This window comes from Choloepus didactylus, chromosome 17, assembly GCF_015220235.1.
Source record: "Choloepus didactylus isolate mChoDid1 chromosome 17, mChoDid1.pri, whole genome shotgun sequence".
NCBI lineage: Eukaryota > Metazoa > Chordata > Mammalia > Pilosa > Megalonychidae > Choloepus > Choloepus didactylus.
In genome coordinates this window covers 6,218,215-6,340,110 of record NC_051323.1, presented here as the reverse complement: position 1 = coordinate 6,340,110, position 121,896 = coordinate 6,218,215, and the positions used below count along the sequence as shown (strand labels likewise).

The window sequence follows — 121,896 nt, the reverse complement described above, 5'->3', positions numbered from 1 at the left end:
CACCCAGCTAGCAGGTGACGCAGCTGGGACTTGAACTCTGTGCTTTCTGATGCCAGAGCTCAGGATAAAACAGTCCAGATCTTGGGGGGGGGGGGTTGGGGGGTCATGTGGGGGGGGTAGTGCTGCCCTCCCCTGCCCCCCTGCCCCCCAAGGCTTGTCCAGCAAAGAATTCCCACACCTCCCTTCTGTTTCCGTGTGTACTGGACCTGGCAGAGCACTCCCGGGGGATGTTGGTCTCTAGGATTTGGGATCAGATATTCAGAACATATAAAAGGGACGGCTGCCCTTTCTGGAGCAGGAGGGCCAACCCCAGGAAACTCAGGGGGCTGCTGCTGCTTCATTCTTTTCTCACTCCTGATGGGTGGGAAGGAACCTTGGGCGCCGCAGAGCCCTGTGGCTTTAAGTCGAAGCCCCTGGCTGGGAGGCCGGTGGAGGGCGCCCGCCTACCTGCAGGAACCCGCCCACCTGCGGGAACCTGCGGGAACCTGCGTGAGGTGTGGCTGGAGCTCGGGATGCAGGCTGGGCAGGGGCGGGCTGGAAGTTGGAGTAAGCAGGAAGTGAGCTGAGGGCCGGCCCGGGAGGAAGCAGACCAGGCGAGCTCGGCTGTCTACCGGCCCTGGCCGCTTGCAGACATGGTGAGCGCCCCGAGAAGGAGGAGGGGACGTGGGGCTGGGGGTCGTCCGCGCCCGGGGGCAGGAGAGTTGGTGGCAGAGTCCAGGGCTGGGCCAGGAGCTGCCTGGGGACTCTTCTCTGCTTTAACCACTTGGCTGCAAATGGCTCTGCTTCCTCCGCGCCTGACCTCTGTGCTGGCCAGGAGAAGGGCTATGGGGGTGGTGGTGATGAGGGTGGGGTGTCAGAACTCCAGGCCCAGGGCTGCCCTGTCTCCCGTCTGGCCGGGCTGGGGGTTGTGACCCTGCCGGGCAGCCGCCTCTGCTGTTTGCAGCTCAGATTCCAGCCCGTTGGCCGCGCTCCCCCACCACCCTTCTGCCTTCTACTTTACCCCCCTATACAGAAAACTCGGCCCCCCTCCCCGTAAACCCCAGGAAGAGAGTTAAAGTGTTTGTAAAAGAACCAGAAGTTGGTTGTCTGCGTTCGTCTCGTTTTGACTCACACACACGCCCCTGGCCTGCTTCTGGAGGCCCAGTGGGTCAGGGAGGGAGGAGCTGAATTATGTTGTTCTCTCCCTGTTCAAAAACCTTATCATGAAGCCCCAGGATGAGGCAGCGGCTGGGAAGGACTCGCCCTCCATTTCCCCCAGCAGCCAGTCTGGGGTTTTAATGTAGTATCTGCAAAGCGGGCCGTGGCTCGGGGCCTGCACGTGGTGCCAAGCGGTGGGGAAAGCAGAAGTTTGCGGCTCAACGGCTTGTGGCGCCTTGGGTGGGACCCTGAGCTGGGTGGCCCGCTGCTCTGGGCCACATCAGGGGGGACCAGGATGAGACCGCCCGGGAGGCCAGGAGAGAGGGGCGGTTCGGGCTGGGCGGAACAGGCACTTTTCAGGGGACCCTGTGGGATCAGGGAGAGGGGAGCGGCTGGTGCTGGGAACTGGAGAATAAAGGTGGGCTTCTGCCCTGGAAGGGGACAGGCGCCCTGAGAACCTGAAAATCCATTTTGAATCTAGATTGTCTAACACCTAGACAGATCTAGACAGATCTCACCTTCTGGGGCTTAATGCATTTAGTTTTGATCAACACGAATACTACCCGCAAACATTCTCTTTATAAACAATTCAAGCATTACGAAAGAAAAGCCAAAGTTGGCCTCCGAGGCTGGGCCTTTCTCTTCCTGCTCCACTTAGCCTAGTTTTAACCCCTGTGTTGCTGCCAGGAGGAGGCCAGTGGAAGAAATGACCAGGTACGGAACCTGCAGAGCGAGGTGGAAGGGGTCAAGAATATTATGACCCAGAATGTGGAGCGGATCCTGGCCCGAGGAGAAAACTTGGACCATCTCCGCAACAAGACGGAGGATCTGGAAGCCACGGTGAGATGGAGGGGGGGAAGTAGGGGAGGGGGGGCCTGGAAGGATAGAGGGAGGGGGGTTGTGTGTTGCAAGAGAAGGCAAGTGTTTATTTGTGGGGCAAAAATAACTGGAGCAATGGAAGTCTCATTTCTATCCCCTTTTGGCATGTTTTGGGATTTGGCGGAAGCTGAGTTTCCACTTCTGATTCTGTTCTCCTGCGGCCCAGTCCGGTGACTGAGGTTTGGGGGTGCTGACCCACGGGGTCATTTTCAGAGAGAGACGGATGCTTCCTTCCGTCATCTGGGCACTCTTAGGCTTCTCTCTAGTGAAATTGGGTTTCTTTCTGAAGACTGCCCTTGGCGATGTCATTCGGACAGTCCTCTCCAGGACAAAAATACCGACTCTGAGAAATCCTCCGAGGGCCTTTGACCTCTTCCAGGAGGTCGAGAACTGCCAGGGTCTTGCTGAGTCGGCTTTACAGAGGAGTCGGGAAGAGCAGGGACATTCTTTGATTGTGGGATCGTCTGCCAGCTGGAGGCTGGAATAATATCTCCCACAAGCCTTGCTGGGCCTCATTCTTTTCTCTCTCTCCGGCCAGCGGCTCAGGGAGGGAGTGACTCCAAAGTTCAGCCCAGGCCCTGGGTCCTGGGGGACAGGCTGCTTCTAGCTTCCCCAGTCCTGTGTGTGATTTTGACAGCCCTGGTCTCCCTGGGACTTGGTTTCTCTTTCTACAGCCCAACTGGGGGAGGATGTCCCAGGAAACTAGTTTTTGCAAGTGGTGTTGGGGGAAAAGGAGGCGTTTCCCTCACTCCCAGCCCCGCCCCCCCCATAGGGTGCTGGGTCCCCCCCCCAGCTTCCACAGTCCCCATGGGGCAAGGAGACCTGGATCCAGGGAGATGTGCCCACCTGGAGCTGCACCCCTTCCTGCCAGGGTCTGTCCCCTCCAAGGGGTGGGGTGGGGGTGGGCATGTGTATGACAGGCCCGGGGTAAGGAGAGAAGGGGACAGACCAGGGGCCTGACCCCACACAGGTGGGGACCTCCCAGAAGTCTGAATTTAGTCAAATTCTAAATTTGAACCTGGCCGACCAGATTGTCAGGAAGTGATATCTGTCAAGGTAGGAGGATAGAATATGTTCAATTTAATAGTTTGTCGCCTCAACTTATAACATAAATATTTGGATGTCCGGCCCCCAGCCCCCATTCAGACTCTTGTTCCAGGTCCTGAGAATGGCAGGGATGGGCCTGCACCCCCGGTGGGAAGGGGCCCTGGGCCACTCACTCACTCCTGTCCCCAACAGTCGGAGCACTTCAAGACCACGTCGCAGAAGGTGGCACGGAAGTTCTGGTGGAAGAACGTGAAGATGATTGTCCTCATCTGCGTCATTGTTGCTATCATCATCCTCTTCATCGTGCTCTTCGCCACTCATGCCATCCCTACTTAGGGAGCCCCTGGCACCCTGCCCCCCTCTTCGGGGCAGCCCTCTGGAGCAGGTGACAAGTGGGTCCCTCTCTCCCATCCTCCTCTACAGTGAGGCTGCTCGGTCCTCCTGCTCCTTGATCCTCTGCCACACTGCCTGCCCCCAGGGAGCACCTCGAGCCCCCCTGGAGGAGAGCGCTGGACTGTGGCTGCATTTTACGAGTCCTCAGCGTGGGCTGGAGAGACCCAGAGGGTCCAGCATGGGCCTGGGAAACTGTTGGTGGCTGGTGGGCAATAAAGATCTGCCAGTGTCCCCACCTGTGTCAGCCGTGCTCTCTTTTCATTTCACTCTGGGCTCTTTGACTTCTTTTTCCCTCGAGAACACTCTTGGGCTGAGGTTCTCCTGCTGTTGGCCCAGGTGGTTGGCAGGATGGAGATCTCATGTTGGGGGAAGAAAAATGGAGCTAGCCTGTCTTTTGTTAGCCCTCCTTGTTCCTAACGTATTCATTGTCAGAGAGCTCAAAAGCAAGAGTTTCCTGGGGGGTGGAGTGGGGGTCTTGGCATTTGGAAAATTCAAAACCTTCACAGTATTTTTGGGTGGCCTGCCAGACACCTAAGTGTTCACTTTTTTCTGGTGCCCAGCTGCCCTGGTTTGGGGGGAGGAGTCTTGTCATTTCTGTCCATATTCACCTCCCTAGGCTTTCCAGAATGGAAAACAACCCGTTTTAGGGAGGGAGTGGGGAAGAGGCAGGGTCAGGACGCAGGATTTGGAATCAGTACTGGCAACTCAGGTTCTGATATCATGCTCTTTTAATCCAGAGAGGGAGGAGGAAAGCACAAAAGAGATCTTTGGGGCAGTCTTTCCCACGACTCTCTCTGTCTTCTGAGTCCACTCGTGGGTTCCAGGTCCAAGGAACCGAGGTGAAACCTCTTCCTTGGGACCCAGGTGTTCAGGGAGGGGTGGGGTGGAGTGTAAAACCCTCTTGATGTGGGGCTTGGGTGCTCACAGGGGCTCAGCCCAAGGGATTGAAGCTCTCAACCCACTTCCTCCAGATGGGGCCTCATTTGAGATGGTGTTGGTGGCCTGGGCTGGGTGGGAAACAGGTGGCTGCCGAATTCTCTGCAGCAGTGAGTTGAGAGGATGGGTACATTCAGCTCAGGAAGGCTCTGGAGGGGCAGCAGACTCCCAGCCTTGCCCGTCTTCCCACCCAGCAGCAGTCATTCCAGGGCAGGGCTGCACTTGACCCCTGTGGTGAGGGGGGGAAACACAGAACAGCTAAAGTTAGCATCTTCCCCCATCGGGGGTGAGGGGCAGTCAGTGTTTGGTTAATGATGGGCTGCACTGGCCTAGATCGCAGAGACCCACCTGGCTTGTTCATGGCCATCTCCTGTGCCTAGAACGGTGCCTAACAGCAGCGCAAATGCAGGCACGCGTGGAATGAATGAATGACGCCCTCCCATCCCCCAGCTCAGCCCGATCACCCCGACCCGGGATCCAGCCTAGAGACGGCTCCCTGGGCCGCCTCCAGAGCCCCCTCCACCCCCACCGTGCTCATATCACCCCCCACCAGTTGCTGGGGCGTAGCTCCAAACCCGCGAAGCTGGGCGCCGGGCCCGGGAGGGAGGCGCCTTTCGACTGGGCTGGGTCGTCGTCGCTGCTCCGCGGCGAGAGGGCGCGCCCCCCGCCCCCGCCCCCGCCCCCGCCCCGCCCCTCCGCTTCCTCCGGCTGCGGGCGCTGCTGCCGCTCGGCCGGCAGAGGAACTGGAGCGCGCCGGGAGGAGGCGGCCGCGGCGATGGTGAGGGGCCGAGGGCCCGGGCGCGCGGCGGGACGGGGCGGGTGGGATCTCGGGGTCCGAAGTCCAGGAGCCGGGGCGGACTCCGGCACCGGCACTGGTACTGGCCTCCGGCTGACCCAGCCGGGTGACTGGTGGCGGGGACCGCAGGACAGGGGCCAGACCCTCCCCTCCAGGCGCGCAGCCTGGGAGGGAAACTGAGGCTTGCGCCCCGTCCACGCTGCCTCCCGCGGGTGGAGCCAAGTGGCTGGGAGCACCGGCTTTGGAGTTGGACCGGGGCTGGGATCCTACCCGCGGCCACTTCCCAGCTCTGTGCTCCGGGCACGGCACTTAACCTCCCTGAGCCGCCTTTTCCGCAGCTGTGAAGTGGGGTCACCAATACCCACTTTGCTGGTTTCTTGCAAGGTTAAATGAGATATAAGGGCAGAGATCCGCCCAGTCTCAGAACCAGCCCCCAAGAGGTGGAAGGTAACGTGATGACCTCTTTGGCCGGTCCTGGAGCTGTGAGGAGCCAAACCTGGCCCAAGTTGGAAATTTGAGTAGATGGGGCGGTGAAGGCTGCGTCAGCTGGTGGCAGGGTACCCGAGGGCAAACTCCTTTCCTGGGGGAAAGCAAAAGGAAGATAATTACTGTAAAAGTTCCACTGAAGTTATCCGCCTGTGGTACCGGGCCAACCCTCCTACCGAGGGACACATTCCTGAGTTGCATCATTCCCCCGCTCCTACTGCAGACTTCAGCTTCTGCCCCCACTTGCCATCTCCAAGGCAAAGGTGTCAGGGACAGCTGGTGCCCGTCCCCTCCGCCTTGCCTCACCCCTCCCCCACTTCCAGAGCTAGAGGCATGTGCCTTGGAGAAGCTGGCAGTGATGAGATGGACGTGGCCTGGCTGGGGGTCCCGATGCCTGGAGGGCTGTATCTCCAGGGACCTGGATTCAGGAAGAGGACATGGGGCAGGAAGGTAGTACAGAGCTAGGAAGGCCACGCCAGGAAACCAGGGAAGCTCTGAGAATGGGACGGAGTCCAGAGCCCAGAATCTGCTTCCGAACGTGCACGGCAAAGGGGCAGTTGCAGCTGGGGGTGGGCCCCTGGCCAGCCCTAAGCTCTTGGGATAGAGAAAGAGGAAATACAGGCTGAGGCCGGGATCATTTATTGGGCAGTACTGGAAAACCCCAGAATTTTCAAAGGTTCATTTGAGGCAAACAGCGGATCAGAGCCTCTCCCCGTGCCTATCCCCTATCACTTCATTGCCTCTTGCCCCAGCTCTTTCCTCTCCTGAGTCTCACCACCCCCTTCCCTGTCAGATCCTTCTTCCTTTCCCTCTTTTATCTTCTTCCCTATGCCTCATTCAATCAACAAGTATTTCCTGGGCATTTCTTCTGTGCCAGGCATGGTGGCAGGTGTAGGGGATAGAGTAGGAACAAAACAGTGGTGGGGAAGATGGGAATAGGGCAGGTAATTTCTGGCATTCTTTCACTTTGAAGCTATATGGTCTTCTCCCAGGCCCAGTCTAAGGACTTTGTGTTTTGAGCCACAGGCCTTCCTCCGTGCACCCATATTGAGTTGGTAGCATCAGAAGGTCTGGTGAATCTTTAGCCAGGCAGCTAAAGCATTTTACCTTCCTTTACCTGCACCCAGTTTAACACAGGGGTTGAGAATGTGATCCTGGAGTCTATGTTGGTTCGGATCCCCGATCTTCACCTGCTCTGTGACCTTCTCCTCTCTGGGCCTCAGTTTCCTGTAAGACTGGGACAATGACACTGTCCTCAACGGGTGTGGTGAGGCTTACGTCAGATAAAGCAAATGAGCACCAAGCAGCTTAGTGCACAGTAGGTGCCCACTGAATCGTGGCCATAATTATGAAGCAGAATCTTCTCAATGGCCTATGATGCCTGATGTTGCTAAATGTGATGCAGGTTATCAAGGCCAGGTAAAAGCTCTGCATTTAGATTAGAAACAGTTAGTACAAAGAGCAAGTAAGTTTGCAAGAGGCCAGGCCTTGCTCGGTTTGTATATTTCGACTGACCACGAGTCAGCGTATCATGCAATACGTAGAATCTGGCTGCTAAAAAGCGAGGGAAAGCTCAAGCTATGACAATAATAACAGCTACTATTTATTGCATATTTAGCCCATGCCAGGCATTCTGCTAAGGCTTTTATTTACTATGTCACACAATTCTTGGAATAACATTATGATCCGAGTATTATCATTATCAGCAATTTACAGATGAGGAAGTGGAAGGTCAGGAAGGTCATATCCTCAATCTTGGGTCACTACAGCTGGGGACTGGCAGAGGCAGGATTCGAACCACGGTGGCCTGACTCCTGAGCCCCGTTCTTTGTCTCCGAGCTCAGCTGAGTGTTGACTGAGGGAGGGAATGACAGGCCTGGCCACTTCCCATTCGATGCAAGCTGAAGAAGGGTTTCTGGGACACTAAATAAAAGGAGGGGAGAGAAGAGTTAGGACAAGGAGGCTTTTTGAGAGCTGTGTTTTTACAAGAAGAACCAGGGGTATTTATTTAGCCTGGAGAAACGTAAGAGGAGACTTGAGTGTCTCAGGAAGGATATTCTATATAGAGAGCAGCTGTCTGTTAGGAACATTTCCTGCGTAACCCCGCTATCTGTCTGCCAAAGGCCCTGGCTCAAAACCTCAAGCCCTGCAGGTCCCTGGCAGGTCTCGGAAATGCCTTTCACACTCACCCTTCCTCGCTGTGCTCCCCACTCCCCCCAGCCAGCATCCCTTGACACCCTTGGCGATGGCACTTTCCCACCCCTTCTGGCCGGCCTTGCTTGCCCTGAGTTTTCTCATGTCCCTTCACGCCGGTCTACCACCAATAGGTAAGTTTTCCAGAAGCACTTCTCCAGTGTCGCCCTTGCTGCAAAGAGCTGCACTAGCTCTTGTTTTATCACTCCCTCTGAGTGAGACTCCTTCTGGACTTTTCCTGCTTTCTCTGGGCCTGGCCTCTGCCTGACCGGTCACTGTCATCCTGAGTGTGCCCTTGTCTCTCATTGCTGGGAATACCCCTGTCCCACCCCCTCCCTTCAAAGGGTCCGCCCACCCCATCGACCTTAGTTCTCAGCAATTATCCTCTCTGGAGACATAACTCTTTATTCTTCTCTAATTGCATCACACACGTCCCTTTTCCCCAGCCACGGAGTAATCTCCTTAAGAATGGGCACCATTCATTCAGAAAATGCTCGTCAGGCTTCTGCTCTGTGCCAGCAGTGTGCTGAATTATGTGGTATAAGACAGACGCAGCCCTCGCCGTCTGGGAACTTACATCCTTCCATGCCCCCTGGTTCTGTATTTCTTACAGTGCCAAAAAAGACCTGTGCACATGGTCAGTGACCTTTTCCCGCTAGTTGAGTGGGCCAAGGAGGGCCCGAGACTTGAGTCCGAGGCCTCATTGTACCTCAGTGTTCTCTTAGACTTGGGCCCCGTCGTGGCTCCACGGTGCGGGAACACAGCCAGGTGTCCCTGAGAACGTGACCCAATATCACCCCTTGTTGGAGAATAACAGCTCTACCATTAAGAGTATAAAAAACAATGTCCAGCAGCCTAGTCCAGCAGTCTCTCATGGTGATGCTGTTTTGAGTCTTTGCTCATTCCCAAGTTTTCGCTTTGGCCTGTTTGAACATGGGGAAGTTCAAATGACTGGCTAACAGAGCCCGGTTGAGTAATACAGCAGAAGTAATAGTGGCGATGATGGTTGAAGCAGGGAAAGGGAGAAAACAGTGCAGCTGCCTTGCTCTCTTCATTGTTCTTTCTTGTTCCCCAGATATGGCTTCCCCCAGCCTTCTAGCATACTCCCCTGTGATGGTTTTCCTGCCCCTTCTCTAGGCAGGTTGCTTTTCTAGCTCATGGGTAAATATTGACATATTTGGGTTTCAGATGCCTGCCCCTCCAAATTCCTGCTGGGCTAGATAAACACACTGGGATAACATCTCTTGAGAATAAGAGTTGTCTTTGGATAAGCTACAATGCAGTTGACCCACTTGCTGAGATCTGTGGCTCTTTGCTGGCCCCCTGGGACTCTGGATGGTAAAGGATGGAATTAGGGCACTCGTGCCGGCCTTCCCTGTGGGACTTTGTGATCCAGCTGGGGAGAGAGGACTCATACACTGGGAATGTTTGGAGGCTGTGTGCAAGGATCCTGAAGGAGGATTCCTGCTCGGGTGGGAGGTGGTCCTCTGTGACCACCAGATCCCTTTTGATACTTAAGTCCTCTGGTTTTCAGTGGAGTTCACTCAAGAGCCAAAATGTCAGCTACAGACAGTGGGCGATGTGGGCTGGCAGGAAAGGGAACTTGGGGGTGAGGAGGAAGCAGGAACAGGGATAGGCTGTAGGGGCCCAGCAGGCTGAGAAGAGGGAGTGGCTGAGGTTTGTTAATCCACTGGTGTTCACCTCCCTGAAATGTCCCTGACCCCCAGCTCTCCCTGGTGCCTTCTGCCCTGGTCTCTTCATCATGCACCCAAAGCCCAGTTCTCTTCTCGTCTGTGACCCATCCTTCCTTCTTCTCCCCTGTCCTCTAGCCTCTGTGAGCCTGACTCCCGGGGAAAGCTAGGCTGGTGAGAAGACTGGAGGCCCGAGGCCAGGAAGGCTGGGATTCCCAGGCAGACACTGAAGTGGGGAGCAGTGTCAGGCCAGGAGTCAGAACTGTGATGTGCACTGGCCCAAAATTACCTTTCTAACTTTCTCTGTCTGGCTTCCGGCCCAGAAGTTTGATTCCCTGCTCTTCGCTGCCTCTTTAGGCCAGTGGGAAGTCACAGGGGAGGTGTGGATTGGGCAGAGGACATCCTGGAGCAGGCGAGGTGTCTGATTTGTGCAAGATGGGTCCTGGGAAGGTCCCGCCCTGGGGCGACTTAGAGGAGGTCGAGATGCTGACCCAGGACATGCCCCTTCTTGCCGTGAAGAGCATAGGCAAAGGCCTGTGAGACCGGACCAAGCCATGCTCACCCAGGAGGCCCCTCACTGCACACATGTCAAACACATGCACGAGTGATGCCACTGCCCTCCCTCCCCCACCTCACACTGCACACGCCCACAGTGGGGGCCAGCGGTGGCCTCGCAAAGCCCTGATGGTGGGCTTGGTGCCCAGGCAGGGAAGGAGTTGGAGCGGTGCCAGCGGCAGGCTGACGAGGTGACAGAAATCATGCTCAACAACTTCGACAAGGTCCTGGAGCGCGATGGGAAGCTGGCGGACCTGGAGCAGCGTTCCCACCAACTCCTGGACATGGTGTGAGCCTGGGGAGCAGGGAGGGGTGGGGAGGCTTGGAGGAGCTCTCCGAGGGTGCTCCCAGGCTGTCCTGGCTGGACTGAGGGTCAGGGTGTGGCCTCTGCTTTCCCGAGGCACCTCCTATCCCAGTGATGTTATGAGTAGGTCTTGCAAAGCGAGAAGTCCAGGGTCCAAAGTCTTTCCTAAAGGTCGAGGACTGGCATTGTGAACTGGGGGTTCCCCCAGTTAGCACGGCACGTCCAGGGCCGAAACCAGTGTCCGAGACCTGGAGTCTGGTGGGGAGGGTCCCAGGGCAGGCTGTGGGGAAGAAGACAGATGGGGAGGAAGCAGGAGGAGACTGAGTCTTGCAGGGAGGAATGGGGTGGGATGGGGTGAGGGTGGGCAGAGCTGGCCCGAGGCTCTGGGGTACCCCTAACTCCCACTGTATATGTGGGGGCGTCCACAGAGCTCAGCCTTCAGCAAGACGACCAAGAGCCTGGCCCAGGAGAAGCGCTGTGAGAACACCCATTGCTGGATTTGCCTGGGGCTGGCAGCGGGCGGTGGCCTCCTTGTGCTCCTGATTGTGCTGCTGGCCGTCTTCCTTCCGAAGAGCGGGTAGGGCAGTGGCATCCCGCAGGACATCAGCACTGCCTCCGGGCCTGGGGACTGAGCCGGCTGGGCCTGGGGGACAGGCCAGTTGGCCACACCGGGCCGATTCTGATCTCCAGAGGACCCTGGCCTTCATGCCCATCTGAGACACCCCGGTGAGGTGGCCCCTCTGTGTCTCCCATCCTGCCAGAGGCTGGCCCTGCAGGGCACCTTGCTGCACGGGCCAGGCCAGGCCGGCCCCACCCGGGGCTCAGTAAAGCTGCTGTTTGATGAAAATCTGCTGTGCACGTACGTGTGTCCCAAGGCCCTGGGTTGGGGTGGTCCAGCCTTACTCTGCCCAAACCCCTGGGGCTGCTTGGAAAGCCCACCACACAGAGGACTTTGCCCCTGGGAGGAAGTGTCTTCCTCTTTCTTCCCTTCTTGATCCAACACTACCCAGATAGAACTTTCTAGAGTGAGGGTGCGAGTAGAGAACAGCCCCCAAACCAGACCTTTGAACCAGTCCCCCTGCCCTGAGCCTGTTTCCCTGGGAATGGAATCTGTGATGTTAACATTTTCGGGCATTTTGGGGAGGCTCAGAAGGCCAGTGGGACTCCAGGTGGGATGACAAGGAGGAAAGCATTTTTATAGTACCATGAGGCCCTCATCTTCAGGTAGACTTTCCTCCTTGTGAATGACTCTCCCCCGAGCTTCTCCACTCATCTACTCCCTCAAGCTTTACACCAGATTACAGATGAAGCCGTAGGTAAAAATAGGGAGGGCTTCTGCAGGACCACGAGGATGGCCTGGAGTTTGCCCTGCAGGAAAGAACTCAGGCTTTTCAAAGCTCCAGGGGCCATACAGGACCAGGCAGGCCTGCCTTTGCGGCCACACCAAGCATCTCCCCGCCCAGGCTAGGAGAAAGAAAGGAGTTCCCCAGGAAGAGGAAGCCTGGGCTACTTAACTGGGTGGGAAGGGGAGTTCAGGGTCAAGAGAAACCTAAATTGTTCCTTTCTAAGTAGACTGAAGGCTTGTGACAGAGAAACAGTAACCTTCCCTCCAACTTGGGTGGGGCTTTACATCTTGGGGAGCGTTGTGCTTTTCGCTGGGCTCATTATCTCCCTCTTTTCCGTGAAAGATGGAGGGAAGCACCAGCCCCCCACAGCTGCTCAGCAATATCACTCACAGGCCGTGTGCATTTGGGCAAGCTGCTTCTGTAACTGAGAAGTTAGGATTTAGGGGATGATCGTGATTACTGAATCTTTTTTTACATATATATACATTTTTTTTTTCCTTTTTACTTTCTGGTATGTTAGAGTAGACAGAGGGAAATACCTGAAATCTCTGAACAGTAATCCAGCTGCCTTGATCTCTGATAATGATTGTATAGCCTTTATCTTGTGCCTTTGTGATTGTAAAAACCTTGTGACTAACCTTCAACTGTACTCATTTTATCCAGTTTTTTGACTTTAGAGTCTTATGATCACTGAACTCAGCCCCTAATGTTTATTAATGAAGGGTCTTGGGGTCAGTCCAGAACTACATTGGAAGTCCAAAGTTACCTTGATAATCAAAGATGGAGCTAACCAAAATGGGCCAGCCTGACATGCGCAGCAGCTTAGACTTTAACCTATTTAGTGACTTATACCTCATTATAATACTAAAAATAACACCCATCATTGTATTAAGGCCATTTCCTTACATACACTCTGTGACTAAGCATGTAAACAATCTGCGCATGCTTAATAATTAGATCACCTCTAATTACATCATCTGGAGCCACTGTGCTTATTATCCTAAAACCTGCACATCTTTAATACTATAAAACTATCAGAATTACTGCAGTTTGGGGAGACAGATTTTTGGGACAATAGGCCATCTGCTCTTCTGCTTCATGCCTAGCAATAAACTTGCTCTTTGAAACCTTGTTGTCTCAGGAATTGGTCATTTGAGCTCATTGGGCAAAGAATCCACTGCATATGTCCGGTAACACGTCTGTGAGGTGGGTTTTACATATCTAAAAAGGGAATGATGATCCTTATTGATGTCATGTTTATGTAAAATGCCGGTTAAGGTCAAGCTTCAAGATGCCGAATGAATGGTTGCCATCCAAATAATTTAGTGCAGAGGTTCTCACGCCTGCTTCACGTTAGAATCACCTGCAGCACTTAGAAAAGTTGAGCTAAATCATAATCTTTGAGTGCAGGTGTCAGACAAGGGTGCTTTTTCTATGGCGCCCCCAGGGGCTTCCTGTGCAGCCAGGGGCGCCAGCGATTTCTAATTTAGTTTTACGGGTGCTGGGCTCCAGGTCACAGAGATCCCAAGGGCCGGGAGCCCCCAGAGTCCCGGGCAGGGGGCGGAATGGCTCCAGCACCCTCTGCTATGGGGTCCCCCCACCCAGAGAACGCGCAGAAAGTTTTTGTTTGTTGCGGAACTAGGCGAGAGCTCCCCGACTCTCCCCGGCGCCACCGCCCACCCCGACGGTCCAGAGCTCGGATGGCCCGGGCCAGGCCATTGGCCTCAGCCCTGGGTCACCTGACTCCTTCGAGCCAATGAGAGGCGGCCAGATTAGGACTTCCGCCTTTCCGGACTTTAATAGCCATTGTGCCCGCCCTCCGCCTGCTCTGATTGGCCAACCCTGTCGGCTCGCCAGCTTATTGGTCGGCTCCGCGGGGCCGCTGTCCTGCGGGGTGCTAGGGCTGGCTGGCCCGGGCAGGCGGCCATGGCGTCTTACTTTGAGGAGCACGACTGTGAGCCGTCGGACCCCGAGCGGGAGGCCCGAACCAACATGCTGCTGGAGCTCGCAAGGTGGGGCCAAGGCCGCGGGGTTGCGGGCCGGGGCTGGCGGGCGTGGGTGTCGGCGGGATGGACTGTCCGGAGCGCGGCCGGGTTGCGGGGCCCCCGCCCGGGCAGGGACAGTGTCAGGCCGCATCTGGAGAGTTGGGGGCGAGGGGCCGGGAGGGCTGCGGGCCCTGCGGGCGGTGTCGTTGGGGACTCCAACCGCGGAAGCCATGCCGCTGGAACCCCGATGGGCCCGGCCATTCCTGCGTGGCCCTTGGACCCTCTCGGAGCCTGTCGTCATTTCGGAGATAGCAGCCGTAAAACGTTTCCCACTTGCTTTTTGCTAAGCGAGCCCTTACTAAGGGGTCGCGCTGTTATCACTAGTAGCTGGGCAGGGCATTTATCCTTTTAAGGTGTGGAGACTAAGGAGGAAGTATGGTTTTCCCTGGTTGCAATCTTGCATCCTCCTCTCCAGGTCACTTTTTAACAGGATGGACTTTGAAGACTTGGGGTTATTAGTAGATTGGGACCATCACTTGCCTCCGCCTGCTGCCAAGACTGTGGTAGAGAACCTCCCCAGGATAGTCATCAGTGGCTCTCAGGCCGGTGAGAACACCTGTTCCTTCTGCGGTTTGGGGCAGGTGTGCCAGACTCACCCCTCGCCCCAAGCCAGACTGCTCCGGTGCTGCAGATTCCTGGGCCAGGTTGGGGCAAGAGTATCCTTCAGGAGTGGGGACTGGGAGGTGGGGCCTGCAGCAGCTCTCCTGATCAGCACTCCCTCCCAAAGAGCTCAAGTGCCCCGTGTGTCTTTTGGAATTTGAGGAGGAGGAGACTGTCATTGAGATGCCTTGCCATCACCTTTTCCATTCCAACTGCATTCTGCCCTGGCTCAGCAAGGTACTGCTTCCCTTCTTCCGGCCCTCACCCTGCCCTGGGCCCAGTTCTCAAGCCTCTCTGTGTTTAGGGACTGTTGGGGGAAGCAAAGAAGGGGTGGGAATTGGGGGGGAGGAGAGATGGTGGTTTATGAAGATCAGACCTGGGCTGGAACAGTGCCCTGTTTTTCCCAGACAAATTCCTGTCCCCTGTGCCGCCATGAGCTGCCCACTGATGATGACACTTACGAGGAGCACAGACGAGATAAGGTAGGGGCTGGTGGTAGGCACGGAAGGTGGCAGCTGGCTCCCCCTGTCCCTGTCCCTGCTCTATCCTTCCCTACCTCAGCTGGCCTGCATGAGCCCTCAAGAGTCCTTGGTCTGGCCGCTTTCCCAGTGACTTAGAGAGGGATAGGGGCTTCCGCTGGTGCCAGTGCCTTCTGCTGCCCCATCCCCTCACCCACAGGCCTTCAGGTATGGCCCCCGTGCTCTCTTTCCCCCCAGGCTCGCAAGCAGCAGCAGAAGCACCGACTGGAGGACCTCCATGGGGCCATGTACACATGAGCTGGCTGCGGCTGAGCACTGGCCCTGCTTGTCTTCCTTCTTGCACCTTGAATTCTCATTAAAGGTTTCTTGACCTACCCTGCGGCTGCTTTGCTCACGGGCCGGAGGCTCGTCCTCCTCCGCCAGGTCCTTTTCGCTCTTGGGGAAGGTGGCCCTAAGCTGCAGGAGGCACCAGATTGTGTTTTCCTCCCTGCTGAGCCTGTTGGCCTGTCTAGACTCAGAACAGTGAGGCCCAGGTCGAGGATCTGGCCACCGGACCAGCCAGCGCTTGGGCCTGTGTGTTCATGGTTGGAAGGAAAAACGTGTCAGGGTCTGGCCCCCCCAGTCCCATTTGCTACTTAAAGCAGGTAAAGAAAAGACTAGCCTACTGCTGTAATTTATAGTCAACCTTGGAATCCCAGGGGCTTTCTTGTGCATCACCGAGAAAACAGGTTCTAGCATTTTAAAGTCGCTCCCTGCATCTCTCCCCTCCCCAGGCCCTCTACTAAAGAGTCCACGTTCCAGCCATCCTGAGAGGAAGGTTATTAGACCAGGACAGTTCTTCAGATTGTTCAGGGGCCCAGAGGGCCTTCCAGTCCTTCAGGGGGATTTGGATAGCTCCTGGATCCTTTGCTTCTGGCCTCCCTGCTCTTCACAGGCCCTGAGTCCTCAGAACCTTCTGTCTGTTGCCTGGGGAAAGCCAAAGCCATCCTGGGCTAGGCCCTCTGTGACACTCCAGAACAGACTACAGACATGCAAATTAGAATTCTTTTAATAGATATAAAAAAAGGTACTAAAATGCCCACGTGGTTCTGCTGTGTTATTCGTCCGAAAGGAAGTGAGGAGTGGAGTGAAGAATCCCAGTGCAGCTTGTGGGACCCAGGAGAGGGCCTTCCCACGGACTAACACATGCGCGGCTACGCCTCTCCGGGCCCCTTGGCCCAGCCCCCAATTCCTGCAGCAGGAAGCCCCAGTGGTCCGGCCTGGGCACTGGGGAGTAGAAGGCACCTGAAGGGCTGGCCGGGCTAAGAGGGCCCAGAAACACCGCTGTGGGGGCAGGGGAGCAGGCTGCATGGCAGCTCGGGCGGCTGGCAGGGCCTGCCCCTCTCTGGCACAGATGGACGTGGGAGGGCCACCCCTCCAGGCAGGAGGAAGCCCCGATCCCAACATAATACTTTTTCAACGTTGTTTTTGGTATGAAATAAAGGCAAAGAAGCACAAGGGTTTGTTGGGAACAGCCCCCCACCCCCACCCCCCTCAGATCATGGAGATGCTCTCGGGGGCACAGTTGAGGTGGGCGGAGGGGCCGCTGCTCCCGGAGGACTTGCAGGCTCGGCCAGGGGCGGGCTGCAGTGCGGCCACCAGCGTGTCTGAGGACACTGCCCCAAACTCGTAGCTGAAGGTGCCATAGAAGATGAGGATGTCAATGACAAACACCCACTCGCACAGGGCTGCCCCGTGCTGCAGGTGAGAATGCTCATGGACAAAGAAGACGCCACCTGGCAGGGGCTAAGGAAAGGTTCAGCAGGATGCTGGGACCAGGTGACACCCCCTTCCCTGTGGTCCTGGATAGGTTACTAGGCAGGGGCAAGGGACTTCTCCCCGGAGAGTGGGAGGGGACAGAAGATGACTTGGGCAGGGTCACCTGGGCTCTCCCCTCTCTTGCCCTGGAAGGATACTGAGGACCAGGGTGACAAAGGCGATGGCAGCCAGCACGCTCCGCAGGTGGGCCACAGCCAGGTCCAGGGGGGCGGTGGCCCCGTGGTAGGAGAGGGCGCAGTGCAGGCACACCAGGAGCAGCCCCGCGGGGAAGGCCACGCCCGCTCCCACGTAGTGCAGGGACTTTGCGTGGTCCACCTGGGTCCGGGGGGAGAGCCCTGCTCCGTGAAGCAGTCCCCACTCCACCTCCCTGTCCCGCCTCTCCACCTGCCCCTGCAGAGCAAGCCAGCCTTCCGGCGACCACGGGCCCCTGCGGGCCATGCCGGGAAGTGGGGAAGGGCAGGGACACACCTGGAAGTTGCCGACCATCACCAGGCCCGCTGCATTGGTGCAGCCTGTGACCAGCGCCGTCGTGTTGACCCAGGAGTGGCGACTCTGCTCCACGAGTTGCCCATAGCGCAGGAGGCAGGTCAGGGCCACTGGGGAGGAGAGCATGGGTGGGGCCCAGCCCAGGCCCCCTGCTAGTCCGTCCCCTCGCCACCCCCCCCCCCCCAGGAGCCCCGGTTGTTGGAAGGGGCTGGAAGGGATGGACAGGCTGACAGCAAACTCGGTTTCCTCAGGCTCCAGCCCTCAAGGCCCTGAGGCAGAAGAGCAGAAAAAGCCCTCTGGCCAGAGACAGTCCCTTCAGGTCCCTGGCCTGACCCCTTGGCAGGGAGGGCTGTGCTGAGCCAGGACCACCTGGGCCTTCCAGAGGAGGCGATATGGGAGTCGTGGGTGGGTTGTGCTGGACTGGCCCGGTGGGGTGGGCCTCAGGGAACAACTCACCCATGAAAGCACCCACGTTGCCAATGAGGCTGAAGAGGCAGCTCTCTGGAGGGTATGTGCCACACTTGCTGAGAGGAGGGAGCAAGGGCAGAGAGAGAGGGTCAGGAGCCCTGGAGGCCCCCTTCTGGCCCATGGCTCCCCTGTCTCTAGGCAGGCAGGCCACTGCTTTAGCAGAAGGGCCGGTGTCCCCCAGGCTGGGGCCCCCAAAGCAGGGCTCCTGTGTGAGACATAGGGAGATTCTCATCTCCCGGGACTGCTTGGCAGACCATGAGGCTCCTTGGGACCAGGGGGCTTGAGGACATTTGTTGGGGGGCTTGGACTTAAATCCACTTAACAGCTGTGTGAGCTGGATGAATAATCTGACTCTGAGCCCTGGTTTCCTCACCCAAGGAATGGTGCTGGAATGGCTACCTGCAGTCAAATGGGCAGGCGGGCAGCATGATGCCTGGCATGCGGTCTTTGCTGGGTAGGGTTGTTATTAAGTATGAGATCCTTGGCTGGGAGTCTAAGGAAGGCTTGGGGCTCCCCGACCTGCCTAGTCTGTAGGCCTTACCTGATCAGGGGGACGTCGTCCAGGGTGCAGCAGGTCTTGGGACCCCCTTGCTCAGCCGGGTCAGGAGAGCAGGACTCGTTGTAGGACCTGGCAGGCAGGACAGAGAGTAGACTTGGGGAAAGGGGTTCCTCCAGGCCCTTGCCCTGTAGCTACAGGCTTCAGGGGACAGCCTCCCCAGCCTCCCCGCCTCCCAGCCTCCCTCAGCAGGGGCAGGAGAGCCCACTCCCTGGGCCCGCCTGAAGGGATGGTAGGAAGTGGGGAGATGGGCACTCAGCCACGCCTGAAGCAGGGTAGGTGCTGCCAGCGTCAGAGAGCAGCAGTGACACCTGGGCCTCCACCAGGCTCGCAGCCCCTGGGCCCAAGAGGGTCAGAGATGAAGGGAGCTCTAGAGGGAGGCTGTCTGCAGCGCGCCATACCAGTTTTCCACGGGACACACGTGGTGGTTCATCACGGCCATGGCATACCTGTGGGAACAGAGCTGTCACACTGCCCCATGACCCTCCCAGTTTGGCCTCCCCTGCCCACTCTTCTACCTTGGTTTCTGGCCCCATCAGCCTTGTCCTTACCAGGGACTCTGGGGTTGAGGGGTGCTGAGCCTTGGCACCCCACCAGAGCCTGCAGTGTGGCCCCCAACTAGAGGCCCTCTGCTACAAAGCAGTACCCCCTGGACATGGCTAGCAGTAAGGCTGTCAGGGCCACCCTGCTGGGCCAGCAGTGGTGCCAGCTTGTCCCACGGGGCTGTGTGCCAGGCACCAGGCCAGGCTTGGGCCAGCCAGAGTGGCCTGGGTACCACCCTGGAGCCTGCAGCAGGACAAGGCGCTTTATGTGTGCCATCGAGCTCCTGCTGGGCCCTGGCTGGGCTCATCTTGTCTCCCGTTCCCCCCACCTTCCCATACCTCTCCTGCTCCCTCTTTACTCACACAGTCCATATGCCAGTGATGGAGAAGGCGGACAGGCTGATAGGAAGGAGGATCCAGGCTGTCATGGGGGAGGGGAGCCAGGGTGGTGGTGGAAGGGGAGGGGAGGACGAGAGGTAGGGGGAAGAGGGGGCAGGCCCAGCTACCTGAAGGCGCTTCGGCCACCACCATCAGCTGCCCTGGCCTGGAGGAGAGAGACAGGTCGAAGTCCAGTATCCCGTGACCGGCCAGAGCCGGAGGGGAAGGGGGTAGGGGACAGCGGTCAGTCCCCAGCCTCGAGCTCCCGCCGGGCTTCTGAGCGCCTCAACTTGGGGCTAAACCTACGCCAGAAGCTGGACACCTACCACCACCACCCCCACCCCGGCATCCCTCGGGGTGCTGCGCGGTCCACACAAATGCGATCTGCGCGCCCAGAGGTTCCGGCGGGGCCGAAACAGCTGGAAAGGGAGTTACCCTCTCTCGTCGCCGGCTGCCCGAGGCTGGGAGGAGGGCTGGAGTTGGGACCCTCGGGGGACCACGCCAAGGAAATCCTGCGAAGGGGCGCGGGATCCCGACCCCCCCGGCACCCCGGGAAGGGACGGGATCACGCGGGACGCTCGGCTGGCGGAGCGTCCCCAGGCGCAGCGCGGGGAGCCGGTACGCACCTCCCCGGAGCCGCCGCCGCCGCGCCCCGCCCTGCTCGGCCCCGCGTGGCGCCGTCCCCCGGCTGCGGCTGGCCGGGCAGCCCCGGCAGGTTTAAAGGGCCGGGCGGCCCCGCCCCTGACCGCCTGGGGCTGCGCCGCGCCGCCCGCCGGGACCTGGAGTCCACGCCACCCCGGACCCCGCGCCCGCGCCCGGCCGGAGACTACAAGTCCCGAGGACCTGCGCCCGCCGCCCGCTGCCAACGGGGGCGGCGCCCGGCTCCCTGCGCCCCGGGCGCCCGGGGAACCCGAGCAGGAGGCTGTGCCGCCTGGTGCCGGAGGGCTGGCCCCGTCTCCCGAGTTCCTGCGGTGGGAGCACGGGGAGGCGGGGACCTCGGGGGTCGCACATCTGGCTCGTCATGGCGCACGTGGCTGCGGAGCGCAGCTTGCCGCGGGGACCGGGCGCCCGGGAGACTTGGGAGAGCGCCTTCAACGTGGCGCCCCGTGTCCGCCGAGGAGCGCGCACAAAGCCTCGGCTGTTCCTTGAGAAAGCCAAGCGGCTGGATTGGCTTAGGCTTCCCGTGGCTCAGCAGACTTTGGAGGAGGCTACTCGGAGCAGATACTTTGTACTTTCAAGCATACCGGTACACAGAGTACTGTCCAGAGGTCACCGTGTCCGAGACCTGGTTCCCAGCTGCTGGACTCGTACTCGCAACCAGGCCTCGGAGCCTAAGGGATATCCGCTCTAATCCAAGCGCGGCAGTCAGGTATAGGGCAGGTGAAGCCAGGAAGAGAGGCAGGTCAGAGACCCAGATGTCCGGGAAAAGGACAGTGTGTCAGTAAACACCCACCGGGGTCACCAAAGCTCACAGGTCAAGGGCGTGCGCCTGGACATTGTTTTCGGGAGGGAAAGGGCTGGGACGCTTCCTGTCACATACCAGAAGTATGCTTAAGAGTGGGCCTGGATTGTGGGAAGATGACGGAGTAGGGCGCTCCAGGATCCCGTCCTCCCACCAGGACGACTATTAAGCAGGCAGGAACTGTCTGAAACAACTATTTCCAAACTCTGGAGGCCAGTATTGATCTGTAAACCCACAACTTTTCTAATTTAAAGAAAAAAGAGTGTGCCTGGCACCGAATGCACAAGGGGCAGCCCCTTTACTGGCTCCTGGCGCCAACATCCATTGGACATCCACCCCTAACCTTTAAAAAAGTTTTTTCCCAGTTGTCCTCCCATTCTTGGAGTGATACAGTTTGTTGGGAAATGAGAGAGGCTGCATCGTTGGTAACTGAGCCCCTTTAAGTAAATACCTTACCCTGTCCCAGGCTCACGCTCATTCACACAACAAGCATCAATTGCCTTCTCCATAGATGATAAAGCCTGGACTCTGCCCTGGAATATGTATTCTAGTGGAGCAAACTAGACAGGTACACACATTTCAATACCACACACTGAGTTAATTACCTTCTCATTTCCCAGGTCCCTTTACTAACCTAATAAACTCAGCACTAAGCTTAAAGCAGGTGCAGTTCTCTTTATATATTTTAAAAATAATCTTATCACCTGTATGTGTTGGTGCCCTTCTGAGACCACACCGGGGCAGATCCACATCCGCAGGGTGCAGGGGCCCAGGCTGCCAAGAGCGAGGAGCTGAAGTTCAGCAGCAATGGCAGGGCAAAGGTTAAGCGAAGAAAGCCCCGTACTGTGGAGAAATGGAGCATGTGAAGTAGTATAAATTGGCTCAAGGAGGGAGAAAACTTTCTGGACCCAGTGGAAAGCAGAAATGGAGACAGATCACCTGTTCCTCTTCCATGTCACATTCATATATGGGACAAGTATTTTAAAGCAGGGCCACAAGCGTGACCGTGCAGGGGGTTCACTGTACAAGAACCCAGACCCAGCTGAATGGACCAGCGGGGGCTGAGATCCAGAACGCCATCCGCTGGCCATCATCCGTGCCCCCAGACTGGGCCCCACCTTCTGCCCCGCCTGGGTCCCATGGGAGCAGGCCTTTTTCTCACCTGCCCGACAGTGCTGGAACACCCTCAGCATTTCCCGCTTCGTCGGGAATATGCGATTCCTAATCAACACTTTCTCACCATCTCTTCCTGAGGACTGAGAGGACTACTCAGGTTCTAAACTGGCCATCCTGGAGGGCTCCAGGGCAGTGATGAGGCAAATTTTGGCTTACTATGACTATCTAAGTGGTCCCTAAAATGGAGTTACCCCAAGACAGAGCTTCCTATCACAGAAAGGCTCTTACTGGGTAGTTGCCAGTGGGGAGTCCCATATGAGGTTAGGAGGACCAGATGTCTTTAAAGGTCCTTTCCAACTCCAAAGCCACATGTCTATCATTATGCTCTAACCAGGACAGCTCTTAAAATAGGCATGTGTGAATGCAACTTTTTTTAAAAATGGAGGAAAAAGTTATGCACTAAAATCAGTAACATGGTTCTCTAAAGGGGGAAAAAAGTCAGGCAAAGCATGAGATGAGAGTTCCATGCCCCAATTCAATGACTTTAGGACAGGCATCACTTCCCTTACAGACACAAATGATTTTACAACTCTTGGCAAAGACAGTGCTGTAAAAATAGTAAGTTTATTGGTTAAAAAACAAACTGTATTTGAAAAGTATCTTCCTTCCAGGATTTTCAAATACTTGGCATACTTCATTTTATTTGTCCACATAGCAGAAACATTGGAAGAGAAGAAACAGAAGAATGCATGGCTTTTTACACATTTAACACTACCACCATCACCAGTGCTGGTTCTGAGAAAGCAGAGGAGCCACTCACTCGGAAGGTTTTCACTTCTACCATCAGTCCCAATTCCTGGGGAAATGTGGGGTGGGTGTTTATGGCTATCTGATTCTGGGTGTTTAGGGACAGGAATTCAATGAGGGAGTTTAAAATGTTTCAAGTAACTGTTATCCTTCCATGGTGATTCTACAAAGAGAAGGCTCGGAGAGAGGAAGGTAACGTCTTTATTCCTCTTTCTACATGCAAAGGCCTCATTTAGACTCGTGAACCAGCTGGGGATCCACTACCCTATCACCTATGGGTCCTGCCAAATACACAGCAGGCTGGACACTCACCACCCCAAAAGGCTTCTTCCAGCCTGCGTGGGCTAATCTCAGGTTGGCAGTGCCCCTCAGAGTAGACCATGGAGGTGGAACGTCCTTTACAGAGAGGCTCTTACAGGGGAAAGCAGTTGTCATTGTCCACATTGGTTCTTCTGGCTGGCTGGGCCCCAGAGGCTCCTATTCAGTACAAAAAGCTTTCCATTCTTCTCTTCCTTTCTTGCATTAAGTTCCTCAAAGATTTCCCTACTTGCCAGCTGGCTAGGACTTGAGTGTCACTGTTTATTCTTGCACAGCTCAAAGCCCCTACAACCCCGCTTCCTTCTATTTGTTATGTTATTCACTGTGGCCCAGGAAACATAAAGCCTTAAAATTGAAGGCTTACTTTCAGTAGGAGAACTCCATTTTGGATGGGCATGAGATAGATCTATCAGGCCACCAGACTTTTGTTGAAAGCCAAGAATGAATATAGTCAAATGAGCGTTGAGTCTGAAGCAGCCCACTGGAGGGCTCCAATTACTCCAACACTGTTGTCACTGCACCCTACAGAGAGGGCTGGTCCTCTCTGGGACATCTCTAGAGCCTGTGGGAAACACTCTGCTGCACCCTACAGAGAGGGCTGGTCCTCTCTGGGACATCTCTAGAGCCTGTGGGAAACACTCTGGAACATACCCTGGATTGCAAGGCACTAATTTTCCAAAACTGCTGAAAGATGCATGGAAGCAAGTCTGGCGAATAAACTGGATGGTAGCAATTTGGACCCCAGATGGGGGGTGGTAATAAGCAGTGGCGTTCAACTACACAAGGCCATCAGCTGGCTGTGAGAACCAAGCCCACACAGGCACTGCAGGCACGTCCGGAGTAATGGCAGCATCACTTAAATGTGTGTAAAACCTCCAGTGGGCCAGCTCTGACATCAACCTCTCATTTAAGTACCAGCCTTAGTGCTACAGATAAACACTGCAAAAATTAGCAAAGAATTAGAATGTTTTCTTGTGTGGAAAATATTTTATGTGTATTCCATAAGCAAAATGGCTCAAGAAAGAAGTTTAAGAGCAAGGTGTTCCCATCAGTCTCCTACTGAGAGGGTCTCTGAGGATTACAGGACAAAAGCATAAAAGAATGCAGAAGGTACACATTAAATGCTACCTTCTTCCCATCTCATGAAACAAGAAAGGAGGCTAAAATTTCAAGTGCTGCACCCCCAAACTCCTCTTCTGATCTTGTTTGTAAGTTCTATAATAAAACCAGGAAATAGGAGATCCAGATGTAAGCAGACAGACCCAAAGAGCATTTCTAGATTAGGACACTTAAAAGAGTTCCAATGAAATCCTATGTTCCAAGTCATAAGGTCAACTGAAGAGCTGAAAGACTAAAATTACTGGTCTTCTGACCTGCAGAAACAATGGAGGTGGAGTTTGGCAGAGCCTCGACTCAGGAGGCTTTGGAAGGTAGTTAATATTGTTAAGTCAAAAGGCACTTCCAGGCCAGCTGAGTAAGTAGAGGGCAAAGACTCTCCTTTGAAAGGAGAACTGAGCCCAAGACTGGCAAATTTAAGGCATTTAACCTTGGCCCAGCCCCCTGGGTTAGAGGCCCTCTGGTCCCCGGCCAACTTCGCCACCAGGCCCTTGTAACTGATCCACCTCGCGCACCTTCCCAGCATTCTTCTGGCACTGCAAACTGTGGCTTGCTGCAATTTAAAGGCGCAGTTAAAATAGCTCCTTGCCCCATTTTGGAAGTTGTAGATTTTCAGGGGTGTAGGACACAAACCAATATGACCCTCAGGTTTCCTTGATGAGAAAAGCTGCTGAGAGAGATGGAAATGTCAGACTGATCTTGAGACTCCTGGGGAACTCCGGGGGCAGCGGGCTTTGGTTTCGGCAAGTCTTGGTGCCTCATGGGCTCACGTAAACCTTACACTTCAAGTCACTGAGGGTAGGCTGACTTGCTGGAAAACTGAAGTGACTCTGAACCTTGGTGCACAGGATATCTTGTGGACTTCTCAGGCCTTAGCCTAATCCAGCATTAGGAAAAATGTTCACAAGGCAGAAGCAGTTATATTCCTGGGGATGTTTATTCCAAGGATCTCAGTTTATATGCTCTTAGGAGGTAGGAAATGAGAACGTACAGAGTAGGAAAGGGGGCAGAGAAGAGAGGCTCATTTCACTTCCTCTGGGGCTTTGTTCAGGACTTTTTTTTTTTTTTTTTTTTTTTTTTTTGCAATTAGAACTCCAAACAGGCAATTATTGCTAATGTTGAACTTCCCTTTGTAAGTATTTTCAAGACAGTTGTGCCACATTTAGAGTCAGTTTCAAGCTTGTTTTGTTAATTTCCCTTTACTCTGAGCAGAGGATAGTCTGTTCCCAGCTAGGGATGAGGTCGGAAGCTAGAATTCTGTAGCCTTAACCAAGGCAGGTTTTCCCACAAGAGATCCTTGAGGTTTAGCTCTGGCATCTTCTTCCTAGGTCTTCTATCTAGACAGTGCAAGGCAGTGGTACATGTGAGAAACTCGCAAAAGCCATGGAAGGGGAGGGAGACAGCTTTCAAGTAGGCCTCAAAAACAAAGCGTCTTCCACTTTATTGGCAGCAGTAATGCGGAGGTCTTGTGAGAAAGGGAGGTTCTCAGAACTCGCTACTTGCAAAGCCCTGAGCAGCTGGAGGCACTGTAATTTTGAGAAGACTCTTGTGTGACTGGCATCCAGAGGGCAGTCACTTGAGGGCAGGGGTGGAAGGAGAACTGATAGATTCTATCTGAGGCAGAATGATGGGAGGAAGGAAAGAAGAAAGAAATAGAGTTGAAAAAAAGAGCTAGGAAAACATGGCACTGGATGGAAGTGAGAACACGCACAAAAAAGGAACCATAAAATAATAAACATGGCTCATGGGGCAGGGTGGAGCAGGTGCAGCTGGGTGTCCCATGGCAAATGATCTCAATGAGAAAGCTTCATAAACCCCAGCTCTGTCTGGAGTCTCTGCTTCCAGAACACCATGCTAGCTGAACAGAGTTCTCAGAAAATTCCAGAATATTAGGCTGGTAATATAGACCAAAATACAGGAAAGAATGGCTGCAAGGAGGCGAGGTGTATTCCTGCAATACCCTTCTTCTGTGGTTGCCAGCAGCTCTAGGGGTCAGGTGGGGTGGTGGGTCTCAAGGTCAGCACAGACCGATTCTGGCACACCCAAACCAGTGGGGAGCTCCTGGGCAGAATTCTTTTGAGTGCTGCAGAGAATCCAGCTTGGTGAGGATGTGTCCAATCTGGTCAGGGTCGGCTCTGGCGCTTTGCAATCTCCTCCCAGATGCGCAACTTCAGGGCCTCTCGCATGGGTGGATCCAGAGGCGTGTGGGCTGACACCTCCTTTATCACCCTTTCTGGATCATCGTCCTACATGGAGGAAGAGTCAGGAAGCTCAGAGGCTGGCCTCTTCTGGAAAGGCGACCTGCCCTGTCTTTAGACAACACTCTCGCAGAACTCTTTTTGGCTCTCAGCTTCATGCCAGCTCCTGTCATTTCCCAGGTATCCCCTTTAATAGTGACTCTCAATGGGGGGGGGCCGTGAACCCTCCCTGTTCCCCACTGAGAATCACTGTGGGATGGGAGTGACTCGTGCTCATAAAGCACCACCTGGCAGGCCTATGCTCCCACATGGAGCAGACATTTCCCACTGGTCCTGAGGAATACAGTGGCTCAGGGTCTGGGAGTGATCTCTACCACTACCCAAGATCTTCAGGCTGCGGCTGTTTCCACGTGAGGCGTACCTGATACACGATAACTGACGTGACCTCTCCGCTGTCGGCCTCATATTCTAAGCAGAAGAGCTGATGCCCAGAAGGCTCCAGCTCGGAGCCACCACTACTGCTGCTTTCGCCGGACTCCTCATAGTCTGGGTTGCTTGGGCGGGTAGAGTCATCTGGAGGGACAAACCAGAGTGATAGGAAGCGGGTCGGGGCTGCTGGAGCCCTTATCCACAAAAACAATGCATGAAAACATACTGTATAGAAAGCCCTAGTCTTCTTAGGTGCCCACAAGTGTGCGTGCTGTGCTGCAATCACAAGCGGAGTTACTAATATTTGTTATTCCTCCTCGAAGCCTGGCACAAGCCTGTCATACTGCAGGTACTCAATATTCATCGCTGGTGAATAGGGTTGGAAGACAGTGGAGAAAAGGATAGAGCAGGCTGGGTCCAAATCCAGGCCCTGCCATTAAGTAGCTTTGAAATCTTAGACAAGTTACCTAATCTGTCCCTGTCCCAGTTTCCTGACCTGTGAAACAGAAAGGACCAGTTTCCATCTATGAGGTCCTATAAAGACTAAACGAGTTGGGGGATATATAAAAGCTAAATGCATCGACAAGAAGCAGGAATAAAAAAGTTATTTACTGCATTTGGGCTACATTCCACAATTGTGTCCTGGTCGCTTTTATCTGCACCAGGCTATCCCTCTATCATATACTGGAAATATATACAGGAAGGTGGGACAAACCGACAGACGACAACTTCTCGCCGGCTCCTATCGTTTCCCAGACATCGCCTGTAACTGGGGGCCGTGAGCCCTGCCTCTTCCCCAAGGGGAGTCACTGAGCCGAGACGCAGGAGCGCTGAGGCGGAGGGTCCGGGAAGGGACAAAGCGAGCTGAGCCCTGGGCAAGAGAAGCGGGCTTTTCCACATAGTGAAGGGGACTGCGCCGCAGGCGGCGGATCCACACGCGGGGCGCGCGGGCTGGAAGCAGCAGGCGGGGCAGACGGCCTCACCTCGGCGTCGCGGCAGGTACACCTGCAGGTCGGGCTTGCGGGGCCGTGTCGGCGCGGGCGTGTGCCGCCTCCTCGCCTTCTCCTTGGCCGCTTGCTTCACCTTCTTGTCGTAGTCGTCCCTGCGGGGAGCCGAGCGGGAGTCAGGGACGGCCGGGCCGGGCAGGGCCGGGGGTGGCTGCGCGGGGCGGGGCGGTACCGGGCGAGTTGGTTCCGTCGAATGTGGTGCACGAAGCCGTGGCTCATGTCCAGCCGCCCGCCGGGCTTGCAGCAGAGCCCCGGTCCGGGGTCCGGCGCCGCCTCCATCTGGAGCCTCGCGCTACGATCCGCGGCCTCAACGGCCTCAACAGCCACCCCTTCTTCCCCCGGAGAGGCCTGCCCCAGCCCTCGCCCGGCTTCCGGCTCCGCGTCGTGGACTTCCGGCCGCAGGAGGCCGGCCGGGCCGAGCGTCGCCGCGCGCGGAGTTGGTGGTGTTTGGGTGGGGCGGGCTGGGAGTTTGCCTTGTTTGTAAATGGGGCCGCTGCTCCGTAATTTGTGAGAAGTGCCCGGGGGCACCTCTTCCCCTGCACCCCAGCTCGCTTCGGCGTCGCGGGAGGAGCCAGGGTTTCACTGGGGAACTACTGAGCAAACAAAAATCGATGCACTCAATAATGTGCATGAATGCCAGACAAAAAAGGAGCACATATGGTGTGACTCCTTTTAGGCAAGACTCTAATAAATGCAAACTTACAGTGGTCAGGGTCGGAAACTTCGCAGCCAGTAAGCGGTTCGATCCTGCCTTTTTAAGACGGAAATTACGGGGAGGGTGGCAGTAGGCCTGCATGCCATTCTCGGCTGCGCGCGCAGCGCCTAGGCCGCCGCACCTACCACAAGTTTCTTGCGGCGCGGTTTGTCCCAATCGCCGACCCGTAGACTCCTTTGGACTAGGTCACAGCTGAGTTCCTGATTGGCCCCGAGCCGCGCGCTCGAGTGCGCCTGGCGCCTGCGCGGGGCGCCGCGGCCGGTAGCGGCGATGTCGGGCCGGTCCAAGAGGGAGTCGCGGGGTTCGGCCCGCGGGAAGCGCGAGTCCGAGTCGCGGGGCAGCTCGGGTCGCGTCAAGCGGGAGCGAGACCGGGAGCGGGAGCCCGAGGCGGCGAGCTCCCGCGGCAGCCCGGTGCGCGTGAAACGGGAGGCCGAGCCGGCGAGCGCGCGGGAGGCCCCGGCGCCTGCAATCCCCGCTGTGCGGGTGAAGCGGGAGCGCGAGGCCGACGAGGATTCGGAGCCCGAGCGGGAGGTGCGAGGTGCGCGGGGCCGGGTGCGGGCTCCACTGTCTCGTCGCCTCGCTCTCTCCAACCTCCCCTGACTCTCGTGTCCGCGGAGAAAACCCAGGTTCCATTAGTATTGGCGCCCCGACTCGATAGCGTCCTAACGAGACAACACTGAACTTTGTGATAGCCGTGGTTTTATGTCTCATTGTAACATGAACTGCAGTTTCCGTATATCGTGGGCCACGCGCTGTGCTAATTACTTTGCAAGTCTTATTTTCCTTCAGTTTTCCCAACCCCCGAGGCGTGGTCCCACCGTATTCTGGAATCAGACCAGTGTCAAGCGCCTGAACTCGGGCACCTTCTCCACCATGCCCCGTTATCCAGGGCTGTGGCAGCCAGGAGAGCTGGATTCTAGTCCTGCCTCTGAGACGGAGTCACTGTGGTTTGGCCAAAAACGTTACTGTCGGTCTGTAAATTAATGAAAGTAGTCCTGGAACCAGTGACTATTGAGGAGCCTTCTAAAGTCATGTAGTGAGTCTGTGGCTCCCTTCCCTGAGTGTTCCCTTTGCCTCCTTTGCCTGGCCTCTTTCTGCTTTCCCTAGCACTCCTGAGGAGGATGCGTTCTGGAGACCTCATCACCCAGACTTGGTTCCCTGTCTTTAGTGTGCTCTCTTCCTCTACTTATTGAAATCCTACCAATCATTAAATAGATTTTCACCACTTCTGAAACTTCATGTTCACCCTAACCACATCCTCTTCCTTCTCTGAACTTTGTACTCCTGGCTTCAACATATTCCTATATTCTTAACATTCTGCTCAGTTAGTAGGAGCCTGTTGAAGTAGCAGGTGAGTGTATGGCTAGGCTACATGTTAAGGGTGGGGGTGGGTGCTGAGGGTGGAATCTTTGTTTTCTAAGGCTTTGTAATCCTGCTTGTGGTTCTGGCTATCTGTATGAGTATACTCTAATATTAACTCTTAAATTCCTTGCTTAGTGTCCTCCCTTTGTTATATTTTTGTATTATGCTCAGGGTCCAGAATAGCACCTTGTTCATAGAAAGTGCTGATAAATATTCTTTGAATTATTTAATGCATAATTTCAGAGTACTGTCTGCTTTCCTCAGGTTCCCTCTTCCTGGGAAGGGAAATGGTTTGTCAGCTGTTTTCCTTTGTAGTAGTGAGATTGTTTTCTCAGGAAAACTTTAACTTTTACTTTTTCATATTGAGATATACCTCAGGTACTGAGACTAATGTAACATACAAGTACAATTTAAAGAACAGCATGTGTATACATTCTCAAATCTACCACTTGTCAAGAACTGTGAAGGGGCTGAGATTTTACCCTATTTGTGAGCTAACTTGTTTCATGGATGTCGACAGAAGACATGAGACTCCTGGCTCAGAGACAAAGGACAGTTTGTTACTCACAGTAATAGCAGTAGTCATACCGTTAGCATTTGTGTCAGTTCCCACCGGGCAGCATGAAGAAAGTCCGGGTGCCTTAAATGCAGTGGGTTGCTCTACAGGAGAGGAGCCTGTACTTAGAGAACCCACTTCTTTTATAACAGGCAGTGAACTTCCTTATCTTTCTCTCTGTAGGGAGACAGTGTCTCAGCTTCCCCAGGTTGGGACATCATTGTTCAAGGAAACTTGTAGTTCTTTGATTATTGAGGAAGTTGGACATCTTTTCACATGTTTGTGAAAAGTTAGTGTTAAGAAATACCTTTTTATGTCTTTGACTCATTTTCCCATTTTTTTTTTCTTTTTCCTATTGATTCACGGATTTCTTGATGTATTCTGCAGTTGTATGTGTTCCAAGCATATTCTCCCAATTCACGGCTTGTGCCATTGTTGAACTTCTCTGGATGTCAGGAGGCTGCCTGTTTAGGAATTCATCTTGATTTGCTTACTCCATTTCTGTGTTTCTTTGCTTCCACTCGTAGTTGGCTCTGAGCACAGGGTTCCCATTTTCAAAGCCTGTGGTGATTTTCTTTTTCTAGCAAAGAATGGCCGTGTGGATTCCGAGGACCGGAGGAGCCGCCACTGCCCATACCTGGACACCATTAACAGGTCAGTAGGACAGGGGTGTCAAAGGCAGCAGAAAGATCCGCCTGATCTCTGTAGAAAGGTCTTTGGACTGGATGCTGGACACCATGTTCACAAACATTCCCTTTTTCAAGCTTTCTGCCCAGAACACTGTACTTCTTGCCATGTTTATTAACCTTTGTCCTTCAACATGGAGGGTCAGAAAGCATGTGGTAGAAGAGCAGGGATGTTGTGTGAGGGTGGGCACATGCATAAAGCACTTTGAGCTCATTTTGAATTTACATGTTGTGGTAATTTGAAACAAGAGTGTCCTTCAAACAACAATAACAAAATGAAATATTGATGAGCACTCACTGTGTCCCAGGTAATAGGTTAGGTGCTGGGGATTCAGCCAAGAAAAAACACAACCAGCATTTATCCTAAAGCAGAGGTGTTTATCTCCTCATGGCATCCTTTTCTCTGAGCCCAGACGGCATCTGAGAGTGCTGTTCTGCCTGTGCTGTACAACAGGACTTTCTGCAATGGTGGGATTGTTCTCTTGGAGGAATGGGACATATAATTGTGGAAGGCACAGGCCACATGCGGGTATCGAGCTCTTGGAAAGCAATTTTTTAACTGAGGACCTGAATTTTAAATTTTATTTAATTTTAATTATTTTTAATTTCAATGTGAGTAGCCATATTTGGCTAGTGAAGCCTTTATTAGACAGCTCAGCTCTGTAAAACCATTACCGATTATAAGAGGGGCTACTTGAGAAGACATCCCTTTGCCATCACAGATTCAGTGGAGATAAAGTTTTTTGTCCTTTGCCTGCTGAGTACTTGTATTTCATTACCTTGTCCTTATTTATAGGTCTATTTCCCTGAATTCTTTTGGCTTCCCACTTATTTTTATGAATAATTTTTTTTTTTTTAAATAATAAAAGGGATTTATTCACTGTTTTTGTGACCTTCACCCCTAGTTTTTTACTTTGGAATGCTGTTGTGGTCCTGTTACGTAGTCCAGTACTCATAGCTTTCCCTCCTGAGGAAGTGAGTCAGTGGAAGATCTTTGATCGGTTATACATATTAGTGAGCAAGAGGGTCATTGGGATTGTGCGTGGTACATACACCTGAGTCTGCTTTGGGGTGTTGTGGGTGGAAGTGCTTTATGTTAAACACATAGGTGGGAACAGTTAATGCTCCCTACAGCTTATAGCCAGTTGTTGGCCATTCCCTAAAGGATGGTTAGTTGATGTGGAGCAGGGGGCCAGCACTGCTTCACTTGGGTGCCCTCCTAGACAGCCAGCCCTATTGTTTTTTCTTTTGGTTCTTTTAGGAGCGTGCTGGACTTTGACTTTGAGAAACTGTGCTCCATCTCCCTCTCACATATCAATGCATATGCCTGTCTGGTGTGCGGCAAGTACTTTCAGGGTAAATAAATGTTGTGTATTATAGACACACAAAGTTTTTAGCACTAGCCACAGATTTGCTCCAGAGAGTTTTGTTATTGGAAAGTAAGCTGCTCTCAGAAATCATATCTAATCATTTCTAATGGTGTCTAATAATTTGTCCCCAGGAAATCGGCATACTTTCAGAAAACCGACAGGAGGTTCTCTAATTTGGTTTAGAACCTGAATTCATCTGAAAGTATGTCTGTTATTTCCTAAGAACTTATTATTTCAACTTATTCAGACCAAGCAAACGTACGCAGTAGAGTGGAGGATTCAAAAGAAATATAAACTACATTCCTTGCCCTTATAAGGAGTGAAGGTTAGCAGAAAACAGTCAGTGACCTGCGTCAAACCATAAAGATTGCTGCTGGTCTGTGTGCCACTGAGTGTGAAAAAGGGCAGTTGCAGTTGAAATTAGGAGAGATCAGTGGTAGTTGGTGTGTTTGTGTTGAGTTCATGGAGAAGATGGGACTCGAACTGGCAGGATGTATAGGGTTTGAAGGGGTGTAAGTGGGGATGTTCTAGGACGGAGTGGCAACATGAACAGAGGTACCTTAGGTGCAGGGTTGTCCCTCATGTGGGCAGTTGGAAACTTAGGACGGGGTGGTGATGGACTGTCACAGGATGTGCGTGCATGCATGTGGGCATGTATATGTAAGCATGTGGATATATCATATATAATATGTACTTGATATTTCCAGTTTCTTATATATGTGAAACTAATTCCCAAATATTTCAAATTCATGTATATGAAATTAGTTTCCCCATTCGATAGTGTATACTTTCCAGGGAACAAAGTAGCCGATACCCTATTCGTTCTTGGTAAATTTTGTGACGAGAGAAGCTCATGTAGGAGATTCATTTCAAGGATGGCATAGTACTTTGTTTTGCTGATACTAACATGTTCTGGTACAAAACAATGACAGGAAAATCAGCCCTGGTTTGGGCCTTTCTGGAATCTGCCCTGCTCTTAGATCCTTTTGTCCTTCCCTGCAGGTCGGGGTTTGAAGTCTCACGCCTACATTCACAGCGTCCAGTTCAGCCACCATGTCTTCCTCAACCTCCACACCCTCAAGTTCTACTGCCTTCCAGACAACTATGAGATCATTGACTCCTCACTGGAGGACATCACGGTCTGTGTCTAAGTGGGCTGGTTTGGGACCTGTTCTCTTGGGAGCCATCCCAGGGCTCCTGGGAAGAATCTCAGTCCCCTTGGCTGTGGAGAGACTTCTTTCACTTTGGAAGGAACCAGGAAAACCGAATAAGGAGGTCAGGAATCATGTGTGGCTGATGGTTTGCCAGCTAGCCATCATTTCTGCTTTTTATCAATTGATTGAAGGCTAGGACTGAAGAAATATGGCTACTTTCTAATCAGAGTTATAAATTATCCTTCTACACTTTGGAGTAGAAATATGAATTGAGCCTGGCATAGAACAGTGAACACCAGGCTGTGTACCAGTTCCTGGCTACTTTTGAGATGTGATCTGGCCAGAACTGCCAGCATGTTGCATCTGTGAGTTCTGGTTTGGACCCATGACAAGAGTCCTTTGCTGTCCTTAAGTGTAGTGCATGTAAGGTCCTCCTGGCACTGATTGATCCTGGAGCTGTTAATTATGATTTTCCTTCTCAGAAAATGGTTGCATGTTCATTGTGCTGAATATTCTGTTTATTTTAAAGGAAAGCTATGTGTTCAAGGTTTTGGAAGCACTAGTTAAGCTACTTAAAAGTTGGTCAGGCCTCTTAATAATTGAAGTTAACATAATTAGGGACAGTGTTTATGGAGGGAGAAACCAAAATAAATTTGAGGTTTCCCAGCAAGTTAGTTATGATCTGTGCCCAGCCCACAGCATATTTGGGTGGCCCACATGGCTCTGTGACTGGGAAAATTCCGATCCTGCGCCTTTAGTCATGTGGGATCATGGAGAGCCTCGGTCCTGCCCAGCAGTGAAGGGGCTCTCCTGCCCCTGAGCGCAGTAGATGTGCTGGCTGTGTGAGGCCACACCTGAGCCTTAGACGCCTGCTGCCTTCAAGGACCTGTGTGTCCTCCAGTTTCCGGCAGGCACTTCTCATGGACTTGGCCAGGCTTGAGGTCTGAGGAAAGACACGAGAGTTAGTGATTTTGGATTAAATGCAGATTCCCCTTCTAGAACTAGCTATGTAGGGAGGACCTACCCCACCTTGCCTCTGCCTTGAGACCTATTTTGAGTTTGTGGTTGATCGTTCGTGACCAGATTGTGTTTTTTTTTTTCCAAAAGTTGCTGTTCTAGATATACATTGTGAACTTTGTTTATATAAAGCCCTCAAACAATTTAGGGTTTTCTTTTGCTTGCAGTATGTGTTGAAGCCCACTTTCACCAAGCAGCAAATTGCAAACTTGGACAAGCAAGCCAAATTGTCCCGGGCATATGACGGCACCACTTACCTGCCAGGCATCGTGGGACTGAATAACATAAAGGCCAATGACTATGCCAACGCTGTCCTTCAGGTAAGGTCATGTAGGGGGGTTGCCCGGGAAAATGTGCAGGACGGTCAAGGGACTACAGCCTGCTGAGGGCTCTACTTGAGGATTTGCTTGCAAGAAGCAGAACACGTCTGGGTCTGCTTATGGGGCTGCTGCCTGATGGGGAGGACTTTTTTCAACCTCCAGGCTCCTGGCATCTGCAGCTTCCTGGGGACAGGGGTTAGAATCTGGGTATTGCCTGGCAATACCAAATAAGACTCAATTAGCTATGTTACATGTGCTTTTTCTTGATGGAATAGTTGTTCATTTTGCTGTCAGTTGTCTCATTCCTCTCCCTATGCTTATATCCCAAAATGGGAAAAGCAGAAAGCCAAAGTTGTCCTGTTCTAAAAAAAAAAAAAAATTTTTTTTTTAAATTATACAAATCATATGTGCACATTGTAGAAAACTTAGGGGATATTGGTAAGCATAAGAAAGAAAGTTAACAATAATCCCACTTCACAAAAAGATAATTGAAAATTGTTTGCAGTTTTTTAAATGTAAATGCAGGTTTGTTGGGAAAATGAACAAAACATATATGAAGTAAAAAGTGAAAGCTTCATTCCTTTCCTTCCCCAGAGCTCTGTCCTGAGTTGGTTAATACTTAGTGAATAGCCTTCCAGAACTCCTATAAATACGTGTACAGACAGGCATAATGTTCTATCCTATGGCAGTATCATGATTTGTTTTGCCATTCTCCAATTGATAGATAAAATTTAACCTGTTTCACGTTTCTTTTTCCTATATCCAGTGCTGCCGTGAATATCCTTCTGTATATGGACTTGCACTTATTGTCACGGTGTTAGGTTTTGTTATATTTCTTGTCTGGAGTTTTAAAATACACACAACTGTGTATTTTTTTTTTTAATGTATAAAGTAATGTAATATGTATATATATCTTTATTTTTTAAAATATAAAAGTATATTGTAAAATCAATAAATGTTTTTCTGCAGATTATTCATTGCTGGTGTATAGAAACACCACTGATTTTTGTGTGTTGATCGGGTACCCTGCCGCTTTGCTGAATTCATTTATTAGCTTTAGTAGCTTTTTAATAGATTCTGTGGGATTTTCTCTATGTAGGATCATGTCTTCTGTAAGTAGGGAAAATTTTATTCTTTCCAATTTGGATTCCTTTTGTTTCATTTTCTTGGCTAGCTCTGGCTAGCACTTCCAGTACAGTGTTGAATTGCACTGGTGACAGTGGGCGTCCTTGTCTTGTTCCGTCTTAGAGGGAAGGCTTTCAGTCTCTCACCACCGAGTGTGATGTTAGCTATGGGTTTTCCATTTTTGCCCTTTATCATGTTGAGGAAGTTTTCTTCTATTCGTAGTTTTCTGAGTGTTTTTATCCAGAAGGGGTGCTGTATTTTGTCAGATGCATTTTCTTTGTCAGTGGAGGTGATTGTGTAGTTTTTTTTACTTCATTCTACTAGTATGATATATTTAATTGATTTTCTTAGGTTGAACCACCCTTGTATTCCTGGGATAAATCCCAGTTGGTCATGGTATGTAACCCTTTTAATGTGCTGTTAGATTTGGTCTGCTGGTATTTTGTTGAAGATTTTTGCATCTGTATTCATAAAGGATATTGGCCTGTAATTTTCTGTTCTTGTGATAGTGGATATGGATTTGAATACCTTTTTTGGGGGGGTACTTTTTGGTACCATGTATCCATGAGAGCAAAAGCATCTATAGAACTGGACTTTGTGTGAAACGCAGTACCAAGGACACTCTTATGTTTTCAACTCTGGTAGGATTCTCCTGGGATCCACTTATGACTCTCTAAGGCATGAGCACATCATAGGGTTCCATCAGAAGAACTTTGATTGGAAGAGTCTTGGCTCCAAGGGTCCTGCAAAGAGGCTTTGGATTAATCGGGAGTGTTTGACTTCTAGGCTCTGTCTAATGTTCCTCCCCTCCGGAATTACTTCCTGGAAGAAGACAATTATAAGAACATCAAGCGTCCTCCGGGGGATATCATGTTCTTGCTGGTCCAGCGTTTTGGAGAGCTGATGAGAAAGCTCTGGAACCCTCGAAATTTCAAGGCACATGTCTCTCCCCATGAGATGCTTCAGGCTGTCGTTCTTTGCAGCAAGAAGACTTTCCAGATCACCAAACAAGGTAAGGAACAAATCATTCATGTTTCTCTGACCTCAGGGCAGCAGAACTAGTTTGATGAGCAAATTATTTCCACTTTGCAGTGAACCCTGATAGTAGCTAGAGTGCGTCCAAAATGATAGTGTGGTCAGGTTCCTCCCTCCTCTTCCATCAGTCTGCTCTGCTCAGGGTCCCAAGAGATTCCAGACGAATAGGATGTCTGTCTTATTTGGTGAACTAAATCATATAGCTCAGTGGAAAACCAGGAGCCTGGGAAGGGCCCCAGTCTTTTTAAGTACCATTACCTACATTTCTCATTTTGTCATACCCTAGTCTAGGGTGTTTTGATGGACTATTTTGAGTGTTTTCATCCCTCTAAACTCAACTAGTTATTTCCATATGTGTAAAGTGGACACTTGGTAGCACTTAATACTTGGATCTCATATACTATCCTCTAGCATCCACATTGGTTTCTTTGACATTCATTGCTGGTGCTAGGTTTTGGGGCTTCAGGGATGAGAAATATAACTTTTCTCTTCCAGGAGCTTCCCAGTGTAGTGGAGAGGACAATTTTGTAAAAAGGTGATGACAGAGTATTAAGTAGTACGATGGAGGGAGCATGGGGCAAGTATCCCCAATTTAACATGTGGGAGGTGGGTCAGGGGTCAGAGTGTAGAGAACTCTGAGTTTTAGGTAGAGGAGAGACCTGTTGAGGTGTGGGACAGACCTTGTAGGTAGAGAGGATACCGCAGACAGAAGCTTGATGGTGTGGGACAGCCTGGCCCAGACAGAAGACTGCAGGTAGCTGGAGCCCTGGATTCCAGGGGGCAGTGGTGAGGCTGAGCTGCGGGCAGTAGGGAGGGGCCAGATTGTCAGGTTTATATGCCACTGTCAGGAGTTTGGTTTTTTCCTGACAACAGTGGGAGCTCTTATGCAAAGGTATGGCATTTGATTTATGTTTCAGAAACCTTACTCTGGCTGAAGAGTGAGTTAGAGGGAAAGTTAAATAATGACTCCCCAGCCTCAAAGATTCTCTGTTTCCTAAGGAAAGGAGAAACTGGAGAATCTCAGTTGGTGAGGAGCAGCCACAGGCCCTTGGGGTGTTGAGTAGTAGGTTGTAAGATGAATAGTATACATTGATCAGGATCGTATGTTCTTGCTCAGTGGGTTCTTTTCAGAAGCCCTATTGTTTATTCCCAGGTGAGCAGATGTTATTAAGCTCTTGGAGGGTGGCTATTGATGGTGCTCAGTAGTGTGCGGCATGGCCAACAAATCTGATTCTGAGCACCTTGCCTTCCTGACCAGATGACAGCCAGATATGCTGTGTTGGACCGCCCAGTTCACAGCTGTTATGATGACTAGGGCAGCTTCTGTTTTTAGGGATGTTTTTATGTCTAGGCTGACTCTTGAGCTGAGGTCACAGGCTTTTTAGTTAAGGCTGAATCAAGTTAAGGCCTGAAGTTCCTGTTTGAGAGTGATTGTTTGTCAGCACGAACGGGTCAGTGTCAACATTTGTTACTCCACAGGCAACTCCTGGCCTGAAGGTAGTGGACATTGAGGGCCTTTTGGCTTCTGATAAACTTGGGAAACTCAAAGCAAACTTGGTTGTAGAGCTGCAGAAAAATCAGGATCCCCGCAAAATAAACTCCAGTTTCCCCCATCATAGCCACCTACCCAACAGTTATCACATAAACTCAGTTTCCACAGCCTTTCAGACACGTAGCAGGGCATCAGTGGCCCAGCGCTCAGACATGTCAAAGAGGTTCTTGCTGTGATAGTTTGTTGTCACATAAAGGCATTTCACATGAGGGAAATAAAAAGAAAATCACTCTGTGGAGTTATCAGAGGCCTTTGGAATTGGAGAAATGAAGTTAAGGACAGCATATTATAGTGTTGGAGATTTTAATTGGATGGGCAGAGAGGAAGTAAAGAGACAAATTGTAGTTGGCGAGGAAGTAGCCATTGTCCTCAAGGAGGCATTAGACCCCGTTCTCAGGACCCGGGGTGTTGTCTGTGTGCTCCCTCCCAGACCCTGTGTATTCCTCTTCAGGTACCTTTTTGGTCCTGGGGCTAGGAGAGGGCACTCTTGTGCAAGACAAGAGTCTTCATGTGCTTACTCTGGGGAAGTGGCTATTTAGAGGTTGTTGTCCAGTTGTTCCTTGGCCATCACGGGGTTAGAGGTGCAGGTCTGACATGGATCATATTGCCTGGAGGGGAGAGTCAGGAGTCGATGGCCAGGAGTTTGACTGGGGGAGGGCCAGCATTTAATGGCCAGGTAGAGGGGGGTGCCCAGGGTCTGGGGGGTGTGGCCAGAAAGGAAGGTGCAGCACCAGGACTGTGGCGATCTGCCAGCTTTGACATGCCCCACCCTTCCTTGTTTTCCAGGAGATGGAGTCGACTTTCTGTCCTGGTTTCTGAATGCTCTGCACTCAGCTCTAGGCGGCACAAAGAAGAAAAAGAAGAGTAAGATATAGTCCATACTGTTTTTTTGTATGCTCCCTTTAAAATTTGCAACTTCCCATCCTCTTGTTCTTAACTGCTTAAGTTTTCTATAGGGTATTATCTGTTGTACACATGGGCTAAGTTTTATTCTGAGGAGGCCCCTGGTTTGTCTTTGTTAGAATATAGTCATATGCCCTTGGTAGTTTTAGTGAGCAGAAATGGATATAACCTAGAAATCCTGACATGTTCCAGCTGAGGGGGGCCGGGCAGCAAGCTGCAGACTCTGGGTCTCCTGCTGGAACGAGAGTTAACGCCAGGAGGACTTGTGCTTTGCATGGTTTGAAGGTTAAAACTGAAGGCTGATTGCTCGCCCCAAGTCTGTACTTGGAGGAGCGGTGTTGGCCTCCACACAGATTCTCAGACCTTGAGTCTCTCTGTCCTCAGCCATCCGTAGCGGCTTACTGGTAGTGAGACGTTCTGCGTGAATGCTGGTAGTAGCCATTGGCTTATAGACTGCAGGTTGTTTTGGAGATGCAATGCAGCTTTCTTTTTGTCTTCTTTTGTGTCTCTGCTGGCCTCAGTGTTCTGATGGTTCTGATGGTGATGGCAGTGATGGGATCTGATGTGGCTTTTTCCACTAGATGTCCTGCCACCTCTGCCAGGTGTCTTCAGTCTGTGCTCACCCACTGCACCCTCTGAGTCCTCAGACTTTTGCCCTGTTTGGATTCTAGAACCCAGTTGTGCTTTCTGTCTCATTGCTTTGGTTTTGTTCTGCTCCATTCCTTATCTGTCATTTTCCTTTTGTGCCCAGTGCAGGCTGGATATTGTCTCTCTTTTCAGGTGCATGTGGTAACAGTTCCTTTGCTGTATCCTAGTCTGCATCTGATTTTTCCTCCAGACTCTAAATCTTTTTAAGCATACTTAAATTTCCTCCTATGGGCCAGGCCCTCTGCTGGAGGTCAGAAGGTGTCTCATGGAAGAGACAGATATAAGAATGAGTTATGCACAATTATAAAGGTACCATGGTGATACAATGTTACAAAGGGAAACTTTGCTCAGTGGGAGCTTTGGGTCTTGTACTGGAAGGTGCTGCTTAAATTTGCAAGGTGGAAACATATTTTGGAAATGCTGCCTAACCATCCCGAATCTACATTTTGATTTCTGTTTGTACAGCTATTGTGACTGACGTTTTCCAGGGGTCCATGAGGATCTTCACTAAAAAGCTTCCGCATCCTGACCTGGTGAGTGGGCTAAACTGGGTGTTGGACTGATTCATGTTGCCTGAGGCGATTTAGTGGAGACTGAGAGAAGTTTAGAGAACTGACAAGGCCCCCCGCCCCATGAAGAGGTTTTCCAGAACACCCACTGAGGGGCCGTTCCGCCAGGTTTATCGAGCCAGTTACTCTGGGGGTTCTGTGCCGGCTGCAGTTGCTGGTGTAGGTGGTCTGGCCACTGGGTGGTGCCGTGTGTTCCTCAGAAGGTCACATGAAGCTCTCTGGATAGTCTGGTAAATGGAAATACCTCTGCGGACACCCAGCCGTTCTGTGTTAATCCATGGGTGGTGCTCCTGCCTGTGAAACTGCCCAGGCTTGGGAGCTCTTGAACCCTCCCTTCCCTCCCCTGTAAAATGAAGTAAATGTCAATGTACCAGAAGCATTGTTTCTGTTCACCTGTGTTGATCTCCAGGCTGCTCACACTCCTTCCCTCCCTTTTTTTTTTTTTTCTTCTCATGCATTTGTAGCCGGCGGAAGAAAAGGAGCAGCTGCTCCATAATGACGAGTACCAGGAGACGATGGTGGAGTCCACCTTCATGTATCTGACCCTGGACCTCCCAACGGCTCCTCTCTACAAGGACGAGAAGGAGCAGCTCATCATCCCCCAGGTGCCCCTCTTCAACATCCTGGCCAAGTTCAACGGCATCACTGAGAAGGTAGCCCACTGCCCGCCACCCTGCTGGGCCCCCCTCTCTTTCTCTGAGCCTTTTCGTTTCCTTTTTGAATTTGAGAATCACCACATATGTAATGCATTTATTCTAAATGTACCATCTTTATCGAGTCTCCCAGACTCCTTCGTCCTTCTGGCTGGTTGCCCCCCAGCTCTTATCTTGGATTACAGTACCCCCTCTTATGATTCCCATACTTCCCTGTTAAATTTTCTGCCTCTGGGTAGTATAGAGAAGGGAGGACAGTAGAAACTAGGACAGTAAACTCACAAAAGTAGGAAAAAGCTCCATCTTCTAACAAGTAACTTGGCATAATATAGCATCAGTAATTGAGTGAGGAAAATACAGACCAAAAATATAAGTAAACAAAATGAAGTTCAACAGCCTTTTATCTGCTGAGTTAGCTGTTTCTTAATTTCCTCTTCTATCCTGGACAGATGTAATACTTTTGGTTCTTCATGGGGGATTTTCTGTTTTTTTAAACCTGATACCTCATTCCAAACCCTATCTTCTTTTCTCTCTTTATTAGTTATGGTTCTTTTGTTTTAAAAATAGTAAATACCTACAAAAAATGAGCTAAAGTAAAAGAGGGACTTTATTGGAAGTGTGTCTAAGGATCTTGGGAAGGGCAGGAACTGGAGCGATTGGGGATCTCGGAGGCGGTGGTCTGCTGACGGTCCCTGCGCACACTGCCGCCTCCCTGATCTCAGTTCCAGGGTGTAGCCTCAGTGCTGCTCTGCTCTGCTCCTGATTCCCGGCAGGGAGCCGAAAGGGCACTTGGAGCAGGTGTCCTTCCCAGGCAAGAAGCCTGTGAGTGGGGGTCTTCCCTTGGGAAGGAGGAGTTGGGAGCTGGGCAGCTATCTAGGAAGTTTCTAATACACACTTCTCAACTCCAGTTACTGCTTCTGTGTCAGTGAGCTGTCAGGTGCTGTTAGCGTAATAAAGCATGCCTTGGGTGGCCATGTGCAAGTGTAGCTTTCTGTCTCTTAAAAGGGTGCAACAGCTAGCAGTGAAACCTGAAATATCCTCCCTGTTTCTTAGACTGGTCTGTTTTTTGCAGGGGTGAAACAGAGACTTCAGGGCTCATGTAGCAGTTTCTTCATTTCATTGTCTTTAAGCGACAGCTGGGCATGGAAAGCCAGATTGCTCATCTGACATTTTCAGCTGTTACACTTGGTCCTTGTTATTACTGTTTCTTCAGACTTAAGTAACATTGAAGTTTCCATAGACCCTTAGTATAGATTTGCATTTATTCTTACTATAGTATTACTTAAATTAGTATAAACATGAACATGATATAAAATCCTTATACTTTCAGCTTTTTAGCAAGTGTAAAACTATAGTAAATACACATTATACACAAACGAGAATTTGAAAGCAATAAAATTGTGTGTGCTCTGATAACGTCATGTTTGGCTAAGACCAAATTGCTCCTTCCTATGTAAATATGGTACTGATGACCCTGGTGGAATTATCTTGAATTCAGCTTATGTAATGACTCAAATCTCCCACCATATTTTCTGATGCGCTCCTGAGAGCCTTTGTAAATTAGACTGTGATATCATCTGGGGATTAAATATGTCTCTCCATTTTTCATTAGTCTGGCATTAAAACTGCTTTTTTTTTTTTTTAACATTGCTTTTTTTAATTAAATTTTATTTTGAAATAAATTCAAACTTACAGGAACAGTTGCAAAAACAATACGAACCCCATATACAGAACCCCAGCATACCCCAATCCCCCTCCCCTGATAATTCCGATCCACCAACTTTAACATCCTGTCACACCACTATTTCTTCCTTTCCCTCCCTCTCTCCCTCCCTATCTATCATCCATCATCTATTGCTCTGTCCTCTGAACATATGAGAGCAAGCTCCACACTTTTTTGAACAAACAATATAATATACATATTTCCCATGAACAAGGACATTCTTTTATGCAATCCCATTAAGCGCAGCTAAGAAGTTCAAGAAATTCAACATTGATACAAAGCTTATATTCTATATTTCCTTTTTTTTTTTCTTATGTCCCATCTGTGTACCTTTGAGCCTCCTCTCCTCCATCCTCAGATCCCATCTAGGATCATCCTTGGCATTTAATTGTCATCTATTTAGACTTTTTTTTTCAATTGTGGAAACATATATACAGCCTAAATCTTCCCATTCCACCCCCTCCCTAGCATTCCGTTAGTGGGATTAATCACATTTAGAATGTTGCAATGCTATCACCTTCCCACCATCCATTACTAGAAATTTCCCTTCACCCCAAACAGCAACCCTACACTCATTTCTTAACTCCCCATTGCCCCTTCCCCCATTTCTCTTAACCCAAACTCTACTTTTCATCTCTATAACATTGCTTCTTTATGTGAACTTGTGCATCAGTACAAATACAGGCAGTGAAATCTCTTGGCATTTACTTGATTTTTTAAAAAAAAGCTTTATTAGGTAAAATTCACCTGTCCTACAATTCGCTCATTTAAAATGTACAACCTCATGGTTTTTAGTATATTTACAGAGTTGTGCAACCATCACAAAAGTCAATTTTAGAACATTTTTGTCACCTCAAAAAGAAATCTCTTAGCCACCCTTTAGCTATCACCCTTATCCCCTCATACCCCCCATCCCTAAAAAACAACTAATCTGCTCTCTGTCACTGTAGATGTGCCTGTTCTGGACATTTTATGTGAATGGAATCCTGTAATACGTGGTCTTTTAGAACTGGCTTCTTTCACGTAGCTTAATGTTTTCAAGGTCATCCACATTGTAGCGTGTGTTGGCACTTCATGCCATTGCAAGGATTTAACACATGTTATTTATCCATTCATCAACTGAGTGCACTTGGGTTGCTTACACCTTTTGGCTGTCATTGGTAATGCTGCTATAAAGATATGCATGTGCAAGTTTTTGGGCAGACATATGTTTTCATGTCTCTTGGGTATATACCCAGGAATAGAAATGCAGGTCTATGGTAATTATGTGTTTAACTGTTTGAGGAACTGCCAGACTTTTCCAGAGTGACTGCACCATTTTAACATTCCCACCAATAGTGTTTGAGTATTCCACTTTCTCCACATCCCTGCTAGCATTTGTTAGTGTCTGGCTTTTTGTTTATAGCCATTCCTAGTAGGTGTGAGTGCTGGTTGTGGTTTTGATTTGCATTTCCCTGATGACTAATGATGTTGAGCGTCTTTTCATGTGCTTATTGCTGTTTGTATATCTTCTTTGGAGAAATGTCTGTTCAGATCCTGGCCCATTTTTTTTTGATTGGGTTATTTACCTTTTTATTACTGAATTGTAAGTATGTTCTGTGTATTCTAGATACAATTTCCTTATCAGATGTACGATTTGCAAATATTTTCTTCTATATTGTGTTTTCACTTTCTGATGGTATCCTTTGAAGCACAAAAGTTGTAAGTTTTGATCAAGTTCAGTTTATTTTTTTACTTTTCGGTTGCTTGTGCTTTTATTGTCATATCTAAGAAACCATTGCCAAATCTGAGGTCTTAAAGATTTACTCCTAATATTTTCTTCAAAGAGTTTTATAGCTTTAGCTCTGATATTTAGGTCTTTGATTCATTTTGAGTTAATTTTTATATAGTGTGAGGTAAGAGTCCAACTTCATTCTTTTTCATGTAGCTACCCAGTTTTCCCGGCGCTAATTTTTGAAAAAATTCCTTCTTTTTCCATTGAATGGTCTTGGCACCTTTGTTGAAAATCAGTTGACCTTAGACACGTGGGTTTGTTTCTGGACTCCCAATTTTATTCCCTTAATCTCTGTGTCTACCCTTACGCTAGTACCACACTGTCTTGATTACTGTTGCTTTGTAGAAAGTTTTGAAATTGCGAAGCGTGAACCTCTTTTATTTTTCTTTTTCGAGATTGTTTTGGCTATTTGGGGTCCCTTGCTAGTCCATATAAATTTTAGTCTCGGCTTGTTGATTTCTACAAAGAAGCCAGCTGGGATTCTGATAGGGATTGCATTGAATCTGTAGATCAATTTAGGGAATATTGCCAACTGAACAATATGGTCTTCCAGTCCATAAATGTGGGATGTGATGTAGGCCTACAGTTGAGCCTGTATCTTCAGTGAATCTATCAGTGTCCTCCCAGTTGCCTTACACTACAACCTCCATCGTTATTGAGAGCACCTCTAGGCTTGCACTTCCCCACACTCTTTGCCAGTGCAATCAGTTCTATTGAGGAGAGATTCAGAGCACTCTCTTTTTTGGGCAGCTTCTCCCCCTTGGGCAAAACCTCTGAGCTAGGGCCCTGGTGCTGGGCCAGGGACAGTGGTACTCTTTGGGATCTGAGTGCTTAGTGGGTGGGGTGGGGCAGTAGCTCCTGGTTCTGTCTGCTCATCTGTCTTGGTGTGGCCCTCCCTCCCCACAAGCCCGGTGCAGGGGCAGCCAAGGCTGCAGTGCTGTGCCCAAGGGAGAACTCCATCCCGTGAGTGGGAGCTGGGCACAAAGAGGGGAGCCCCACTGCTCTACTGCACATGCTCAGAACTGGGGGCAGGATGAGAAAGTGGCCCTCCGACTGGAGCTGTGGGGAGAGGGGGCCCTGTGTTGTTGGCTGCCGCAGCCTGGAGTGGAGTTTCCATCTCGCAGGACTGAGAGGGAGAGGGCGGGAGTGGGTCTCAGTTCAAATACCACAGACTCTTGCTTCTCTTACCAGTTTTAGATGTTCTTGTAGTAATATTTTAGGAAAAAAAATTTTAAAAATGTTTTCTTTAATAAATGTTTCTTCATTTGCTGTATACTCTTACGACCATTTCCCTAGAATTTAATCGTTGGCTTTTTAAAAAATAACTGTCACCAGATTTGCGGGGTGGGGAGGCTGTAGATCACAGAGCTCCTCACACTGTCGTGCCGGAAGTAGAACTCTGCCTTGATATTTTATAAAGTCATCATCCGGATGGTTTGGGTTTGGAGTACACGTGTCCTAAATTTGCATTAAAATATTTCCCTGGGAAATGCAGAGATCCTGGAAGGAGTTTACATTACCTCCAGAATGCACCTACTCCAGAGAGAGACATCTTCTTGGTATTCTCTTTCTGATTATGATGAATCTTTCACACCCTTCTCTTAGTTTGTACTAAACTAAATTACATTTGTGTTGAGGAAACACAAATCCATGTTCACTGGCTGTTACGCTCCTTTCGCTGGGCGGTTGTTCGGGGTCCCCACCTCCTTACGTGGGCTGAGCGAACCCTCGTAAATGCTGCCTGGCAGACTGCACTTGACCCGAGTCATGGAACGCCCAAGGGGAAGGGACACAGGAAGCTGGTTGCCACGTGCTGGACGCCCTCCCTGTCTCGGCAGTACCTGTCCCGTGCCGCACTCATCTCATAGTCAGAACGTTCTTCCTTAATTTTGAGTTACGTGAAACTTTCCTGGTGGTAATTCTGTGGCTTCTGTTAAATTCCCTTCTTCATTTGACAATCTCGTGTTCTTCCTAGAGGGTGGTATCTAAGTTACTGTGGTTAGATCCAGCAGTACCATCATGTGCTCCTGAAACACAGCCCCTAGTTGAGGTAATTTAGTTGGCCTTAATCAGATTGCTAAGCCTAAACCTTGTATGTGGTTTTTGGGTTTGGTGATGACTTCCAAATTCCATGTGCAAAGCAGAATTACTTTAAAAAACCAAACCAAAATAAAATCTCATGGTCCTGCTCTAATGCTTACTGAAACTCCAGTGCTCATTTGATCATTTTCTTTTCTCTCTCTAGGAGTATAAGACTTACAAGGAGAACTTTCTGAAGCGCTTCCAGCTTACCAAGCTGCCTCCATATCTAATCTTTTGTATCAAGAGATTCACTAAGAACAACTTCTTTGTGGAGAAGAATCCAACCATTGTCAACTTCCCTATTACGTGGGTATCACTCTGCTTCACTTTGCGTTTAGAAGGGAGGGAGTTTGTATTTTTATATTTTTGTACCACTGTTAATATTGGGCTGTCAGTTGGGGATTGCAAGGAACAGATTCCACCTGCACTACGTAAGTTAAGGGTTTTTATTAAAAGGATATGGGTATTTCAGGGACCCCAAAGATAGATGTTTACCCGGAAGCAGTACCCCTTTTACTTTCCTGGTGCTTGCCGGGACTATGGTCTTTCCATGTGAGGAAGAACACCCAGTGAAGGAGGGCATGGGCAGGAGGGTTCTGCCTGGAGAACAGTCCTGCTGGAGCCTGCCCACGTGGTTGCTGCTCATTTCCCCTTCCTGCCTGCCATAGCTAGGCACGGGCGGTCGGGAGGACGCCACGTTTATCCTGCCTTCTGCGGATCCATCTGTAGAATTTTTTCCCCAGAGGATAAAGCCTAGAATGTGCTCAGTTTCTCCGTATTGATAAGGTAGCTGTACGTTTTGATGTAGTTTTATTTTTACTTTATCTTGCAGTTGTGTTTTTATGAACATTCATGAGTATTTTAAAAGGAAATTGGGAGGAGTTGTACCAAGCACTTTTAGTTTGCTTCCTTCTAACTCAGACAGCTCTTGCAAAACCTCTTTGGGGGTAGGCGGTTGGTCTTCAGTTCTCAGGAGACATGATTTTTCACACTCTGAAGAAGCTCTCTCTCTTAGAACATGGAAGAACCCGGGGGCAGGGCTGGAGGAAGAAATGTGGGTCTGTGTGCAGGAGGTTAGACATGGTGAGGGTAGAGCCCTAGACAGCTCATTAGTGAGAAAGATTTGGTTGGATATATGATGGGATTAACAGGATGTTTAGCTCAGAATTCCTTTTGTATTTTTTATTTTTTTAACCTTCACAAAGTGGTTTGGGGGCTGTAGTTGGACAATGTTCATTTCTTTCCCTTTCTGTCCTCCCTCTGCCCCCTCCAGCTGCTCAGTTCCCCAGACTATACCAGGACTGCCTGTGTTTTCCTTTGAATAGGTCTGGTCCTTAATCCTGTGTACCTTTTAAGAGGGTAGCATCTAAAATTCAAACGGCCTGGGTTCTGGGCCATCTTGGCAGTGTGACCTCAGGCAAGTCATTTACGTGTTTTCTGGGCATGTTCTCTCATGCATAATGAGGAACTTGGACACAGTGACCCCTAAGGCTCCCTCCTGCTGTAACATTTATTATTTCCGGATTCCATGCTCACCAAGATTCTGAGAACAGTGGGGGAAAACATTTCTAATGAGGATTTCAGGAGAATTTCTTTTTCTCTTTTCCCATGCTTTTCTTCCTCCTTCCACTAGCATGTTGTTTACAAGGCAAGTAGAATGAAATAGGGAGCCATGTAAGCCAGATTTCTGCTACTTTGGGAGATATTGTAGAGGAACTTTCTTCTGAAGTCCATGAATCAGGGATTCATTTCAGAACTGGACTTCTGTGAATTGCCACAGAGACCAATGTGGTCATGGTAGGAAGGGATGGACTTGACTCCAGTGCAGCCCTCCAAAGCATGGAGGACTCTGTGGTGAATTAGGTGCTGCTCTGTCCCCATGGAAATTTTCCCAATATAAAACTTGTTTTGTGTTTGGGTTTTCTTTTCCCCCCACTGGTTGCATTTGGATTGTTTGTTAACTTGTGATTTTAGTAGTTTGTCCTTCAAAAAGCTTGCTTAACTAGTCAGCCTTTAGAGAATATATACTGTGTGACTGGTTCTGACACCTGCACTTGTGAAGTCACTTTCAGAGTACTGTAATTCAAGGTTATCCAAAATCCCCACTTCTTTTTTATTTTCTTTTAAATTTTTTATTAGAGAATTTGTAGGTTATGGGAAAGTCATGCATAAAATATACTGCCCTATTATTAACATCTTGCATTAGTGTGATAGCTTTATTATAATTGATGAAAGCATATTTTTAAATTGTACTATTAACTGTAGTCCATGGCTCATTTTAGAGAGGTGTCTGTTTTTGTCCATTTAAAAAATTGGGTTGTCTTTTTGTTATTGAGTTGAAGGATTTCTTTATATATTCTGGGTATTAAACCCTTATCAGATTTGTCATTTCCAAATATTGTCTCCCATTGTGTAAGTTGTTTTACTTTCATGATAAAGTCCTTTGAGATGCAAAGTTTTCAATTTTGATGAGGTTCTATTTCTCTATTTTGTTGTTGTTGTTGCTTGTGCTTGGGTGCAAAGTCTTAAGAAACCATTGCCTGATTCAAGGTCCTGAAGAGGCTTCCCATATTTTCTTCTAGAAATTTGGTAGTTCTGGCTCTTATGCTTAGGTCTTTGATCCATTTTGAGTTGATTTTTGTATATGGTGTGAGGTAAAGGTCCACCTTGATTCTTTTGCCTATGGACATCCAGTTTTCCCAGCTCCATTTGTTGATGAGACTGTTCTTTCCCAGTTGCGTGTGCTTGGCACCCATGTCAAAAATCAGTTGGTCTTATATGTGAGGGTTGATTCTGAGCTCTCAATTTGATTCCATTGGTTTATAATAAGTGTGTCTTTGTGCCAGTACCATTATGGTTTGATTACTGTGGCTGTGTAATAAGTTTTAAGATTGGAAAGTGTGAGTCTTCCAACTTTGATCTTTTTCAAGATGGCTTTGGCTATTCAGGGCCCCTTAACCTTTCATGTAAATTTAATGATTGGCTTTTCCATTCTGCAAAGAAGGCTGTGGGGATTTTGAGTGTGATTGCATTGAATCTGTAAATTGCTTTTGGTATAATTGACATCTTAACAATATTCAGTCTTCCAATCCATGAACATGGAATGCCTTTCCATTTACCTTTGATTTCTTTTAGCAATGTTTTGTTGTTTTCTGTGTACAAATCCTCTACATCCTTGGTTAGAATTATTCTTAGATATTTGATTCCTTGAGTTGCTATTGTAAATGATTTTTTCTCTTGATTTCCTCTTCAGATTGTTCCGTACTGGTATGTAGAAACATTGCTGATTTTTGGGTTTTGATGTTGTACCTTGCCACTTTGCTGAATTCATTTATTAGCTCTAGTAGCTTTTATTGTGGATTTTTCAGAATTTCCTATTTATAGGATCATGTCATCTGCAAATAGTGAAAGTTTTACTTCTTCTTTTCCAATTTGGATGCTTTTTATTTCTTTTTTCTTGCCTAATTGCTCTGGTAGAACTTCCAGTACCATGTCGAACAACAGTGGTGAAAGTGAGTATCCTTATCTTGTTCCAGGTCTTAGAGGGAAAGCGTTCAGTCTTTCACCATTAAGTAGGATGTCAGTGGGGGTTTTTTCATATATGCCCTTGTTCTAGTTAGCTAATGCTGCCAGAATGCAAAACACCAGAAATGGACTGGCTTTTATAAAGGGGGTTTATCTGGTTACATAGTTACAGTCGTAAGGCCATAAAATGTCCAAGATAATGCATCAACAATCAGGTACCTTCACTGGAGGATGGCCAATGGTGTCCAGAAAACACCTGTTAGCTGGGAAGGCACATGGCTGGCTTCTGCTCCAAATTCTGGTTTCAAAATGGCTTTCTCCCAGGATGTTCCTTTCTAGGCCGCAGCTCCTCTTCAAAATGTCACTCTTGTTGCTCTTGGGGTGTTTGTCCTCTCTTAGCTTCTCCAGAGCAAGTCTGCTTTCAGTGGCCGTCTTCAGACTCTCATCTGCAGCTCCTCTCTCAGCTCCTGGGCATTCTTCAGAGTGTCCCTCTTGGCTATAGCAAGCTCGCTCCTTCTGTCTGAGCTTATATAGTGCTCCAGTAAACTAATCAAGGTCCATGCTGAATGGGCAGGGCCACACCTCCATGGAAATTATTCAGTGAAAGATCTTGCCCACAGTTGAGTGATCATTTCTCCACCAAAACATCCAATCAAAAGTCTCCAACCCAGTCAACACCAATACCTCCTGCCCACATAAGACTGCATCAAAGATAATGGCATTTTGTGGGACATAATACATCCAAACCAGCACAGCCCTTCATCATGTTTGAGGAACTTTCCTTTTATTACTAGTTTTCTAAGTGTTTTTATCAAGAAGGGTTGCTGGATTTTGTCAGATGCCTTTTCTGCGTTGATTGAAATGATCATGTGGATTTTTTCTTTCATTCTATTGATGTGGTGTATTACATTGATTGATTTTCTTATGTTGACCCACTCTTGCACACTCGAACTTCCCACTTCTTGAACAGGGGCCTTTTTATACCTAATTCTTCTGTGTTTTATTCATAACAGCATGTCTTCTTTTTATCAGTGATATATCAGACTTCCAGAGGTTAGATGCCCCCTGCTTATTTGGAGGTATGAGTTTTGGAGCACAGGTTTTAAGTTTCACTTTCAGCTAATTGGTCATTGTTGTTCTAATTGGGTGAGGAGTATGGTTTGCTCCTTTACCTGTTTTCTAAAACTAAATGTTAAACTTCTTATGTTCATTCCTTTTTCTGCTTGAACTGTTTTGGTTCAGTCACAAAAGATAAATATAAATACTCCTGAAGATTTTTCCAGGACTCGTTCAGACAAGTCCTGACAGCTGTTATTAAAGCTGAGGAGAAAATAACATGGGAAGTCAGCTTTTGGCAGTGGCAGACAGTTTGGGTTTCCAGAGCTCACGTACATTTCTTCAGATTAATATCCAAATTATCTTTAACAATGAATATTTATGGCAGTCTATATTATATATGGGACATTGCAGAAATAAATAGCTACCACCAATACACAGAAAGCTACATAATATAATTAGAACAAAGTTGTGTGTTTATTACTACATGGTTTACATTGAAAATTTTTTGGTATTTTTGGACAGGAAGTATAGTAATATGGCTAAAATTCAAAGGAGGGTCTCTCTCTCTCTAGATATATATATATGTATTTATATCTATATATCTATATCTATATATATCTATATCTATATCTATCTATATCTATATCTATCTATATATATATATATATATATATATATATATATATATATATATATCTGTGTTTAGTGAATTGTCTCCCTCCCACCTTTGGAAGTGACCTCCATTGTACCTCCATTGTTAGCAGTTTCTTGTGACTCCTTCCAGAGATGACATTTTTTTATTTCATGTTATGAATGGTAGCACATGTTAGTTCTACAGAGATTAGAAATATGATATAATCTCTTTTATTCTACCTTGTACTATTTTAATTTTTATAAGTATCTGTAGGCTCAAAGAGGATATATTTTTTACTAAAATTATGTAGTTAATATAGTCTCTTGATAGTCATGTTAACTGTCAGTCTAGTTCCCTATTTAACTATTTAAAAGCTTTCTTGCCGTTTTTTTTTTTTTTAGAGCAGTTGTAGGCTTACAAAAAAATCATGCAGAAGTTAGAGTTCCCATATTACCTGCCCCCCCATCCAGTTTTCCCTATTATTAACGTTTTGTATTAATGTTACAGTTGATAAACCAATACCGTTATATTTGTATTATCAATTGTAGTCCTGTGGTTTATATTAGGGGGCACTCTTTGTGTTGTACAGTTGTGTGGTCTTTTTTTTTTTTTTTTACTTTTTATTATAACATAACTTGCAACCTAAAATTTCCCATTTTAACCACTTTGAAGTATACAGTTCATTGGTGCTAATTTCACAATCTTATGCTACCATCACTACCAGTCATTTCCAAAAGTTTTCCTTCACCCTGAACAGAAGGACTATACTCATTAAGCATTAATTTCCCATTCACAACCCCTTGGTAACCTGTATTCTAATTTCAGACTGAATTTGTATATTCTAATTATTTCATATCAGTGCAATCATACGCTATTTGTCCTTTTATATCTGGCTTATTTCACTCGACATGATGTCTTCAAGGTTCGTCCCTGTTGTCATATGTATCAGAACTTCATTCTTTTTTTTTTTCTTTTAACAGATGAATTTTATTGCATCTTTAAAGTCACAGATAGTTCTGGCATCTTGTTTCCATTGCTGCACAACTCTTAGATCTTATTCATCAGCTGCTGAACTTCCTTTTTCAGAGACACAGATGCCATCCATAAATATTCTTATATCCTTGTTTTTAACTATTGTGGCTTGCTGAATGTGATACAAGTTCAATGTCATTTCCTTCAAGAATTAACTCATCTTTCTGGGTTTGAGATACTTAACAGGCAATACCTGTCCTCATCCAAACCCTGCGGACATATTTTTCACCCAAGAAGTTTTGGATTTCAATCAGAGACCCACTCTCCTGAATAATGATGTTGATGGGGAAGTGAGCAGACACAACCTCATCTTGTAATGTAACACTCTTGAACATGTTCTATAGATGACTAGATAGTGTGAACTGCAGTCAGCTCCTTTTCATTTCCCTACCATTTGTCAACCCGAAGCCTCTTTTCCTTCCCAAGTAGACTGAATTCTACATTGATATGATTGAAGTCCCTCCACAAGGTTCCCTGGGGGCCCTTCACAATAACTGTGTATCCTTCACTGTGGTGTCGACATTTTCTGGAATGTCGACCATCTGGTTGCTGAGAATGGTCTTCATTCTAGCAGTAGATGGGGTAAAGAGGTCTTCATTCCATTTTACAGCTGAGTAATATCCCATTGTGTGTATATACCACATTTTGTTTATCCACTCACCTGTTGATAGACACTTGGGTTGCTTCTGCCTTTTGGCAATTGTGAATAATGCCGCTTTGAATGGTGTTATGCAAATTTGGGTGTATTCCTAGTAGTGGGATCCCTGGCTCATATGGCAGTTCTGTACTTAGCTTTCTGAGGAACCATCAAACTGTCTTCCACAGAAGCTGCACCATTTTATGTTGCCACCGGCATCACACAGGGGTGTTTGAAAGTTCTTAAGTACTTTTGTATAGTCTTCACAATAAGCATTTATTATAGTGCTTTACTTTGCAATAACCAATAAACATTTATATTTCAACTGGCTGATAGAAGTCAACACAGGAGACACAGGAGATTTTACTGAAGGTACATCAGTAATGCTTCCCTATATTTTAACAGTGAATATTCAGATATTAAAAATAAACGTGGTGTTTCTAAGTCCTGTTGAAGGAAGCTAGCCAGCGGTTTCTCTTGGCAACCAGGCCTAAGAAATTTGGAGGCCACAGGGTCGCCAAGATGGGTCACATGTAAACGAGGAGTGGAAGCCAGGCTGCAAAAGGAGGGAGAAGGATAAAGCTGGTGTGCAGAGGGAGGCGGAAGAGATCCTGTAGCTCTCACAGATTCTGCTTCTTCCCCAATGCATGGTTCCAGCTGCATGTCCTTGTCTGAAAACATTGAATAAATACCCCTTTTGTGCTTCAGCAGGCTCAGGTGGATTTCTGTCCCTTACAACCATTCTGTCCCTTACTTGACTAAGACAAACAACCAAATAAAGAAGCAAGTTCCCAGAAAATAAAAGAAAAAAATAAATTGGGTTGACCTGTGTAGTTTGTTAGCTTGAGATTGCTGTAGCAATTACATCCAGTGGCAGCATGGCTCCTCCTGTGGTCAGGCCTTCCATGGCCCGAGTGGCCGGGGAGGACAGTAGGCAAGACAGTTGGCTCCTGTTGTCTTGGGCTGCACCGTCTTCATGGGAGCTGGTGCCCCCATTCCTATAGCCTAGGAGGGGCTTAGGGTGTGTGCCCTGCTCAGACTCGCACACAGCCCTGTCGGGCCCAGCCAGGACTCCACTTGAAGTCTGGATGACTCGAGGCCTGCGTTTTTGACTGTTAGACGTGCTTTTAAAGTGTGCTTTCCCCATAAAGCCTCTCTTTCTAGGAAAAGGCCTCATTTTTGTGGCAAATTACGGGAATTCCCACACAGCTGGGCTTCCATGGTTCTGTGAGCCTACCTTGGATTAGGGTCCTGAAATAAGAGTCAGTTTGTGTAGGACACTTTCCCTAACCTCAGGTAGCCTTTGTCTTAACAGTCTGGTTTTATTTTCCTCCTCACCAGAAATGTGGATCTGAGAGAATACTTGTCTGAAGAAGTGCAAGCAGTGCACAAGAACACCACATACGACCTCATTGCCAACATCGTCCATGACGGCAAGCCCGCAGAGGGCTCCTACCGCATCCACGTGCTTCACCATGTGAGTGGCTGCTGCCACCTCGGGCAGGGAGGGTCCAGAGCAGAGTTTGTTCCTTGGGCATTTCAGAGGGCCGTTCCCTTCATTTGGCCCTTTCTTGGCCTTGACTTTGGGACTTTGCAAGTAATAGAGCCGCCAGTGGTTGGTTTAAGGCAATGGTTCTCAATTTCAGCTGCACATTCTACTCCCCTGGGGACCTTTTGAAAATCCTGTGGCTTGATCACTGTCTCTGATTACATTAAAGAAGTGGTTCTTAACTGAGGTGGAGACCATGGATGTTGCCAAAAGTCCTTCAGTGCACAGGACAGCTTCCCACCCCAACAGAATTATCCACCCAAAATGTCAGTTGGAGTGGAGATTGGGAAGCCCTGCGTTAGAATATCTGGAGGTGGAACTCAGGCATTGTGACCTTTTAAAGTTACCGGGTTTGTTGTGATGTGGGACTGAGGTTGAGAATCACTGTTCTCAGTGTGGAACCCCCGGATCAACAGCCCTGGCCTCTTCTGGGAGCCTGTTAGGAGTGCCAAATCTCAGGCTGAGTCTCAGTAGGTCTGGATCAGAATCTGCATTTTGATAGGATCCTCTGACTTGTATGAAATTGAAGTCTGTGAAGCAGAGGTGGTCTAGAGGCACCTTTTCAAGCTCAAAAGTTTTGCAAATTTGTCTCAAGCTGAACACTGATAAAATAGGTGCTTGAGATCACGTTTGGTGTCACACAGATTGTTCTGATTTAATTGTTCTCTTCCGAAACTGTGGGTTTAATGGTAGCTTCTGTTTGTAAAGTCTTTTATTGGGTACTAGACAGTATACCGAGTGCTTTACGTATGTTATCTCACTTATATCCTTACAGTAAATATCTGGGATAGCTGTCAGTGTCATCTTTTTTACAGGTGAGGAAACTGAGGCTGAGAATTTGAGTACCTTACCTGAAGTCTGTAGAACTGGGATTTGAATCGGGTCCTGCCTTCAAAAACCCCTGTTCTTAACCAATCCTTGAACTAGGGATGGGGCCTTGCCTATGTGATGTTGAACTTTATGTTTCCTATATTCTGAAATATTGGAATATCTGGGTCCTGGAATATATCTGTATTCTGTAAGGTTGGTCTTTGACATTCCTTAGAAGTTTGGTCGAGTGAGACAGGTGGACTTGCAGAACAGCCTCTGCTGTACTCCACAGATCTCTCCCCCTGGTTCACGACAGCTGGCAGTGGGGTCATGTTTGCTATGTCTGCAGCAGTGGTTTTCAGGCCAGGGGGAGCAGGGTAGAATAATAGACTGTGCTCAGCAAGGACACTTCCTTGACTCTCTATTGCTTGTGTTCTTTGGGGTGTTGGGGGCTATAGACTTTGAGGGTCTCCCTCTAGTCAACATGGTGTACCTCCTGAGGGGGTGTGTCTAGTCTGTCATTTTTGAGCACAAAGGAGACATCTTAGGTGGGAAATGGAGAGCTTCCTCATTCCACTCTTTACCGTCCCTTGCATTCTCCTTAAAAGGTGTGTAGGAGTGTGCGAGACTCCATCGCACTGCTAGGAATCCTCGACGGGCAGTGAGTGTGCCACGGTCAGCAGAAGGGAAGCTCTGCAAACCGAGTAATGCCAGCAGAGGGCTCACACCCTCTTGGTTATGACTTGCTGGCGACGGTCTAGTGGCTTTTCTTCTGACTCTCCTGACTTTGGGCTGTCATCCCTTTGTTCTATACCCTTGCGGTTTCAGGGAAGAGACTAATCCAGCCCTCTATACCTCTTGCAGGGGACGGGCAAATGGTACGAATTACAGGACCTCCAGGTGACTGACATCCTGCCCCAGATGATCACCCTGTCTGAGGCTTACATCCAGGTGGGCGGCCCAAGCAGACTCAACCACAGCAGGGGTGGGAGCCAGTGAGAGGAATGGTGTGGGAGGGGGCTGCCAGTGGGACGGAGGCTGGGCTGATGGGGAGGAAATGAGGAACTCTGCCTCCTGGGAAAGATTATCTGGCCCTGGTAGTCAAGCAGAGGTTTTCAGATGAGACGAGCAGAGAAGCATGGGAGGTTTCTGAGTGCACCAGGAACGTTGTGCCAGGTTAGTTTAGAGGTGTGTGGTCTGGTTTCAGAGGGGAAGAGCCAGCTGGGAGTCATCTCCGAGCACTGACCATGTGTCTTGACTGTCTTCTCCCCGGATGGAGAGCCCGTGGAGAAGGGGACCCCTCTTCTCCTTGTGTAACTGCCCTGTTGCCTGGCCAAGGAAGAAAGACTGAGGCTAAGAAAAAGCTGTAGCTTATGAAAGAGAAGGGTCATCTCTCCTTCTAAGAGAGAATTCTTTTTCCCCTCAGTGACTTCATCTCAGCTTCCAGGCTGAGAGTCCATTTTTAGAAAGGGAGTTGGAATGGGAAGTAAGAAAGAGAAGGAAGGATGGAAAAATGGAAACTGAATGAAAGGGAATTCCCTGAAAGCTTATGAGTCAGTTTCAGGGGACTCAGCAGATATGCAAGTGAAGTGAGCGTTATTCATTGCTGGGCAGAAAATAGGTACTGATAAATATCTGCTGACTGAATGCCTCTTAGACCAGCTCCTAAATATCTGTTATATTCTTTCTTTACAGATTTGGAGGAGGCGAGATAGTGATGACACCAACCAGCAGGGGGCTTGAGGGAGGTGGGAGGGCTTTGCTCCTGGCCGCTTGCCTGAAGGTGATAAATGCAGGCACTGAAGCCATAACTGGACAGGGGCTGGCTGGCAGGTTCCCTGGGACAGCACACTTCTTATGGGTTCTGGCTCACACCAGAGTGTCAGGGGGCCCTCCTCCTGGACGGCCCTGCGCCGTCACCCAGCTACTGTAGGTCCAGGGTCCCCTGTCCTCCCTGTCTAGCTCCCTTCCAGCTTCAGCAGACCAGACCTTTTTTGACAAATGTGTGTGTGATTTATTTCTGAGTAGCTGGGAGTATCTGAAGGAAAGGTAGTTTGTTCCAAGCATCAAGTCTCAGATTCCAGAAATAAGGGCATGAAGCCGGTAGCATCCTTGTTCTGTCTACTACAGAAGGATGATTTTCCTTTGGTTCCCTTTCATTTGCTGATGCTTTTTTTGGGAATGGATTAAATATTTTCCTGTTTTTAAACCAGCCCCTTGTTTTATATTCTTCCCTTAGGCCTCTTATCTAAGGATGGATTTATTTATTTTTTGGTCCTCACAAGCGATCTACCCTATAGTCTGTCCTCTGGTGGATACCATGCTTGTCTCTTCTGTCAACTTGTGGGTGGGGTGTCAGTCAGTGTTCCAGTTGCTAAAGCTGCCTGAAATTCTGTATACCAGAATAGATTGACTTTTACAATGGGAATTTATTTGTTCACAAATTTACGGTACTAAGGCCATGAAAATGTCCCAATTAAGGCATCAAGAGTTAGATACCTTTGGGGGAAAGGCCAGTGGTGTCTGGAACACCTCTGTCACCTTGGGAAGGCATGTGGCTGGCATCTGCTGGTCCTTTGCTCCTGAGTTGCGTTGCTTTCAGCTTCTGATTCCAGTGGCTTTCTCCTAAGCGTCTGTGGGTTCTTACTTAGCTTTTCCAGGGCAAACTCAGGGCTTCATCTCTTAGTTTAGCATCTCCAAATGTCTGGGTCTGTTGGCTCTGAGATCTCTCTCCCTCTTTCAACTCCCTTAAGGGCTCCAGTAAACTAATTGAGACCCATCTTGAATGGGTGGGATCACATCTCCATGGAAACAATTTAATCAGAAGATCCCACCAACAATAAGTCTTCAACCACAAGAGTGGATTAAAAGAATATAGTCTTTCCTGGGGGTACGTAACAGTTTCAAACCAGCACAGCTAGGATGCATTTGTCTCTAAATAATAAAATTTCTGACCAAAGGTGATAAATTATTGTGCTTACCTGGAAGTTTGAGGTGAGTGGTTGCAGACTGCAGTGCAGGTCTGACCCCTGGGTGAGGGGCAAGGGGAGGGAGGAGCTTCTTCCTGCCGGGCAATTCTAAGAGTCTCAGCCAGACTCATGGGGACCCCAGAGCAAAGATGACCTGTCTGAGGAATTGGATAGAGATGACTTCCACCAACCTCCATGACTGAGCAGGAGCAGATCCAAAGATGTGGAGATGAGGAGATGCAGCTGAAGGCCGCTGGTGGGCTCTGCTCCCTACGTCAGGCAGTCTTGAAGGGAGACCCGAAGGTGCACCTCTGGCAGCCTCTCGCTTCTGGGCCACGGCAGGGTTCTTACCTTCTCCCACCTGTCTGGCAGCTCACATTATTTCCTTTGCAGGCTCGTTCCCTTTACCCAGCCATTAAAAGTTGGGATTTCTCAAGACTCAGTCCCAAGCCCTTTTTTTTCACTGCCTACTTTTTCTCCAGGCCATTTTAGCTATGCCTTCAACTTCATTTCATCGTTAAGGAGATGACTCCCTAAACAAATCTGAACCCCAGACTTCTCTACATGCTGAGCCTTATAGCAGCTGGGGTACGTGAAAGTCAACTGAAACCTCAGCCTGTGGTTTCCCCTCTCAAGCCTGACTGTTTTCCATTGTTTCCTGTCTAGGTGTAAGGCTCCACCATTCATCCTATTACAGAAATTGGAAATGCACCCAGAAGTCATCCTTTTCAGCTCCCCTCACTTCCCTTGGCCAGTCCATTTTCACTTGGTATCTGTCCTCGTTTGCTAATGCTGGAGAATGCAAAACACCAGAGATGGATAGGCTTTTATAAAACGGGGGTTTATTTCACTAAATAATTACAGTCTTAAGGCCACAAAGCATCCAAGGTAACACCTCAGCAATCAGGTACCTTCACCGGAGGATGGCCAGTGGTGTCCAGAAAACCTCTGTTAGCTAGGAAGGCAGCTGGCGTCTGCTCCAAAGCTCCGGCCTCAAAACGGCTTTCTCCCAGGACGTTCCTTTCTAGCAAGCTTGCTTCTCTTCAAAACATTACTCCCAGCTGCACTCTCTTTCCTCTTTGAGTCAGCTCATTTATATAGCTCCACCGATCAAGGCCCACCCCGAATGGGTGGGGCCAAGCCTCCATGGGAACATCTCATCAAAATTATCACTGACAGCTGGATGGGTCACACTCCAAGCAAATCCAACCATCACCAAAACGCCTGCCCCACACAAGACCACAAAGATAATGGCATTTGGGGGACACAATACACTCAAACCGGCACAGTATCTCTTGAACCTACCCACTTATTTTCATTCTTTGCCACCATCTAGTCTAAGATCTACCAACTTCTGCTTGCAAAATTTCTGTTTCAGCCTGAGTCCAGTCAGGGGAGAGAAACCATGTGGTAATTGAAAAGGGAAAGTTTAATTTCAAGAAGTATTAACTACAGTAGGGGATTGGAGTGATGAGGGGTTGGCTAGTAATAAGTAAAGAGAACTCTTGAAGAACAGGACTAGCAGAGACAAGGAGCAGCCGCCACCCCCAGGGCTGACAGGGTATCCAGGCAGAGATCGACCCTGCTGGAAATCTGCGCTGCGGTGTGCTGGGGATAGCGGTGCACAGGGAGGTGTCTCATGGGTGGCGCCCTGCCGTGGAGCTGCCTGGGGAGGGAGGGGATGCTGGGTGGCCTGCTGGGGAATCTGCGTGCTGCCCGAGCGGATGGATTGAAAGCTGGGCACTCTGCTTTCAGTGAAGCAAAGCCTTTCATCCTGCAGTGTTTCTCCAGGGCCCTCTACTGACAAAGCTTCAATTGCCAGCAGGCAAGGAAAAATATAAGGGGCCCAGATCCATTTTCACGGAGTAGGCAAAAAGGATACATTTGGAGCCGAGAGGCAGTACATCGATAACTGGCGTAGTTTGATGACTCAGCTTCTGTATGCACCTTTCTACACACAGTAGCTCTCCCACGTTTTCCCACCACAACAAAGAAAATGACCATGTATCTGCCTAATGAAACCCAGCCACCTTACCAGCTCTTTCCCAAAGTGGGGAGATGCACAGTTCCAAGAGTGATTGCGTCAATTGCTGGCTGTATTAATTACTCCTCAAATTCAGTCATAGTCCCACTGAATAGTTACCTAAAGGTTAAATTATAAGGTTAAGTTCTAACAACTTGTATGTAAAATAAGAAATGGTTAGCATATACAAATTATCACATAAACACAACAAGCCAATAGAAAGTATGCAAAGCTGTTAACAGACCTTGCAAAGGACTGATTGATAGTTATGGTTTCCTTCCACCGCCCATTCCTTGTTTCTCAGGCAGAGCCTCATCTGATCATGGTTCTTTACCTGGTAGGGTGAGCCAAACCTTCAGTTCTAAAGGATCCGACCCCTCAGTCGTCCTGCCTTTTTCTTATTGTTGCTGTCATTTTCCATTAACTTTTACTATTGGACATAGTCTTTCTTGCTCCCTTTGTGTAGTGACCCCCATTCCCCTTTGGTAATCGGGACCAATCACTCAACAAGTAGATTGCTCCCCCCTCTCATCCCCTGCGTTTTGCCTGTTGGTTCGGTGACATAAGGTGCCCCAAATGTCCAGATGGTAGCCTCATCTTCCAATTTAGTGGAACCGTTGTTGAATCCTCTGGTGAAAGTATTCCTCCTTTGGGGAACAAGATCTCCAAGCTAGCAAAGCTCAAAGTTGCCAGAACAGGAAGTCAAAATAATGCCAAAAGGTCACTAAGTTTAATAGTGGAGCCACTTTGTGGCTGTGGGGAGACAGCGCCATACAATCATCTCTGGCTCAAAGCACACCTACATCATGTAAAACAGTACCAGCCGGTGCTGTAACAGCCTCTGTGAGCCTTCCCACCTTTCAGTTAGGCTGGCCTCTTCCAGGTGGTGGGGTTTGTGGTTTGTGTAAGAAAAGTTAATTCCGTGGGTGTGAGCCCACTGCTGCCCTCCCTTCCCTGTGAAGTGTTCCTCTATCAGTCAGGTGCAATGCCGTGTGGAGTGCCACGACAGTTGACAAGGCATTTTGTTAATCCATGGATGATTGTACTGGCAGAAACATAAAGGTAAATCCATATCCAGAATGTTTCTATCTCTGTGAGGATGGATCTCTGCCCCCCTCCATAATGGAAGAGGTCCAGGGTAATCAATGCCGCCAGGTGACTGCCTAATCTCCACAGGAATTGGTGTCATACTGGGACTCGTTGGTTTCCGCTATTGGCAGATTAGACACTCAGCAGAAGCATTAGAGGGCCCTGTATAGCTTCCGTCCCTGCCACCATGGCCCGTGGGCCCACTAACCAAGCACTGAGGTGACTGGGGAAAGAAACTGATGTCCTCAGAGCAGGCGTTTGTGTCCACCTGATTGCTGAGAGTCTCCTCTGCAGTGGATGCGTTTTGATGGACCTTCATATGGGACACATCTTTGCAGTATTTACTCACTGAAATAGGTCAGTCCACATCTTCCCCAGATTTCCTTTTCACAACTCCTACAATTCGGTTCTCTCTGAATCTCTGGCCATCCAGCCAAACCATTGGCAACTGCCCAGGAGTTAGTGTAGATCTGTATTTCTGGTCACTCACACTCCAGATACAGTGACAGCCAAATAGGTTGCTCAAAGTTATGCCCATTGAGAGGATTTTCCTTCCCCACCTCCCTCAGTGTCACCCGAGTGGGCCTGAAATGCTGTAGCTTAGCACATTGTACAGCGTTGTCTATAAGGCTTGAGTTTTGTCTGCCTTGATCAGCTAGTCTTGAGTAACACCCAGGAATCAACAGATGGGGACTGAGGAAGAGGAGGCAATGCAACAGGAGTTGGTGTAAAGGAGGCTGAGTCACCTGTTACTGCAGCTTACTTGCACCTTCTGGACCTGACTGAGCTTGGTCTCAACCGTTTCCATCTGATGATAGATTGTTACTGCACATGCCCAACCTTATGACTGTGTGAGTCAGACAACACGCCGTTCATGAGGGAAGGCTCAGGCCACATGGCCGCCTGATGGATGTCCCCTGGTTAGGCGCTCAGTCTACCATGGCCCAGGAGCTAGTCAGAAGCTGTTTCTCAAAAGGAGAACAGTTATCTGTAGAAGAGGAAGTAGACTTGCTCCAAAATCCTAGAGGTCTGCATTGTGATTTTCCTGCTGGTGCTTGCCAGAAGCTCCATACAGCATTCCTGTTTGCTGTGGTCATATCAAAATATCGTTGGATCTCTTGGCTCTTAAGATGCAAGTGGAAAAACAGCCTGTTCTGCAGCCTGAACTTGCTGCAGAAACTTCTAGTCTCCACTTGAAACTGGCAGCCCTGGGGGTATAAGTGACTCTGTAGATGGGTCAAAGCAAACTCAAATGCAGGGTTGTCTCCAGAAGCTTGCAAGGCCAGCCAAACATTGCACCCTGTGTGTGTGTGTTTGTGGTGGGTGGTATGAGGTATAGCAACTTGTCTTTTACCTTGGAATATTGTGACATGTTCTAGACAGTTGACCCTCCAGAAACTTCACTGAGATGGCAGGCCCTTGGATATTTTTTTTGTTTGTATAACTCCCACTTTCTCATTTGAATGTCTTACTAAGGCATCTGAAGTACTTGGTACTTCTTGTTACATCCAACCAGCATAATGTCATCAATGTAGTGGACCAGTGTGATGTTTTGTGACATGTAAAGATCATCAAATATCTATGGACTATATGGCAGAGAGCATGGAGCCACATGAAGGTGTATACGTTGGTTCTGCCTAGTAAGAGCAAATGACTTCTGGTGATCCTCATAAATTGGTATGGAGAAAAAGGCATTAGCCATATACCAAGGGCCAGGGGCTGTGTTGATTTGTTTCAGTAAAGCTATATCTGAGACAGTAGCTTCAATTAGAGTCACCATCTGATTAAGTTTACGATAGCCTGCTGTCTTTCTCCAAGATCCATCTGACATCTACAGGCCCTCTGCTACTGCCATTCTAGCCTACGTTATCACCAGTGTCTGTTTGCAATGGTCTCTTAACAGATCTCCCCACATTCTTTTGTTCCTTCCCCTCAATTCATCCACACTTTAGCTAGAGTAACCATTTAAAACACAAATCTGACCATGTCATTCTTTCCCACCCCCACCTTCTGGTTTGCTAAAGGTGCCATTATGCAAAATACCAGAAATGGATTGGCTTTTATAAAGGGGATTTATTAAGTTATAAATTTACAGTTCTAAGATCATAAAAGTGTCCAAGGCATCAACAAGAAGATAACTTCACTGAAGAAAGGCCAATGGCGTCTGGAACACCTCCGTCAGCTGGGAAGGCACGTGGCTGGCGCCTGCTGGTCCCTTGCTCCTGGGTTGTGTTTCAAAATGGCTTTCTTCAAAATGTCTCTCAGCTGCTCTTGGGGTGTTTTGTCCTCTTTTAGCTTCTCCAGAGCAAACTCTGGGCTAGCGTCTCAAAGCATCAGCAAGTTTCTGGGTCTGTGTCAGGTCAGGTCTTTTTAAAGTACTTCAGTAAACTAACCAAGACCCACACTGAATGGGCCACACCTCTGTGGAAATAATCTAATCAAAATCTTCACCGACAGTTGGGTGAGTCACATCTCCATGGAAACAACCTAATCCAAATATCCCACAAGATTGGATTAAAACATGGCTTTTGGGGGGACATAATATATCCAAACCAGCACATTCCACCCCTGGATCCCAAAAAGACATGATCTTTCAATATACAAAATACATTCATTCCATCACAATATTGCAAAAGCCTAAATCAATTCAGTAACAATAGGTAAGTATGAGATCTTATCAAAATCAGTTTCAGATATGGCCTGTCCTAAGGCAAAATTCCCCTCTGGCTGTGGACCTGTGGAATCCAAACAAGTTATCTGCTGCCAATATACAAAGGAGGGACAGTATCCACAGGATAAACATTCCAATTGCCATAGGGAGAAACTGAAAGGGAAACAGAGTTTAGGGGACCAAAACAGTTCCTAAAACCTGCAGGGCAAAGTCCATTAGATTTTAAAGTCTGAGAGTCATTTGTAGAATGATGGTTTATCCTTGGATCTTGAGAGAGTGGCAGTTCCACCCTTTCCAAAGGCTTACATGGTAGCCCTTTTCTCTCCAAATGCTGCGGTGATTGCTCCAACACATCCACACTTTGGGGACACCACCTTCTTGGCCCCACCTTCCTCAAGCATGGGGTTGCCATCTGGACTCTACCTCTTTGGGGCAAAGGCTGTCCTCTCTATGAACAGTGGGGTGGTGGCCAAGCCCTCCCCAATGCCCTGGAAATACGCTCTTCCCTCTCCAGGGCCTGGGGTGGCAGCAGCCTTCCTGAGCGTCGAGGCAGAAAGACCGTCCTCTGCCTCCGGGGCAAACTCACCCTTTCCATGTTCCTGGGTTGCTCCACTCTCCTTGCCCAAGATTTCTTGACTCCAGACCTCAATTTCCATGGTTCTGTCTTTGAAGTAATTTTTCCTTCAATTTGTTCTTTCTCCATCCCCTCCAGTCAGAGTGGCAGTGGTTCTGTCAATGCAGATCTTGCAAAAAAATTTATTGGCTTGGCATGCAGCTTACAGGGGCCAAAATTGTCAGACAGTAGGACTTTCTACAAATCCTTTCTAGATAACTCCATTTCCAATCCTGGCTTGTACTGAAATGGCTGGCTGTTTCCAGGTTTCATTAAATCTTCACATGGGGCTGTAGCCTCTGGGGTCTCACTTTCTGAAAGCCTAGAGTTTTCTAGGCCATCAATTTCTGGTTTCTTTGAACCCAAGAGTTCATTTCTCAGCTTATCTCTTTCCTCTCACATTTTACTATAAGCTACAAGGAGAAGCCAGGCTACATCTTCCGCATGTAGTTTGGAGTTCTCTTCAACTAAGTATCCCTGGTTGTTGCTTTCAAATTCTGTCTTCCATCCGACACCAGGACTCAATTTTGCCAAATTCTCTGCTGCTTTAAAACAAGGATCACCTTCCTTCCAGTTTGTAACAACACATTCATCATTTCTGCTCAAGGCTTCATCAGAAATATCTTTAGAGTCTATATTTCTACCAACAGTCTCTTCAAAGCAGTCTAGGCTTTTTCTATCAAGCTCCTCACAATTCTTCCAGAATCTTCCCCTTAACCATTTAAAAAGCCGTTCCAACATATTTGGTATTTGCAAACTCAGCAGCACCCCACTTCTCTGGTACCAAAATCTGTTGCGGTTTGCTAATGCTGCCATCATGCAGAATACCAGAAAAGGATTGGCTTTTATAAAGGGGATTTATTAAGTTATAGATTTACAGTTCCAAGGCCATAGAAGTGTCCAAACCAAGGCATCAACAAGTGGAATGGTCAGTGGCGTCCAGTACACCTCTGTCAGATGGGAAGGCACATGGCTGGCGTTTGCTGGTCCTTTGGTCCCGGGTTGTGTTTCAAAATGGCTTTCTCCAGAATGTCTCTCTCAGCTGCTCTTGGGGCGTTTTGTCCTCTCTCAGCTTCTCCAGAGCAAACTCTGGGCTAGTGTCTCAACCTGTCAGCAAGCATCCTGGGGCTGTGTCAGGTCTTTTTGAAATACTCCAAAAACTAACCAAGATCCATGCTGAGTGGGTGGGGCGACACCTCCATGAAAATAATCAAAAGTATCACCTACAGTTGGGTGGGTCACATATCCATGGAAACAACCTAATCCAAATATCCCACAAGATTGGATTAAAACATGGCTTTTGGGGGGACATAATATATCCAAACTAGCACACCTCCAAACTCTGATCTCCTGTTTGATCCACTTCATTGGCTCCTAGGCTAAATGCTGAAATCCATAGCCTTTCTGGAAGGAAAGTTTCTCCATATCCTTGGCCCCAGGGTCCCTGACCTTCATTCCATGGCTCAGATGTGCTGCAGGATACTAGACCATTGTGTTATTTGCTTCCTCTGCTAGGGATGATCTTTCTTTTCTCTTTAATTCTTACTCTTTCCCTTACCTCCCTGACCTCTTCTCTTCAATGCCCCTCAGTAGTACTCCTTGACAGCATGTGTCACGAAGTATTTTTGTGTGTGTGTGTGTGTGATTCTCTGATTAGTGTCTGTCTTCCCAACTAGACTCTTAAGTTCCATGAGGGTAGACAGGGACTGTTTCTTTTGGCTCAGCACTAAGGAGATGCTTGGCACTTGGGTATCAGTTACTGATGTATTGTTGACAAATGGTGTAGTGCCACATCTCTGTTCACTATATCCTTCTTTTGCACAAATGATCTTGTGTCTTCACACTCTGCCAAGGTGCTGCAATGGTCCCTGTTTCCTCAAAGGCTGGAGACAACTTCTCAGAGCTGTCATGTCATGGGTGCTGTGCCGGTTTGGATGTATTGTGTCCCCCCAAATGCCATGTTCTTTAATGAAATCTTGTGGGGGCAGATGTATTAGTGTTGACTGGGTTGGAATCCTTTGATTGAGTGTTTCCATGGAGATGTGACCCACCCAATTGTGGGTAACACAGTTGATTAAATTATTTCCATGGAGGTGTGGCCCCACCCATTCAGGGTGGGTCTTGATTTAATCACTGGAGTCCTATAAAAGCCCACAAACAGAAGGACCTAAGAGCAGCTGAGAGTGACATTTTGGAGAGCAGCTTAGAGAGACATTTGGAGACTGCCATTGAAAGCAGACTTTTGCTAATGCTTCAGAGATGCTAGCCCAGAGTTTGCTCCAAGAAGCTAAGAGGGGGAAAAATGTCCCAAGAGCAACATTTTGAAGAACGAACAGGAGCTGAGAGAAGAGCTGGAACACAACCTGGGATCAGCAGATGCCAGCCATGTGCCTTCCCAGTTAACAGAGGTTTTCTGGACGCCATTGGCCTTCCTTTGGTGAAGGTATACTCGTGTTGACACCTTAATTTGAACATTTTCATAGCCTCCAGACTGTGAATTTGTAACCAAATAAACCCCCTTTATAAAAGCCTATCCATTTCTGGTATTTTGTATAACGGCAACATTAGCAAACCGGAACAGGTGCAGTAGCTTAAGGTGCTTTGTGGGTGACACATGGCCTGTTTCCACCACTGCTGTTGAGCCAGGGGGCCTTGCCTGCAACTCTTTATAGCTGCAATCCCAGTGTGGATGTCCCCTCTTGGAGGTCCCAGGACCTGGTTGGGGTCTGAACCCCAGATGAGAAAGCAGTGAACTTCATGCTTTGTAAGCATGACCCCAAAGCCATAAATCAGGAAGGAAAAGGTAGATACATGAAAAGCACATCCTAAAGTTAAAAGATATATGATAGATGGGGAAACATTTGCAACATATAGGGCAGTCAATCAATGAATATGCCTAATATATTCTTAGTGGTAAAACAAGAAAAAAAACCCCTCAGTGGAAAATTGGGCAAAAGATGCTAATAGTATTTCACAATTATATGAAATATAAATAGCAAACAAACATGTAAAACAAAAAATGCTTATTTACTAAGCAAAGAAATGCAACATAGAACAACAAGGAGAAGTCATTTTTCGTACTTTAATTAACAAATATTCCTACCACCAGAGTTGCTGAGAATGGAAAATAGGCACTTATTTACTATTAGGAGAGAAATTGGTACAGCCAATACAGAGAGAGCAGTTTGGTAATGCAGTCTCTATAAAAAGTAATGATGGTACACTTCAGATGATTGTATGATATGTGAATATATCTCAATAAAATTGCATTAAAAAAGAGAATGATGTCATGTATCTTCCGACCCCAAAATTTCACATCTCGGAATTGACTTTAAGGAAATAATCAGACTAGCTAACAGTGATGTAAGTGCAAGGATGTCTATTCTTCACAACGTTGTTGATAAGAATTGTTTTAAAATAAAGGAAAAAATTCACATGAAAGTTAATGTCAGACAGTGACTAGCAATGATGATAAATATCTACATTTATTGACCTGCAAAGGCTGTTGTTAAACAAACAAAGCAGCCTGGAGAAGGTGTCCCATTTTTGTAAACCTGCTGTGTCTGTTTTTGTATATGTGCACAGACAAGTTTGGAATGATATATAATAAAATATTGATAATGATTGAATAGTAGATTTAAATTTCAGCCATTCATCAGGTGGAAATAAATTTTCTTTTTCTGTAACTGAGCTCTTCTCGGCTCGTGAGTCCCCAGCACTTAATATTTCCATTGAAAGGTAACTCAATTCCTTGTTTAAAACTCAGGCCGTCTTGGGTAACCAACCGCTGAATCCTTCCCTTCTCCCTGAGAGTGGTTTGTAAGTTGCCCTGTCATGGGGAGAGATGTCTGTCCTCCAGGCCTCCCCTGAGGTGTCACGCATCTTGCCTGATACTATCTTGGTGCCGGCATTGCCTACACATCCGATTCCTGCTCATCTCGACACACATGAACCCTGTCTCCAACTTGCCCCAACCATGGGCTCTTTTGGGTCCGCCATCTTGTTCAAAGCCAATTCTGCCTGCCCCTTGGGCTGTGGCATGTGGCTGTTCAACTCTCCCAGGCTGGTCCTCAGGCCTGTCTGCCCCGGCCCCTCCGCAGGACCACTCTCTTCACCCTTTCCACTGTCATCGGGGCCAGACTTCTCCAGGGACTTGTGTCCTCCTCGTGCTGCTCCTGGGAAGTACGAAACAATCCCCTCTGCTCTTGGACCCTAATTCCACTTTGAGTTTCTCTTCCTCCTCCTTCGTCTGGTGGTGGTGGTGGTGGGGGTGGTGGTGGTGGGGGAGGCTGGCTGCTGGCCATTCTCACAGACCCTCCACATCTCAAGGCAGCCACCCCTTCCATTTCTCTCTCTACCAGATCTACTCTTGATCTCCTTTTGAGCGACGTGTACTCCTCTGTTATCAGGCACTCACCCCCAACCTGGTTTTCTTGGAATAAACTGTGAATATTGCAGGAGCCCCTGGCCTGAGCTAAACAGGCCTCTGGAACTTGTCACATACCAGTCTGCATAACCTGGGCAGCCAATGTTTAACCTATCATCTTTGTAACCCAGTAGAGAGAAAATGGTAAATTAACCTTAAAATGTAACTTTAAAAGGGGAAGTAGGCAGGAAGTGAGAAACTCTTGGTCTCAGAAAAGAGCAAGATGTGAATGTAAAGTCTTACACCCAGATTTGAATAAGCATTCATCTATGGTCCCCAGACCTCCCGCTGACAAATGTTAATCTAGTTTACCTGCTTCCTGACTCTGTAAAATGCTATCACTCTTGTGGTTATCTACAGAGCCCCATCCTATGATCATCCTCTCCCCTTACCCCATGTCACAAGACCCTGTTCCCACGCCTATGCTCTCCCACCCTTAGGAACGTCTTTGTCTTAAAGCCTTATAACTGGCTTGGCCGACCTCTTTAATTGCGTGGTTTGCCTACCTGCCAGAATGCTGCACCCACCCGGCGAGAGAGAGCTGTCATGTTCTCTGCACTATCCCTGTAAGCAAGCCTTGAATAAAGGATCATGTATCAGAAAATGCCTGGCGTCTTCTTTGGTCTTTCAACTGGCAAAACCCTCACGGGCTGCGACAAATCCCACCCTTATTTCAGACTTTGGTTCTTCTTCTCGCCAACCTAGCTTTAAAAATTATTATTATTTAAAACACCCTTTTCGCTCATTTACCTGAATCTTTGTAATGGGAATAATGGCTTTCAAGACAGTGGTCTGCACTACAAGTTCAAATTCAGAAGCTAAAGAGCTGACAGCATTCTCAGAGAATATCACCTCCCACCCCAAGGACAGGCTCTATGGTTCAATAGCAAGCTTTCCCCTTGGGGCAAGAGAAAAAGGATTGGGAAAGCTTACAGTTCAGTCTCAAAATATACATCCTGCTAGTTTTTTCCTGGGAGTGGCGATTTCCACTCTTTTTTTTCTTTTTAAAATATGTCTGTAGTTTTAAAAATTTCTGCAATAAACATCTATTTACCTTAAGAAATATGATGACTAAAGTTATTTTATAAATAAAGGGACTCCTCCAGACATTTAAGTCTTCTAACTAAAAAGATTCATTTATTTGTTTATTTTGATTTATTATTATTTTTTGGACCCCATAATGTCACCTCATCACAGTAAGTGCAGACTCTTTGGGGGAAGGGGAGGGTATTAATTTTGTTTCTTTTTTGCAACCTAACGAACCCACCTCATCACAATGAGTGCAGACTCTTTGACTTTAGGGTGAGGCTGTGGCTTCTGCAGGACCTGAAAGGACCATGTCTTTTCTGTTTAGTACAAGAAAAATAGGATTGCATTTCACAGGAATGGATCCTTAGAGCTGTGTGCAGGTAAATCATAGCAGAATTACAATCACCTTATGTGCCAGTTTGAATGTATTGTGTCCCCCAAACGCCATTATCTTTGATGTAATCTTGTGTGGGCAGACGTTATCAGTGTTGATTAGATTGTAATTCTTTGAGTGTTTCTGTGGGGACGTGCCCCACCCAGCTGTGGGTGATGACTCTGATTGGATATTTCCATGGAGGTGTTGGCCCTGACCATTCAGTGTGGGCCTTGATCAGTGGAGCCATATAAATGAGCTGACAAACAGAAGGAACTCAGTGCAGCTGTGAGTGACAGTTTGAAGAGGAGCTACAGCCAAGAGAGACACTTTGAAGAAAGTACAGGAGCTGCAGATGAGAGACAGTTTGAAGATGGCCGTTGAAAGCAGACTCTTGCTCCAGAGAAGCTGAGAGAGGACAAATACCCCAAGTGCAACTAAGAGTGACATTTTTGAGGAACTGCAGCCTAGAGAGGAACGTCCTGGGAGAAAGCCATTTTGCAACCAGAACTTTGGAGCAGACACCAGCCACGTGCCTTCCCAGCTAACAGAGGTTTTCTGGACGCCATTGGCCATCCTCCAGTGAAGGTACCCAATTGTTGATGTGTTATCTTGGACACTTAATGGCCTTAAGACTGTAACTGTGTAACCAAATAAACCCCCGTTATAAAAGCCAATCCATCTCTGGTGTTTTGCATGCCAGCAGCATTAGCAAACTAGAACACCTTAGGATTTCAAACCAAAGCTGGAAGTTCACCTCTCAAAAAAGAAATTGCAACAGAGAGAGTGCTCTCAAGCAGCAGAACCCTTCCAACATGGAAGCCCTGTCCTCTTCCCACCAGGCCTGGTTGTGGCCGTGTCCACCTTGGCTGTGCTTAATTAAAGAACTTCACGTCTATCTTGTATTTTATGTTCCCGCTTTTTATTTGTCAGAACGTCGAGTTTGGCACAAGTGTCTGCACAGCCCGACAGCGCCTCGAGCACGCAGCGGCAGGGCCTGGCTCCTGCTCCGTGGCCTTCTTAGACCTGGAAGAACCAGACAAATGATTTCCCCTCCTCCAGGAGCTGCTGCCCTGCTGGGGTGACACTGGGGGGAAGTGAGGGGCTCAGCTCGGAGGACAGGGCTGGGGCAGGCCGAGGGCACAGCATTGGCTCTTCCAGGGTGAGGAGGGGTGCAAGGCCCGGGAAGGGTGAGGGCGGGAGGGGACGCTGTGCTCAGTGCAGGCCACTGGCCCGAGGGGCCTCGTCAGGGGGCCCAGAGAGGGGACGATGGGACCAGAGCCCAGGCTCCAGTGGCCCCTGCTGGCTACTTCGCCCAGCTCTTCCTGGTCCTGGGACCCCTGGGAGCGCTGGGCCACCCTGGGCATCCCCCACCCCTGGACTCCCCCATCTGTCATTGCTGGGGGGAAGGTAGCATTAAACTGTCCCCCTTAGGCTGGGTCTGAGATGGGGCAACTCAGAGAGTTGAGTTTGCCGCAGGGGCTGGTGATTCTACAGGGGCTCAGGGGTGGGACTGGGCTTTCTCCCCTCGGAGGGAGGATGCAGAGCCTGGGACGTGAGCTCCAGGAGGGCAGGGGTCTCAGTGCTTTATTTGCTTCTGGGGACCTGGCCGCAGGTGTGCACTGAATGAGTGAATGAAGAAATGAATGAATGTCATCTTTGGTCCTCACTGTCAAGCAGACCAAGCCTGTTCTCCAGGGTCCTTGGAGCCCACCTGGTCACGGAGGAGGCGCCTGCCCCACCCCCAACCATCCTAGGGTGCTACCTCTGACCTTTAGCGTGACAGTCAGCGGGGAGGAAGGGTGTCTCTGCAAGGGGGAAGCCGGGCATGATGGAGAACCTGGCACCTTGGGGCAGCCAAGTCTTATCTCCCCTGGCTTTGAGGACAGGTGTCAGGAACTGAAAGGAGCAAGTCCAGGGGGTAAGCTGGGAGGGGAGGTCTTGGGAGGAGGTGACGCCCCCAAGAGGCTAGGACAGGGCAAGGGCAGCTGGGAGTTGGGCCTGGCACCAAGCGGGCAGGGATCCTGAGGACAGCACGGGAGGTATGGCACATTCTCGCCATGGCCCGAGAGCAGGAGGGTGCTGCAGCCAGCACGAGTGGGCACCAGAGGGGTCTTGTCCCCTGGTGGGTGCAGGCTGCCCCATCTCTACCTGCACCTCACCTTGGGAGCCTGGACTCACCTGGCGTGACTTCCAGTTCTCATCAGAAGAGGGACCCAGGGATGCACTGGAGTGGGCTGAGCGTGGCTGCACACACCCCCAGGGCCTGTCCACAGTGGGGGACACGAGGGCTGCAGCCTCAGCACCCCACTCCTGGCCCCAGCGCTGGGGCGCACTGGGGTGCAGGTGACAGTCCTCTGGCAGGGGGCAGCTCTCCCTCCACCCATGTCTGGTGGGGTGCACTAGCTGACCTCGAGGGCCCCTTGGGTCCCTCCTGGAGTCTGGGAATCCTCCACCCCCACCTGCGCCAAGCACACACTGGCCCCTTATCCCCTAAGGTGGGCCCTTCCCACATCCTGTCTTTTCTGTTCCTGTGTGACTTTCTCTGTACCCCTCGGAGACCGCCTTTTCTGTATTAAAATGGTGAGGTGTGCACCCCTCAGTGCTGGGCCAGGGCTGCCTGAACTGAGGGGAGCAGGGGTGCTGAGAGCCATGGATCGGGGAGGGGCTCCGGGAGCTGAGCAAGTCCAGGGCCAGGTGAGGGTAGGGTGGGTGTACCTGGCAGGTGGTGTGGGCATCCCAGCCCCGGGCCAGCAGGGCCAGCAGCCGGGGTGTGTGCTGCTTCACAAACTGCTCACACTGCAGAAAGAGACAGAAACGCAGACGTGGTGTGAGCCGGGGGCACTGCAGGACCAGGCCTCAGCCCCCCACTGGGCAGCGCTGAACAAGCTCCAGTCGGCCGACATGGAGGTTTCTGACGGAAATGCCGGGGACGTTGGAGAGCTTGGTCGCCTCCCTTCCTGGAATTTTAGCGCTGTCAGAATCTTCCAGAAGGAGGTCTTGAACAGGAGCCCTGAAAGTTGCTGAGCTGGGGGTACCATGCAGAAAGGTGCATCTTAGGGACCTCAGGGTGCACTGTTACTTGCAGAAGGGAATTTACTGTCATTGAGTCTGGGCATTGAGGAGGGTCCCGGTCAAGCAGGATGGGGACCCCGGCCACAAGGCCAGGCCCTCTCAGGGCTCCAGGCAGCCCTCGTGTGACATCTCCGGGCTGATAACCAGGCCCACGGGGACACCCCTTGATCTCACTTGTCCCTGGATGGAAGGCTCGCTGATCTTCTGGAACCCACAGCCCCGTGCCCTTGCCACGTGTTACCCTAAATTCCAGCCCCGCTGTTGCCTGACCCACGTCCTGTCTGCCTGTCTGTGAGCCCCTTGAGGGCAAGGCCCCAGCACCCCTCCACCTGCCCCTCCAGGCAGCCCAGGGCCCAGGGCCTTGTGCCTGCCCCGCACCTCTTCCCTGTCCGGCCAGGAGCCAAGGCAGGCCTGGAGCGTGGCCTGTGGGGTGGCCAGTTCCGTGCTGTTCCCAGCCTGGGAGGTCACAGACATGCAGAGACGGCACTCGGAGCCTTGCAGCAGCCATGTCCCCGGCAGGGCCTCCGGAGCAGCGAGGGCTGGAGGGAAAACAGGTAGAACTGCTCTGCAGCGGGGTTGGGGTCCTGCGCCCACGGGGGCACGGCATGGGGACTGGGATGGGGAGAGGAGGGTGGGCTGGGGGCGTGGCTGCCTGACCTGTCCCAAGGCCGGCCTCGCTGGAGCACCGCAGGATGAGTCCGCAGACAAGCTGGGGCAGCGTGTAGCCCAGCAAAGCATCCAGCAGGATGACACTGTAGCGCTCAACCAGGCACTGGCAGATGCCACCCACCACCAGGGGCACGACGTGGCACGCTTGTGCCACCGCCACGGCCAGCGCACCCTGGGGAGGGGCGGGAGAGAGAGGGCAGGCTGGGACCTTCCCTCACAGGCAGGGGCTCTGCCCAGAGCGGCACTGGCTGGGTGCTTTGCTCCCTCTTCCAGGGGGGTGGAATTGGTAAGCCGTTTTACAGAAAAGGAAACTGAGGGTCAGAGAGGCCGGGTGCAGGAGCTGAGTATGGACCCAGGCTTCTGACTCCAGAGGCCATACTCTGCCAACATGCCCTGAGCATCACTGAAAAGGGGGGTTTCCAGCCCAGCCTCCTGACACAGCACCCCAGAGCAGAGCCGGACCCGGAACCCATGTCTCTACGTCCCCACAGGCAAATGGCCTCTAGAGCCACCCTGTCCCTGGTTTCGAGAGCAGCGTCCCCACCCCACCCCAATTCCAAACACAGCTCTGAGCTGTGGGCCAGGAGAGAGGGGGGATGCACAGGGGTCCATTCTTGCCCACCCTGGGATTGGCTCTGCTCCCGACCCGTGGTGCCGAGGAGGGGTGGGGCATGGCCCAGGGAATTTACTGGGAGGTGGGGGAGAGGGGGTTCCTTCCATCCCCTGCTTGCATCAGAACCCACCCTCTGCCTCCCCAACTGCCACCACTGATGCGTCATCCTTGCTTGTCCAAAGGCCGGTCCCCCTCTGCCCACCTGCTCACAATCACTCCCCCTGCCCGGCGGTGCCCCCGGAGCTGCCATCTCTAACAGGCCTCACCCATTTCTGGGCTCCTTCCTAGGAAAGCTTCTTGAAAGAGGTGTCCGTACCCACCGCTCCACCCTCCCTTCCATCCTCTCCTCAACCCACTGCCCGTGGGCTTTGGTTGCCACCAGCTCTCGTCGAGGCCACCAACAGCCTCTGTTTCGCCACATCCACAAGTCATGTCTCGCTTCAGATCTTGGCAGCTCTGAGCCCAGGGAACTAGGGTCTCCTTCTCCAAATGCTTTCTTCTCTTCGCTTCCAGGCCACCGCACCGGGGTTTTCCTGCCGCTCCCCAGGCCACGAGCCCTTGGTGGCCTGGTGGCCCGGGGGACCCCATGTGGGGTGGGCTGCTGGGCCCTTCCTCATTTGGGGAGGCTCTAAGTCATCCTACCTGTGGAAGTTCTCCTTTTGGAAAACAACAGCAACTTTTCTAGAGATGACTGGGCCTTCTCCTGGGGGTGGCGAGCTCCCTCCTCGAGGAGCAGGCAGACTCTACGCATCTTGTACTTTGCCACCTAGGACCACACTGGTGTACAGTGGTGGGTGGGGGCTGATGTTCGTGGGGCTTTAGGTCTGAGCTCTGGGGTCCCAGGGGGAGGGCCTGGCATGAGGGCTGGACCCTGATAGAAGAGAGGGGGCAGCCAGAGCTGGGGGGAAGCCCGCTGAGGGCACCTCACCTTGGGGATCATGGCTTGTACCCGATTGAGGAGGGTCCTGCAGAGCCAGCAGTACGGGATGGGGAGGGGGATGCGCTGCTCAGAGAGGTCCTGTGGGAGAGGATGGCGGGCGGCAGTGGGGAGGGGGCTGGGAGCAGGGTCTCTGCTCCCCCTCCTGCCTCGCACCCCACCTAGAGCTTCTCTCCCTCTGCCCCCGCCCCAGTCTTCCCTCTCCTGCCCGGCCTCTAGCAGGAGCCCTGGGTCCTGCCCCCTCCTCCGCCACAGCCAGGGCTCCCAGGGTGCTCGGGAGCCTGGGCCGTGGCCTCCTGGGCCCCCACTTACCTACCTGAGGGGCCCCCCTCACCTGTGTGGAAGGCCCAGGCAACCCGCCGAGGGCCCCGGGCAGCGCCGGGAGGAGCAGCTTGTTCAGCAGAAGGTCCGGCAGCCCCGGCTGCTGCCCTGGCTCCGGGCGCCTGGGTTTGCACAGGCCCAGGTGCACACAGATGGCCTTGGGGTTCTAGGGCGCAAGGCAAGGTTGAGGGGGCAGTCAGGGCAGGGGAGGGAACCCCGGGGGCTCAGGGACCAGGGCCCCCCAAGAGGTGGGGACTTCGGGGCGGATGTCTGTGCAGGTGTGTGAATGAGCATGAACACACTTTTCTGAGAGTGAATAAGAGCGTGAGCATGTGCAGAGGGGCCATGTGTGTGTGCATTTGCACTGGTAAGGGTGGGGTTGTGCGAGACCGAGTGTGCAGTCTGAGTGTGTGCCTGTGGGTGTGTCTGGTGAAGGGCCTGAGGGGTGTGTCTGTGAGTGTGTATGAGCATGTGAGCGTCTGTGCACAGCTGAGTGGCTGGGCTCTGAATCTGGGGGCCTCAGTTTCCTGGACTCGCCGTGGGCAGTGTCTGTGGCTGTGTGGCAGTGGCCACTCTGGGCGTGGGGCGTGTGCCAGGGGTGCGGGGGCTCCCGGGGAAGGCAGGGGTGGGGGGCTCACGATCTGGCTCTGGAAGTGGTCGATGACCCGTGGGAAGTAGACGTCCAGCACTTGGTGGCACTGGGGCACCAGCAGCCTCATGGGGAGGACGGTGCACTCGTGCTGCAGGAACCTCCACAGTGTGTCCTGCACAGCAGGCAGGGCGGCCAAAAGGGAGGGGGAGGATGGCGGGGATGAGGGGGGGACCAGGGGGGTGGAGGAGGATGGAGGGGGATGGAGGAGGGATGGAGGGGGATGGAGGAGAATGGAGGGGGTTGGAGGGGGATGTAGAGGGGGATGTAGGGGGAATGTAGGGGGGATGAGGGGGTGAGGGGGGATGGGATGGAGAGGGGAATGGAGGGGGAAGGAGAGGGGGAGGGGGGGATGGAGGGGGATGGAGGGGGGATGAAGAGGGGGTGGAGGGGAGATGAGGCCGGTGGAGGGGGATGGAGGGGGTTGGAGGGAGATGTAGAGGGGGATGGAGGGGGGACAAAGCGGGACGGTGTGGATGAGGGGGGATGAGGGGGATGGAGGGGGTGAGGGGGGACGAGAGGGGATGGAGGGAGGATGTAGAGGGGGATGGAAGGGGATGGAGGGGGTGAGGGGGGACGAGAGGGGATGGAGGAGGATGTAGAGGGGGATGGAGGGGGATGGAGGGGATGGAGGGGGATGGAGGGAGGATGTAGAGGGGGATGGAGGGGGATGGAGGGGGATGGAGGGGGTTGGAGGAGGGATGGAGGAGGGATGGAGGAGGGATGGAGGGGGATGGAGGAGAATGGAGGGGGATGGAGGGGGATGGAGGGGGATTGAGGAGGGATGGAGGAGGGATGGAGGGGGATGGAGGGGGATGGAGGAGAATGGAGGGGGTTGGAGGGGGTTGGAGGGGGATGTAGAGGGAGATGGAGGGGGATGGAGGGGGATGGAGGGGATGGAGGGGGATGGAGGGGATGGAGGGGGATGGAGGGGGATGGAGGGGGTTGGAGGAGGGATGGAGGAGGGATGGAGGGGGATGGAGGAGAATGGAGGGGGTTGGAGGGGGTTGGAGGGGGATGTAGAGGGAGATGGAGGGGGATGGAGGGGGATGGAGGGGGATGGAGGGGCAGTCAGCCCAGCCTCTCACTGGAGTCCCTGGAAGCCGATGACCACCCTTTCCCCAGGGCACCAGAATCTGGGGAGCACCAAGGAGTTAAGAAGTTGTGCACAGACAGTCTCCCTTGGGAGACACCAGCTCTGGCTGGAATGAGCCGAGACCCAGGCAAACCCGGCCTCACCTGGACCAGGAAGAAGGCCTTTTTTGTTTTTTGGGGGGGCCACCCCACTCCCTGCCCTGTTCCCAGTCCTCACCCAGCATCTGGGCCTTGTTACCTGGAAAATCGCCTCCTTGGTCATATTGGTGAGGATGCGGGTGACATCCTCACATTCCTGGCACAAGTTGTCCTGGGAAGGGGACCCCAAAGTGGGGGCACAGGCGTGGGGGGCAGTTCCCCAGCACCGGTGCAAGTGGGTGAGCCTCTCTCGGGCAGAGGCTGACCGGGAGCCCCCCCATCCCAGCCCCCACAGCCCTAGAGGGGCTCCAACCTCCCCAGTCCCCCCCAGAGCCCTCTGCAGCCCCCTCAGTGGGTACTCACGGCCTCTAAGTGTCCCCAGACTTCCCGCAGGCAGTGCCCCAGGGCTCCACACTGCAGCGCTTGCTCCAGGCTCTGACACCAGAACTCGGGGCCCTGGGCACAGGCCGAGGCCGGGGTACCCCAGACAGCTGCAGCTGGGGCCGGAGCAACCTCCTCAGTCCAACCCGGGCCACACCTGGCAGCCATCTCACCCACCTGCCCACTGCCCACCAGCCCAGCTTCTCAGGGATCTGGAAGCACAAGGCCAGAGAACATGCAGGAGGCACACAGCTCTGGGTCCCCCCTGCTCCAGTCCCCGGCAGTGAGTGACCTCGGAGGCTTGGGGCTAATGTGGGGCTGGGGACACTCACCGGCACTCGGGCCCCAGAGCGTGGGCAGCAGCAGCAGCCATGGGAGCAGGTGTGACCTGGCCATGTCGCCTCCCCAGCCTGGGTGCCCTGCCTGGGGCGGAGGCCCTTATAGCGGGGGGCAGGGGTGTGGGGACAAGGCGCTGTGGGAGCCGTGGGGCCCTCGGAGTTTGCTTTTTCCCTGGAGAGCCCTCCAGGGGCTTTGATCCTCGCCTCTTCCCAGCAGTGACACCCCTGCCTTCCCCTTCACCTCCTGCCCCCGTCTCCTGGCTGATGCCTTTCCCCTGCCCCCTTTGCCCCCCGCTGAAACTCCTGTGGGCCTGGACTCCTGGATCCTTGGAACCAGGGGCTTTCAAGCCTCCACATCTGGTCCCATCTCAGCTGTAGGGGGGTCGGGGGTGGGGGGGCAGCTGGGGCAGGCAGATCCCCTCCCACCCCCAGGCCCGGGCCTGCCGGCTTCCTCCACCCTTGAGCAATGCTCTAAGAGCTTCCTGCCTGGCTCTTGACCCAGGGCAACAGCGGAAGGGCAGACCCAGAACCCTCCTGGGGCCACTCCCAGCCACCCCTTCCTCTCCATTTCCCCAGAAAAATCCCTTGTATTTTTTGACTCATGGTTGGCACTAGCCAGAGAGTGTTTACACGGAAACAAAGAGAAAGAATCTGAGGCAAGACTGTGGCCCGGGAGTGGCTGCCCCAGCCCCCTCCAGCCCTGGGGGCCCTCTAGGCTAGGGGCACAGCGGATGGTCCACCAGGGCTGGAGAACTAACCCTTCTCTGCAGCTGCACAGGCTCCCAGGTCCCCAGTGGGCAGGACAGGTGGGACAAAAAGCCCAAGGTTGGCCGTTGCCGTGGGGAGCGGGGAGCAGAGAGCAGAACACTAGCTCCTTGTCCCCACTCTGTAAGCTTCTCTCATTACCGAGAAAGTTCTCTCTCCAAGAGGCTCACACTCCAGCACTCACCGAGTGGTTAGGGCAGGTGTTATTACCAGGACAAAAACCAGACACGAGATGGTTGTGACCCACATGTGGTCACACAGGGATTTGCGTAGTTTCCATCAGCTCCACAACAAGCACAGTTGCCATCGTGGGGGTCGACCAGTTGACTAGGAACCCAATGTCTTGCACACAAGCTCAGGAAGTTGGAACGGGAATGTGCTTGTAATTTAGGAAGTGGAAAGCAAATGAGCCAAACCATATACCACTTGGGTACAACTGGGATCGACTGAGCAGGAGACAGGGGATTTGTGGATGCGGCATCCAGGAGTGTATTGGGCAGGGCAGTTGACATGCAGTAACAAAGAGCCCCCAAATCTCGGTGGCCTGACAGTAAATATTTACTTCTCACTCATAGCACAGGCAGAAGAGGTTGGCTTTCAGTGGGGACCCAGGCTCCTTCCTCTCCTTGCTTGGTGTGCTCCGCTGGATGCATCTGGCCGGCGGGAGATGGATGAGAAAGAGTGGGAAACAGGGAGGGAGCTTTAGGGGCCAGGCTGGGAGTGGCGGCCAGCGTGTCTGCACCCTGTTCCTCAGCCCCGATCACTCACAGGGAAGGCTGGGAAGTGTAGTCTTCCTGTGTGCCCAGGAAGAACCAGACGGAGTCAGTGGACACGACGCATTGTCTCAGATCCATAAAATTGAATGCGAAATTCTATTTTTGCGTGGTTTTCTCGGTAAAGGCCCCATGGTTTCTATTCAACCCTTAAAGGGGATCCGTACCTCCAAATTTTAAGAGCCTCCATCCTAGGGCATAAACAAGGGAAATAGGAAAGCCCAGAAAGGCCCTCACCAGGGGTCCTGGCCATGGTCCCTGGGATGAGCAGGCCCCTAGGTTGCTCTTCTCTAGCACCACTCTCACCGCCCAATGGTTGATGCGAATTTGGCTTCCTGTGGGGCCTGGCTTCAGGGAGAGCCTGCACTGACCTACCTGCGCATCCAACTCTCACTGTAAATGAATCAAGAAGCGTTCTGGCAGCCACGCCAGGGTCTGAGAGCTGGGCTGACTTGAGCTTGTTTACAAGAGATGAGGCCTTGCCTGGTGAGGGGACCGTCTGACATTGCTGATTTCTGAGGACCAGTTAGACAAGCCACGAACACATAACCCCTGCCCTGTGCCATGCTTGCTCCCTGCCGCCCCATCTGGGAAACGACCACACCCCGGTCCTGGAAAGGGTGGCCCCTGGAGCACCTCCCTCCAGCCCCCTGGCCACAGTGACCGTCACCTGACCTAAAGAGCATCAGTCCATAGGCCAGGTGGAGCCAACTGCCTTTTGGATTGGGAGAGGAGAGCCGGGCCAGCTGGCAGTGACAGAGGAGAGGCCAGCACCTGGTGAGCCAAAATCAAGTAAATGGTGCCCTAGAAAGAAGGGCCTAGATCAGGGAACGTCAGTCCCCCCGGGGGTGCCTTGCGTTATGCCCTTTCCAAGGCCCGGCAGTGCCACTTTTCCTAAATCTCCATGAAATTTCTCTGAGGCTCTGCAACTGTGACAGGATACAAAATACTTAATTTTTCTTAAGTGTGCACTGACTCCCTTTAGCCCAGCAAAGACGGTTCCATTTTTGCCAACTCAATGCCATGGAGAACCTCTTTCCTTAAACCAGTTCTTAGACCACGTAGGAAGTGCAGAAATCAGCAGAGGATTACAGCTCAGAAGGCGGGAGGGAGAAAGAAGGGCTGGAGAGAAGGCTAAGTCAATCTACTTAATAGAAGGAAGGAGAAAGAGGGGTGGAAGAGAGAGAGAGATAGAGATAGAGAGAGACATAGAGAGAGAGAAAGAGATAGAGAGAGAGATTTATAGAGATAGATAGAGAGATAGAGAGAGATAGAGATAGAGATAGAAAGATATAGGTACAGATAGAGAGATAGATAGATATATAGAGAGAGATAGAGAGATAGAGAGATACAGCCTGGAGAAGAAGTTTGTTTTTCTTTTCAGTTGTGTGGTACTAGAAGGAGCTGGGTGGCTGACACAAAAGGGAATCCACAAAGTGTTGTTACAGGTTAAGTATTAAAATTTCGTTTATATCCCTGAGAGATGCAAGTAAAGAACGAGATATTGTTTTAATTTCTTTAATGGTTTTCTAGCTGCTTGTCCTTGGCATGTCTTTGAGAAGGAAGCATCAGGGCTTTAATAAGATCAACAACAAATCTCCCCCCCATCCACCCCCACCCTTTTTATTTGAGTTTATTTGAATGCAGATTCTATTTTTGGAGTCGAACCAATGGGAAATACAAGGCAAATGCCATCTCGGGAGCAACTCTTGGCTGCTTTCTTATGTCTTAATTTATTTCTAAAGAAGGACTGTCCCTCTAGACAGGGCCCTTGGCAATGAAATTTACAGTTTATAAAAAGCTTTCATCATTCATTCATCTGAAAAAAAATTGGGTAATAAGCTGGGAATTGAGACTACAGCGGCTATTGCCCTGGTAGACCAGAAGTCCAGCGGGATCACAGGTCTGTACACAGAGCAGGGCACTCCCCCTGACCTGGGGAGGGACACTAAGGTGAGGCTTGAAGGAAGGGTAGGAGATGCACTAGGGAAGTGGTGGGGTGGGAGGGGAAGGTGCTCCAGGCAGGAGAACAGCTTGTGCACAGGTTTGGAGAAAGACTGAGCTTAGGGCTGGTGCATGGATAACTTTGTCCCCATTTGATGCAGGAGGCAACCGAAGCCCCACTTCCCAAGTAGTGAGTTCCGAATGGTGGAGATCTTAGTGGGGAGTATGGCTGGCCCCAAATCTCCTGCTCCCTGGTCTGTTAATGAGCACCCCAAAAGGCTCTGGGACATGAGCATCAGTGAGTTCCAGGACCACCCTCTTTTCTTCCCTCTGTCTCGCCAGGTGCAGGTGGGCTCTGAAGCCAACAGCCAAGGGGAGTGTTGGTGATGTTGAAGAGGGACCTTCCTTGCACCCCCTTTTCTTTATGCTGCCCACTCCGTTTCCCCTCCCCTTGCACCAGGAACCAGAGCTTGTATTTTCCAAATCCGAATTGAACAGCCGCCATGTACACCCCAGGTGCGGTGTGGGTGCAACCCCAGTGTTGCAGCAATCAAAGAGCCTGGCCACAGTGGAGACCCTGGGGAAGGGTTGGGTCTTCCATCTCAATGCAGAATAGGCTCTGAGGAAATGCCCAAAGTGGGTGGCATTTGTCTCCAGTGTCCGGGATGTCCTCTCAACTTTTGTGCCAGGTCCCTTCCATCAGGGCCCTGACCAAAGCTCACCAGCTTATCCCTCTGCCAGGAATGCCCTTTTCCTCAGCCTCTAGCTGGACATTCCCCCAGCAAGGAAATGGGCCTGATTTGTTCATGCTGATCCTCAGTGCCCGGCATGGTGCTGGGGGCAGAGGGTCTCCCTCACCAACTGGCCACCATGCCTTCTTTCCTCCTGGCTTGTGGCTCCCAAACGTTGTTTAGGCTTGGGATGTTGGGAGAGCTGCTTCCGTGCCCCAGCCCTGGGGATGCACTGTGACCAGGCCAAGCCACGCCCCTGGGCCAGGAATTACTTTGGAGTGGGCATTTATTTAGGTTCTGGTCAAGCAGCCCTGAAGGGAAGTCTGCTGGGGGTGGCAGAGGGGTGTGGGTACTTCTGAGAAATGTTTCCTTCCTGGTTAGAGGAGTCAGATGGGGAGAAATGCGTCTTTCTCCCTTTGGACATTCCGTGCAAAAGATACGACGTTGGCACCATCCTGTCCCAGGAAGGGAGAGACAGGACATGTGGCTCAGAGCCCGGAGCTGGTTGAGTGGCTGATTTAACTAGTCCTGAGAACTCCTTGTCTGTTTATACAGTTTCTAGCCAGATACTTTGTTAGGTCAGTCAAGAGTATCTTAACCAAGGGAAGAAGGAAGGAAAGACTGAAAAAGGCATTTCTTTCACTGTTGACACCAGGATGTGCCCAAGGACTCCCGGAAATACTTGGGAGTGGAAGAGACTTTGTAAGGGATAAGATTGTTGGAATAGCTGGTATAGGGGGACACTTGAAATTCAGGTTATGATTCTGGCATTGACTCAGGTTTAAGCCCATGCTGGGATAACCTGAAGAAGTAAGTGTTCCCTTCATTTACTCATTTTTATTCAGTCATTTAATTAAAAATATATGATTGAAATGTGGCAGGCACTACTGCAGGCACTGGGATAAGCAGTGAACAAACTGGACAACCTTTTGCTTTCAGGGGCTTCCCTGCTAGAGGACGCTGAAGCAGGTGTCTCCCTCCTTGAGCTGTGTGCCCCCCGGGCCAGGGATGGTGTCTCATTCATATCTGGGACTATCACAACACCCTCGATGGGGCTTTGTCCACAGTGGATATTACGGATTGAATCACGTCCCCACAAAGGCACGTTCACGTCTCAACCGCTGGCTCTGAGGTTGTGGGCGCATTTGTAAATAGTGTCTTCAATGATCCTATCAAGATGAGGTGAGCCTTAAGCCAATATGACTGACATCCTTACAGCAGAGGAAATTTGGACACAGGAGCAGAAGTGAGGAGGAGATAGAGGAGAAGGAGACAGGTGGCCATGTGACACAGGATTGCCGGCAAGCCACCCCCAGAAGACGACAGTCTTGGGAGAAAGTCGGAGAAAGCATGACCTGATGACACCCTGATTTTGGACCTCAGTAAACTCCTGCTGTTTAAGCCAACTAGTTGGTGGTGTTTGTTCCTGCAGCCCTAGCAAACAAAGACAGTGGACAGTGGGTGCTAAATAATACTTCCCGAATCGAAGTAGTCCTGATGGGTTCACCCCACTCGGGATGTTAGCAGCTTGCCATGGGAATCCCACATGGCCCTTTCATGCTTTATCCAGGAGCCAGCGGTATCTGAGGGCCAAGGATGAGCTAAAAGCAACTTGCAAGTATTCTCAAAGCTATCAAGAAAAAGTTTGACTTTGGGGAAACTTTTTGTTATTTTTGTATTATTAATTAACTAACTAATTTCTGATTACAAAAATCCTTGTATCAAGAGCCTTCATTACAAATGAGAGAATCTGATTCAAAGTAACTTAAACAAGAATGGGAATTTTTGGTTCCTGTAATTGAAAAGTCCAGAAATAGATTCTACTTGCAGGCAAAGCTTGATCCACGGGCTCAAATCATGTCACAAAGATCTGGCTTCTGTCTGTGCCTGTCCTCTGCGTTCTGGGATGGTCCCCCTCCAGCTTCTGGCTTTCTCTTCATGGAAGTGAAATCACTGCAGCTGCACCATTCTGCCAGCTTTTGCCTTTCACTGCGGAATTTAATTCATTGACATTTAAAGTTACTATTCATAATGCAGGACTTTCTTTTCTCTCTCTCTCTTTTTCTTATTAGAGAAGTTGTGGGTTTACATAACAATCACATATAAAATACAGGATTCTCATATACCACCCAATTATTGACACCTTGCATTGGTGTAGTACATTTGCTACAATTGATGAAAGCACATTTTTATAATTGTGCTATTAACCATAGTCCATGGTTTAGCTTTTTCTAGTGCTGTTCCATGGATTAAAAAATATTTGCCATATATACGACATAACATTTCCCCCTTTAACCACATTTGGATATGTAATTCAGTGCTGTCCATTACATTCACAAAATTGTGCTACCACCATCATCATCATCCATTAACAAAACATTTCTTTCATTCCAAATAGGAACTCTTTGCATTTTAAGTCTTAACATCCCATTCCCTATCTCCACTCTGTCCCCTGTGTAGTCTTGATTCTGACTCTATGAATTTGCTTATTCTAATTATTTCATATCAGTGAGATCTTACAATATTTGTCCTTATGTGCCCTTATTTCACTCAACCTGATGTCTTTGAGTTTTATCCATGTTGTTGCATGTTTCAGAACTTCATTCCACTTTACAGCTGAATAATATTCCATTGAATGTACAGACCACAGTTTGATTATCCATTCATTGGTAGATGGATGATGGGTTGCTTCTATCTTTTGGCAATTGTGAATAATGCCACTATGAACACTGGTGTGCAAATATCTGTTTGAGTCCCTGCTTTCAATTCTGGGTATATCCCTAGTAACAGAATTGCCGGGTCAGATGGTAATTTTATAATTAGCTTCCTGAGACACTGCCAAACCATCTTCCACAGCAGCTGCACCATTTTTCAGTCCCACCAGCAATGAATGAGTGTTCCTATTTCTTGGTATCCTCTCCAACATTTGTAACTTTCCATTTTTTTTTAAAGTAGCCATTCTAATGGGTGTGAAATAGTATCTCATTGTGCTTTTGATTTTGCATTTCCCTAATGGCTAATGATTTTGAGCATCTTTTCATGTGCTGTTTTTGGCCATTTGAATATCTTCTTTAGAGAGATGTCCATTCAAGTCTTTTGTCCATTTTAAAAATGGGGTTGTTTGTCTTTTTGTTGATAAGTTAAAAGACTTCTTTATATATTCTGGATATCAAACCTTTATTGGATATATGGTTTCCAAATATTTTCTCCCCTTGTGTAGGTTACCATTTTACTTTCATGATAAGCCCTTTGAGGTGCAAAAGTTTTTAATTTTGATGAGGTTCCATTTCTCTATTTTTTCTTTTGTTGCTTGTGCATTGGGTGTAAAGTCTAAGAAACCATCGCCTAACACAAGGTCCTGAAGGAGCTTCCCTACGTTTTCTTCTAGAAGTTCAATAGCTTTCTGGCTCTTATATTTAGGTCTTTTATCCATTTTGAGTTAATTTTTGTACAAGGTGTGTCTTCTTTTATTTTGATATGTGACTTTTGTAAGACATACCTTTTTATCCCTCAATTCTTCCATTATTTCCTTCTTTCATATTTATTTGATTTTTTTTGTGGTGTCTATTTTGAGTTTCTGCTCATTTCCTTCTGTGTATATTTTTCAGAAATTTTCTTTGTGGTTACCATGGGGCTTAAATTTAACGTCCTAAATATACAGCAATCATGGTTGATTTGATGCCAAATTAGCTTCAATAGCATACCCAAACTAGGTTCTTATACACCTCCGTCCCCTCACCTTTTTGTTGTAGTTTTTACAAATTATATCATTATACATTGTGTGTCCAAAATCATTGACATATCATTAGTTTTTATGCATTTGCATTTCAGAAACTGTAAGAAGTAAAAAATGAAGTTATATACCAAAAATACAATACAATAGTACTGGCACTTATAATTGCCCATGTAGTTACCTTCACCAGAAATCTTTGTTTCTTCACGCCACTTTAAACTACCATTTAGTATCCTTTCCTTTCAATCTGAAGCACTACCTTTAGCATTGCTTTTAGGGCAGGTCTAGTGGTGATGTACTTTGTCACCTTTTGTTTTTCTCTGACTGTTTCAATCTCTCCCTCATCTCTCCCTCATTTTTGAAAAATGGTCTCACTGGATATAAAAGTCTTGATGGGCAATTATTTTCTTTCAGCACTATAAATATTTTTAAAGTCCCACTGCCTTCTTGCCTCCATTGTGTCCGATGAGAAATTGAAACTTAATCTTATGTGGACTCTCTTGTACATGATATATTTTCTCTTGTGGCTTCCAGAACTCTCTCCTGTCCCTGGCATTTGACAGTTTGACTACAATGTGCCTGAACATGGATCTGTCCAAATTTATCCTGTTTGTGGTTCATTGGGTTTCTTGAGTGTGTATATTAATATCTTTCATTAATTTTGGGAATTTTTCTGCCATTATTTCTTTGACTAGTCCTTCTGCCCCTCTCTTTCTTCTCCTTCTGAGACTCCATAATGCATATATTGGTATACTTAATACTGTCCCACAGGTCTCTCAGGCTCTGTTCATTCTTCTTCAGTCTTTTTTCTTTTTGTTCCTCAGCCTAAATACTTTCAATTGTCTCATCATCAAGTTCACTCATTCTTTCTTCTGTCAGCTCCAATATGCTATTGAAACCTTTTGGAGAATATTTTATTTCAGTTTTTGTGGTAATCAACTTCAGTATTTCTGTTTGGTTCCTTTTTATAATTTCTATCTATTTATTGAGATTCTTATTTTGTTCATTTATTATTCTCCTGATTTTTTTCCCTTTAGCTCTTTGGGCATATTGAAGCTCATTTTTTAAAAAGTCTTTGTCTGGTGTATCCAAAGTCTGGTCTTCCTCATTGATGGTTTCTAAAGTTTTATCTTGTTGCTTTGGTTGGGCTGTCATGTCCTATTTCTTTGTTTGTCTTGTAATCTTTTCTTGCATACTATATATTTTAATATTTAAAGTAAGTCTGGGATTTTTTCCCTGAGCTGTCTTAAGTTTCTTAAGTTTCTTAAGTTTGTGCCCAGCTAGTGATATAACAGAGATTTCCTTGAATGCCAAGGTCTAATAAAAACAGATAAACCAGTGCAAAAAACATTTTTCACAGTCTTTGCAAATTGGCTCTGTATTGGCTTGTGCCATTGTGCAGAGTTTAGCCCTCCTACCAAGAAGATCAGCCTGAGGAGAAAGTTCTCCATCTTTTTTGAGCATGCATCTTGTGGCCTTAGGAATTTCCTCATTTACAGGGATCTGAGTGTCTCCTCTACACTTATGGAACAGACTTTCCCCCACTCTTGGTTGTTCTATTGTATGTCTTGTAGCTGGCAATCCCTTGCCCCAGGCCACCTCAATTTGATCACTTCTTACACTGCTTTAGGGTTGACAAGAACTTCTGCCTGCAAGTCAAGCTCTGGGTGGGTGAGCCAGAGATAAGTGTCCTGGTTCAGAACTTCATATTGCCACCTGATTCCAGTGGCTTCCTCTTTGAGCTTCTGTGGGTCCTCTCTTAGCTTCTCCAGGGCTTTACTCTATGAGTTTCCCTTATACTCATATTTTTTTTAAAGGACTCCAGTCAGAGGATTAAGACCCACCCCAAATGGAGTGGGTCACATCTCAATTGAAATAACCTAATCAAAATGTCCCCACCTACAACAGGTCTGCACCCACAGGAATGTATTAAAAGAACATGGTCTTTTCTGGGTGCATAACAGCTTCAAACTAACACAGACTGGTTTGCTCTATTTTCTACCTTGCTCCCAGCAATGAGATCACTTTCTATCAGGTTGACTCTCTGGGTAAGATTGCTGACTGCCTCATCCATCCCTTTGAGTTTACGATCATTCCGTCTCTGGCATCCCCCTAGAACACTGTTTATCTCCTCTAAAGAGTCGTGAAGGTACAGAATATCCTGTTTCATATCCTCACTGTGGGTTTCATTGTCAAGTCCTGATTTAACTGGAGGTGACAGAGTGATGTGGTTGCTTCCACTGGTCTCCTTCAAGAGTTGCTGATTCATGTCACTCTGCAGTATTTCCATGGTTTTCTTGTGTTTGTCCATGGTTTTCTGTATTGCCTCCACAGCAAGATGGCCTCTGTTTAAAGCTGCACTCCTCTGACGTCCCTCTGTAGTGTCAGGCAGGCTAATTATGTCTTGAAGCTGACTTAACATTGGCTTTGAGGTGGTTTACCACAGAAGTTAAGAGGGTTATCTACTTATCCATTTCTGTGATATTCATCCAGACTTTGTTCAAGCCCATCTCTCTAGACTCAGACTTCTCAAGTTGTTTTTGTTTGCCGAGTAGTTCCTTATTAAGTTTGGGAATTTTTTGGAATGAGCTTCTTTGATTAGATTCCATTGCTCTAAAACTTTTCCTTGAGAGCACCCGGATCCTCCTTGAGAGCAATTTGCATCCACTCTAAGCCAACACAGGCAGCAAGGATGACAAAAGCACAGAGGGAATAACAGGTTTTGCAGCATTGTAAATAGTGTCACCTGATGAAGTGAAAATGATTTTCAACTACACCAAACTGCTCATCCTTCTCTGAGCTGGACTCTGAGTCTGAGTCAGGGGGCACAGTGTGAAGCAAGTGATGACCCAAGCCTTTCGTGGGCTTCCTGCTCCTGCTGTCTGCAGCCAGGCTGATCAAGGCATTGAGTTCTCTGCACTTTTTCTCCTTCTCATGTAGGGTGAGTGGAGCACCCACTCCTGAGCTGCCAGGTTTGTACCTGACACCCAGTTCTCTCGTTGCCTTGGAGTTGCCTTCCAGGGTGGGGAATCCTGGGCCAGAGAACTCCAGTTACTCCCACTCAGGGGTGGAACTGACTATATCAGCGACCCCCTGAGAGCCAGAGATTGGAGCCCAGTGGAAATGAGAATTCAGATGGGTGGGGCAAATCACATAAAGGGAGCCAGGGAGTTGGTGACCCAAATGGATTAGACCCTGGGCATGGAGCATCACTTAGTTAAGAAGTTGGAAAAGGGGCAACCTTTTATCTCCCAAAGGAGCAAAAAAATGTCAAGTCAAGAATGGGAGATTCTCAGCCCTGATAAGTAGGTAATATTTCTAAGCATGTTCTAGGAGCTGGAGGAGGACACACAGATAGGTGTTTTGGATATCTGGGGCTGGGTTTCCAGTGGACAAGGAAAAGAAAGTGGTTCCTGAATGGAGGGAGGTGGAGAAGAGCAGAGCGAGACAGTGGGACCGAGTTAGTCCTTCCTGGCAGGGGAAGTGGCAGCAGGAGGGAGTCCCCCACCACTGCAACCCAACCCAGCCCCGGGTGCTGAGAAAATACCTGGGCTTGGAAGCTCAGGTCTGAGACAATCACTGTCCTCTAGCCCCCGGCCTTGAGTTTGAAGGGAGCCTGAGAAGGGAGAAAATCTAGAACCAGGTTTGGGGGGCTGCTGTCTGGGTCTGTGGGTCACAGTGGTGAGAGGTGACTGCCACTCAGCCCACCTGTAGAGCTCCCACCCAGAGTTTGAAGTGTTCTGGCTCTGGGTGACTTTTGATCACGCATATGACTGGCCCCACACCTGCCCCTGCTCCGGCTCCGGCTGTGGCTGTTCCCAAAGTGCTGGTGGAGGTGGTGGCCACGGGCTCCAGACCTGGGCCATCGCTCCAGCACCAGCTCCTCCTACTGTTTCTAAGTTGCATTTTCTTGATTGGACTGTAGCCCAGTTACTACAGTCCTTTAACTGTTTACTGGAGCTCTGAGGAAGATGTGCTACCAGTTTTTGCTAGTTGTTCAAGGATTCTGTGGGGGAACAGAACTCTGGAGCCCCTTTTGCTGCCATCTTGGTCGACCCTTTAATCCTCAGGTAAATTTTGCTGTATCCTCTTCCAGGCTTTTTCCTGTGCACATTTCATCATATATGTTACACGTATTTACATTTATTTGTGTGGTCAGCAGAATGGCTGTGAATATGATGAAATATTGTTCCCATGATTAGGTTCTGTTTTGTGGCAGTTGATGTTAACATAAGATTAACTGGTTGGACCTAATCTAATCACACAAGCTCTTAAAAACAGAGAAATTTCCCCAACTGGTCGCGTAACCAAGAAATTAAGATTTGGGGGATGATTATGATTACTGAATCGTCATATAGAGATTCCTTTTTACTTTCTGGCATATTAGAGTAGACAGAGGGAAATACCTGAAATCTCTGAACTGTAATTCAGCTTCCTTGATCTCTGATAATGATTGTTTAATGATATAGCCCTTAACTTGTGATTGCAAAAACCTTGTGACTGACCCCCACTTGTACCACCTTATCCTGTTTTTCAACTTAAGTCTTTGATCACTAAAGACAGCCCCTAATGTTTATTATTGAAGGGCCTTGAGTCAGCCCAGAACTAACCCACCCCAATTCCAAGGCTATCTTGATAGATGAAGCTGGATCTAACCAAATTGGGCTGCCTGACATGCACAGTAGCTTAAACTTTAACTTACAAATGACCTATACCTCATTATAATACTAAATATCACACCCACCATCATATTAAGGCTGTATTTTCTTACATACCTTCTGTGACTGAGCATGTAATCAATCTGTGCATGCTCAATAATTAGATCACCTCTAATTACATCATTTGGGGCTGTTGTGCTCATTATCCTAAAACCTGCCCATTTTTAGATACTATAAAACCATCAGAGTTGCTGCAGTTTGGGGAGACAGATTTTTAGACAGATAGGCCATCTGATCTCCTGCTTAGCACTTAGTAATAAACTCTTTCTCTCTTTGAAACCCCAGCATCTCAGGAATTGGTCATTTGAGTGCTTCAGACAGAGAATCCACCACTTTTGATCGGTGGCAGTAGCAGAAGGACAAGTCAGAGAGATTCGAAGCATGAGGCTTAGATGTATCATTGTTGGCTTTGAAGATAGAGGGGCTAGAAGCCAAAGAAACATGAGCAGTCTCTAGAAGCTAAGAACAACCCTACCCTCCCACGCCTGGCCAACAGCCAGTAAGAAAACAGAAACCTCAGTCCTACCATCACATGGGACTAAATTCCACCAATGACCTGCACAACCCTGCAAGCAGATTCTTCTCAGGGCCCCCAGCCACGTCCTGATTTTGGCCTGTGGGACCTGGAGTGGAGACACCAGCCAAGCCCTCCCAGACTTTTCACCTACGAAACTGTGTGGTGTTCCAGTTTGCTAATGCTGCCATTATGCAAAATACCAGAAATGGATTGGCTTTTAAAAAGGGGATTTATTAAGCTACAAATTTCTACAGCCATAATACTGTCCAAGCTCAGGCATCAACAATAGGGTACCTTCACAGGAGAAAGGCCATTGAAGTCCAGAAAACCTCTGTTAGCTGGGAAGGCACGTGGCTGGCATCTGCTTGCTCCCAGGTTGCATTTCAAAATGGCGTTCTCCAAAATGTCAGCATCAGCTTTCAATGACCGTCTTCAGAATGTCTCTCTAAGCTGCAGCAGCACTGAATTCCTTCTGTCTGAGCTGTCACAGGGCTCAGTAAACTAATCAAGACCCATGCTGAATGGGCGGGGCCACACCTCCATGGAAATAATCTAATCAAAGGTATTACCCACAGTTGAGTGGGTCACATCTCCATGGAAACAACTTAATCCAAAGATTTCAACCTAATCAACACTAATACATCTGCCCCCACAACACTGCATTAAAGAACATGGCATTTTGGGGGACATAATTCATCCAAACCGGAACATGCAGCAGTAAAAGGCATTGTTTTAAGCCCTTCGGATTTTGGTGATTTGTTATGCAGCTATAGAACACTACTACAACATACTACCATTCCTTTACTAAAAAGGCATTATTCTGCACCTTACTTGTTTTCCTCATTTAATTTATCTTAAGCTTCTTTCCAAGTCAGGACATGCAGTTCTAACTCTTTTTTATGCCTGCATAATATTTTATTTTATAAACTATACCATCCTTTACTTAACCATTTCCTTCTTGAAGGATTTTTTTCAGGTGCTTTATATTAGGGACAATGCCTCAAAGACTGACCTTCTGGGGGTATTTTTAGGTAGGCTAGATTCCAAGAATTACAAAAAGATCAGCATATTTAAATGTCAACGAATGCAGTCAAATAGTTCTCCAAAGCCATCCTTGGGACTTCTGCTCCCATGAGCCGTGTGTGTGTGTGTGTGTGTGTGTGTGTGTGTGTGTGTGTGTCTGTGTGTGATACAAGAGGCTGCAGCCCTGCTCTCCACAGCTGGCTGCCTTGTTGAGAAAACATAACAAACCCACCCCTTTAGCCCCCAGGAGGCTCTGTCTCCAGGAAATTATGACCATGAAACCCCAAAGCTTAGAAACTGAGGACCACAGCTGTTTGTCTCCTTCCCACAGTGAGTGTCAGTGGCTCTGCTCATCGCAACCACACAGGGCCTGACACACAGCCAACACCTACAATGTTGTTAAATCCTCCCAGCCCAGAAGTGACACACTTCACTTCTGCTCACAGCACATCATCTGGAACCCCCACAGAGCACCCCCTCTCCCACCCACCCCCGCCACCACCCATGGCATCCAGGAAGTGTGATTCCGCCACAGACCCAAGAGCTGGAGACCTGCAGGCAGGTGCAAACTCTCTGGGAACCCCACACCCCTTCCACTTCCCCTTTCCAGCTGCAACCCTCCTTGTCGGCAGCTTCCACCTGCAGAGCGGCCCGGCCTCTCCCCAGGGACTCAGCTCCCCCACACCCAGGTCTTCCTGCCCCTACAAGTGCTGCAGAAACAGGGGCTTGTTCATTGCAGGCAGAGAAAAAGCCTCCTGCTATTTCTGTGCTTTTGAGCATTGTAACTGTTTATTCGTATATTTTGCACTTACCTGTGTGACTCCTGTCTGCTCTCCCACTAGAATGCAAGCTCCATGAGGGCAGATACGTGATCATTTTTTGTCACCTTCATATCCCTGGTGCCCGGTGGAGCACCTGGCGCTGTGGGGACAGTCAATAAGTATTTGCTGAATGAATGAACGTGGTCCCAGAGCATTGTTGTTGGCTGGGGTGGATGGTCAGGAAGCTTCCCTGAGTGACTTCTGGGGGGAAGAAGGAACCAGCTTGGAGTTGAGCCTGCAGCCGAGCCCCCAGCCTGTGGGGCTGGGCAGGATGCAGGGCAATTCTGCCCCAAGCCCAGTGCCCATGTCCCAGGTGCAGGAAGTCTGGGGGTGGACCCCGAAGGAGATGCTTTGGCCATGAGCTCTGGGAGACATTGGTTTGTGCAGCTTTCATTACATGACAAACTGTGAAACCAAAGGGGCATGAGGCCATCTCATTTCAGGATAGAGCCCTGAGTGCCCTGGGGCTGCTGGGGTGCCAGGGGACACTGCATAGCTTTGCACAGCTGCTGGAGATGGCCCTGCTGGCAGTGCGGGAGGAGCAGAGTCCTGGGAAAGGCTGGTGCCTGCCCAACTCTTGGCAGCCGGAGCGGCCACGCTGCCACCGGCCTGACTTGTTGGTGAACAAACTGCAGATGTAGCTGGAGGGCAATTTGTGAGGGGCATGACATCCGCTAATGGCCCATAGGGCAAGAGAAGACCGCACTGGTAAATGTCAGTACCCCGAATTTACTCACAGGTCTGTGTGCCTGGGGAAACTTGGGTTAATAGCAAAAGAGAGAAAAAAACAAAACTAAACTAAGTTCAGAAAAAAGACTGGCAGCAAGTAAACCAACGTGATGACAAGGGCCGTTCCATGGTGGAAATATATAGTCAATACCAATTGTCTCTATATTTTAAGAAAAAAAGGTTATGAAAAATGTATTAAACTAAAGAAAGGAAATTTCCCTCCATTCTCAAATACGCTAGCAACCAAGATGCTATTAGAAAGAATCAAGGCCAATGTAGATTTTGTCCTATTCTGTTTGAGACAGAGGCCAAGGTCCATGTGGGGCGGCTGGGGAAGCCGGAAGGTTTGAGTCATTCAGGGATGGAGGATGCTGGCTGTGAGGGTGGGGAAGCCAAGGGGAGGGCCCAGAGGGGGGAGGGCTCAGAGGAGGGAGGGCTCACAGGAGGGGTAGGGCCTAGAGGACGGAGGGCTCACAGGGGGCTTTATGGCCATTTTGAAGACCTCTGGATCCAAGGTCTTATCAACTCTAGAAGGCAGACATGGAAGTTGTGACTTTTGAGCTTCCCAAAGGAGGGGACCTATGCAAGAATTGTGCTGGGGTGGGAGAGCTATGAGAGAGAGCGGAAAATGTTCATGATAGAGGGTGATGTAAAGGAATTAGCTTCTGAGGACAGGCCTGGGTAGAGGCTGGGCTGCTCTTGCTGAGAACTTGAGAAGCTGTCATGGGCAGCTCAGACAAGGTTGCTAACACCCCTGGAAACTCTTCACCTCTTCTCTGCGTCACACTTGGAAGTGTGACTCAAATGGTGGTGGCCATGCGGCCAGGAGTCTGTCATCAGCTGCGATCAGCAACACTAGGAGAGATTCGAGAGGCCCCATGATCAGATCTGTCTGTGGTTGGTGCATTCAGGACCTTCTGTCCCAGGCACAAAGCAGGGTGTGCTCCCATATCTCAACCACCAATCAAGTGCCCAGGGGCAGACAGCACCCAGGCACCAGAATAGGCCCTGGAGTCAGCTGATGCGTGAATTGCCTCTGTAACATCTAGTTTAGAGGGTGTTCAGGTGGGTGCATCCAGGATGAGGAGGGGTTTAAAGGAAGCTAGGCCATATGGAAGCCCTTCCAATCATCCATCCATCTTTCATCCATCATCCAGGCTTCCTCCCTTTGTTTCTTCCTTCCAGACTAACTTTATCCCTCCATCCAACCATCCATCCATCTGTCCATCAGTCCATCCATCCATCCATCTGTCTGTCCATCTGTCCATCTGTCAGTCGATTCATCCATCCATCCATCTATCCATCCATTCATCCATCCATCCATCCATCCCTCTGTCCATCAGTCCATCCATCCATCCATCCATCCATCCATCCATCCATCCATCCGTCTGTCCATCCATCTGGCCATCCATCCATCCATCCATACATGTATCCATCTGTCCATCTGTTTGTCTGTTCATCCATCCATCCACCCAACCATCCATCCATCTTGGCACAGAAAACTTTTGGAGATGAGGGACACATTCTTACCTTGACTGCTGTGATGGTTTCATGGATGTTTATATGTGTTGAAACTAATAAAATTGCACACTTTAAATGTGTGCAGGTGAGTGTCCTTTAGTTATATCTCCATAAAGTTGGGAAAAAATGTAATTAGTAGTAGCACCAAACTGATAACAAACCAAATCTCCATCTGCAGGCGAATGGATACAGTCTGGACCAACCATTCCAAGGGGTCCTGCTCAGCAATGGAAAGGACTCTGCTCCACCTACACACAACATGGGTGATGCCCACACTCATTAATGCCAATCAAAGAAGCCCACCCAGAAGAAGCCCTCCTCCGTGATTCTGTTTATATACAATTCAAAAACAGAGACAACGTAAGAGTATGTGCTTGGGTGGTAAATCGATAAAGGAAAACAAGGATGTGCTTATCACTGAGGTCAGGGTAGTGTTACCTTTCAGGAGGAGACAGATCACCTTCTGGGAGGAGGATATGGGGGGCTTCTGGGATGCCAGCAGTGTTCTTGATGTTCGCTTCATAATAAACCACTGAGCTCTGCATTTTGCTTTGTGCACGCTTTGGAATATGTTTTACAATTAATAATTTAAAAGAGAGCAATGTAGATATATGTGTGTGTGTGTGTGTGTGTGTGTGTGTGTCTACATGGAAAGACATAATAAACAAAGTTTTAACAGCAGTTTCCTCTCAGGAGGGGAACTGTGAAATAGTGGGAATGTGAAGGCTTATATACTTTTCCTTATGCTGTTTGGTGCCATTTGAATTGTTAATCATAAAGGCATGGATGATAAAGAAAGGAAGGAGCTCTCCGACTGCAGGTGCTGAACCAGGGATTTGGAATCCAAGCAGAAGAAAGAGGAAGCAGGATGGTTTGTTGTAAGTGTGGGGTAGTGGTGGGGGTGGGTGTTGGTGCAGGAGAGACAGGGAAGCAAGCAAGCTCAGAGAGATTTGAAAAACTGCTACTGCTTGTTTTAAAAATGGAGGGGTCCCCGAGCCAGGGATTGCAGCCTCTAGCAACTGAGAATAACCCTTAGATGACAGCCAGTGAGGAAAAGGGAACCTCAGAGGGACAACTGCACGGGACTGAATTCTGCCGACAACCAGAATGAGCTCAGAAACAGATCCTTTCCGTAATCTCCAGATAAGAGTCCATCCTGCTACCATCTTGACTTGTGAGACCCAGAGCAGAGAAACTAGTTGATCCCACTTAGACATCTAGCCCACAGGCTGTGAGCTAATAAATATGTGTTGTTTTAAGTCACTGATTTTGTGGTAATTTGTTACGGTTAACAGTAGAACTGATACGGCCTGGCATGGACCAAAACGGGCAATGAAGTGACTTCTTACCTTTCATATAGGGAGTCCTCATAGATGATATCCTATGGGGATATCCCAGGGGCTTCTGGGAGCAAAATGCAGAGGAATTTGTAAAGGACGATAACCAAGAGGTGGGGTTATTGGCCCGATGGGCTCCAGTTGGATGTGTGGAATGGTGGGGAAGGTTGGCGTGTTGGCCTCATAAGAGAACTTAAGTCACCTCTGAACCCTGGTGTTTTTTTGAGAGGTGTAGCCAAACCTCACTGACGGTTAAAGCCATCAGGCTAATAGCAAGAACAAAACATATGCACATGCACGTGCGCACGTCTGTGTGACACACTCCTAGATTTGGGGGATAGTGTGCGGACAGAGACCTGCACCGCTGGCAGAGTAAATTAGAACCACACAGTCCTTCTTTTTCATGGAGTACAGGGGTTATGGAATCTGCCTCACTAGGGTTCAGTGAAGGAAACGGGAAAATCTCAGGTATTTCAAGAGGAAGAGGTTTAAAACGGGGAGTGAGGTGCCTAAAAACTGAAGTTCCTGGTTCTGGGTGGACCTCAAGGAATTCTCCTGGAGCAATTAAGAACTTACCCATAATCCTTGTCTCCGAGGCTTCCCCTGAAGCTCCTGGTTCAAGAACACATACTTGCAGCTGACCTCTGGGATCGAAAGCCAGAATTTAAGGAGCCTCTTGAGATCAGAAATGCTGCTGCAGGAAAACCTCCCACAATTCCACAGCCTTTTTCTTCAGCAGAAACCGTCAGAAGGAGGTGGTAAGACGGCATGGGTGTTTGCCTCTCGAATCCCATGTGGGTGCATTTAATTGTAGAATCCGATTTTACACCCAGAACCCAAGTTGCAAGGAATTCTGGTAAGTGCAAGATGAATTTTCCAACTCACCAAATCTATAAATCAATTTGGGGGGTATCTGGTATGAGTTTTCCCCATACATGAACATGGTGTACTTTTCCATTTCTTTAGGTCTTTAATTCCTCTTGGCAATGTTTTGTAGCTTTCAGTGTAGAGGTCTTGCACATTTTTTTATTATATTTATCCCTGAGTATTTCATATTTTTTGGTGCTATTATAAATGGAACTGTTTTTAAATTTTACTTTACAATTGTTTACTGCTAATATTTAGAAATACAATGGGTTTTTGTATATTGATCTTTTGTTCTTTGTCCTTTGTAAATCCATTTATTAATCTTACCTACTAAACTTATTATTTATTATTAATAGTAATTAATCTATTATTTTAATAGGTTCTTCAGGATTTTTGCCTCAGCAGTTCTACTTCTATTGTTCTTTTCTAAGGAAATAATTTTAAATATTTGAATGATATACATGAAAGTATCACAATGTTAAACAACAAATTTTCTAAACACTTAGTAATAGTTCAATGGCTCATTGATATAATGAAAAATTGTGAATTAAAAATGATGGTTAATAGTGAAGTAATTACAGACAATAATTATGGATTATAAAAATCTCAAATATTTGAGATTTGCTGCAAAATAATTTAAGTTGGTGGTGGTAGTGTGGGAGAGGGTATAGATAAAACAAGATTGACCATGATTGATAAAACACGCTTTCATGGGAGTTCATTATACTATTTTCTCTACTTTTGAATATGTTTGAAAATTTTTTATAATAAAGAAAAAGAAAAGATGGCTAGGAAAGCCATGTCTTTATTTTTCTGTGATGTATTTTGAGTAAATTTTTATGGAAATATCAATGAAAATAAATAATGTTCATACACTTTAATCTAGCAAACATCTTTGGGAATATGCCTTATGCATATATTAGCATATATATAATAGCATATATAATATGCTAACATTAGTCAGTGTCCTCTAGGGAAACAAAACTGAAAGGAGATATGTTAATATTATAAGAATTGGCTCATGTGACTATGGGGATGGGCAAGTACGAATTCTGTAGGGCAGACCGTGAGCTGGGAATTCTGCTGAGGGTTTTTGATGAATTCCCTAGGAGAAGCTGTCTGGCTGAAGTAGAGATGGAAATTCTTCCTTCTGGCTGCTGAAATCATCACTTCTCCTTATAAGGCCCTCAAGTGATTGGATGAGAGGTCTCTCTTTGCTGAAGGTAGCCTCCGCAGTTGATTGTAGATGCAATCAGCTATAGATGCAATCCATTTGTTGAAGATTTAAGTCCACAAAATATCCCCATGATAACAATCAGGCCAGTGCTTGCTTGACCAGACAACTGGACACCATCACCTGGCCAAGTTGACATATGAACTTAACCATCACAATTGACATAATATCTTCATTCTTAAAAGAGACTAAGGCTTAGATAAATTAAGCAACTTGCTAGAGGTCACAGAATAAGTAGCTAGTTCTATCTGCAGGTATAGATTCTATCTGTATGTAATTCTGTTGTAGAAATATATAATAATTTGTATAATCTCTTTTTTATTGAGGTATAATTTCACATACCATAATATTCATCCCTTTGAAGTGTACAATTCAGTGGATTTTAGTATAGTCACATAGTTTTATAACCATCACCACTATCTGATTCCAGAACATTTTTATCACCCCCAAAAGAAACCCCATTAGCAGTCACTCCCCATTATCTCCCAACTCTGGCCCCTGGCAACCACTAATCTAATTTTTGTCTCTATGAATTTGCCTAATTTGGACATTTCATATAAATGCAATCATACAATATGTGGGCTTTTTTCTCTGGCATAATGTTTTCAAGGTTCATCATATGCATCATGAATTAGAACTTCATTCCTTCTTATGGCTGAATAATATTCCTTTGTGTGTTTCCTGTTTTTTAAAGTACCGCTGATGAAAATTGGTTTAAACAACAGAAATCGATTATCTCACAGTTCTGGAGGCCAGAAATCCCAAATCCAGGTGTGGGCAGGCTGTGCTGCCTCTGAAGTCTGTAGGCTCTGGCGGTGGCTTGCCCGCCATCCAAGTTGCCTGCTGGCTTGTGGTATAACTCACAGCGCCGACTCGCTCTCTCTGTCTCCTACTGATGTGGTCAGATTCCCTCTCCTTATAAGGACATCAGTCATATTCAATTAGGACCCACCCTAATCCACTTTGACCTCATCTTAAAAAATCCTATTTCCAAATAGAATCACCTTCACTGGGCAGGGATTAGGACTTGAACATATCTTTTGGGGGACATGATTCAATCCATAACAGTAGTTACCTATCATATTTGCTTATCCATTCATGTTTAATCTCCCTTTAATAGGCATTTATGTTGGTTCAGTGTTGTGCAATCACAAACATCCTTTACTTATATCCCATTGCACATGTGTAATCTTAGAAATGGAATTTCTGGATCAAAGGGTCTTTATCAAACTTACTGACAACAGACAAAAACAAAATAAAAAACCCCTGAATTTTAGTATTTGCCAATTTCCACGGTGTAAATATTCCTCCTACCATGGCCAATTTTAAGTGACCAATGTGACGTCACTGAGTGTGGTATTAGGAAGAGATACTAACCACAAGCTCTTGCAAACTGGTACAAGCCATCAGCTTACCCTCTCACCAGCAGTGTATGTGAATGCCTGTTTGCTCAAGGTGCCACCATCCCAGTGCATTGTCAAACTTCCATCTTTGCTAACCTGATGGATAAAATACAACATCTTAGGGTAATTTTAATTTATACTTTTCTTATTATGAGTGAGGTTGAGCATCTTTTCCTTAAGTTTATGGATCACTTGTTTATTTTTCTGTAAGTGCTTAGTATCTTTTATCCTTTGCCCATTTTTTAACTGATTTGTTTTTTTCCTTATTTATTTCCAAGGACTCTTTATATATTAATGAAATTAGTCTTTTTTTAATGAAGTGCAAATATTTTTCTAAGTTTTTCTTTTATCTTTAATTATGTTGGCTTTTATCCTACAGAGCATTTTTTAAAGGTAATTGAATTTATCATTCTATTTTTTTAGTGGCATTGATTTCAAAGTCACATTTAGGAAGAACTTTCCCACTGTAAGATAATTTTTTAAAGTTCCTATGCTTTGTTCTAGTATGTTTTGTTTCAGTTTCATATGTAAAATACTCTATCCATCTGGGATTTGATTGAAAAATCAATTAACAGTATTTGCGAATTTCCACAGTGTAAATATTCCTCCTTCCATGGCCAATTTTAAGTAACCAATGCGACATCGCCGAAGCATGGACCCCACATAACTTTTTTAACCAAATGGCTTCCTATTTGCCCCGTGTGATTTGGGACCAACTCGTCCCTTCCCTGGTGATTTGACATTCTCAGCAGCTTTTAAAAGGCAGCTTGTTCTTGCATCGAGCCATTGAGATTTCAGAAGTACCAGGGCCCTTTCTCAGAGTCCTCTTACTGTGAGACCATTGAGATATTCACTGGCATTTGTGTTGCACAGCTAGATGCATCTCTTCCCACCTCAGAGATGACTTTCCTACGGGCCTGCGATCCTCGAAGCCAGAGGCCTTCTCCCCATCTATGCCGGAATGTGCTTTGCTGGTGTCCACCTCTGCGTGTGTTGGGAAGCCTCTGTAATTCTCTCTTTGCCGTGTTTCTGTGGCAGGCAGTGCCCCTTTGATGGTGCCCCTTTCCTCAGACACATGGTTGACTTCAGTCCTGGTGCAGTCAGGGCTTGCTGGCCTGAGGCCAGTTCTGCCTCTAGCAGGTGGTTGCATTTTCCTTCCCACACAACGTGGGTGGGTGTCAAGAGTTGGACTCTCAGCGGTCAACTGCACATCCCATTTCCTGGCGGGTTACTTTCTTGGATCCCCCCTGCATCCTTTGTAGTCAGCCTCGTAGCACCCACGTACAGGCAGGGACTCTCTCCAGGCCTCACAGCGAGGAGGCCGCGGAGGCAGGATGTGGGCCCTGGCCTCAGCCCCTTGGCCTAGTGCTCCTTCCTCTCTATGTGGTGGGGGTCACTGGGGGGTGAGTCAGGGCTTCTCAGGCCCCCTCTGTCCCCACTCCTAGGTCACATTCAGGGGGACTGAGTCCCCCTCGCCCTGCTGCTGGCCCTTTACACCCAGGAGCTCTTGGGCAGCCTGGCTTGACCGTCGATGGGGCGAGTTCATGGGATGCACGCAGGCCCGGGTGGGTGTGCTGGTTTAATGTATTACGTCCCCCAAACGCCATTATCTCTGATGTAACCTTGTGTGGGCAGACCTATCAGTGTTGATTAGATTGTAATTCTTTGAGTGTTTCCATGGAGATGCGACCCACCCAACTGTGGGTGATGACTCTGATTGGATAGTTTCCATGGAGGTGTGGCCCCGCCCATTCAACAAGGGCCTTGATGAGTTTACTGGAGCACTGTATAAGCTCAGACAGAAGGAAAAAGCTTGCTGCAGCCAAAGGGACACTTTGAAGAATGCACAGAAGCTGAGAGAGGAGCTGCAGAAGAGAGACAGTTTGAAGACAGCTGTTGAAAGCAGACTCTTGCTCTGAAGAAGCTAAGAGAGGACAAACGCCCCAAGAGCAACTAAGAGTGACATTTTTGAGGAGCTGAAGCTTAGAGAGGAACATTCTGGGAGAAAGCCATTTTGAAACCAGAACTCTGAAGCAGACACCAGCCACGTGCCTTCCCAGCTAACAGCGGTTTCCCGGACACCATTGGCCATCCTCCAGTGAAGGTACCCGATTGCTGATGTGTCACCTTGGACACTTCATGGCCTTAAGACTGTATCTGTGTAACCAAATAAATCCCCTTTTATAAAAGCCAATCCATTTCTGGTGTTTTGCATTCTGGCAGCATTAGCAAACTAGAACAGTGGGGGCTCATGACCAAGGGAACCTTGACCCCTCAATACCCCAGGCCAGGACTTACTGGAATATCTGGTCTTACCCAACACCCCACATCAAAGAAAGGCATGAGTCACCTTCCGGGGCCTTTCCCCGGTTCATTTATGTGGTCTTCACGCAGAAGGCCCATGTTCACTGGTGGTTAGAGCGAAGGGGCCTCCGAGGGAGCAGAGCTGGGCTGGCGGGGAGGGGGCAGCTGTGCACCAGGCACCCGAGACCCACCAGCCCTGATCCCCAGCCCCGGCCCTCCTGGTGGTGGGTCCCTGCGTCGTCTTGGGTCCTGATCTCCTCCGGCGAGGTGAAATCAGTGACGTCAATCAACCGTTTGGTCTGAAGCCCGGGCAGCCCTGGGAAACTCGGGGGCTGCTTGGGAAGTGGGAGAATTAGGGAAAGAACCTTGCCAGTTAAAAGTAGAGACCCTAAGGGGCAGGGACACTGCAGCCCTGCCCTCCAGCTGTCAAGGTACAGCTGGAAAACAAATCTTGGTAAATCTCTCACCTTTCCCCTCCTCTTTACTCCCTGGGTCCGATGAACCACAGAGCCCTGTCAGTTCTTCCTTCAAAATGCTTCCCATCAAGAAGTCTTCCTGCAGCCTAATTCCCATTCCCTCTTATCCTTCTTGGCAGAACCCTGATTTTGCTCCAAGGGACAACATGTCCAGGGAGAGACTTCCTTCCCTTTGCAGCTAGGGATGGTCGTGTGACAGAGTTCGGACCAAGGAGACATAAACTGCGGGTTTCTGGGAAAGTGTTGCTTTTCTGACATGGGCGATACCTCTCTCTGCTTCCCTCTTTCCATTTCCCACCTGGAATGAGGCCCTGAGGCCTGGAGGAGCCACAGCAGCCTTTTTGAGATCATGAGGCAAGAGTCGGAAGAGGCCTTCGTAGCCCTCACTGGGGTGATGGCACGAGCCACCAGAGAGGTTTCCTGGGCTCCCCTCTGAAGGACAAAGCATCTCTGTGGGCATGTCAGCCCTGCCTCAAAGGACTCCCGTTATGGTTCATTTAAAGCGGAAGCAAGTGGGCAAGCAGTAGAGCCGAGGAAGGAAATCTATATTCACACACATGGAAAGAGGTTCATGATTCTTTTTTAAATGCAATTTTATTGAGATATAATCGCATAACATACAATCATTCAAAGTGTACAATCAGTTGTTCACAGTATCATCGTATAGTTGTGTTTTCACCATCACAAACTTTGAACATTTTCATTACTCCAAAAAATAAAATAAAAATTAAAATAAAAAACATACCATTTCCCCTCCCCCCATTGTTTATTTACTTTTTTTACAATACAGTTTGAGATATATTCACACACCCTACAGTCATACACGGTGTATAATCAATTATTCACAGCACCATCATACAGCTGTGTAAATCATCACCAGAATCAATTTTTGAAACTTCTCCTTACTCCAAAATAAAAATAAAGCAAAAAAGAACACCTAAATCTGTCCATCCCCTCCATCCCACCCTTTTCTTTGTCTAGTTTTTGTCCCCATTTTTCCACTCATCTGTCCATACACTGGATAAAGGGAGTGCGAGCCACAAGGTTTTCACAATCACACAGTCACACTGTGCAAGCTACATAGTTACACAATCGTCTTCAAGAATCAAGGTCACTGGGTTGCATTTTGACAGCTTCAGGTTTTTCCCTCTAGCCAGTGCATGATGTTTTGTTAAGTTAAAAGAGCTGTTTAAAAATTGTTTTTATGGCCTATAATTATAATTACACATAAATTATACTCATTCATAAATATATGCATTTAAAAATGCAAATGGAGATTCCTGTAACTCTTTAACAGGCCTATATCTGTTGGATGAGCTTGTAAGTGTTCTTTTTTTCCTTACTTGTCTGATTAAAATTTGTTTCCAGTAAAATATAAAAATAAGAGACAATAAGGCCCCAAATGCTTGAAGTCAGTGCCCTGTCGTCTGGCATCCAGTGGCTTCCACAACGAGCAGGAACAAGGGGGAGGTCAAGGCGTGAGTGGATTTCAGTGTCTGAGGGTGTGTGATTTGGTGAGTTAGCGTGTCTGTTAAGTGTGTGGGTGTGTGTGAATGTGTGAGTGTCAGAGTGGAGAGTGTGCAGATGGGACCGTGTGGGTGCGTGTGCATGAGTGCATGGGAATTTGTAAGCATCTGGAGCATGTGTGACACTGTTAGTGTGTGTGTGACGGGTGTGTGAGTGTGGGTGTGAGGGTGCGAAGGGCAGTGTGAGGGACAAATAGAAACGATTCAGGGGGGCTCCCTCCCCTCTCGGCTGGGTCTGATCCTGCTTTCCCATCCCAACTCTGCTCCCATTAGGGTGGGAAAGGACAAGAGGATGGGGAAGGGAGCCAACTGTCTGTCTGTCTGTCTGTCTGTTTTCTGCTGCCAAGACAGCTGCCACTTAGGCTCCAGGGACAGCTTGACCGAGAGACTTGGTGGCCGAAGAAGCTTGGGAAAGGCTGGGAATTCTACCTGCTCCGGGAGAGTCCCAACCCAGCATGACATTTTAAAGACGCTGAGAAGTCCCCGGGGAAGCGACGCTGTGTCACTTGGCTGGCCCAGCACTCCCACCTGAGGACAGAACTCCCTGCTTGCCCTCCTTTTGGCCCCCCACTTTTCCTCTTGCACGCCTGGGGATGCCCCACCATAGCAGCCTCCATTTGTAGGCTTCCTCTCACATGCGGACGTGCCACGCTGGGGCCCCGAGAGCAGGCGGCAGGACGCCCAGTTTCCAGTTCAGGGGCCGGGGGTCCGAGAGACGGGGTCTCTTGCTCAAGGGGTCCCCAGCTTGCAAGGGGCCTGCCTCCTTCCTCCTTCTTTCTCAAGCTCTTTCCTTCTCGGGAGAAGGCTGGGTGGAGAAGGCCCTGGGGAGTGGACGGGCTCAGGGAGGGTACAATGTGGGGGCGGTGGAAGGGGGTGTTGTGATTAGAGTTGACACTGAAGGGGATCTGGGGGCAGGAGACAAGGGCTTGGCACTTGGTGCCACCATCCCTCAGTCAGAGGAGAAGGGATCCAAAAGGAGGCAGAAGCTGGGTTCTCACCTCAGCCTTGCTTTGGTTATTCTGTGTGGTTTAGGTCAGTCCCTCCCACTCCCTGGGCCTCAGTTTCCTTCTCTGAGCCATGAAGGAGTTGAGTTAGGGCTGCCACATAGAATACAGGATAACCGGTTTAATTGGAATTTCAGATAAACAACAAATACGTTTTTAGTATAAGTATATCCCATACAATATTTGGGATATATCTATACTAAAATTTTTGTGTTTTCTGAAATTCCAATAGAACTGGACATCCTGTGTATTTATTTGCTAACCCCACGTAGGGTTAAAGGGTTAGAGAGGAGAGCAGGGCTGAGGAGAGGAGAGGGGTTTGGGACAGCTTCAGTTGTGGGGTTCCTCCTTCCGTTACCACATCCTGGGCAGGGAGAGGCATCGTGGCAGCCGCTGCCCTCTGACAATCCCCCCCAGCCCCCCAGGTCTGAAAGCTCAAGTAGTTGCTGTGTGTGGCGGGGATGACAGTGACAGGGACATGGAAACTGCGGTACCACTCCCCACCCTCACGGCCCCACAAGGTGTGAGCTGTTTGTGGTTAACCCACTGATGAGGGGCGGTGGCCCCCCAGAGCAGCTCAGCTTTCCGGGTTCTCTGACTCCATAAAGTAGGGTTCAGACGGGGCCTGTGAAGCTGTCAGCATGGCTGCCTGTATTCTCCTGCTCCTTGCCTTGGTGCTCCTGGCCGGCCCAGGTAAGGGGGCTCCCCTCAGCGCAGAGCTCCACCCCCCGACCCAGGCTCTGTAGGCTCCCCGGTGAGGCCAGACCCTCAGCAGCCTTCTCTCCGTCAGCACGGAGGGAGTCTGATCACCACCTTGCTGGTGGGGAGAGGCAGCCCGTGGGAAGGAAGTGCCTGGCTGGGTGGCCTCTCTGGACCTCTGACTCCTCTTCTGTGTCATGAAGGCATCAGTGTTCTAACATTCCTTCTGGCCCCAACACTCTAGGATTATGGCAGGGCCTGCGGGAAGGTGGGGACCCCCCTCCCTGCTCAAGACCCACATCCTGCTCCCCATGCCCCGGCTCTCTCCCTCTGCCAGGGGTCAGGGTGAGCCCTGAGGGTTTGGCAGATGGTAAGGGCAGTGTGTGGAAGGGAGAGCAGCTTTGTCTGGGCCATGGACATGGATTCTTTTTGAAAAGAAAGAAAAGCTAGTTTCCTTCCAGACAAACTAATGACTCCCCAATCTGTGATCTGTGTGCGTGAAGTATGTGAGGGAGAGAGAGAGAGAGAGAGAGAGAGAGAGAATCTTTCCTCCTGGTTCTCCAGAAAGAACATGTCTGTGCTGAGAGGGTCCCGGGGCACAGTGTGAGGTGGGACCCCCTGCTGTCCCCCGGGCCCCGGCTACCTCGCACCTGCTCTACCTGGACAGCTGGCCCCCTCTCTCCTTCCACCCACAGAGGGGCCACTGACACTGCTTCTCCCCCAGGCCCGGCCCTCTCCCTTCTGGCTCCTGAGAGCTGCGGCCTCGGCCCTGCCTTCTGGTGCCAGGACCTGGCGACAGCCCAGCTGTGTGCCGCAGAGGAGCTCTGCCAGGGCCTGGCCCAGGAGGGCCCCCAGGTAGCTGCCCGGCTTCCTGCCCGCCTCCCGTGGGCCCTGCCCTTGCTCTCCTGTCTCAGTGGCTCCAGGGGCTGGGACGGGAGATCTCGCATGGGCAGGGTGGGGGGAGGTGAAGCTGCTGGGGTGGGGAGGCTACAGCCCATGGGGTCTGTCCCACCAAGAAGCCTGGGGATGGTGGGGCTCCTGAACAGAAAAGCAAGGGGCTGGGCCAGAAAAGATATTGTGGGGGTGCAGGACAGGTTCCGGGCTCCCCCAGCACTTCTAAGGCTAGCAGGAAGGTGGGACAGGGGCCCGCCAGCCTGGTGCAGGCCCAAAGGTGCCTATTGTGGGGCTGCAAATGTCATGGAAAGATCCAGTCCTAAGGGGCCTCCTTTCCCGCCAGGGTGACTCGCTGACCCCCCGAGAGGGGCTGGGCGGCAGCTGTTGGGTGTGTAAGAGGATAATCCAGAAGCTGGAGAACCTGGTGGGAGAGGAGCCCAGCCAGGTGAGGCCCGAGGGCTGTGGAACCTTCCGGCTGCCGGTCTGGGGAGGGGGCAGCCTCCAACCCAGCAGGGGTCCCGGGGGTGCTGTGGGAGGGGGCTATGCTGGGTGGGCTGTGCTCCCCTTGGAGAGCTACTTGATGTGGGGTCACTGAATCCTGGGCCACCCCAGGGCTGCCCAGTGGCCGAGCTGGGTGGGACCCACTGGTTCCATGACCTGCCCACCCCCATGGTGCTGTCGTCGCAGGAAACCATTACCCAGGCCGCGTCCCAGGTGTGCAACAAGATGAAGGGGCTGAAAGGCCTCTGCAAGAAGATTCTGAAGACGTTTCTGCGTCGCATCTCCCAGGATATCATGGAAGGCAAAGGCGCCAGGGACGTCTGTGTGGACCTGAAGATGTGCAGACCCCGGGCAGGTGGGTGCAGGGGTGACAGCAGGGGCACTTTCCCGGGGGGCCCAGGACAGGATCCCCGAGTGAGGGAGATGGGGCCTAAAGACACAGGAGGCTCCTCTAGTAGAGAACTCAGGCAACTCAGCTGGGTTCCTCGGACTTCTTTGTCAAGTCACAGGGCTCCCCTACCCCAACACTGGAAGGGGTGGAGGAATGGGGTAGGTGGGTGGCCTTGAGCTAAAAGTGTCTGAGAAATTCCCACGAAGAGCTTGGCTTGGGGCACAGGCAGTCCTGGGGTAAACTCTGGTCTGCATCTTTCTCCAGCTGTGTGACTGTGGGCAGATAGCTTGCCCACTCTGAGCTTCAGTTTCTGGTCTGTGAAGGGGGAATAGTAACCCTGATTTCTGAGGGTTGGACTGAGAATTAAATGAGATCATCACATGTAATGAGTTTGGCATGTGGAAAATATGCCCAAACTGGGGATATTCAAGAAAAATCAGCACCCTGATCAAACTCAGGTCCTCCAGGCCAGCCTGGGCTCCTGGGGATGAGGACAGGGGTCACATCTTCCCTCATGACACGGAGAGCTGACAGCTGTACTCAGGGACCCTGCTGGGCAGGAAGAGGGTTCTCTGGTCCCCTTCCTTCACGGCCATCCCGGCTGTGCCCGGAGAACAGGCCATGGCTGCAGGAGACGGCACTGAGAAGGGGCCTCTGGGACTGCATGTAGCAGGTCGCTGCTGCTCACCCATGGCCCAGGACCCGATGCTAGACAGTCTGAGGTCACCCTGTCGTGCAAAGCCCCAACCATTTCCTGTCACTTTAGCCTGTAGCTTCTGTCTTCAAACTCCCACAGCCTGGAAGCCCCTGGCCAGCTTCCGGGATGTGACTCTCAGAGTGGTCAGTGGGGGCAGGTGGCTCCACGTCTGTGTTTCTCCCCGGGGAACCTGCACACCTGACCGCAGCTGGCTCTTTTCCCTTTCAGGTCTCCTCTGAGCCTCCGGGGGCCTCGGACCGTGCCCTCCTGGGGAAGGAAGCGTGGAGGGCTGGCTCCTGTCCTCAGATCCTGGGCACTCCATTCACCTCCGCTGGCATCCCCTCCCTTAGTCCATATTTGCCCTCCGCTGTCCTCACCTGGCTCCCTCCACCACCTTCTCCTCGCAGGGAAATAAATGTTCGTGCCAGTTGTCAGCTGCAGCCTCTTTTCTTTGGCAGATCTGAGGCGAGGAGGGTGGGGGCAGGCTGGGACGAGTCACGCAACCATCAATAAATGTTTGTTGAGACCTGCATGTCCCAAACACTGTTCTAGAGGCTGGGGCTTTAGGGGTGAGCTCTCAATCACAACATAATATTGAGCATTTGCTAAGGCCAAACATTGCTCCAAGAGGCTGGGGTACGTTGTACATGTGCCCCCAGAAATTCTCACACCAGAAGGGAAGCCCAACAGGGAGATGGCTGGAGTTCTTTCCATTGTAAGCAACAGAAACCCATCCTTCTGCTCCCCTCAGCAGGCAGCCTGCCTTTGCTACTTTGGGGGAGCACATCATTTAGGATCCGGGTGGTTGCCAGCAAGAGAAGCCTCAGCTCATTCTGGCTTCAATTGAGAGAGGTAATTTGTGAGCTCAAATAATTAGCAAGTCCACGGACAGCTCCAGGCACAGAAGGATTCCAGATTTTGGGAGTCACCAAACAGAGCTCCAGCCCTGTTTCTTTTCCAGAGATGTGGGGATTTCATCACTAGAGCCGGCTCTCAGTTGCCATTTTATAGGCAGTGAACCTTTGCCTCTCTCAGAGTTTGGCCATGTATCCTATTGCAGAGTATTCATGGGATTCAAAATGTCCCTGTAAGTTCCAGGGATGGGTGTCTTCTTGATGGACTTAGCATCTTCTATTTATGGCACATGATACGAGTATTCCATTTTTGATAATGATACAAAGTTTTATTTAAAATAGATTTATTTAAAAGTGACTTGATGTGAATAGGTAAATAATGATGCAGGTGGTAAACGTTTTTGACAAAAATCTTGCAGGGACTTTGCAGAGGCTATTTGGGAAATGGTGACTTAGCTGATTTGGAATCAGACAGAGCTAAGGGTGCTGCTTTCCAGAAATGGGGCCTTGAGAAAGTCCCATAAACCCTCTGATCTAAAAACAGGCTGGTAAATTTTACCATGCAGAGGTGTGGTGGGGATTGAATGAGACGGTGCAGGCTTGACCCGTGGGAAGCTGTCAATAAACAGTAAACGATTATCAGTAGCTCCAGAAGTTCCTTCAGGAAAGGATGGGAAAGACACTGGGGCTTCGTATCTGTGTATGTTTACAGCATTTGTGTGCCTCCAAACCTGTGACTTTCTGCTGAAATTGGGACTTTATTTCCACCACATACTTGGAAATCTATGGTTCTCAGAGACAAGCAAGTTATTAATAACGCAGAAGCGAATGCAGCATGAATCTGCAAATGCCATAGGTTCCAATTAGGGTCAAATTGCACATATGCACAATTTGGGTCAAACTGAATTCCTTGAGCAGCTCGGCCATATTCCTGTTTCCTCTCGAGCAGTTTTTAGTTCAGTGAGAAAGGACACACTTACAAGCCATGGAGTCCTGCAAGTTGGTTCTCTCAGAGCCCATTAGTGCTGTAAAAAGAAATAAAACAAATAGGGTTCCTATGACTAAGAGATTTCAAATGGAGTTGGGAGGTCTCACTGGAGATGTCTCATAGCAGGTCTCAGCCAGAGATCACAAACTGCCAAAGCACGCAGAGCCTCAACAAAGTTCCTGAAAACCCCCAAGGGCCTCTGGACACCATAAAACAAACCATAAGATACAGAAATCAGTTAACTCTATGTGGTGGTTAGGTTCATGTGTCAGATTGGTCAAGCAAGCACTGGCCTATCTGTTGCTGCAAGGGCATCTTGCGGACTTAAATCATCAGCACGTTGATTGCATCTGTGGCTAATTACATCTGCAGTTGGCTAAGAGGAGGGTCTTCCTCAGTGAGAGAATCTAATCAGTTGAAGGCTTTTAAGAGGGAGGTGATAGCTTCAGCAGACAGAAGAGAGAGCTTTTGTCTCTACTTTGGCCAGCGAGTCCCTCCTGAGGAATTCATTGAAGACCTTCATCTGAGTTGCCAGCTTGCAGCCTGCCCTATGGAATTTGGACTCATGCATCCCCACAGTTGCATGAGACACCTTTATAAAATCTCATACTTTTTACAGATATCTCCTGCTAGTTCTGTTTCCCTAGGGAACCCTGACTAATACACTATTTGACCTGAAGGGCATTTGGAGAACCCAAATACCCACCAACCACAAACAACTTATCTAATCTTCTTTTCCCTTAAAAATCCTTGTCTGGAAATGCCAAGGCAGGACCCGATTTGGGTTGCTAGCTGTATGTATGCTCCCCGAATTGCAATTCTAAGACCCCAAATTAATGCCTTGGTTGCCCTGCAGCTTAGTTTGTTATTTCTTGGTTGACAAGGCCGTAGACCCATGTCTCTGATCTGAGGAAGCAGCTCAGGAGATCTCCAGGCATCTGCAAGGCACGGACAGATGCCACGTGAAAAGAAACATAGACGTGACCCATCCGGGTCCCGGTCAAGCTACAGGCACACACTGTATCCTTGCTGAGCTTGTTTATTAGCTCTAATAGTGTTTTAGTGGATTCCTCAGGATTTTCTGTATACAAGATTATGTCTTCTGAGAACAGAGATAGTTTTATTTCTTCCTTGCATACTGGATGTACGTTATTTCTTTTTTTTTTCTTGCCTAATTGCCCTGTACAATGTTGTATAGAAATGGTGAAGACATATATTCTTCTGGATCTTTGTGGGAAAGCATCCAGTCTTTCACCATTAAGTATGATGTTAGCTATGGGGTTTTCATAGATGCCCTTTTTCAGCTTGAGAAAGTTCCCTTTATTTCCAGTTTCTTGAGTAATTTTTATCATACAGGAGTATTAGATTTTGCCAAAGGATATTACTTTGTCTATTGAGATGATCGTGTGGGTTAAATTAAAAAATTATTCTATTTTACATGGTATACTACATTAATTGATTATTGGATGTTAAACCAAACCAATTTTCATTCCTGGATAGATCCCATTTTTTCATGGTGTATAATTTTTATATATGTTGCTGGATTCAGTTTACTAGTTTTTGTTGTTGTTGTTTTGTTTGTTTGTTTTTTTTAGTTTGCTAGTATTTTGTTGAGGAATTTTGTGCCCATAATCATAACAGATATTGGTCTGTAGTTTTCTTTTCTTATGATATATTTGCCTGCTTTTGGCATCAGAGTAATGCTGGGCTCATAGAATAAGTTTGGAAGTGCTACTCCTTCTAATTTTGGGGAAGACTTTGTCAAAAATTAGTATTAACTCTTCTTTATATGTTTGGTCTAACTCACCAGTGAAGACATCTGGGCCTGGCTTTCTTTTCTTTGTGAGTAGTTTTTCATTAACTAATTCAGCCTCTTAACTTGTCATATGTCTAACCAGATTTTCTATTTCTTCTTGAATCAATTTTCTATTTCTTCTTGAATCAATCATTGTCAACCATCTAAGTTTCTAATTTATTGGCATATCATCCTTTTATAATTCCTTATATTTCTGTAAGGTCAGTAGTAATGTTCCCTCTTTCATTTTTGATTCTTGCAATTTGAGTCTTACCTATTTTTTCTTGGTACTCTAGCTAAATGTTTGTCAATTTTCTTGGTATTTTTGAAGAATCAGATTTTGCTCTCATTGATTTTTCTCTAGTGTTTTTTTCCTATTATCTATTTCATTAATTTCTGCTTTTATCTTCATTATTTCCTTCCGTCTGCTTTCTTTAGGCTTAGTTTGCTCTTCTTTTCCAGTACCTTAAGGTGGAAGATTAGGTTATTGATTTGAATGCTACTTCTTTTTTAATATAGGCATTTACAGGTATAAATTGCCTTCTAAGCCCTGCTTGAGCTGCATCCCATAGGTTTGGTATGCCACATCTTCATTTTAATTTATCTGGAAGTATTTTCTAATTTCCCTGTTGCCACAACCTCCTCTGGTTTTGAGAATACTCTTAGGCTCGAACTTCACAGTCATTGCAAATTAAGTCAGTTCCTTTGGGGAGAGATGAACTTCTACCTGCCTCCACATCCCCAACCCCCACCCCCATCTCTGAACTTCAGCTCTGGTGCTGGGGGCAGGGACAATGCAGTGTTTCTATCTGAGTGACATCCCTGCTATAGGGCTGAGCATGTGATGGATGCGGAGGCAGTAGCCTCAGATCTCAGCATGTCTCCCTTGGTGTGGAATCCCCACCACACAAGCTGGGCCCAGGGCAATGGGGGCTTCAGTATTCTCAGCTATGCTGTGCCCAGGGTAGAGCTTCCATCCCTGTAATGGGGTGGGGAGAAGGGAGCCCACCTCTTGGCTGCACTGGCCCAGAACTTACCCTCAGCAAGGCAGCTGGAGAGGCTGAGAAATGCCGACACCCTGCCACGCCGGGGAAGACAGATCTTTGGGAGTTGAGGGGTGTCAGAGCCCTGAGTTCTTGGATGTACCAGTTTGGAATGGAGTTTCCATCTTTCCTAGCTGGGAGGGGGGAGGGAGAGCATGGGTCTTGGTTTAAATATCAGTTTTTACTGAGTTTTAGTAGGTTTTCTTGAATAAATTTTTTTTTCATTTGTTCTATGCACTTAAGACCATTTCCAGATGTTGTCATGCCAGAAATGGAACTCTATTGAATGACCTCTTTTGACAAGAGTATCTGCAGAGTAAATGAGGCACGTTATGTGGCTTTATTGGCTTCCAAGTCAACATTCTGGTTGTTTAGTGGCCTGATGTCACGGAAGGGTCACGGGGTAACTGTGTTTCTGATTCTAAATGCTTCACACATATTGACTCTGATGTCCATTTTACATCAATGGAGACTGAGACTGAGACACAGAGAGATTATATGTTGTGACCAGGGTCCCACAGCCTTGGGATTGGGGTCCGAGCAGTTTGGGCATTGTACCACCACACAATGCGGCCTTCCTGTGAGAGACGGTGGCTTGAATTCCCTTGTATTGTGGATTAAAAGTGCATCAAGATTAAATTACCTGCACCCTTGAAGAAACTGGCAGCAGAACTAGAATGCTCTGTATGCAACTGGCAATGGTTAGAGGCAAAAAACCAAATAGATGGGTCATGTTGACCATTTCTTCCACCATATGATGCAACGAACTTGACCCTGCAACATTCCTAGCACAATTCTCCTGAGGAATGATGCAATAGAGAGTAGGTAAGCACTGGACTTCTCTTGTGAATTGAATAAACACTTGAAATCCAGCCCCCTTTTCCATCTTCATAACAGGTGGCTTTACTCTGTCACGTGAACTCAGTCTTTCCACATTCTGGTCAGAAGTTGCCAGCTGGTGGGTGGTTAGGGCTAGCAAATTACATAAATTTCATTTGGGCTAAAAATCTTGGGAAATTCATTCCCAGGGATAGGAAGGTCACTTTCAGTCTTTAGACCTTGCATTAAACTTCCTTAGGTAGAGGAAATGGGGAATTCTTTCTTCCATTGTATGAGCCGGTGTATCAGCCAGGCTCATTGATGGTGAGCAACAGAAACCAACTCAGGCTAAGTTAAGAAAAGGAAATCAATTGAGTGGCCATAGATGCCACAGTGTACAAGGACAGGCCTGAGAACTGAGCTCAAACTGACAGGAACCAGGCAACTCAGAGGGTCTTGGGAACAGGGACAGCTCCATGGTTTTGCCCAAGTGTTGTCACTGGCATGAATGAACTCCCACCATTCCTTTCTGTCCTTGTGTTTCCCCATGAAGAAAGTCCAACTGGCCAAGCCTGGCTGCTAGGCCTGCCTTAGGCCATTCTAAGATGGAGAGAGGGGAGCCAGCAGCAGGAGACCTGGGAGACCCTTGGGGCTTTTGAAGCGGGAGGATGGACCCAAGGCTTTCCTATCCCCCAAGATTGCATACAATAGGTGCCAGGTAATATCCAAGAGAAAATTAAGAAGGAGGAGTAGATGCTATGCAACCAAAGGAGGTCAAACGTCCAGCAAAGCTTGTAAGGACATGTCGGTGCTGTCACTGCAGTCCTTCCAAACAGGAAGACATTTCTCTGATAGCAATCAGAACTGTGGATTCCTAGTTCGCAGGCCTTACCTGCAGGAAAAAGATGATCTAAATAAGATGCTTCCCTGTATTCAGGCTGAGAACCTTGGTGTGTACTCAATAGATTTCCAGGGCACCTGTAAGGCAGTGGGGTCACCAGCGGGAGAGTGTCCCTGTCCTGGGTAATCTCCTCATTGGTGTGGTGTAATCCTCTCCACCCTGGTGCTATGTGGCACACTGTGGGTGACAGTCAGTGTCAAGGGCCTTTGTGAACGTCTTCGTATTTAGAGCTAAATTCCTAGAATTTGTGGATGACTGACTAAAAAAAAAAAAAAAAAAGAAAAGAAAAGAAAAGAAAGCTTCAAGGTTAACCCTAAAATAATGTCACTTGTATGATATGAGTTATTGAGTAGGAAAGAAGGGCAAAGAATGCTAGTGGTTGCCGAGGATGCTGGGGACGGCCTTAGAAATACATGGGACTTGTGAATATCACTTTCATGGGCCTGGTGGGATGGACTCTGCTTCCATTTTGCACCCCTCGGGGGCCTGGCACCAGCGCTCATCAACTGTGTGCATCAGCTCCATTGGGTGAACAAAGCCATTACCAATGAACTAAAGATGGTGCCACTACAGGGTTGGCTTCCCACTTGGAAGGACTCTCCCAATAAAGGATGCTCTGCCCACCTGCCTGGAGCCACCAGCTGGAAGAGAAAGGCTCAGGGAAACTCAGTCCTCAGCCCCCAGGAAGCCCCGATGCTCAGGGGTCACATGATTCCCAGCCTCTGGTGGAATACGATTTTTGCTGGCATGGTAGAAGATGCACTGAGAGGCTGGGTCATGACACTGAAGATGCCGGGGAGCCAGTGAAGAATTTTAAACGGGATGAGGTGGTCAGAAGTGCAGTTGTCCATGGTGAATAAGACAGCCTCCTCAGAGAGAATCAGGAGCTGTCAAATTGGCCTTGTGATGGATTTGGTCACTGCTCCAGCTGTTGGCCCTGAAAGGCCACAGTCTTGGGGCTGGGCAGGTCCAAGCAAGAGTTACAGGTGGCCAGAGGTCAGAAGGAGACAATGAATGAGAGTAATAACAATAATGGTAATAATAATGATAATAAAAACCAACATTTATTGAGCTCTCACCATAGGCCGGGCTCATTCCAAATACTTTATAGCATTATCTCATTTAATTTTCGTGAACATCTCGTGAGGCGGGTGCTATGATTATCCTCAATTTACAGATGAGGAAACCGAGCGGCCTGGCCCAGATCCCATGGCTAGGAAGTGGCAGGTCTGGGGTCTGTGCCCGGCTGTCTCTGGTCCCCTCCTGCCACCCAAGAGAGTGGGGTTGGTGGCACTAGACAGTGAAAGGAGAAGGGGGCCCCGTGCGCCATCCTGATTTTCTGGGGCTGACCAGCTCGTTCTGGGGTGGCTGTCACAGGACTCTGCCGTAGGGGTGCCTGTCCTCCTGCCAACCCCTCTTTTAGCCATGTGGATCAGGTCTCCGCTCCTTGCTTGGACAGAGACTCTTGTTTCTCTGGCACCAGGCAGGGAGGGGCAGGTATGGTGTCAGATACCCTGGAAGTCTGGGGGGCCTGAGACCTGCTCCAACGCCTCGCCCGGCTGTGGGGCCGTCAGTAAGCCCTGGCCAGCTGGTAGCCCAGTCCCACCCCAGACCTGGGGGCTGGAGCCGCGCCCCCCTCGGCCCCCAGGGACCTGGGCCAGGTTTGGGCAGATGTGCTTGGAGTCACAAGGGCACTTGGATCTGGAGCATACCTTTCTTGTCTTCTTCTTTTTTAAAAGTCAAGGCTTATTTTTTCACGTTTTGTATGAGGATATTAACTCTGAAGTCGGTTCCTTGCTCCATCCACTGGGGTGGGCATCTGGAACCAGACTCGGAGCCAGTGTGCAAGTGCTGCCACCTGCTGGAGAAGAATGATCTGTTCCGTCAGGACCAAAAGAAAAGGCACTTGATGACGAGCCTTAAAGCTTCCCAAGGCTTTTCCTTATTCCCCTCATGTCAATGATATTATTATGGGTCATCCTTTCTTAAAAACAATTCAATACTAATGGGAACATTTGCTTTATTTTCTAATTAACAGCTAATACAAAGGGGGACAATTTTGCCAGGACTTTCTATGTGCCAAGTGCTTTACATGAGTTACTGCTTTTCTTCTCACCACAGCCCTAGGAAATAAGCTATCGCTATTATCCTTATTTTTCAGACAAGGAAGGTGAGATCCAGAAAGGCTCAATATCTGTCCACTTCCGGAGGTCACCCATGTACCCTTCGGGCTGTTTTGCCTCACCTTGAACCTTAATTGTGCATCGTTAGCATTTCATTACTTGACTAAATTCTCACCAACTTAGGCTTGACTTCAGCATTATATTTGCTGAAACTAGCTCGTGTGTTTTCTGAGATCAAGCGAGTAGGAAAATACATTACGCATCATGAAAATCAGGTTTTCCGCTGTCGAGAAAAGGAGTGACAAACATGGAAAGGGAAGTGGGTGAAATGTGCTCCACCGTGTTGAATTGGACTTGGTGTGAACTCGTGGGTGTACACAAACAGACGGATATAGCGATAGACATAGACACAGGTGTTTGTGCACGTGTGTGTGAACATACATACATTTCCCAGCTTTGGCTGCTGAGAGCCTGGAACCAACGACACCCTCGGAGCTATGAGCATATTAGCTCCTAGATCTCGGTTTCCAAATTCCATTCTCCAAAAACGAAATCAAGGCTTCTTGGAGAAATGGCTGATTCCAGGGCAGGGGCAAAGAAAGAATAAAAGATCCTGGAAGATTTTGTGGAGCTAGAAAAAGTCCTGAAAAAATGACATAGGTGCCAAAGAGAAGGCCTTCCAATGACCAAATCTGGGGCAATCTGAGCAATGAAATAACTAATAATCATAATAGATTATAACCATAGAATAAAACAAATATCCACGAGACTGTATTGATGTAAATAAATAATTGAATAAATAAGTAAATGGGATGAAGAGATGTGAATACACGGGGAAGGATTGATGGAAGCAGACAATCACCGCCTGGCAAATTTCACAGTAATAACCGTGGAAGGCAATAACTCTATGTAATGCTAAACATAGTGGGCGAACATACGATGAGAAAGAGGATGTTTACATTGTCTCAGAGTCTTTCTCCACAGGTTCATGGTCTTTTTTTTTTTTTTAATATGTCCATGGCCATTTCTCCTTTTTTTTTTTATTTAATTCAGTTTTATTGAGATATATTCACGTCTCGTATAATCATCCATGGTTTACAGTCACCTGTTCACAGTACCATCATCTACTTGTGCTTTCATCACCCCGATCTATTTTTTTTAACATTTTCTCTATACAGAAAAAGTAAAAATAAGAAAAAAAAATAAAAGTATAAAGGAACACCCAGTGGTCTGGTTTTGATAATTATGCTGTGGTTATGTGAGATGCCAGCATTTGGGGGAGCTGGGTGAAGGTTTTTGGGAATTCTTTGTACTATTCTTGCAACGTTTTTCGTAAATCTAAAATTATTTCAAAATAAGAAAAAGGAAAAAAACATTGTTAAAAGTATATGAATAAAAATGTTTTGGAAATAAGACATCCCAAAGTGTATCAGGTTTTGGGTTATCAGAAGTTTGGAATCCCCTGGGCCAGAGCCCAAACTCTCTGATCTTCTGTTTCTGCATCTGTCAAATGAGAACCTCGGCCTGACTTCTACCTTTATCGTTACACCAAAGTAAAAAGAAGAGAAAAATCTGCGGGAACATTGAGCAATACTCACGGTACATGTCATTAGATGTTTCAGCTGAATTGTGGAACGTTAGACTGATCAAATCCTCCATTCCTTTTCCAGAATGTTCTGACCATAGCTTCTGGTCTATGTCCCTATATTTTACAAACTCCCCAAAGCTGCACCCAGTGACATCCTGAGGCTCCCAGGACTTGTATTTCTTGCTTTGACAAAGCAGGTCTTTGGGAAAAGCACTTAAGTGGGCTGGGGGAAGCAGATGACATCTGCTGAGTGCTTGAAATGATGATGATGAAGATGACAATGACGATGACAATGATTATGATGGTGATGATGACGATGATGATGATGACAATGACAATGATTACGATGATGACGATGATTATGACAATGACAATGATGACATGACGACGATGATGACGACGACGATGATGACAACAATGATGATTACATTGATGACAATGACGACGATGATGACAATGATTGTGTTGATGATGACAATGATTATGATGATCACAATGATGATTATGATGATGATGACAATGATGATGATGATGACGATGATGACAATGATGATGATGGAAATGAGAGCTAATGCTGTCTATTACTGCACATGCTTTATAGGACCTGAGGTGGACTATCTCCAGAGCCCAGGTATGGCTCAATGAGATAGTGCAGTGGAGCTGAGTTGTGGGAACCGAAAGCAAGCTTAACTGGGGATCAGCTCCAACCCTCTTGTGGGATGAGTGTTTGGAATCAATCCTTCCCACTGAGTCTTGGGACAGAATGGGACCAGGGCTGGTGAAGTGCCTCTGGAGCATCCCCTGGACCCAGTTCCCATTTTTCCAGGGTTGTGGTTGTAATTGGAAGGTGCTGAAGCACCAACATTCCCTAACACCAACTTTTATTATCTGCTACTCATTGAGCCCTCCAGCACTTTCTCTGGTAGGTGCCACAAGTCACAGTTTGGGTGAGTTGGAGGTTCTGACTCATGGGGTTCCTGATTTTTCCTCTTTGGGGCAAAATTGCCCTGGAAACCCCACACACTCAAGGCCCCTCCTGATGCTGAGTTGGGTGAGTAAGGAATGGAAACTTAGCTGAAACAAGCAAAACAATGAGAAACTCTCCCAAGTTTCCCTCCTACCACCTGTGCTCTCTGAAAAGTGTAAGAGAAGGAAGGGACCTTGAGCAAGTCCCTGTACTATCTGGGCTTTGGTGAACTCTGCTCGTTTCCTCCTGCGTTTTGGGATGCTGAGGAGCTCATGAAGAGGGCAGAAGGAAGCCAGGCCCATTCCTCGTGGACTTAAAAGGCATTGGCTTGGCGAGGGCGGTGGTGTGAGGGAGGGATTGTGCTGCTCTGTCCCCACACAAACAGGGCTGAGGTGACTCAGCTGTGAACACGCCATGTGATAAAATAAGAGGTGGCGTTTCTGAGAAGGGAAGTCCAGGAGCTGGCCAGGATGGGATTAGCTGTTGATAAGGGGCTTGTATTGTTCTAGGCCTCCCCTGAGGCCCCACCACATCCTAGAAGAGGACAAGCCAAGTCCCTCTGCCCTAGCGCAGGCCTGGGGTGGAGTTGGGGCAGTGCTGAGGGGGCTGCCTGGGACCCTGCACGGGGCTCGCCAGGACGAGGCAGGATGGAGCAGTGGTTAGGGGTAGGGGCTCTTACCAGCTGAGCATTCCTGGCAGCTCTAGTGGGGGCAACAGAAAGGG

The 121,896-nt window shown here is 48.9% G+C and overlaps 8 protein-coding genes, 1 long non-coding RNA gene and 1 pseudogene across 18 annotated transcripts; 5 read left to right on the top strand and 5 right to left on the bottom strand.

Moving 5' to 3' along the window:
* The first annotated feature begins 480 nt into the window (after positions 1-480).
* VAMP8 (vesicle associated membrane protein 8) lies at positions 481-3,700 on the top strand. Its single transcript, XM_037807043.1, has 3 exons — positions 481-635; positions 1,825-1,977; positions 3,256-3,700. Exons 1-3 carry the CDS (start codon positions 633-635, stop codon positions 3,397-3,399), a joined length of 300 nt encoding a protein of 99 aa, XP_037662971.1. The 5' UTR covers positions 481-632; the 3' UTR covers positions 3,400-3,700.
* A 466-nt stretch (positions 3,701-4,166) lies between these two features.
* Positions 4,167-4,867, bottom strand: LOC119512664. The gene is made up of 2 exons (XR_005212423.1): positions 4,741-4,867; positions 4,167-4,621 (listed from the first exon to the last, which is right to left on the bottom strand). It is a non-coding gene; the product is annotated as an uncharacterized LOC119512664 (long non-coding RNA).
* A 148-nt stretch (positions 4,868-5,015) lies between these two features.
* VAMP5 (vesicle associated membrane protein 5) lies at positions 5,016-11,264 on the top strand. The gene is made up of 3 exons (XM_037807491.1): positions 5,016-5,170; positions 10,263-10,400; positions 10,846-11,264. The coding sequence occupies exons 1-3, from the start codon at positions 5,168-5,170 to the stop codon at positions 10,996-10,998; spliced, it is 294 nt and encodes a 97-aa protein (XP_037663419.1). The 5' UTR covers positions 5,016-5,167; the 3' UTR covers positions 10,999-11,264.
* Positions 11,265-13,620: 2,356 nt separating this feature from the next.
* Positions 13,621-15,964, top strand: RNF181 (ring finger protein 181). 3 transcript variants are annotated; one of them, XM_037806709.1, is made up of 6 exons: positions 13,621-13,775; positions 14,224-14,354; positions 14,536-14,645; positions 14,816-14,890; positions 15,125-15,248; positions 15,661-15,964. In XM_037806709.1, the coding sequence occupies exons 1-5, from the start codon at positions 13,690-13,692 to the stop codon at positions 15,182-15,184; spliced, it is 462 nt and encodes a 153-aa protein (XP_037662637.1). In that variant the 5' UTR covers positions 13,621-13,689; the 3' UTR covers positions 15,185-15,248; positions 15,661-15,964. The 3 variants fall into 3 exon arrangements, with proteins under 3 accessions (XP_037662637.1, XP_037662636.1, XP_037662639.1); XM_037806708.1 differs by having other exon boundaries at positions 15,125-15,531; XM_037806711.1 differs by lacking the exon at positions 15,125-15,248.
* Positions 15,920-21,405, bottom strand: TMEM150A (transmembrane protein 150A). Of its 6 annotated transcripts, XM_037806705.1 has the most exons (9): positions 19,571-19,783; positions 19,264-19,301; positions 19,121-19,156; positions 18,617-18,664; positions 18,201-18,287; positions 17,648-17,715; positions 17,174-17,301; positions 16,843-17,020; positions 15,920-16,662 (listed from the first exon to the last, which is right to left on the bottom strand). In XM_037806705.1, exons 4-9 carry the CDS (start codon positions 18,655-18,657, stop codon positions 16,421-16,423), a joined length of 744 nt encoding a protein of 247 aa, XP_037662633.1. In that variant the 5' UTR covers positions 18,658-18,664; positions 19,121-19,156; positions 19,264-19,301; positions 19,571-19,783; the 3' UTR covers positions 15,920-16,420. The 6 variants fall into 6 exon arrangements, with proteins under 6 accessions (XP_037662633.1, XP_037662632.1, XP_037662631.1 ...); XM_037806704.1 differs by lacking the exon at positions 19,571-19,783 and adding an exon at positions 21,302-21,405 and having other exon boundaries at positions 19,121-19,301; XM_037806703.1 differs by having other exon boundaries at positions 19,121-19,301; positions 19,762-19,874.
* Positions 21,406-25,008: 3,603 nt separating this feature from the next.
* On the bottom strand, positions 25,009-28,398 carry C17H2orf68 (chromosome 17 C2orf68 homolog). Its single transcript, XM_037806707.1, has 4 exons — positions 27,761-28,398; positions 27,565-27,683; positions 26,574-26,725; positions 25,009-26,200 (listed from the first exon to the last, which is right to left on the bottom strand). Exons 1-4 carry the CDS (start codon positions 27,865-27,867, stop codon positions 26,078-26,080), a joined length of 501 nt encoding a protein of 166 aa, XP_037662635.1. The 5' UTR covers positions 27,868-28,398; the 3' UTR covers positions 25,009-26,077.
* Positions 28,399-28,537: 139 nt separating this feature from the next.
* USP39 (ubiquitin specific peptidase 39) lies at positions 28,538-58,290 on the top strand. The gene is made up of 13 exons (XM_037806700.1): positions 28,538-28,841; positions 30,806-30,875; positions 32,169-32,263; positions 33,280-33,416; positions 34,616-34,768; positions 36,680-36,905; positions 39,267-39,344; positions 40,497-40,564; positions 41,065-41,253; positions 46,996-47,138; positions 55,061-55,196; positions 56,943-57,029; positions 57,774-58,290. Exons 1-13 carry the CDS (start codon positions 28,574-28,576, stop codon positions 57,819-57,821), a joined length of 1,698 nt encoding a protein of 565 aa, XP_037662628.1. The 5' UTR covers positions 28,538-28,573; the 3' UTR covers positions 57,822-58,290.
* A 13,881-nt stretch (positions 58,291-72,171) lies between these two features.
* SFTPB (surfactant protein B) lies at positions 72,172-79,673 on the bottom strand. Of its 3 annotated transcripts, none has more exons than XM_037807281.1 (11): positions 79,482-79,670; positions 79,132-79,265; positions 78,869-78,940; positions 77,525-77,650; positions 76,900-77,052; positions 76,557-76,646; positions 75,004-75,118; positions 74,725-74,885; positions 73,990-74,070; positions 73,453-73,537; positions 72,172-72,297 (listed from the first exon to the last, which is right to left on the bottom strand). In XM_037807281.1, the coding sequence occupies exons 1-10, from the start codon at positions 79,543-79,545 to the stop codon at positions 73,475-73,477; spliced, it is 1,059 nt and encodes a 352-aa protein (XP_037663209.1). In that variant the 5' UTR covers positions 79,546-79,670; the 3' UTR covers positions 72,172-72,297; positions 73,453-73,474. The 3 variants fall into 3 exon arrangements, with proteins under 3 accessions (XP_037663209.1, XP_037663207.1, XP_037663208.1); XM_037807279.1 differs by having other exon boundaries at positions 75,004-75,187; positions 79,482-79,667; XM_037807280.1 differs by lacking the exon at positions 72,172-72,297 and adding an exon at positions 72,913-73,170 and having other exon boundaries at positions 75,004-75,187; positions 79,482-79,673.
* A 9,726-nt stretch (positions 79,674-89,399) lies between these two features.
* Positions 89,400-91,299, bottom strand: LOC119512827 (annotated as a pseudogene).
* Positions 91,300-107,456: 16,157 nt separating this feature from the next.
* Positions 107,457-110,621, top strand: GNLY (granulysin). The gene is made up of 5 exons (XM_037807629.1): positions 107,457-107,606; positions 108,337-108,467; positions 108,850-108,951; positions 109,194-109,362; positions 110,324-110,621. The coding sequence occupies exons 1-5, from the start codon at positions 107,555-107,557 to the stop codon at positions 110,332-110,334; spliced, it is 465 nt and encodes a 154-aa protein (XP_037663557.1). The 5' UTR covers positions 107,457-107,554; the 3' UTR covers positions 110,335-110,621.
* The last annotated feature ends 11,275 nt before the right edge of the window (positions 110,622-121,896 follow it).

Coding starts and splice junctions, on each gene's coding strand:
- VAMP8 (XM_037807043.1), top strand. Junction 1,978..3,255: donor CGGAGGATCTGGAAGCCACG/GTGAGATGGAGG, acceptor TGTCCCCAACAG/TCGGAGCACTTCAAGACCAC.
- VAMP5 (XM_037807491.1), top strand. Junction 10,401..10,845: donor CCCACCAACTCCTGGACATG/GTGTGAGCCTGG, acceptor GGGCGTCCACAG/AGCTCAGCCTTCAGCAAGAC.
- RNF181 (XM_037806709.1), top strand. CDS start 13,690: ATGGCGTCTTACTTTGAGGAGCACGACTGTGAGCCGTCGGACCCCGAG. Junction 13,776..14,223: donor ATGCTGCTGGAGCTCGCAAG/GTGGGGCCAAGG, acceptor CCTCCTCTCCAG/GTCACTTTTTAACAGGATGG. Junction 14,891..15,124: donor AGGAGCACAGACGAGATAAG/GTAGGGGCTGGT, acceptor CTTTCCCCCCAG/GCTCGCAAGCAGCAGCAGAA.
- TMEM150A (XM_037806704.1), bottom strand. CDS start 19,185: ATGACAGCCTGGATCCTCCTTCCTATCAGCCTGTCCGCCTTCTCCATC. Junction 18,665..19,120: donor ATCACTGGCATATGGACTGT/GTGAGTAAAGAG, acceptor CTGTTCCCACAG/GTATGCCATGGCCGTGATGA. Junction 17,021..17,173: donor TGATGGTCGGCAACTTCCAG/GTGTGTCCCTGC, acceptor CCCCGGACCCAG/GTGGACCACGCAAAGTCCCT.
- C17H2orf68 (XM_037806707.1), bottom strand. CDS start 27,867: ATGGAGGCGGCGCCGGACCCCGGACCGGGGCTCTGCTGCAAGCCCGGC. Junction 27,684..27,760: donor CGACGGAACCAACTCGCCCG/GTACCGCCCCGC, acceptor GGCTCCCCGCAG/GGACGACTACGACAAGAAGG. Junction 26,726..27,564: donor GTACCTGCCGCGACGCCGAG/GTGAGGCCGTCT, acceptor TTGTCCCTCCAG/ATGACTCTACCCGCCCAAGC.
- USP39 (XM_037806700.1), top strand. CDS start 28,574: ATGTCGGGCCGGTCCAAGAGGGAGTCGCGGGGTTCGGCCCGCGGGAAG. Junction 34,769..36,679: donor ATGCCAACGCTGTCCTTCAG/GTAAGGTCATGT, acceptor TTTGACTTCTAG/GCTCTGTCTAATGTTCCTCC. Junction 41,254..46,995: donor TCAACGGCATCACTGAGAAG/GTAGCCCACTGC, acceptor TTCTCTCTCTAG/GAGTATAAGACTTACAAGGA.
- SFTPB (XM_037807280.1), bottom strand. CDS start 79,545: ATGGCCAGGTCACACCTGCTCCCATGGCTGCTGCTGCTGCCCACGCTC. Junction 78,941..79,131: donor TCTGGGGACACTTAGAGGCC/GTGAGTACCCAC, acceptor TCCCCTTCCCAG/GACAACTTGTGCCAGGAATG. Junction 77,053..77,524: donor ACCACTTCCAGAGCCAGATC/GTGAGCCCCCCA, acceptor CTTGCGCCCTAG/AACCCCAAGGCCATCTGTGT.
- GNLY (XM_037807629.1), top strand. CDS start 107,555: ATGGCTGCCTGTATTCTCCTGCTCCTTGCCTTGGTGCTCCTGGCCGGC. Junction 107,607..108,336: donor GGTGCTCCTGGCCGGCCCAG/GTAAGGGGGCTC, acceptor CTTCTCCCCCAG/GCCCGGCCCTCTCCCTTCTG. Junction 108,952..109,193: donor TGGGAGAGGAGCCCAGCCAG/GTGAGGCCCGAG, acceptor CTGTCGTCGCAG/GAAACCATTACCCAGGCCGC.